General features: G+C 42.3%; 3 protein-coding genes across 9 annotated transcripts in view; 1 reads left to right on the forward strand and 2 right to left on the reverse strand.

Annotated features, from left to right (window-relative positions):
* Positions 1–14,846: 14,846 nt before the first annotated feature.
* On the reverse strand, positions 14,847–50,304 carry dera (deoxyribose-phosphate aldolase (putative)). The gene is made up of 9 exons (XM_041202495.1): positions 50,220–50,304; positions 42,544–42,641; positions 37,922–38,069; positions 36,371–36,466; positions 35,334–35,468; positions 34,161–34,289; positions 21,286–21,398; positions 15,366–15,515; positions 14,847–15,198 (listed from the first exon to the last, which is right to left on the reverse strand). Exons 1-9 carry the CDS (start codon positions 50,248–50,250, stop codon positions 15,142–15,144), a joined length of 957 nt encoding a protein of 318 aa, XP_041058429.1. The 5' UTR covers positions 50,251–50,304; the 3' UTR covers positions 14,847–15,141.
* A 2,331-nt stretch (positions 50,305–52,635) lies between these two features.
* LOC121285742 (serine/threonine kinase receptor associated protein) lies at positions 52,636–80,088 on the reverse strand. 2 transcript variants are annotated; one of them, XM_041202493.1, is made up of 10 exons: positions 80,010–80,088; positions 79,717–79,882; positions 71,418–71,553; positions 70,637–70,718; positions 70,482–70,554; positions 67,793–67,892; positions 67,093–67,230; positions 57,016–57,152; positions 54,827–54,976; positions 52,636–53,773 (listed from the first exon to the last, which is right to left on the reverse strand). In XM_041202493.1, exons 2-10 carry the CDS (start codon positions 79,826–79,828, stop codon positions 53,712–53,714), a joined length of 990 nt encoding a protein of 329 aa, XP_041058427.1. In that variant the 5' UTR covers positions 79,829–79,882; positions 80,010–80,088; the 3' UTR covers positions 52,636–53,711. The 2 variants fall into 2 exon arrangements, with proteins under 2 accessions (XP_041058427.1, XP_041058428.1); XM_041202494.1 differs by lacking the exon at positions 80,010–80,088 and having other exon boundaries at positions 57,028–57,152; positions 79,717–79,997.
* A 47,127-nt stretch (positions 80,089–127,215) lies between these two features.
* The window catches only part of eps8a (epidermal growth factor receptor pathway substrate 8a), a 170,172-nt gene continuing 153,208 nt past the window's right edge, over positions 127,216–144,179 (forward strand). For all 6 annotated transcript variants that reach the window (XM_041201855.1, XM_041201857.1, XM_041201861.1 and 3 more), the window contains exon 1: positions 127,216–127,311. The gene's annotated coding sequence lies outside the window, so the exon portion shown is untranslated. The remainder of the gene's footprint in view (positions 127,312–144,179) is intronic.

A 144,179-nucleotide genomic window follows, 5' to 3' on the forward strand; every position in this document is an offset into this window, starting at 1 on the left:
CACAGACTGCCTGGACTGCTGAGCAGTTCCAGTATTTTCTGTTTATATTTGAGGTTTCCAGCATCTGCAGTACTTTAGTCTCCTATTATATGCTCCGTGGTGGATATTTGTAAGTGTGATTAGTTTCAATTTAAAATGAAAAAGTATTTATCACTCAGTGCAAATCGTTAAGTTTTCTGTTTCAGTGCACAGCCCGCTCGAATGGATAGAAATAGCACATTATTGCAGGTGAATTGGCTGGTGCTAATTTACTGGCATTTTTAATTTTTTTGCCATTTATAAACTTGGAAGTCAACAAGGAGTTGTGCGCTACTAGAATATGTCACTGTTAGTGCAACATATTCTCATTTGCACATAGGATTGTTGTTTGTGGTGCTTGAGGTTCAAGTCTTTTGAATGTTGCTGTCCAGATATTGCATTTGTCCAGGTTCAAAGAAGTGGAGCTGATTGCATAATATGAATGACCAAGTTGTGTGTAATTGTCTGACAAAGCAGTGTTGATGAAGTGTATCATACCTGAGTTTTTGATGGGCTTTATAAATAGAGGCATTGAGTACAAAAACTAAGAAGTTTTGCTAAACCTATATGAAACAGTTCGACCTCACTATGGCTCCCAATTCTAGGCACCCAAAGGATGTGAAAGTTAGGGTTAATGGGAGTGGGATAACATGTCTGGAAATAGAAGCATCACAGCCCATGATTTATTTCCCTGGCTCAGCTCTCCACTACAGCATAGAAAGGCGCTTAGGTCAAGTCATCAGGATGTCTACATTAGTGTAGGCTCATCATATGTTGCAATTAAGCAGATTTTACTAATCCACGAACTAAAATAATGCATCTCAAAGTGGTTCACAGCCAATGATTTAGTATTGAATATGTGCTGTTCTTACAGTATCTAATTGTATACAACACAGAACTACAAACAACAGATAAGATCTAATGATCAGTCATTTGTTTTTGCTCTAGTAGTGCTGGAAGAACTTGCCTTTTTAAAATAAAACCACAAGATCTATTATATCTAATTGACCACCACATAGACTTGTATTTATACAACATCTTCAGTGTACTAAAATATCTCAAGATACCTCTCAGGATTGTTATCAAACAAAATGTGAAATTGAACCAACTACGGCAATATTAGGTCAGTTGGCCAAAGATTGGTCAAAAAATTAGGTTTCAGTGGTGGTTTAAATGATGAGAGAGAGGTTTAGGGAGAGGATTCAATGAGCTGATGAGGTCACCAATGGTGCAAGAGGCCAGAATTAAGAGGAGCACAGGGATCTCAGTAGGTTGTAGGGGTGGAAGAAGCTATGAGATAGGAAGCGATGAGGCCCTGGAGAGTTCTGAACACAAGATGACAATTTTATATTTGAGACATGGCCGGAGCATAGGACAAGGGAACCAGCAAGCACAAGAGGGGTGAATAGGACTTGGTGCACGTTAGGATATGGACAAAAGATATGTGGATGAGCTCAAGTTTATTGCGGTAAACGTCCCTCACTGTTTTGAAGTTTCCCTCACCATGAGCAAAACAAACCCATTATCCACATATTCATGTGAAGCCAATATTGTATTGAATTTGGGAAATGAACAGTACCTGAACAAATTGTCCTTTAACGCAGGATTGTAGAATAAGCTCTTGAAGTGTTTGTGCTTGAGTTTCAGCAATCAGCATTTCCAGTCTCTGCTCTTCTGGTTCACAAAACTCTCCCCTCTCAGTTGATTGTAAAGGACCAGATGCACATCCAGGAAACAAATCAACTGCAGCTTTATTGGCACTTTTCTATCATTACTTCAAAAGTCAAAAATGCAGTTTAACCCCTTTAACATTTAATTCTGTGCAACTAGTGCCTCAGAACAAACCATTTTGTGACAAAAAGCTTTGTGAAAAGGTTCGATGGGGTGTCAGATGAAAAGAATATGTTCCAGACAAAAGAGCTGATTAGCTGTAGCATTCACATCACCCACATCAACCTATGTTCTTCAACAGTACCCATCATAAATATTGTAAACTGCTTGCAGGTTTACAGTTAAAAAAAACATAAGAAGTAAGTAGAAGACCATACGGCCCTTGGAGCTTGCTCCGCTATTCAATACAATCGTGGCTGATCTTCTGTCTCAACTCCACTTTCCTGCCTGCTCTCCATATCCCTTGATTCCCTGGGACTCTAAAAATTTGTCTATCTCAGCCTTTTGATATATTCAATGATGAAGCATTCACAACCCTCTAGGGTAGAGAATTCCAAAGATTCACAACCCTTTGAATGAAGAAATTTCTCCTCATCTGAGCCCTAAATGATTGACCCCTTATCCTGAGACTGTGCCCCAGTGTTTCTAGATTCCCCAGAGAAGGGAAACAAACTCTCCCTGTCTATCCTATAAACTCCCTTAAGGATCTTTTATGTTTCAATGAGATCATCTCTCATTCTTCTAAACTCCAGAGAATATAGACCCAATTTACTCAGCCTGTCATCATAGGTCAAACCTCTCATCTCACAGACCAATTTAGTTAACCTTTGCTGTACCAAATCCTATGTAAGTATATCCTTCCTTAAATATGGAGGCCAAAATTGCATACAGTATTCCATGTACTCTTTATTCTTGTGCTCCAATCCCCTTGCAATAAACACCAACATGTCATTTGCCTTCCTGATTGTTTGCTGTACCTGTGTGCTAACTTTGTGTTCCTTGTACGAGTGCACCCAAGTCTGATCAACATTATAAATTTCATGCCTTCAAAAAATATTCTGCTTTTCTATTCTTATGGCCAAAGTGAATAACTTCCACACATCATACTCTATCTACCATCTTGTTGCTCACTCACTTGACCTTTCTGTATTTCTTTGCAGCCTGTGTCCTCCCCTCAACTTGCATTCCCACCTAGCTTTGTATTAACAAACTTCTATACGTTACACTTGTCTATTTGTCTGAGTCATTCATATAATATTGCAAATAACTGAGGCCATAGCACTGTTCCTTGTGGCACACAGTTAGTCACAGCCTGCCTGCTTGAAAATGCCCCATTTATCCCTACTGTTTGCTTCCTGACTTAACCAATCCTCCATGCTAACACATTAACCCCATTGCCATGAATCCTTATCTTGTGTATTAACTTTATGTATGGTACCTTCTTGAATGCCTTTTGGAAATCCAAGTACTGTATACTACATCAACTGGTTTCCCTTTATCTACCCTATTAGTTCCATCCTAAAAATTTGTCAAAACATAATTTCCCTTTTGTAAAACCATTTTGACTTTGTGTGACAATACTATGATTTAAGTGCATTGTTAAGACTTGCTTAATAATAGTATTATGATCCCAGCTGATGTTACTATCAGACAAGTCAGGTTCCAGAGGGGAACCTGGCTTGATGGATCCAACTTTTTAAGAAAGAGTGGAGGAAAGTTACTGAACAAATTCACAGGAGTCTGCTGACGAACTGTTAACACAAAAAGTAAAATATTTATTAAAGGAAGAAAAAAAATGAACTATACAACACCAGACAAAAAGGTTGGAAAGATCTCAATACAAACACAAGAAAATGATTCAATATTCACTATTCCCTCACCCCAGCTGTATCTATCTTATACTCTAATATTAAGGGTAAGTATGTGGTATGTGAACCAACTGGCGATTTGTAGTCAGACACACAACACTCCAAAGTAAGTGACAGATATGGCCATAGCAAATTCCATGGATTTCTCAACAGCCCACCCAGATGTTTGTTACATTGAGCCAACCAGTCTGACTGCCTTACAAACATAAAAAGACTAACTGCGCATGTGTGAAAGGCCCGAACTACGTTGAAAAAAGAATCCAACCTGCACATGTGCAGTCACATCCTGGCCACATACACATTTCTTGAATAGCAGTGTTACATTTGCTAACTTCTAATCCACTGGGACCATTCTAGAATCTAGGGAATTGTGGAAAATCATAACCAGTGCATCCACTATCTCTACAGCCATCAGGGTCCTGGAGATTTGTCCATGTTTAGTCCCTTAAGTTGTTCCAGAACTGTTCATAAATGGAGTGCATGTCAAGCAAAACAGGGACAGATTTATCCTTACTGCTGATGAATTTTCCCCCAAATGGTGCAGAAAATAAAGTGAGGCAGGAAATTTTGCAACACCTTCGACACTCCTCCCTTGCGGAACCTGCCGGTTTTCCTTCCAGTCATTTGAAAGCAAAGGGAAATTCAGCTGGTTCTATTACAACGTGCAATCTTTCTCCCTTCCAGGCTTTCCTTTCTTCCTGCAAAATTTACAGCAGTGATTTGGAGCATAGTCTGGTTACTTGCTTCCTACTATGCCTGTCTTTCATACCCTTGCATCAACATGTCATTTCTTAAAAAAGAGTTTGCTTCTTCACTTGTCTCTCGACTGCTTCAGACTTTTCATCAGTGTGGCGGGTAAAAATGCTGCAAACTAATAGCAATCTAATCAGATGCTAGAGGCTGGGTTTTCAAAGTGGCATCAGGAACTCTTTGTCCAGATAATCCCTGGCTCCTGACTCCGCCAGGCTATTTTCAAATGTAGAATTACCTGGAAAAACTCAGCAGGTCTGGCAGCATCGGCGGAGAAGAAAAGAGTTGACGTTTCGAGTCCTCATGACCCTTCGACAGAACTTGAGTTCGAGTCCTGTTGAAGGGTCATGAGGACTCGAAACGTCAACTCTTTTCTTCTCCGCCGATGCTGCCAGACCTGCTGAGTTTTTCCAGGTAATTCTGTTTTTGTTTTGGATTTCCAGCATCCGCAGTTTTTTTGTTTTTATTTTTTGTTTTTATTTTCAAATGTAAATGTCCTAATTGGACCTGAGGTGAGCTTGGTGCCCAATTAGTGGGGCCAAGAGTTCTCAGGAGGCGGGAGCTGTCTGCAGAGCACAAGTAGCAGGCAGCCAGGATGGGATTTGCCCCTGCCTTGCTGAAGAAAGAAGGGTCAGCAGCCTATCTGAACACCAAAGGGCCAAACAAGAGATAAGCAAAATCCTTCAGGTCCCAATACTTTTCATTTGCATATAAAAAGCCTTTCACTTCTGTCTGCTTTGAAGCCGATAATTGTGTGCTGCTAATATGCACTGGACTGTTCTCCAAATACATTTCACCACCACCTTCTAAAGGGCAATTAGGGATGGGCGATAAATGCTGGCTGAGCCAGCGACATCCCGTAAACAAATATTTAAAAACATTTCAAAATTCCATTCTCACCCTCCCTAGCCATTAACAAGCTTAAGGAGCTAAATGGGCCATTTATTTAAGGTTCCCTGCTTTCTCTTTGAAAATCAGAGCATGTTCCTTCAATGTCAGGCTCCAGGAATGCCATCTAGGAAAGCGATTTTTAGATCACACCCACACCAACAACTGGAAATCCAGCCCCGAGTAGTCTCACTCTCCTAGATCTAAAACTTAGTGCTCTTGTGCTCTGCAGACAGCTTATCTCTATCCTCTCAACAGTTGGTGAGATTTACAGTCCATTGCCTCTGATTATCTTAGCAATGAGTTTATTTTTTTTTTGAAAACTTGGAGCTGTAAACTACATAAACTCTCCTTTCAATGCCATAAAGCAGAGGGCAAATCTCTAAAGCGGTGCAATGTGAAATAGGAAAGGTTTTTTCTTTCTCTTAAAAAGCGTCGGAAGTACAGGAGGTGGCAATTACAATCAGCAAAGCTCACATATAAATGTGTGATGCATTCAAAGCAGTCCTGGGGGCCTATTTTAACACTGAATTTAAAATAAACATGCCTGTGTAAAACAGTTCCCTCAGGAACATAGTATGAAAACTTAGCCAATTGAAATTTTCATCTGCTGTTATACTGTATCATTTAAAATGGCTCAGGTCAAGATGACACAAAGGTAATACCGACCTGTTTAAGGCATTATTTATTCATTGCATTTTCATATTGATGGAGGTCAGAGATATTAACATTGGAATTAAAACACATTTCCACTTTAGAAATCCAGTCTTATGGTCAAGCACTCTCATACCATAGTTAAATGCAACAAAAAGCTCCCTTTAGTTTGCCCTAAATCAGAATTGCAACAACCTATCGATTTCCATTTCTCACGGTCGCCATATTTAGGAATGAAATACTGAATTGTGTGCAGTTGTTCACGTCTGTAAAGAAGTGAAAGTGCCCTATACTCATTCAGTGCAGCACTGTTACAACCAACTGAAATACCGTCATCCTATTACTTTGGGCTGCACTGAAATCCACCTTGTGAAGACAAACGGATTCATGCCAACACACTGCACAGCCTCCATAACTTTCTGGGGAAGAGAATTCCACATACTGGAATGATTTAAAACAGTACTTATATTCAACACTAAAGTTGTGCTGTGTTTTCACCTTCCATTTCAGGATTAATTCTAGAAAAACAGCTCCAGCTGAAAACTGGCCACAGGCATGTGGGCTGAATGGCCTCCTTCACTGTTGTAATTTCTATGATTCTATGACAGGTTGCTGACAACAAATGCACATTATGTAACACCCTGCACGATTAAACCCATGAGATTCAACCAATTATGAATATTTTGCACCAAATTATTTTGGCACTTCAGGTGGGCATTGCATAGAATTTAAAATTTCATAATTAAAAGACATTGAATGCTGGCACCAAAAACAACTGCCTGGGATAGGAGGGGGCAAGGGGGTTTTCCTGTAGTGACCTTTGAATTCCTGAGCGACAATAATTGGTGAGGCCTCTTTAAATTAGAATTCACCAAAAAAATACCAGTTATGTAGGCTGTTTATTGCTTTTGCAGAAAATATGTTTATCTTTTTCCACTTCCACTTTAACCCTGACGTTTGCCATTTTATACCCAGACTGGAGGAAACATGGCCACCACCCAAACTGTTTCCTCTGCTGCTTCAAAAAGTGACCTGATGACTTCTATGGTTGAGTCATCTCACTTTCACTCCTATTTTCTCACATTATTACATGGAACTCTCCTAAGTTATTGGGTCCACAAGAGTCAGGCTTTAAGTATGGAGAATAAGCATACCTGTTACCAGGACATGTTGTGGAAATTCAAAAACAGATGGCTTCAATTCACACTGGCAATACATCACAGCAAGAACTTGCTTCAGGACTCTTAAATGGATGGCTGGCTCTATGTTGTCTAGTACACCATGCTGTCAGGAGGCCATTTCAGCTAAATTGGTTAATGAAGTGCCTGTTCAACCATCCCCACCCCACCCACCTAGCCCGGAATGAGCAACGGCCTGAAACGTCTTTATAAACCTTTCAATGGTAGACTCAGGAATGATATCCAACCACAGCCGCAATAATTCCAGATGCTTGTTCGACGAGATAGAAAGTACAACTAGGAAACAAATTAGTTCATAATATTTGATCTCTCCAGGAAACCAAACAGTACATCAAAACACTGAAGCAATGAACAATTCAACTTGCACTTTAGCACTTCCACTTACCATTACCTGGCAATCATCTTGTATTCTTTTTGTGGGGATGGAGAGTGGGGAGATTTTACTAGTACATCACCCACTGTTGAGTCTTACCTCATAAGATTACCACTTCTACCTAGAGTTGAATTCACACCTTTGCCTCACAGCAAAGAGCCTCTGTAACAAACTTTGCATATGGAAGGTTGCCATCATTCATGGCTTTGGTCTTACCTACCAGAATCAGTGAACTGAGAGATTTGGATAAATTCAACTTTGACCAAACTAAACCTATTTGGAAAAACTCAGCAGGTCTGGCAGCATCGGCGGAGAAGAAAAGAGTTGACGTTTCGAGTCCTCATGACCCTTCGACAGAACTTGAGTTCGAGTCCAAGAAAGAGTTGAAATATAAGCTGGTTTAAGGTGTGTGTGTGGGGGGCGGGGAGAGAGAGAGAGAGAGAGGTGGAGTGGGGGTGTGGTTGTAGGGACAAACAAGCAGTGATAGAAGCAGATCATCAAAAGATGTCAACAACAATAATACAAAAGAACACATAGGTGTTAAAGTTAAAGTTGGTGATATTATCTAAACAAATGTGCTAATTAAGAATGGATGGTAGGGCACTCAAGGTATAGCTCTAGTGGCAGTGGGGAGAGCATAAAAGATGTAAAAAAATAAATAAGTAAATAATTTTTTTTCTCTCCCTTTATAATGGAAATAGGTGGGAAAAGGAAAATCTATATAATTTATTGGAAAAAAAAGAGAAAAGGAAGGGGGAAACAAAGGGGGTGGGGATGGGGGAGGGAGCTCACGACCTAAAGTTGTTGAATTCAATATTCAGTCCGGATGGCTGTAAAGTGCCTAGTCGGAAGATGAGGTGTTGTTCCTCCAGTTTGCGTTGGGCTTCACTGGAACAATGCAGCAAGCCAAGGACAGACATGTGGGCAAGAGAGCAGGGTGGAGTGTTAAAATGGCAAGTGACAGGGAGGTTTGGGTCATTCTTGCGGACAGACCGCAGGTGTTCTGCAAAGCGGTCGCCCAGTTTACGTTTGGTCTCTCCAATGTAGAGGAGACCACATTGGGAGCAACGAATGCAGTAGACTAAGTTGGGGGAAATGCAAGTGAAATGCTGCTTCACTTGAAAGGAGTGTTTGGGTCCTTGGACGGTGAGGAGAGAGGAAGTGAAGGGGCAGGTATTGCATCTTTTGCGTGGGCATGGGGTGGTGCCATAGGAGGGGGTTGAGGAGTAGGGGGTGATGGAGGAGTGGACCAGGGTGTCCCGGAGGGAGTGATCCTTACGGAATGCCGATAGGGGGGGTGAAGGGAAGATGTGTTTGGTGGTGGCATCATGCTGGAGTTGGCGGAAATGGCGGAGGATGATCCTTTGAATGCGGAGGCTGGTGGGGTGATAAGTGAGGACAAGGGGGACCCTATCATGTTTCTGGGAGGGAGGAGAAGGCGTGAGGGCGGATGCGCGGGAGATGGGCCGGACATGGTTGAGGGCCCTGTCAACGACCGTGGGTGGAAAACCTCGGTTAAGGAAGAAGGAGGACATGTCAGAGGAACTGTTTTTGAAGGTAGCATTATCGGAACAGATGCGACACAGGCGAAGGGACTGAGAGAATGGGATGGAGTCCTTACAGGAAGTGGGGTGTGAGGAGCTGTAGTCGAGGTAGCTGTGGGAGTCGATAGGTTTGTAATGGATATTGGTGGACAGTCTATCACCAGAGATTGAGACAGAGAGGTCAAGGAAGGGAAAGGAAGTGTCAGAGATGGACCACGTGAAAATGATGGAGGGGTGGAGATTGGAAGCAAAATTAATAAATTTTTCCAAGTCCCGACGAGAGCATGAAGCGGCACCGAAGTAATCATCGATGTACCGGAGAAAGAGTTGTGGAAGGAGGCCGGAGTAGGACTGGAACAAGGAATGTTCCACATACCCCATAAAGAGACAGGCATAGCTGGGGCCCATGCGGGTACCCATAGCCACACCTTTTATTTGGAGGAAGTGAGAGGAGTTGAAGGAGAAATTGTTCAGTGTGAGAACAAGTTCAGCCAGACGGAGGAGAGTAGCGGTGGATGGGGATTGTTCGGGCACTACTCTCCTCCGTCTGGCTGAACTTGTTCTCACACTGAACAATTTCTCCTTCAACTCCTCTCACTTCCTCCAAATAAAAGGTGTGGCTATGGGTACCCGCATGGGCCCCAGCTATGCCTGTCTCTTTATGGGGTATGTGGAACATTCCTTGTTCCAGTCCTACTCCGGCCTCCTTCCACAACTCTTTCTCCGGTACATCGATGATTACTTCGGTGCCGCTTCATGCTCTCGTCGGGACTTGGAAAAATTTATTAATTTTGCTTCCAATCTCCACCCCTCCATCATTTTCACGTGGTCCATCTCTGACACTTCCCTTCCCTTCCTTGACCTCTCTGTCTCAATCTCTGGTGACAGACTATCCACCAATATCCATTACAAACCCACCGACTCCCACAGCTACCTCGACTACAGCTCCTCACACCCCAATTCCTGTAAGGACTCCATCCCATTCTCTCAGTTCCTTCGCCTGCGTCGCATCTGTTCCGATGATGCTACATTCAAAAACAGTTCCTCTGACATGTCCTCCTTCTTCCTTAACCGAGGTTTTCCACCCACGGTCGTTGACAGGGCCCTCAACCGTGTCCGGCCCATTTCCCGCGCATCCGCCCTCATGCCTTCTCCTCCCTCCCAGAAAAATGATAGGGTCCCCCTTGTCCTCACTTATCACCCCACCAGCTTCCGCATTCAAAGGATCATCCTCCGCCATTTCCGCCAACTCCAGCATGATGCCACCACCAAACACATCTTCCCTTCACCCCCCCTATCGGCATTCCGTAGGGATCGCTCCCTCCGGGACACCCTGGTCCACTCCTCCATCACCCCCTACTCCTCAACCCCCTCCTATGCCCACGCAAAAGATGCAATACCTGCCCCTTCACTTCCTCTCTCTTCACCGTCCAAGGACCCAAACACTCCTTTCAAGTGAAGCAGCATTTCACTTGCATTTCCCCCAACTTAGTCTACTGCATTCGTTGCTCCCAATGTGGTCTCCTCTACATTGGAGAGACCAAACATAAACTGGGCGACCGCTTTGCAGAACACCTGCGGTCTGTCCGCAAGAATGACCCAAACCTCCCTGTCGCTTGCCATTTTAACACTCCACCCTGCTCTCTTGCCCACATTTCTGTCTTTGGCTTGCTGCATTGTTCCAGTGAAGCCCAACGCAAACTGGAGGAACAACACCTCATCTTCCGACTAGGGACTTTACAGCCATCTGGACTGAATATTGAATTCAACAACTTTAGGTCGTGAGATCCCTCCCCCCTCCCCACCCCCTTTCTGTTTCCCCCTTCCTTTTCTCTTTTTTTTTCCAATAAATTATATAGATTTTCCTTTTCCCACCTATTTCCATTATAAAGGGGAAAAAAATTATTTATTTATTTTTTTAACATCTTTTATGCTCTCCCCACCCCCACTAGAGCTATACCTTGAGTGCCCTACCATCCATTCTTAATTAGCACATTCATTTAGATATCACCAACTTTAACACCTATGTGTTCTTTTGTATTATTGTTGTTGACATCTTTTGATGATCTGCTTCTATCACTGCTTGTTTGTCCCTACAACCACACCCCCACTCCACCTCTCTCTCTCTCTCTCTCTCTCTGCCCCCCACACACACACACCTTAAACCAGCTTATATTTCAACTCTTTCTTGGACTCGAACTCAAGTTCTGTCGAAGGGTCATGAGGACTCGAAACGTCAACTCCTTTCTTCTCCGCCGATGCTGCCAGACCTGCTGAGTTTTTCCAGGTAATTCTGTTTTTGTTTTTGTTTTGGATTTCCAGCATCCGCAGTTTTTTTGTTTTTAAACCTATCTGGATACAGGATCAGCAGTTTCATTCAAAATTTCCAATAAAAGCCATAGGATTCCACCAAATCTGGTTAAAGTCTGTTCTGTGATACATGAGGTAAATAAAGACACATGGTCCTGCATTACATATTTTTTCTGTTAATTGAGGCAACTACCTGAAAGATTTGAAATCAGAAGGATTTCAACACATTAAAATAACTTCCTGCTAAATGGTTGATGTCATCTTGGTAAAGTTACAAATTTCTCGCCTGCTTAGAAGGTAGTAGGTTCAAGTTCAACTTGTGCATAAAATCTAGGACCATTTTCCAGTACAGTACCTAGATAATGCTGCATTGTTGTAGGTGCCATCTTTAGATGTGGTATCAAACTGACTTCAGCACAAGAGAACCCATTGAGAACCACACAATGGATCCACATGAACTGCGAAAGTTGGGCCTGCTCCTTGCGCCCATCTCATGGATGGCCTTGAGATTTTATTGCTCATCACCACAGAGCATAGTCACCAAAAGCCATATTCTAACTCCACTTGCTTTGTCTGCAATCTGCCAGCAAGCCTAATTGGCTTTGTGACAAAAATGGAATTTTCATTCTGTCAATTATATATATCTTGTAAGTCAATCTAAAAGTGGTTAACAATTCTAAAATGACCTACATAAGTTTGATTGGAAACTAAAATTGCCGCTGAGGCACTTTGCAAAGCTTGCAGCTAGGGAACATTGATCAAAAACATCTGTAAGAAATTGGGGTCTTGAATAAAACATATTTTCTGCATAACATACCCCCTAAAAAGCTTTCTAAAAAGGCAACAATTTTTAAACAGTCTGTGGAAACAGGCAAGGTCACTCAGTTCATGTTGTCATTGTAAGTTAAGATGGCGTTTTCTGTACCCCCTTATCAATGCAATTGTTAAAAATGACCAGGATATAACCCTCTAAGATGTAAACTAAAAAGCTGACTTCGAGCAGGGTGACGCACAAGAGGGGGGGAGGTGGGGGTGTGTGTGTGTCCACCCTGACATTTTGAGTACCTGTCTTGTATCCATTGGATAGAATAGTTAGATAAATGGTTGGGAGCTTACCCAGTTTCAAAAAAAGGGTATATAGATTGGTGTCATACTGGTGAGGGGGTGCTGGTGAGGTAGCAGTGCTTGTTGGGCGGCTGCCTTCTTGAGATGGAAGGAGATCAGAGGAGGAGGATCAAGAGATCAAGGGAAGAGTTTCCTAACACTTTGACTAGAGAGTGGAATGCTATTATCACAAGATTTTATGGGTCGGTTTTTTCTCCTCGTCTAGTTAATATATCATATCTAAACTGTTGTTTCTTAATCAACTTAATAAACCATCTTAAAATTACTTGTGACTAGTCGACTGCCTATTTAGGCATGTGGTCCCAAATCCAAAAATCTTACGCATCTGTTCTTTCAGATCACTCCTGCTGTGATAGGCCAGATGAAAAGCACAATTTCAGATCATCGGGAGTTAAAATAAGCAGGGGATTGCAAGAAGTGCAGAAGTAGCAGACCATTATACCACTGTTGACAAAAGGTATCAAAACTGGTTCCATTTTGGTTGCCCAAGTCCAAAGAAATGGCTTAAATTTCAAAGAGAAAATAGCTTGCAGTGTTTGATAGTTTCTGTTCACTTGTCACTATAAATTAAGATGGTACAGTTCCACAAGCAATCGCTTTGTATCAGAGAAATCAATTTCAACAGAAAAGGAAAGTCGGACAGTTTCTATCACAAGTGGCCAATCCAGAACCCCAGTTTACCATCTGGGTACCAAGTTGAAAATTACCACCCCCCAAACACATTGTCTTTAAGAGTTTGTCAAGAGAAACTAAGAACTCTGGACTGTTTTAAAACAAACAGTTTGCATCTAGCGTTAATTGTGTATTGTGCCTCAGTATCTAATTGAGTTGAAGTATAAAGACATTCAGTAATTTAGTCTGTAGTTTTGTGCTCCAATGGTACATCATTTCAAGTGACAGGAAACAGGGCACTTCATATTCTCCTGCAAACCATTTATAATTGGTGGTATTTGTTAAATAATGCTGTCTCAGTACAAATAGTACAAGACAAAAGTTCAGTTCATAAGCAATGCAGTTTGCTTTTGGAACTGTTCAAAAGTGGAAGGCGTTTCTGAAAGTTAAAACCGTGACAACCTCATGTGCCAAATTCTAGACACCTCAGCCTGCTACTGAGAAAGTTCCTTCAACAGCAGATAAAGTCTGGGATAAGCTAGAAATTGCTACCCATTGCATATATTGTGGGTTTATCTTCATGTAACCTCACTGGGCTTCATCTCCTTACCCTGAAGAAATGCCTTTTCACACTTCTAGTGAACTTGATAGCCACAGCTGTGTAGTCTGCAGGAGCAGCTCACAGTGACTGCAAGCTGGGTCAGCAGACTCCACACTTTGGCTGTCACAGACATCTGCTGGCTTATACCTTGCCAAACTCTCCTTGTGACAAAAGTATGCTGCAAGAGTAAACCCTCAAAAAGTCAAAGCAGTAAGTTTTAATGTGAACTGAAACTGTGGATCAACACATGGGGAAAACAGCATTCCTGAGCTACTAAATGAACTTCAGGCAACCTTTGCACTGAACGAGTCATGCCCCGACCAAAGGGGTCTTATGCAATGCTCTTGTTAATTCCCTAATGAAGTAGGTTACCAATGGAGAAGTTCTGACCTTGCACTTCAAACTGGGAGCTGGCAAGTCATGGACTCCTAACCATCTCAAAACAGCACAGAAGAAAGAATTGCCATGGAAACCGAGCACCACTGAGTTGACAGGTTCAAAGAGGTGTTGGGCTGGTTATTCACATTCAGTTATCTCAAGGAGGGTGTAAAACCCTATTAGTACATTGATACTGTGGTTAAAAATAGTGTTTTTCACTAATCTACAAACACCTACAAAAACTTTTTAACATGAAACATCTTCTGTACAAATCCTGGAAAAATTGTCTGGATAGAAGTCACATCTGGGTTTGAAAGGCCTGGTTCAAATAAAAGTTCATGTTTGATACTACTGAAATATCATAGTTTAATATTTATGGGATTAAAAATGAGAAAGGAATGAAAGAAAAAAAGCTGAACATAGATACTTCAGTGTTTCTGTTTTTAAGCTTTGAATATTTTTATACAACAAACATATGTTAACTTGATATTCAAAGTAAAATTCTCAAAACTCAAAATAATTGCAAAGCCTGGGATGCTTCAAAATATTTGTCATATTAATCCAATCGCACTTACTTGGCCAATTTGCATTCATCAAATTGAATCAGAACAAGAACATTAGGGTAAATTCAGTGACCAAGCATTCCTAGCAGACAGCCTTCTTGATGGGAGTGAGAGATCAGAGCTCAAATTCCAATGTTGTAGCCCCACATTGCTGTCCTAATGAGGAAGGTTCTCCACAGGCAGCAAGGGATCACTGAATTTACTGTTTAGTGTAGACCAAATAAAACTATATATCTATTTTATGCAACAGAATATTGCATTTCAAATCAGACACAAGAAACTTAGACCACCATTTGCACATTCCCAAAAGGAACTCAATTTTAATATTTTTAGTATAAAATCAACATAAAATTGAATTTACTCAGAATCAAATTATATTTAAAACATTTGTATTTTAACAACTCAACTTAATATATTCAGAATATGGAAAAATTAGAGCTGATGTGAAAAGTGACAAAGTTGATCCTTTGTGATTAGAAAAGGAACAAAACGTACATTTTCAAAGCTCCAGCAAAAGTAACATACACAGAGGTGGAGAAATGATGCAGGGAATGAAAATTGAGACCATTTCCTGGGCTGGCACTCTTTTAAGCCATTGGCAATTCATGAGCTGCTGCGTACCTTCCTGTCACATGATGATAGATCTGAATAGAATTAAATAGAATTCAATATATTTAGAAACACCAGATCTTCTTGACTACACTCTAAAAAATTCTCAGCAGTTAGAAAACATTACCAAAACCAATTCATGCAAACAGAATTTTTGTTCTTTTTTAAAGAAAGCACAAAGGTTTGCTGTTGGAATCCTAACCTGTCTTTCAATGTCAGAAAGTAAAGTGCTAGCGCCCAATCGGAACAATTCTGGCTTTAGCCAGTCATTGCCCAGCTCTTCTTTGATCAGTGACAGCCAGGTCAATGCATCCTTCGCACTGCGAATACCACCTGCTGGCTTAAACCCAACCTGCAAAACAGAAAACAAATGTTAATGGAGCTACACCAGAAGTTTTAGCTCAGACGTATAAGCACTCGTTCTAAACTCAGCATTTTAAATTTCCAATTTCTACCTGGAACAAAGTAGGAGTATGTCTGTTCTACCACTCAGTGATATCACAGCCGTAACTAAAAGCTTCCTCGCACACAATGCCCACTGAGCAGCTTTCTTGCCAATGAAAGCATCGGCGGAGAAGAAAAGAGTTGACGCTTCGAGTCCTCATGACCCTTCGACAGAACTTGAGTGAATCCAAGAAAGGAGTGAAATATAAGCTGCTTTAAGGTGTGTGGGGGGGTGGTTTGGGTTAGGGGAGAGAAGTGGAGGGGGTTGGTGTGGTTGTAGGGACAAACAAGCAGTGATAGAAGCAGATCATCAAAAGATGTCACAGACAACAGAACAAAAGAACACAGAGGTGTTAAAGTTGGTGATATTATCTAAACGAATGTGCTAATTAAGAATGGATGGTAGGGCGCTCAAGGTATAGCTCTAGTGGGGGTGGGGGGAGCATAAAAGATTTAAAAATATTTAAAAATAATGGAAATAGGTGGGAAAAGAAAAATCTATATAATTTATTGGAAAAAACAAAAGGAAGGGAGAAGAAACAGAAAGGGGGTGGGGATGGAGGAGGGAGCTCAAGACCTAAAGTTGTTGAATTCAATATTCAGTCCGGAAGGCTGTAAAGTGCCTAATTGGAAGATGTGTTGTTCCTCCAGTTTGCGTTGGGCTTCACTGGAACAATGCAGCAAGCCAAGGACAGACATGTGGGCAAGAGAGCAGGGTGGAGTGTTAAAATGGCAAGCGACAGGGAGGTTTGGGTCATTCTTGCAGACAGACCGCAGGTGTTCTGCAAAGCGGTCGCCCAGTTTACGTTTGGTCTCTCCAATGTAGAGGAGACCGCATTGGGAGCAACGAATACAGTAGACTAAGTTGGGGGAAATGCAAGTCAAATGCTGCTTCACTTTAAAGGAGTGTTTGGGCCCTTGGATGGTGAGGAGAGAGGAAGTGAAGGGGCAAGTGTTACATCTTTTGCATGGGCATGGGGTGGTGCCATAGGAGGGGGTTGAGGAGTAGGGGGTGATGGAGGAGTGGACCAGGGTGTCCCGGAGGGAGCGATCCCTACGGAATGCCGATGGGGGGGGTGAAGGGAAGATGTGTTTGGTGGTGGCATCATGCTGGAGTTGGCGGAAATGGCGGAGGATGATCCTTTGAATGCAGAGGCTGAACAATTTCTCCTTCAACTCCTCTCACTTCCTCCAAATAAAAGGTGTGGCTATGGGTACCCGCATGGGCCCCAGCTATGCCTGTCTCTTTATGGGGTATGTGGAACATTTCTTGTTCCAGTCCTACTCTGGCCCTCTTCCACAACTCTTTCTCCGCTACATCGATGATTACTTCGGTGCTGCTTCATGTTCTCGTCGGGACTTGGAAAAATTTATTAATTTTGCTTCCAATCTCCACCCCTCCATCATTTTCACGTGGTCCATCTCTGACACCCCTTCCCTTCCTTGACCTCTCTGTCTCAATCTCTGGTGATAGACTGTCCACCAATATCCATTACAAACCTATCGACTCCCACAGCTACCTCGACTACAGCTCCTCACACCCCGCTTCCTGTAAGGACTCCATCCCATTCTCTCAGTTCCTTCGCCTCCGTCGCATCTGTTCCGATGATGCTACCTTCAAAAACAATTACTCTGACATGTCCTCCTTCTTCCTTAACCGAGGTTTTCCACTTACGGTCGTTGACAGGGCCCTCAACCGTGTCCGGCCCATCTCCCGCGCATCCGCCCTCACGCCTTCTCCTCCCTCCCAGAGACATGATACGGTCCCCCTTGTCCTCACTTATTACCCCACCAGCCTCCGCATTCAAAGGATCATCCTCCGTCATTTCCGCCAACTCCAGCATGATGCCACCACCAAACACATCTTCCCTTCACCCCCCCCCCTATCGGCATTCCATAGGGATCGTTCCCTCCGGGACACCCTGGTCCACTTCTCCATCACACCCTACTCCTCAACCCCCTCCTATGGCACCACCCCATGCCCACGCAAAAGATGTAACACCTGCCCCTTCACTTCCTCTCTCCTCACCGTCCAAGGGCCCAAACACTCCTTTCAAGTGAAGCAGCATTTCACTTGCATTTCCCCCAACTTAGTCTACTGCATTCGTTGCTCCCAATGTGGTCTCCTCTACATTGGAGAGACCAAACGTAAACTGGGCGACCGCTTTGCAGAACACCTGTGGTCTGTCCGCAAGAATGACCCAAACCTCCCTGTCGCTTGCCATTTTAACACTCCACCCTGCTCTCTTGCCCACATGTCTGTCCTTGGCTTGCTGCCTTGTTCCAGTGAAGCCCAACACAAACTGGAGGAACAACTTCCGACTAGGCACTTTACAGCCTTCCGGACTGAATATTGAATTTAGCAACTTTAGGTCTTGAGCTCCCTCCTCCGTCCCCACCCCCTTTCTGTTTCTTCTCCCTTCCTTTTGTTTTTTCCAATAAATTATATAGATTTTTCTTTTCCCACCTATTTCCATTATTTTTAAATATTTTTAAATCTTTTATGCTCCCCCCACCCCCACTAGAGCTATACCTTGAGCGCCCTACCATCCATTCTTAATTAGCACATTTGTTTAGATAATATCACCAACTTTAACACCTGTGTTCTTTTGTTCTGTTGTCTGTGACATCTTTTGATGATCTGCTTCTATCACTGCTTGTTTGTCATTACAACCACACCAACCCCCTCCACTTCTCTCCCCCAACCCAAACCACCCCCCCACACACCTTAAAGCAGCTTATATTTCACCCCTTTCTTGGATTCACTCAAGTTCTGTCGAAGGGTCATGAGGACTCGAAGCGTCAACTCTTTTCTTATCCGCCAATGCTGCCAGACCTGCTGAGTTTTTCCAGGTAATTCTGTTTTTGTTTTGGATTTCCAGCATCCGCAGTTTTTTTGTTTTTATTTCTTACCAATTTTCTTAGAAGATAAACCACCCCAGCCGGTCAGTCTTTATCTACCTTTACCTGGCAAGTTATCAAGCAGCTGTTGACAATACACCAGCTCTTGGGTGCAGTGTATCAACAAAACATGTCACTGAATTGCATCCAAATATCAGAATACAACTGATGTGAAATTTTCAAGAAGATTATTTATCAACGCAAAGTGGAATGCAATTTTTAAAAACTTAATTACAGCTTTAGGCAGGTGAAAGATAAGCTCCATTTGTTTAAAGCTTACACCTTTTTCGATCAAAAAAGTGGATGCTATCCACTTAAGTGGACCATTCAAAATAGAAGGCTGAATCATAATAATCAGCATTTGCAATTAATCTACTAGTCTTTACATATTACTATGTCCCTACTGTGACTGGCTTGCCAGGAATATCTACTTATACAAGATGATTATTGTAATGTAAAAGTACTGTGTTGAACAATACATCTTCCTCTCAGGATCCAGCCATTTCTAGCACACCTGGGAAACATCAACATCTATTGTAAAATAATTTCTACATGACTAGCTGACTTAATAAAATTGAAGAGCTATTCCAGCTGACTCCACCTCCCTCCAGTCCGTCTCCAAGACAGATAGACAACAATGAACGTGCTGACTCACTATCATCCTGGGAAACTGGATCACTGAGCAGGGAGTCAGAATCTACTGTTGCAGTTCCCTCAACCTGAAGAGTCAAAGTGGCAGTGCTGAGGCCATATGCAAAATATTAATAAAGAATCACCATTATCCAAGAATTATCAAAGTTTTAGCAGAGCAAATATGCAATATCAGAATTTAAACTTAAACAATGTGGTTGTAGAAAGTATGCAACATTGGCATGTAGACCATTTGACTAATAGAATAGCATGGGTTGGATTCATTCATGACAATTGATTTGAATCGCGCAAAAATTATTTTCAAATGCTCCAATACAACAATACACTTGACAGCTAAGATTTCAACAGTAATACAAAACTAGGAGTCCCAATTATAAAGTACAAAAGTAAGCACTGAACACCACGCTGGTTGAAGTTATTTGTAATCAAAATAAAATAATGCTGGCCCTTTAGCTATTCTTCTAACATCTATTAAATTAATATTAATAATTATTATACAAACAGGAAGCCGAAGAATACTGCAAAGGGAAATATGTAAATGATTAAACATGCTTGTAGCAATAGCATCTGGAAAAATTTCATTTTTAAAAGAAATGCAAAATTAAAAATTATTACATTAACAGCTGAAGACACATAAGCACATCCAGCAGTATTTCAACTTTAAGCGCAATTGGCAATTTATGTACAAATTGCACTGGTTTTGCAGTGTTTTCTTTCCTAGAGCTTCCACTCAAACTTATTTTCATATCAGCTAACAAATCCTCCCATGAACCAGTGCAATTGGGCAGTATTGTAAGAATGCAGCTTAAAAAATTGCTTTAAAATATTCCTTGATATATTTGAGTGGTAACTAGGTACAGTTTGATTAATACAACTGAAATGGATTTATCACCAAAAAAGCATTTTTAAATCATAGTCAATCCACCACCTCTGAATAACCAGATCTTAAACTGAAAATAACATTAAAAAATATACAGAACCATTTGTTAATTATATTGGGGAACAGTAGACAGTTTCTTGGTAAATTAAAAAATGACATTCAAAAGCTTTTAAAATCTATCCATTTTTGCCCTTGCACCTGTAAGAACTAGCTTATTTTTTTTTTTAAAGAGCCTCCTCATATGGCCCACAAACTAGCACAGTTAGTAGAAATTTCCAATGATGGAAATTCATCCTGGTGGCATGGTCAGTTCCGAGGGTGGGGCCTACTACTTGCTCAATTTTACATTATAACTTAGTACAAAAAAATTGTGGAAACTTGACCAGCACTGAATTATTTTTGTTTAAAATCCTGTAATCGTTTGAGTGAGTTGAACAAAAACACAGAAGAAACTCTAACCCATAATCTTTAGGCATGTAAGCAACACTACACAGTGAAACACTGAAGAGCTTAAACTAACACAATGGAAAGGTGATCACTTATTTGCGTGTATAAAACGAGTTGCTGCATCCTTCAGAATGCAAAAGCCATAACATGGGGCTGCAACTTTGACATTTCCTGGCAAAAGCACTGCTAAGCATAGGGTATGTACAGCCCTAAACTAGGAATCTCTGTTGAGTTAAGCATACAAGCTCCAAGCGAGCAATTACATGACTAATTGTATATAAATTTGACTCCAGTGTTGTTCTGTTACTCTAATACTATAATTGAATTTTTGCTAGAACTGCGCATTCATCCTGTAACTTTACATGTTTTTGTCCAACCTACATAAGCCCATCTAAAAGGGGTCCTTCACCTTTCAATTCAAGAAAACTTGATTTTTGTGGCTTTCACACAGGTCTGAATATCCAGATTTGAAGATTCCAATCCAATCTTTCAATCCAAATATATATATATATATATATATATATATATATTTATTTAATTCATTCATTCATGGGATGTGAGCTTCATTGGCTGGGCCAGCGTTTATTGCCCATCCGTAATTGCCCTTGAGAAGATGGTGGTGAGCTGCCTTCTTGAACCGCTCAAATCATGGGCAACTCTAATTTTTATGAAATTGCAGATCTTCACTGCTTCTGTTCATTATGCTGTGCAAGCAAATCATTCTAAAAAAAATACTTGGAATGCTGAACCATCATGAAGATTAGAAATTCTACTCCAAAATATTTTCCGATTGGTGTACCTTGTAACCGAACTTCCAATAATAGTCTCTGATAGCCCGCACCATCACTAGGGCAACAGGGAACGTTGCATTCACCCCTTCTTTTCCTGTAGAGGTTTTAATAAAATCAGAACCTAAAGAAAAAATTAGCAACATTTAAAAAAGAGCAAATTTAATAGAAAGCCACCATCTTATCCCTTGGAGGTAAACCTTTGAACTAAAGCAGAAATTCTCTGCTTAACTGTTCAGAACTTGTATTCCAACAGCAACTATAAAAGTGTTCCTAAATAATACTTTGATAAAGTTAAATGCTGCAAAGACTTTTTACAAGAATTCTTCAGGAGACTGGTGATGAAAGAGGCCTAAAAAACTAAAAGAAAAACAAAAAGCAATGTAGAGAACACAAGCATGTCAAGTAGAAATGTAGTAAATATAAACTAGGGGTAAAAGCTCACTTGTACATAATCTCAAAAAAACCAAAGACCAGAATGAGGAGGATAAGAGAAAGAATCAAGGGATATCAACATGGCTTAGTTGGTAGCAACTCTTGCAAAAGTCAAAAGGTTGTGTTCAAGATCACAATGATTGGGGCAAACAATCTAAGTATTACTTCAACAATACAGCATTTACTCAGTACTATGCTGGAGGTGCATCATTCAGATGAGATGTTAAATCAAGGCCCTGACTTCCCTGTTTTGTTGATGCAAAAAGCCCCAAAATAACGATGCATATGATGTCAAAATGAGGTTTCAATTATGAAACACAGCAGAAGCAATCAAGATGAAAAGATATTTCTTTGGTTGTTGTGAAGAGGAGCTGGGAGCCCTTTCAGTGCTCAGGCCAACCTCTGTCCCTCAACCAACCCCACCAAAAACGGACTGAACAGCCACTTGCTGTGGGATCTTGCTGTGTTTTTCAAATTTATTCACGGGATATGAGCATCGCTGGCTAGGCCAGGATTTATTGTCCATTCCTAATTGCCCTTGAGGTGATGGTGGGGAGCTGCCTTCTTGAACTGCTGCAGTCCATGTGGTGTAGGTACACGCATAGTGCTGTTGGGAAGTGAGTTCCAGGATCTTGACCCAAAAACAATGAAGGAACGGCAATATATTTCCAAGTCAGGATAGTGAGTGGCTTGGAGGGGAACTTCCAGGTGATGGTGGTAGCCCTTGTCCTTCTAGATGGTAGCAGTTTCCCTGCAGTATATCTTGTAGATGGTTAACACTGCTGCCATTGTGTATCGGTAGTGAAGGGAGTGAATGTTTGTGGATGGGATGCCAATCATGTAGGCTTGATTGGCTTTATCCTGGATGATGTCAAGCTTCTCGAGTGTTGTTGGAATTGCACTCATCCAGGCAAGTGGAGAATATTCCATCACACTCCTGACGTTTACCTTGTAGATCATAAACACACTTTGGAGAGTCAGGGAGTGGGTTACTCACTGTAGGTTTCTGAGCCTCTGACCTGCTCTTCTAGTTACAGTATTTATATGGCTAGCCCAGTTCAGTTTATGGTCAATGGTAACCCCCCAGGATGTTGATACAGGAGGATTCAGTAAGGGTAATGACATTGAATGTCAAGGGACGATGGTTAGATTGTTGGAAAATGGTCGTTGCCTGGCACTTGTGTGGCATGGATGTTACTTGCCATTTGTCAACCCAAATCTGGATATTATCCAGGTCTTGCTGCATTTGGACATGGACTGCTTCTGTACCCGAGGAGTCACGACTGGTGCTGAGCATTATGCAATCATCGGCAAACATCCCCACTTCTGACCTTATGATGGAGGGAAGGTCATTGATGAAGCAGCTGAAGATGGTTGGGCCTAGGACACTAGCCTGAGGAACTCCTGCAGTGATGTCCTGGGATTGAGATGATTAAATTCAGCGTGTAAATTCACTGCCATTTTCATCTACAGTGATGACTGCATTTGCGCTAGCCGATTGGATGTGAAATACAATGGGACACATTGACGTGAATAACACATTCTTTCTTTTATGCAGACAGGACAATACATTTCATGGCAATGGAGTATTGCCATTTGATTTAAAGCTGGGTCACGTATACATATCAGGCTTAAGGTAAACTACTCTTTAGCAGTAATTCAGAATATAATAAAACTATATTATTAATATTAATTATTAAAGTACTAAATTCAGAGTAAAGTACTCTTTGTCAAGTAGGTGACCGAAGGTTTATTTGAAAACAAACGATAGCCTGAAATGGCATATATCCTTAGTTTCATCCATTTCAAATTGGGAGGCTTTCAAGTTATTAGCACTGGAATCTTTTCAACCTGAGCAAAACAAGGTTCCAGGAAATTCCACACACCATTGCTGGAGACAAAATATTTTGAGAAATTATATTTATGCAAGCATTTTGAACAAGGTCCTAAAACAGCCCTTTCCAAGTTCCAAATGCAATATGTTATTGGATCTCCCACTAGAGAGTAAAGCTCATTTACTCAGCATGCAAAAATGAGTGCAAAGTGACAGTTTTTAGTGCAAGGAACCTGAGGTCACAAGAAGCCATCTGTTCAAAAGGGAGCATATGTCAGTCTGCGAAAGGTAAGATTTCAGCTGATGTTAAGGGCTTGTGTTCCCAAGCAGCTTTCATAAGTCGCCATACCAGTGGATACTGTCCACCAGACTGTCCCTCCATAGGAGGGAGGTAGGTCACAATGGCTGCCAACTGAAGCCTTAAAGATTTGGACATGATCTCTAGAGAATAATGTTGTCAGAATAAAATGTCTGGGATATGGCCACAAACTAATTTCAAAGAGATTCTGAAGAAATACTACGAAGAGCTTTTTGTTTAGATCCACTTGTGTGGACAATGGGAGCAAGTGAAGCAAATAGGAAATCAAGAGGGTAGATCACATGAAAAGTACCGCAAGTAAAAATTCTTAAAGAGGCAATATCCTGTGATGATCTCCACTTTGAGAACAGCCTAAATCTTTGTAAAGTGTAGGATGAACAAATGATTTCCAGGACATTGCAATTAAAAAGTGTAATACAAGGACATTTGTTAAATATAAGGCATTCTCAAATACTGCAGTGCACAAAAGATTAGTAACACTTTTTTTTTAAAACGTGCAGGTCACACTAATAGATTAGAGAACTTAATCATAAAAGTCTTGAACCTAAAGAAAAACTAAGTTAGAAACAAATTGGAATATCTCCGGCACAAAAGATGGGAAAGGGTTGCTTGTATGACTCTGCCTTAAGCTGATGCTAGGAGGGCAAGAACACGTTAAGTATGTGCATTGTCCATGTTTTGACTACACCATTAGGTGACACACACTGCAGTGATTAATATACCCGAATACTGGCTTGCCCCAGGCCTATCCATCGCTTCCCAACAAGGCATGGAAAGTAGAGCGACAAAATGCCGAGGAGTCAAGATCAAATCCTCCCACAAATCATTCCACACTATCAGTCTAGACAGGAGACAGACATATGCAGATCAAGGAGGAATCCTTTTCAGATTCACTGAAAAACATACAGCTCTAAAATAGCAATTTTTCATTCCCGATTATAAGCAATAACACAATTACTTCGACATTATTTCCACCTCTATAGAATCTAAACGTATCACTTTGAAACATAAATGAAAATTTCTGTGAAAAAAATAAGATTCTTTTGTAGGACATTTCAATTGAAAAATATAGGATTACTTTTTATATTGCCTCTGTAGCCTTGATTCTTCATTTTTACACAGGCAAATTCATCTTTTATACAGTCCATAATCAGATTTTTCTTCTTTTGACGTTTAATAATCGGCTTTTGATGAAAAAGATAGATAACATTCTTATTTTCGATGCTACACAATGTGTCTTAATTACATCCACTACTAAATTCATTTGCTTCAATTCTCCAAGGGTTTTTGATGCAATTCTGCACCTCATCACTAAACAGGATAAGATTAACATTTTTCAGTTCATTAAAGAAATGTTCTGTGTGTTATTTCCTTTGTACTCATCTTTCTTAATTATCACGTAATGGCTAATGCTTTTTAAATATATTTTTCAGAATTAAAGCACTATTCATTTGCAAACCAAAAGACTGTGAAGAGTATATAAAATTACTGACTCCAAAGATTAATGTATCAAATTATTACTCTAATTTTAAAATTCAAAGTCACGGATTATTTAATGAGAAAAGACCAGACTATAAGGATCTATTATTTGGAAAAAAGTGTTAAATTAATTTTCAAAGTAGATCAGCATGCAATTAGTTATAATCAGCTTTATCTTCAATTATGATAAAAGACAGAAATTATATTTCAGTTCTTTGAGGGTTAGCTCTCTGTTTCATAACTGATGACCAAAACACGTGGTTGTGTTCTCATGTTACTGGAAAGAGCAAGTTTCGGCAAATAAGAAGTATCCTATTTATCAGTACCGGAGCCATGAGTGCGTGTGCATGTGTTGGGGAGGGGTAGAACAATTCGAAAGAGGACAGAACAACTTCGATGTTGTATGGTTTTAAAGGTTTACAGGATATCGCATGAGGCAATTACAAGCCAACTGGCTAACTGATTCAACGATAGTCTAGGATGTTACAAAGTCAAAATGGTGATTATCACACTCTGGTACACAATCACATTACAGCCTGCCTCTGTCATATCAGAATTTGCAAACTTCAATAGGTTTTTGGTCTGCACAACATGCATATAAAGTTATGAACAAGGTTTGAGTCACACTGCACACAGAATGTATTCCCTTATAAACAGCCCCTCTGTCTATAATGTGCCTTGAGAGTACACTCCCTCCACTATCAAATCTATGACACAAGGTGGTTGAGGATCAGTCATTCTTATTTCCCTAATGCCAAGCTTGTGAAATTTCACAGAAGCTTTGGAAGGGAAATCTCAAAAATCCCAAAGGAAGAACCGTTCTGGAAAGTCTAGGATGGAGTCTTAGCCTGTAACAAAGTTGGCAGGAATAGGAATACAAGAAAAAAAAATTAATGGAAATCCAAAATAAACAGAGAAAATTCTAAAAACATCCAGCAGGTCAGTCAACATCTCCAAAGAGAAAATATGGATTAAACTTTTAGGGAGTGTACCCTTTTCCCAAGTTTCTCAACCTCACTGAAATACTTGTTTGCTTTTCAGTTTGGGAGAAATGTCACACCCAAAATCTGAACCTACATTTTCTCTTTGTAGATACTGACTGACCTACTGTCTAAACTCTGAGTCGTGTACCCTGGGTACAGAAGACATGGCACCATGGGGAAACATAAAACTGCCATTCAGTTGAGTACCTTCACCTTCTAACTTGAAGTTTGACATAAGAATGCAACTAGAGTGTTTTAATTGCCTCACCAAAGCAGGAAGAACACAGCAATGTCTGTGCAAGCCGTAAGATGATACTGTGGGTTACCTGGGCTAAAGTAAAGAGTGCTCATGCATTAAGTACTAAATATATCCATCTTTACAATGCAGTAGGGTGTTGTCAAAAAAATCTTTAAATGGGCAAGAACCTGTGACCCCACCAGTCCCCATTCTGATGGCAGCATTAAACATTTGGTATGCAAAGACATGAGCGTAGAAGGATAAATGTTTCACACCAGCTCATCCACAGTTACAGTAAATTAGTTCTATTTGTATTTTAATGAACTACTGTCCTACAAACATAAGTTACACATTGCTAGCGAAACATGTAGTAACACAAAATACCTTTTTCATAGATTTGAGCTGTAATATACTCTAGAACTGTCAATTAAAGGAATTAAGGAAATGCAGTATGACTGACCTTGCTCAAGAAATAATGTGAGTCTTCCTTCACAACAGTTTTACTATCTTCATCTCAATTCATATGCTCTCCACAAAAAAAAATAAAGGCCATTTGCTCATCGGCTCAAGATGTGTTAAACAGTCAGAAATAGCTTCAGACAAACGCGAGTTTGTGTAATAAAGTGAAAATAAATTACTAGACAAGAATTTTACAAAGTATTTTAAACATGTGAATTGTACAGCTTTAACATTGAACAAGTTACTCAGAACTAATGGATGCAATGGGATTGAAAAGCAGCCAAAGCACTTTGTGGATTAGCACGGTTGGCTGGACAGCATCAGAACAGAATGTGGCTCTCAGTTTCTCTCGCGAAAGCCAGTGCTGAACATGGCACTCTTTCAGGAAAAGAATGAGGACCTTGCTTTTATATTGCAACTCTTTATGCGCTCAGGAAGTCCCAAAGCACTTTATAGCCAATGATTTGATGATATGCAGTGACTGTTATGAAGTCAAATGCAACAGCCAACTTGTGCACAGCAAGGTCACAAAATACAAATAAGATAAACAACCAGAGTTTGTTTTTGTGCTGCTGGCTAATGGATAACTGCTAACTGAGAAATTGGGAGAACTCCCCTGATCCTTTTCAAGTGGTGTCACACAATCTTGGGTGTGCACCCAAATAGGTGGTCGATATTTTTCTTGCTAAAGGGGTCAATCTTAAGAGGGAAGGCTATCCCAAGTCACCCTTGGTTTTATGTCGTCAGTATACTCAGAGTGACTGTCTAGCATTCCCCCCCTCCCACCCCCCACAAAATGGCAGTCCTGGCAGCTGGCCTTCACAGGTCTCAACAACTTTATTTCAGATTGTAGCTGGCCCCACAAGATTCATATCTCTGTAAAGTGGCTGCAGTTGGCCAGATTAGAAGATTCAAGCTGTCTCCAATGAGGTCAGAATATCTTCCTGTCTTTTTGGTTTAAAAATATATAATGGATGAATGGGCCAGTGAGAAAAAAAAAGTGTAAATTAACCACAACAAAAACAGTTGGGATGACACAGAATACCTACATATTCTTGACGATTCTGGTATGCAGCACTTTAATAACATCTAGTTCTGACTTACGATATACAGGCACCACAAGTAACAGCACCACCTATAGCAAAATTAAAAATCTGCAAAGCTAATGTGTCATTACTTAAGCGATACATTTAAACACTGGCTAATGCATGATGCCCCCAAACTGAAAAATAATATAAAAATCTTTTTAGTTCACCTCATTTCAAATAGAAACTAATTTCCCAATATATACTGAATAGCTAGTAAAATGTTTCAAGGCACTCCACACTGAGTTATCAAAGAAGCCAGATAAGGAGATATTTTGGCAGATGACCAAAGATCGTGATCATAAAAGATAGGTGTGGATATCTTAAAGGAGGGGGACATAGTAACGGGAAGGTGTTCGAGGAGAAAATTCCAGACCTCAGGTCTTCAGCAACTGAAGGCAAGGCTGCCAACAAGAAAGCAATAAAAATTTTTGATCCAGAGAAGACCAGAACTGAAGGATTGAGATAGCTTTGAGGGTTGTAGGGTTGCAGGAGGTTACAGATATAGGGAGCAGCAAGGCCAAGGAGGGTTTTGAAAACATGGGAGAACATTTTAAAAGCTTAGGCTTTGCTCAATTTGGCAGGTCCAATTTAGGTCAGCGAGTACGGGAGTGATGGGTAAAAAGCACTTGGTGCAAGCTGGGATATTGGCAGGAGAGTTAAATTTACAGATGATGTAAGATAGGAGGCAGACCACGAGGGTATTGGAATAATCAAGTCTAGAGGTAACAAAAGCATCGAAGATGATGAGGGTTTCAGCAAGTGAACAGAAACAAAGGCAGAGTCAGGCCCAGTAGTGGAGGTGGCAGTCTTAGTAATGGCATGGATGTGGTCAGAAGCTCATCTCTGGGTCAAGGGCAATACCAAGGTTGTAAGAAATCTGGTTCAGTTTCCAGGGAGAGAGATGGAGTCGGTGGCTACGGAACACAGCTTGTGCCGGAGCAGCTTTGGCCTTCCAAATATTTAGTTGGGGGACTTTTCTGCTTATCCAGTGCTGGGCGTGTGCAAGAAGTCTGATGATTTGAAGATACTGGAAGCTTCAAGAGGTGGTGGTACCGTCGAGCTGGGCATTGTCAGTGTACACATGGAACCTGACATTGTTTTTCAGGTGATGTTACTATGGAACAGCATATTGATGAAAACTAGGAGGGCCAAGGATAGATCCTTGGAGGACACCAGAAGTTAACTGTGTAGGAGTAGGAAGAGAAGCCATTGATGCCAATTCACTGGCTACAATTAGACAGTTAAGAATGGACCAGGCAAGTGCAGTCCCATGCAGCTGGATGACAGTGGAGAGGTGTCAGATGGTGTAGTCAACTATGTCAAAGGTTTCAGGCAGGTCAAGAAAGGATAAGGAGGGGTAGCTTATCTTTGTCACCATCACATAGGATGTTATTTGTGACTTGGTTAAGAACTACTTTGGTACAGTGACAGCGGTGTAAACCTCAGGCATTCAAATAGAGAGATCTGGGAAAGATGAGCATGGGATTTGGGAGGCAACATGTTCAAGGACTTGAGGGGGAAGGGGCTACCAATAAGATTTCACATCTGCATATGTAAGTGGTTACACATCAAATAATATTGGGAGGTGTTATAGAAATCCACATTTTGTTCATCTGCCATATAAATATATTCAAGATATACATGGTTTTATGTTCACGACAGTGAATTAATTATCTCCTCCCTAATCTTGTCCTCGTCACCCTTATATGAAAATGTAGTCTACAGAAGCAATAAATGCCAGTGGGCAACTGGGAACACATTGTTCATACATCCCCAATGCATGCAACTCTTCCTCTGCACTACAGAAAAAGTTCCAAAAATTCCCTCCCTCTAAAAATATACATTTGTAACTTTCTGCGACCCCCCATTGCTCCTTGCTCAGGAATCCATTCAATTAACTTCCAAGACACACGCACACACACTTCATAAAACCTTGACTCAATAGTAAGTAATTTACAATATTAGTGATATTGAAGAGTCTGGACTGTTTATGCATTTAAAAAATTAGCCATTCAAATGATGTTTTGCGTTTTTCATATAAAAGATATTATGTTGCAACTTCATTGCTGTTAGAACTAAAATCAAATTTGGGGGAGGAAGAGACAAGAAAAGGTCAGTAGATCACAGGAATGTTCATCAAGAAATCACAGAGACACATGCCATTATTTGACTGCCAACTTTTGGGCAGAAAAATCTAGGGATGACTCTCCATGTCTCCTGATGGGCGTACGTGTAGTCCTAAAATCAGCCATGCACTGTTATACTATTACTGAGCCAACAGTGTTCAACAAACATCACAATGGATGCAGAGAAATGGGGTAACCGGGCAAATACAGCATTGTGGTTAAAAAGGTTGCATTCTCTAGTTATTGATTCACCAAACGGTTTTTACTTAGCTTGTCAAAACCCCTCAATTTTGAGCACATTTCCTTCGCCTTAGGAACAACTGGGATGCTTATCCAAAAAAAAGTTTCATTAAAATAACACCTAACTATCCAACCAGCTAAAACCCTGCAGTACTTAGAGAAAATGCATTTATGCTAACAATGGACAATTTAAAAAAAATTAAGTAAAAATGGCATGGAGAGGTACAGGAGAGGCTTTCTAATACCAGAGCTGAAGAGAAACTGGAGTACGAGGGAGTTTTTTCACTAGACTAGGGGATATGAGGGCGGCTCATAGAAGTGTTCAAAATTTTGAGGGTTTTGAACAAGCTAAATAAAAACTATTTCCACTTGTTTGTGAGTCAGTAACTGGAGGGTAAAAATTTGAGAAATGAAGAACAAGGTTTGTGTTTAAGAAAGTTTATTATGCTGAAAGCTGTCAGCACATGGGATTTCAGCATGAGTTTGTATTTATATAGCATCTTTAAAACAAAGGAACATACCAAGGCATTTTGCCGATAGGCATAGGGAAAGCAGATGAGGGAGAAATTAAATAGGAAGATTGATTAGAGGTTTGGTTGAGAATATTGAATTTGAAAAGGTTTTTTTTAAAAAAGGTTGAGGTGGGGGATTTGCAGTGAATAAAACTGAAGCAGCTGAAGGATCTGCTGTCAACGGCAAGGCAAAGAAAGGAGATTCAGCATTCTGCAGGGCATGTGGATTTTAAAATCACACCTGCCCTCCACAATATCACAGACCTTTGTTCTTATCCGCACTCCCCCTGCTCCCTCACCTTTTTTCCACGTTTCTGTACTTGCTTATAAACTGTTAAAATCTCTAAATTCTTCCAGTTCAGACCAGACCATTGACCTGAAATTTTAACTGTTTCTCTCTCCACAGACAGCCACTAGGAGTTTTTGTTTTTATTTCAGTTTCCAGCAATTCACAGTACTTAGCTTTTGTTTAAACGCAAAGTATTGGGGGAAGAAGAGCTAGTGTAGATTAGCAAGGATGGGGCTGAGAGATCAGTCAGTCTGAGTATGGGACAGAATATAAATAGCAGAATTTTGGACAAGTTGACATGTATCCAGACTACCCTCTTAATCTCCTCAGTGTTTGAATGGTCAAGTCTGATGATGCCAAAGACGGGGGTTTCAGCAGTGGATGCAATGAGCTAGGCAATATTGCAGCGATGGATTAACTATTGTCAGTGATGGATGGGACACGAGGTTTGAAGTTCACTTCAGGTTCAAACAGAATGACAAGATTGCTAGCAATTTGGATCAGCAGTTTGCATGTTTGGAGAGGTGCCATTATTTCCCTCCTAAAAGAAATGGTGGAAGCAGAATGCCTAAAAGCTTTTTAAAAGGGAAGTGGATAAATACGATGCAGAAGAGGCATGGATTGAGACCGAGTCAATACTTCTTTCAGAGAGCTGGCACAGTCATGATGGGCAGAATGGCCTCCTCCCATGCTCTACATTTCTATGATTCTACATTGAGCTGCATCTGAAGTGTACAGATTTTTTTTTTTAAAACAACCATTTCTCATCTCTTTCTTTCATGAAGTTTCACCATTCCATGGACCTTCTGAGCAGTACTAGCAGGCTTGATAACTGTTCTCAAAGCCATGCCTGGAGGTCCATAGGTGCAACATTGGGTTACCGTCCCTCAGGTTTATTGCCTTCCTTTTCTGGTATCACCAGCCCCTATTTCGGGCATTTCCCACCACTAAGGTCAAAAAGCTCACAGTATGAGGAGGTTGTATAAACCTGTGTTGCTGAGATTCAGTAGAGGTGTTAAAAATTATCAATGGTTTTGATAGAGTAAATAAGGAGAAACTATTTGTCAGTAGGCACAAGGCAGAGATTTAAGTTAACTCGAAAAAGAAATGAGGGGAATGCATTTCCCGCAGTGCGTTGTTACGATCTGCTATGCACAGCCTGAAATGACACTGGAAGTAGATTCAGCGATAACTTCACAAGGGAATTGGATATACAGTTGAAAAGGAAAAAATTGCAGGGCTATGGGGAAAATTAGATGGCTCTTTCAAAGAGCCAGCACAGGCACAATGGGCTGAATGGCTACGTAACAAAACATATTGAAACTTCACCATGCTGCGTGGTCAGGCAATCATTTTAATGCTAACATTAGACAAAGCAACTCGTAAATTTCTGTGCATTCTCCATCATCCTTTTTTAAAATTTAAATCACACCTTCCTCTGTGCAAAATATCAGAGGCATGAGAAATCCTCCTGAGCCTCTGGCAATGCGAAGTTAGCAAGCTGCTAAGAGATGAGACCAGCCTGATAATTTTCTCTCAATTCTTGTGGAAGAGCTCTTTGTTCCACTGCAAAGTTCAGCTAAGACGAGGAGCTCGTTCTCCTCACATCATCACAATCATACGATTTGCTGAAGCATGGCAGTACACCAACAAAACAATACACTTCATCTTTTTATGAAGACTGTTGTTTGGAGAAATTTTGCTCAATGAAATGAAAACACTTGAAATAAAGTGCTGCATATGCACACAGTCGGAAAATTCTCAATGTGCTACACAAACAGTCATGCCCAGTATAGCCAATTAGCGAATGGCAGGATCACACAAACACAATAATTTGATTCTGGCACTGTTAGTTGAAGACGAGATGTTGGTCGACATAATGAGACGGTGGCCCAGATCTTCCGATCAGGATCTGAAACTCTATTACTGACCCAGGTCAGACAAAAAGAAAGGCACATTTACCTTCCCCTGATTTTTCTGAGTGATCTTCTGATGGAGGATCCTTCAGAACTGACTTGGTGCAGCAAACCTCAGAGGGAGCAGCAGAGAGAATCTGTGAAGCCACGCCTCCTTTTTACGGCACTAGTTGCTGTATTCCAGTAAGTAAAGAGTTTAAACGTCCCAGAGCTTCTTTGAAAAGCTATGGAGGGAAGGCAAGTGCGTGAGGAGGTAGTGTAAGCGGATAGGGTGAGTAAGGTAAGTAGGTAAGGTGGCAGGTAGGTCAGGGTAGTCAGGTCAGGTCGGATAGTGGGGGCTAGTCAGGCCAGGTCAGGGAGGGATTGTTGGGTGGTGAGGGCTAGTCAGCTTGCCTGGGGGTGGGGTGGGGGGGTTGCACGAGAGGGGTCAGTTGTATAGTTATTCAGGTATTAACTAGGTTTTTTTCTGTCTAATGTTTTCTGGATAATTATCTAGATAAGTAAGTTGGAACTGTCCAAAATGTCCAACTCTAACTCAGAGTTGGACACTTTTTCAGAAGGTGCCAGAGAGTAGGGGAATTGCCCATTGGAATTTCAAATGTCCCAGGCAATCCTCAGAGTCCCTGCATTGTGACATCCAAGGGGTCCCAAAGCACATCTTTCAGGGTACATCCTGTCTCCGACCATCCAGAGACTAAAAGATCTGGGTCAGTGTTTTGCTCATTTCTGATTGAACCCACAGAATCTTTCATGCCCTACTTAACCATCAGAAAAGCCAGACTGGACCTAGCTGAACTTTCACCCAATGGTTGACATCTCCCCTAATGTAGCCCTCCGTCTGTACTGTACTGGAGTACCAACCTTGAATAGTGGGCTTGAACTCACCACCTTCACACTCAAAGGCAAGAGTGCTACCAACTGATCTTTATGTAAACTTTCGTAAGACTCCAAACAGAATTTAAAGTTACCTGCCATCATGGCTACAAGACTAGCCTTGTAGACGTTTGTCAAGGATCCCAATTCTCCTGTTCCTAGTATGGTCTTCATGTGGGCTTCTCCACTGGCGTCATGACATTGTTCAATCTCCTTATACAGCTCTAGAAACACCATATATGTTGAGAGCTTTAAACAGCAAATTACAATTTACAAATATGACTATGCTGTTCCCATTTTTTCTCAATGTGCTTTCCCTGGTAAATCAGAGGCACTTTCCCTAATATATCATCCCTGATATCTATTCTCTGTAGGCTGCTTCCACTTTGTCCAATGTGTTATCTCCGATATACTACTCCCATTCTCCCTCTGATGTATTCCTATAGTGAAGGTGCACCCACAATCCTAATTTTTGCAGTGATTTGATACAGCTGAGTGATTTGTTAGAGTACTGCAGATGATAGTCAAGAGTCAAACAAGTTGGTGTGGGACTGAAGTCACATATAGAGTAAGCAAACTAAGGACTGCAGGTTTCCTTCCCCGGAATGAATCAGTTGGATTTTTAATGCACAGTTTCATTGTTACTTTCACTGCTCGCAGCTTTAAAAAATAATTCAAATTCTTAAGCTACCATGGTGGAATTTGAACTCATTAATAATCCAGGAATATAATCACACTACCATAAACAATGATGGGTATTTCCAAATTGGCAGGTAGATATCAGCAGGAAACCCTTAGTAGCAGAAATGACAATTAGCCCAGTAATTGAGACAGTGAAGCATCCAACAGGGCATTTATATTTTCTGTAAACACAACCTAATGCAAAACAATTCATCCTTAATTTTTCCTTTCCTACTTTCGGGCAAGCACCTTCCCTTTGCTCTGATCAACGTCCCCAGTTGGATCAGAAATGAAGAACTTACAGAGAGCATATTTTAACAGGTGTAGCAAACACTTTTTTCTGATGCACCGTCACCAGTAGCGAGGCTCTGTGCCGACAGTGGAGGCTCAAATATCACCCACTATCTGTTTAACAAAACAGCTTGTCTCAATGACAACTACCATTCTATATAACAGAAGCAAAAGAACCAGCTCCTTTGATAGTGCTCAGTTCAGGCAGGTAGTCACAGCAGTACAAATTGCAATTTATTTTTAAACAAAAGATAATCTAAATAATTCTCATTTGCAGACAATTGAACAACTCTTACCTTCCCACTGGCCTTTCAGCACCAAGGTCCTGTTGATTACAATATCAATTTCTCTAGCACCTTCTTCAACTGCCAATTTTATTTCCTGCAAACGTATCGCCAGTGGTGTCTGTCCAGCAGGAAAACCAGTTGCCACTGATATATTAAAAAAATATATATTGAAGCTGAATTGAGACAAAGAAATAAGTTGCATTTCTATAGTCCTCCTCGTGTACAGGAAGACAATTCACAACATTATGCAATAAAAAGCCAAAAGGGATTCCATGAAAATCAGCCATGGGGGAAGGAGAGGGTCATAAAGAAACCAGTATGGAACCAAGGTCACAATCAAAGAAGTGGTTCTGCAACTATTTGGGAACTAGGTACAGAATACTAGAAAGCAGGAACACAGCTGAGTGGTTGTGGAACAGAGGACAGGAAAAGCCCTGTGTTGGAGGAATAGAGGGTGCATTCAGGCATCTATGGCAGCAGGAGATTGCTATGATGTGGATGGAACCAAGCCATTCTTGACTTGAAACAAGATTAACGTGCTTGGTGGATGAAGCTAGAGGAGCAGAAAGAGGATAAGGGAGAATCGATGGGTATATGGAGTTTATTGCAGGGGAAGACATAAGCTCCATATGTTTGGATGAATTAACACTTGAAAAGTTGTTGCAAGGAGGCCAGACAGCAGACCACTGAATAAATCCAGCTGAGTTAATGAAGGGCTGGATTAGGGTTTCAGTGGCAAAGGCGAGAGATATGGGTAGAGGTGAACAGCTGCACAGGAGGATGAAAAGTACTTTGGCAACGTGGATGTGGGAGAGGAAGCTGAGAAGAACACCATGATTCAGTGTTAAGACCAGAAACTACAAACGTACATTTTCAAATTGTCATAATTTAACAGTGACATAGATAAAATAATACCAATCAGAAAATCTAGATCAGAGTTTGCATAAGAATTATTGCCGAAATATTTACTGAATGCATTTTTTTTAAAAAAAAAGTTCAACATATTTACCTATCGTCTCAAAAAATGTTTAAAGAAACTTCAATACCTGAAGCAACAGGGATATTGCACTCTATATTCTTCAATGTTTGTACTGCATCAGACACCCGAGATGGATAAACACATACTGCACCAGTAGTGATACCTACAAAGACAGCAGAGATCAACTATTCACTCTTTAATACTTTGAACAGGATAAAGTAGGTGTAAACTACATATACCATAAAATTAAACCCAACAGTACCCTCATACACCATAACTAAGACCTTAATATTTTCTGTTAAAACAGAAGTGCCCTATGAATTCTACATATTTTTTAAATCAAAAACACTTTGCCACAGATACACATGGAATAGAACAGACTGCTGCCTGCATGCCATGAATCCTGACACGCCAACCCTCAATGTCTGAGCATTTCAGCCCCATTTATTCAAAGTATGACAAGATTTAGAATGATGATAAGCCACTGAGGACCTCAAACCTCTTCCTTCTGCAAAATACAAACTACCCTATCTTAGACTCTGATACACCCTGAGGGAAAACTGTACATAGAACTTGTACTTCTTATTCCTTGGCAAGGACGGTTTCACAGGACTAGAAGTTTGCAAAGGCTGTTTTTAAACTCTGCTGTCTCACTAATTGGATAAATCTTAAGATCAAAACACCATGATCTATTAGTATCGCCCACTCTAGAATAGCAGGAACATGGATTTAAAATTTCTATGCAATCCATAAAGACCAAAAACTTGAGCTACACTGCAATAGGAGCTCCATTTTCACACAGTTCCCACATATTTCCCTAACAGAGCTACAATTTAGGGGGTGGGGTAAAATGCTTAAAAGGTTAAAATACATGATATTCTGGAGATTGGGGCCTAAACATATGGAGATCAGGGAATGATTATGTACAGTTTTCCCTCAGGGTGTATCAGAGTCTAAGATAGGGTAGTTTGTATTTTGCAAAAGGAAGAGGTTTGAGGCCCTCAGTGGCTTATCATCATTCTAAATCTTGTCATACTTTGAATTTGTTAAAAGGAGTTTACAGCAAAGGCCTTTGCGCCTGAAGCAAACACCACAATAATCAATTGTCAGACTGTAGTATTTTTCAGCAAGAACTTCGTCGTTGGCAACATCACGATCCTTAAAATGAAAGGTCAAGTGACTATTTGGCATAAACATGTGACAAATGACTATCACTTCACAATAAGAGGGAAAGGGATACAGTGGATAATAGACTCAGGGAATGGAAAGAGTAGAATAAATGCTCAGCTTATGAGAAGTGGCGATCTCATGTTCTACCTTGCTCAATCATGATTAACGCGGGCTCCTAGGGAAAGGTGATAGAAGTCAGAGGCCAATTTCAGGAAAATTTCTAAGAAATCCTGCCCCCAAAGGCCAGCAAATCTGAGACAGCAATGGCTACTAGTGACATATGACTAGAAACATAAATTAGCCTTCATGGGCCAATTTCCTTAGGAGCCCAGAAGTGTAGGGAGCCAGAAGTAGCCATCACCATCCACTGTTTAGGCCAAAAAGGCTTCTCAATACTTTAATAACCAGTGCCTGCAGAAGGTGTTCAACATTGTTCGAGCCCCATTACCTTTATTTTCCATGTTCAGACTCTTTAGTAGGTCTTCTCTGATTGGGTGCTTGGCTTTGTAGCAAAGTCTCTGAACATTTGAAGGTGTGTCATCGCCAGATAGTGTGGTGAGGTCGATACAGGTGACAGCCTTCAACAGCCATGCAGCCTGTGAAACAACAGAAGGTAAATGGGAGGGGATAGGGATAGAGAAGAGATGATAAAGAATCAGCCTGGCATAATTTGTCAGAAGGGCACTGCGATATTCATTTTCTGCCATAAGACAGAGATTCTACATTCACAATCGTCACCAAAAGCCTTGACAGCAGGAATACAACAGTTCTGACAGCTGCACTCCAGCTCTGAATCCTGGTGCAAAAGGTTTGTGGGAATCCTGGTGCAAAAGGTTTGTGGACAGCATCACTGAAATATCCATATGGTTAGAGTGACATTAAGAGAACATTTTTATGCTTCTTTTGTCTCACTCTGTACTTCATGCCATTAGCTGTGAACAGAGTATTTAAAAACATCGCAGTGGAAGCTACAGTTAGAACAATTTTTTTCCAAACAGACCCAGTGAGCTAACACATTCCAGTCCTTGAAATAGGGTGTGGATAGTGATAAAGCATTCTAGAAATTGTTCACTGGATTGAACTTTGGCCTTTTGACTAGCCTAGTTCTCCGACATCAATTTTGACCCAACTGATTACAGGGCTGAGTAAAGTGACATTGAAAGAAACTTAGTGTGCACCACAGTCACACAAGCTTATTGACATAAATCACAGTAAGCCACACAACCGATTTGCACAGGCCTGTTTACAGACAGACTTATCATTACAATTCCCAGCTGAGGGAGGGGTTTGAGCATAGGAAACTGAATCAGCTGGTTCTTCAAACTAAAAGGATATTTGGCTAAGTAGCAGATTGCCGTACAGACATAGAAACTATAGCACAGGTCGCCATTTCACCAATTATGCCTGCAGGCAGCCATTTCACCCATTATGCCTGCAAGCAGCCATTTCACCCATTATGCCTGTTCCAGTGCTAGCTTTTCAATCGAAGCTACCTGTTCCAACCCCATTTTCCTTGTCATTTCCATATAAAATTTCACAAGTTTTAAATAGTAGAATCTAGATTTTGAAGAGCCCCATATTAATTATTACTCAGCCATACTGATTCTGCACAAGCCCAATGTTAACTTGAGATTCGCCTGAAATTTCTGATGATGCATCAATCTACAAAATAGTCTTCAATTGCAACTTATTTCCGTTATGGTTGGGGTTGTTTCATTTTGTTTAAAATGCTTGGGCTTCCAAGATAATTAGCAATTTGTTGCCAGATATAGTCAAAACTCACCACTAACGAGAAATAAATTGGATAGATCCTTTTCTTTTGAAGAAAACAGAGAAGTGAACACTTCCTCACTGACCAGTATTGTTGATGGTGGATATTTGGTCATAACCTATAAGCAATCCTTAAACCTCAAACTCTCAATGGGATTTGTTACAAATGCACTGCATTAAATACTGTGGTACACAGAATTATTGTGCATCATGTTTATGGGGTGTTGAATCAATGTAAACGTTTCTCAACTGCACAGCTCTTCTTCACAGCAGCACTGATTGAAGTGGCTACCATTCCAATCCTGCCACACCAAATTCCACCATTTCCTTTGACATTATGTTGGGTTATTGGTTTTCTCTTTAGGGATGGGCAATAAATGCTGGCCTAGCCAATGATACCCACATCCTGTAAATGGAATTTAAAAAATCAATTTGCTGATTCAGTCAAAACTTTCTATAGGAAAAGCGCGCATTGTGCGAAAATGATTGTTGTAATTTATAGCGACACCCCACAAGGCAAATAGAGCAGAAAAAGCTCTTCAGTTTACAGCTCAGAATAAATCATGGCCTCTTGCGGTTTAATGGTAAGCCAATTATTTATTACTTGAAGAAAGAACCTGCATTTATATAGCACCTTATCACATTCCCGAGGCATCTCAGAGCCCTTCAATTTATCATATTTTGGGATTTTGCTTTTCTTTTTTTATCTCCAAGCTACAGAATTCTGTGATCGAATTATGTTTAGGGGTTGTTTGCATAAAAAAATAAATAAATTCACAGGTTCGGAAAGAAAGGGTGCATGGCAGGATTGACAGGTGAACCCTTCTCACATCTCCTTCACCATTCATGCTTGTTCTAAGGAAAGCAGGTTATCAAGCAAATACAGCCTGGACAAGAGCTCTCAGCAAGTCCAAAAAACATTCAGCAGCAGCCAGCAAACAAAATGCCGAATTGTAAAGTGAAAACAGGAGAGTGCAGATCGGAGGAAACAGTGCTCAAACCATCCGGTGCTCAGGGCACACGTTTCTGTTATAAAGTGATGATCAATGAAGAAATACAAGGCTCACCCCCAGTTTCAGACAGCTAAATTATAAACTGAGACTGGAAAAACTTGGGCTTTGCAACCTTGAAAGAGGTTATGAAGTTATGGAGGAGCAAATAGTGGATGATATTGAAAAGGGAAGTTTGAATTTACTTTAACCAAATCCATGACAGTAAGGCAAGGGGATGCAAGTTCAAACTAGGTCTTTATGACTTAGGTGATTTCATTAGTTTTGTTAATCCCACCAAAACAAAAAAAGCAGTCCGCCACCCACTATTAAAGAGCTTCTAATTTCAGCTCTTTAGAATGATGCTGAGTCACAGCGACTAGAAAGATCTTAGGTTTAATATGGTATATGAAATTTCATCAGTGTTAAGCTGTGCATGTTTCTCGTGCTGGTACAGAATATCACAATGGAGGTCTGGCTTATGCGCTCTCTGTAGCAATGACCAATAATCAGTTGGTATCGTCTGAGGAATACCATAGTTATAATTGATGAATGGACTCAAAGCAACTGATCCCAACGATATAGCAAGTGCATCCAGTCATGCAGGCCAGGAAGGATTCACATTCAATCCTTTGCCTATTTTGAGTAAATACATCTCATTTTCTGAATTATGGGGGTGAGGGGGGAATGGGAATGGGAAATGTAATAGATTCCTGCTGTTGATCACTGGCTTATGCTGAAAGTATGCATTTGTGGACCCTTTAAGAACCTGAGGGGACTTGACAAGGTGAATGTGGAGAGGATGTTTCCTCTTGTGGAGAATCCAGAACTCGGTGTCACTTTAAAAATAAGGGGTTGCTCATTTAAGACAGAGATGAGGAGAAAGTTTTTTTCTGAGGGTCGTGAGTCTTTTGGAATCCTCTTCCTTGAAAGGAGTGGAAGCCGAGTCTTTGAATGTTTTTAAAGCAGAGGTAGATAGATTCTTGATAAGCAAGGAGGTGAAAGGTTATCGGGGTAGACAGGAATGTGGAGTTGAGGTTACAATCAGATCAGCCATGATCTTATTGAATAGCCGAGCAGCTGAGTGGCCTACTCCTGCTCCTAATTCACATGTAGAATAGGATCCCTTTCATCTGAGACTCTCCTCTTCATTACAATCCACCAGCACTCATTTTCAAGGCTCACACATTAAAGAACAGTAACTTGCATGTGATACCAGAAGCAAAATAGCACCCATGGAAACAGACTCTTCGAAGGAGTCAATGCCTTGGCTGGAGAGAGACTGGGGCGGGGGGGTGGGGAAAGAGGTGGAGGGAAAAAGACCAAAATAGCTGGAGAAAAACCATAAAATTGTACAGCACAGGAGGCAGCCATTTGGCTCACTGTGCCTATGCTGGCTCTTTGAAAGACGATCCAATTTCCAGCTAGTCCCACTCCTTTGTTCTTTCCCATAGTCCTGCAAAATATCTAATTTAATTACATATTCAATTCCCTTCTGAATTACTGGCAAATCTGATTCCAGCACTTTCAGGAAATGCATCCAAGATCATGATAAGCATCACAAAGGAAAAAAAACATTTCCATCTGGGTTTGTCAATTAACTTAAATTTGTGTCCTCTGGTTACCAACCCTCCAACCTGTGAAAGTTGCTTCTCCCCCTTTACTCCATCAAAAACATTCATTATTTTGAGTACCTCTACTAAATCCTTCCTTCACATACTCTATTCCAAGGACAACATCCAGTTTCTCCAGTCTCTCCACACAACTGAAGATTCCCCCATTTGTGATAAATCTCCTCTGCAACCTCTCCAAAGCCTCAACATCTTCCCTAGAGTGTGGTGCCCAGAATTGTTTCTGTTCCTGAACCCCCTTTAAAATTCCATCGTTTAGTTTATATTGTCTCCTCCCATCTTCCATCTAAAAGCATCATTTCACATTTCTGATTAATTTTCATCTGACAAGTGTCTGTTCCTTTCACCAGTCTATGTCCTCCTGATAGTCTGTGGCTATCTTCCTCACTGCTTTTCTACATGTCCAAGTTTTGGTGTCATCTGCAAACTTTGAAATTACAGCCTCTATACCCAAGTCCAGGTTAATAATGTATATCAAAAAGTGCAGTGGTCTGAAAACCAACCAACCCTTGAGGGGAACAACACTACAAACATCCATCCAGTCTTAAATTGTCCACCACTACTCTCTGCTTTCTGTCTCTTAGCCAATTTCATATCCACACACAACTGCCCCTCGAATTCCATGGGCTTCAGTTTTGCAAACAAAATTGGTGAGGAAAAATGTCAAATTAAATACTTACTTGCCACTCCTTGGCCAAATTCCTCCTCGTCTGTATTTGCTCTGCACGTCTCACAACAGCAGGTTGGTTCACTTGAACTCTGGATATCCAGCCCAAATCTGAATGGAGAGTCAGATCATGAAACTATGTTGTCCCTCCTCTCCTCACACAAAACATCACAACTAACACATTAAAAATAATGACAAGTTGTCAAGTTTTGGAAGAAATTACATCCAACCTTTCAATATCAAGATAATTGCCAGTGTTGAAATTAGAAGAGTAAATAATTCACCCAACAAAAGCCTGAAAAACATACCTGAGCATCCCTGACATAAGGTGCAGCAATATGCCAATAAGTCACAATGCATGGGTGCACTGACATGCTGGAAGTATTTTACATGGATTAGCCAAGATTGGTCAAAAGATCTCCCTCATCTGTATCATGTGATTTTGAAGTGAAAGTTTTACTCCCAGTTACCACAGAACTGATCCAAAATCTAAGATCTGCCTTGGGATCTCTAAGATTCTGGAAGGAGGGAAAACAATAGCACCTTGACCCAAGTGGGATAATGTTACAAGTCTGCACTGCTGACGGGAATCCTGGTTCAAGGTATGGCAGGCCAGTACAACTGCCCAAAGTCAATGGCCATCCAAATTACCACCGTGTCATGCTAGTTCATGGACGTCATAAAATCACCGCACCATTTTGGCAATTGTAGAAAAGTGACTGCATTTTTCTAAGATTCTTTGCCTCTCCAAAATTCTAATAGTCCTCCTTCAATACAAAGCCTTCTTAAAGGCCTGTATAGCACTACAGATTCTGAAAGCTCAGCAAAGGAGTGCACTGAAATCCTGGTAACTGCTTTCAATGTTGAATGCCTTTGTACTATCGAAAATTCTACACATGAAACATCACAAGATTCACTCTACGCTGACCAGGCCCTAGAGCAACTACAGTTCTCAAATTAACTCAATTCACATGCATTCCTTCAGCTCAAGAACACTGCATCTTTCAGCTCCCTTGGATTTATGCTCCTGGAATCAAATTTAAAATTAATAATAAAGTCACAGGTTCATTCGACACGGTTGATACAGACTGTAACGCAACAGACTGACCTTGTGCAGCAGGATGTACATTACACAAGATCCTTGTCTCTGACTGACCCTCCTCCATTCAACTTATTAAAAGAACGTCATGGCATAAGTTGCAGACCGTGCCTGCACAATCTGCTTCTTTATTACTCTCCTTTCCACTTAATATCTCTGAAATGCCATTTTGAAGGAGAATCTCCAAGCATGTTGCTGTTACTTCATGCATTTCACACAATGCCACAGCAAAATACATTGAAAAACAAAGTAAAAGTTACCAATGTTAGAAAATAAACTGTGTTGACAGGAAGGCTTAGGTATTCAGAGACCACATGAAATCTATTGCACAGTTAGCTTATGCCTAGTGCATTGTTTTCCTGACATAAGACACACCTACATTGCCAAGGCAATTTCTGATGAATATTGGCCAACATTTCTTCCCCCACTGCCAAATTTTTTTTAAAAAGGCCTTTTTTTCCCCCTTTTTGGGACTCAAGCACAATGAAATGATGTAGTATTATTGATGTACACTAGAGGGAGATTCCATTCTATACTTCGAACCATAACTTGCAGAAACAGGGTACTGCAGCAATTTGGTAAGAGCTCGTAAAAGACTTCTGGAAAGTGAATATTTTATCAGGTTACCATGGAACTCAGAAATACATCCTCCCTTTGCCCTCCATACTCAGTGTGTATTCACCACCTAAATCCAAGCTTGGTTTTAGCTCAGCACTATTCCCCAATTATTACATCTCTTCACTTTCTCTTCTCAGCTTATGGGGGCCATTGACTTTGGTTTCTCAACATGAAGGAAACACACCACATAATTAAGATTACTTTAGTAAATGCAGCAGACACAGACCAGAACAGGTTTCGAAAAAGAAACATCAATAGATGAGATGATTTTGAAATTGAAACAAACAAATTAAGTGCGCTGAATCATATACTTTTTCAGCCTTCCTGATACATAGAATATTTTGATTAGGTATGAGGTTTCTGCTTGGAATTGAAAGATTTTCCCTTGTTTTTAAATTTGTATTATTTTGTCCCTAACATGCTAAAAGCTGAAGACTCACACTGAGCTAATACCTTAACATTGTCAAATTCAGGGAACTGCTCAACTTGACATTTTATCTAAATAGCTGTAAAAACTCAGTAAAGTAGCATATTAACCAAGAGATACAGTTACAAAGGCGAAATGATATAATGCAAAACAGCTTCTTCAAAATTACTTTTGGAGCAATAATTAAGTCCATAAGTCACCTTTTGAAGTGTAGTCATTGTTGTAATATAGAAAATGTGGCAGCCAATTTGCTCCCACAATCAGCAATATCTTTATTGACTTGAATCTACCACCTTCTGACTCACAAGAAATAGGAGTAGGCCATTCAGCCCTTCAAGCCTGCTCTGTCATTCAATAAGATCATGGCTCATCTTCTATTTCAACCTCACCTTCCTGTGTTATTCCCCATGTCCCTTAGTACTCAGAACTCCATTGATCTCTGCCCTGAATACACTCAGCAACCTAGTACAATAGTCTGAAGTAGAGAATTCATAAATATCTGGGCGAAGAAATCCTCACCTCAGTCCTAAATCAAAGACCCTTATTCTGAGACTATGACCCCATGTGCTAGACTCCCAGCACCTACCCTGTCAAGCCCCTTAAGAATTGTATAGGTTTCAATTCAGTCAACTCTCATTTCTTTAAACTCTAGGGAATATAGGCCTTAATCTCTCTTCAAAAGGACATTCCCTAATTCCAGGAACAGTCTAGTGAACCTTCAGTGCACTCCTAAAGCAAGTATAAGCTTCCTTAGATAAGGGGGCAGGAATTAGACATACTATTCGAGGTGAAATCTCACCAAATAAGATTGCCAACCCTCCAGGATTGCTGGAATCTCCAGGGCAGTGTGTGTGCAGCATTGGAGAAAAATCATAGGGACATCAAAATAAAAGTTTTTTAACATTTTCTTTGAACATTTATCTTTACCAGGCACAAAAATATTGAAAATAGGGAAAAGGCGACTGTTTGGCAGTCAAGCAGCATCCAATTGGGTAATGAGTCTTTTGCTTTCCAATTGGCATAGGAAGGCAGTGTGTCACAAGGATGCATGTATTGGTCAACTAATGGCTGGAGCGTGGAGGTAAGTCACATGATGAAACCTCCAGGAATACATTTAATCACAGTTGGCAAGACTTCTTTACTTTTATATTCCCATTTCTTTGTTACAAAGACTAACATACCATTTTTCTTCCCAATTGCTTGCTGTACCTGCATGTTAATGTTCTGTGATTCATGTATGTGGACACCCTGGTCTTCTCAATACCAACATTGCACAAACACCGTAACTCCTGCCACTGACTGGAAAGGCATCAGGAATATTTGCACATGTGCACTCAGCCCACTCTTTAGCCGCCAGTGCATGTGCAACTGCTCCTGACACCTTTCTGGTCAGTGGTAGGAGTTTGGATTTTGTTTAAAAAATTCAGATCGTTGCTACAACAGGCTTAATCTAGTCTGCATATCACTGATTTTAATCTTGCCGTATCTCCCACTGATCAACTTAAGACATTGAAATGGAGGTTAAAGCCCTCCTTAGGCAAGATCCATTGTGTTAAGACTTTGTGCAGGGAGCTTCGATGCAGTCCAGGTAGCTCAGCTGATACATAAAGGGGCTCTTCATCCCAGGGATCATTTTGAGTCTCACACTGAGTAATTATTTTTTCTTGAACATTTTAGTCAAAATTTTCTATTGATTCTTTTTTTTTTAAACCAGAAGTGTCCTTAAACTAAATATTACAATCAATTCTCCATATTGGAAGTTGAGAATATCATTTACTGAAATTTCCTGATTCAGTAAATGATGAAGATATATAATCATCAGAAGCATGTTTTACAGTAACTAAATGAAAGGTGGACTCGATACAAGAATTTGCAATTGGTTAAGGACTGCACTGACCTAAAAATGGATAGCTTGCACTTTGTTAGTCTGTGTCAAGCCAACTTGTTTATTTTAATGCTGCCAGCTGACACAGAACACAACTGAGCATGTGCAGGAAGCACTTCTCCCAGTGTTGCAGCACAAATTCTTCCACCATTTAAAAAGCACATTTTCCCTCATTATACTACATCTGCCATGTTCTTGCCCACTCACTTAACCTGTTTATATTCCTTTACAGCATCTGTTCTCACAGCTTACTTTCCCACCTAATTTGTGTAGTCAGCAAACTTAGATACAATGCACTCAGTCCCATCTAAATAATTGATACAGATTATAAACAACCGAGGCCCCAATATTGATCCTTGCTGTATCCCACTAACTGCAGCCTGCCAACCCGAAAATGACTCGTTTATTCCTTTTCTCTGTCCTCTAACCGATCTTCAATTCATGCTAATACCCCAACTTGGGGCCCTAATTTTGTGCACAAATCTTTTGTGTGGCACCATATCGAATACTTTTTGAAAATACAATTAGATTACAACCACTAGTTACAAACTCAATAATAATTTGTCAAACATAATTTCCCTTTCACAAATCCACGTCGACTCTGCCTAATTATAATGATATTCTAAGTGCCCTGTCATCAAGTTCCTAATGATAGATTCTAGAATTCTCCCAAATACTGATGCCTAGCTAACTAGCCTATAGTTCCCCATTTTCGTTCTCCCTCCTTTCCGAATAACAGGTTACATTTGCCATCTTCCAAATCCAATGGGGACTGTTCTAGAATCTAGGGAATTCTGGAAGGTCAAAACTAGTGCATCCACTATCTCTGCAGCTATCTCTCTAAAAACTTCTATGATGCAAATCATCAGATCCAGGGGATTTGACAACTTTTGGTCCCATTAATTTCTCCAGTATTATTTGACTAATTTAAGTTGCTCATTCGCACTAGATCCCTAGCTCTCCACTGTTCCCAGAAAATGTGTGACTTCTATTGTACACAAAATATTTGTTAATGTCTTTGCCTTTTCCTTATTCTCCATTATAATCTCCAATATCTCTGCCTCTAACGGGCCCAATTTTAATTTGTTAATCACCGTCTTTTCACATAACTATAAAAACCTTTACAATCTGTTTGTGCCTCCCTTATGAGTTCATTATATTTTCTTTATCAATTTCTTTGTCATCCTTTGTTGAATTCTAAAATCCCCAGGCTTCTTTTTTTTTGGCAATGTTATAAGCGTCTTAATCTTAAAACAACTTGTTAGTTGATGTTGGGCCACTTTTCCTGTTGTTTTATTTCTTAAGGGAATGTATACTTTGGCAAATTAGTTCGATAGGAGTAAATCTGAGAGAATTCCGTGAAGTCTCATGCTGCTTAACTTTGGACCTTAACACCCAAAATTTAGGAAACATCAGTTTAGCAGTAATGAAAAATCGAAACAACCAAATTTTGATTTGAAAGTCCAGTCAGAAATATTGTGTTACCATCTCTGTGGAGACCAAACTTCCAGCTAATAGTCGAAAGGGCGAGAAGATTTCATATTTTAGGGCTTACTGTAACAAAAGACCAAAAGCACTATTGACTAAACACTATCTTGATAACAAAACAGAACATTCCCCTTTTTCTTCTAGCAAAACCAAAAACACACCATCGATATACCTTACACTGTCCTAGGTAGACATTCAGTTTTTCCAGAACCAGTTCAAGGTGATTCTTAGCTCCTGAGAGTTTACTTCTGTTCTTTTCCTTTTTCGGACTGGGAACTTTTAATATCAGAACTGTCTTTCACTGGCAGACTAACTCTTTCTGTGAGGTTTCAGAGATATCTTAGATCCTTCCTTTCTCAAAGCCCAGTTCCATGGCAGCGTGAATCACATTGGCCTTGAATACAGTTTGCATCCAAGTAGAAATGTTGATTAGCTGTCCTTGAGACTCCAAATCTCTTTTATCTTGGAAGTAAATGGTCAGTTTAAAATAAAACTGTTTATATTCTGCCATTCGCAACACTTTTCTGAGAATTTGAAGGCTCTCAGTCTATCTACTGTTAACATACAGGGAGCTGCCATTCTCCCCTAGTGCAAACACCTTACACCATCTTCCCAATAAAGCAACCTAGGCTGCTTTAATATCCAACAATTACCAAGGCTTACTGTCAGGCAAACTTCAGGATGGCTCACACGACCTCCTTCATTTTACCTATAAGACACAGTCCTAAAACAATCTTATAAACCTCACAATTGTAACAACTGCATCTTCTCATAGATCATGTATGTTCAGTTAAAATCTTTGGAAGGAAAGCAACTTATATATGTAATTAAATTCTATTTGGATATATGCAGTATTCAAAGGATTTTCACATGATGCTCAAACAACCTCTGCATCAGTTTTTAATGAATTACCTCTCACTGGTAACTATGAAATATCTGTTATTTTACCAATATTTGGCTTCAAAGCTGAGATTCCATCAAGTGTGTAAAATATTTAATTTCTTTGATTACAAGTGGGTTATCCCACTACATGCATCATTATGCTCAATTGTTTAAAAGAAAGATAGAAAAACCTGCATTTGTACAGCACATTTCATGAACTCAGCCAAATAAGTGCTCTTGAAGCGTAGTTGCTGTTATAACATAGGTAACACAGCAGCCAATACACAACCACAAATAAAGTCATAATGAGCAGATAATGTTTTAAATAATGTTGATTGAGAAATAAATATTGATGAAACACAACAATTGCAAATGAAGCAAATTAATTTCTACTCACACCATTTAAGACATAAATGAAGAGAATTTTTTATCTGTCAGAGGGTCGTCAGCCTTTGGAACTCTTCCTCAAAAGGCAGAAACAGAGTCTGCATATTTTGAAGGCAGAGGTAGATAGATTCTTGATAAGCAAGGGGGTGAAAGGTTATCGGGGCAAGCAGCAATATGGAATTGAGGCTACCATCAGATCAGCCATGATCTTATTGAATGGCAGAGCAGGCTCAAAAGGACAAGTCGCCCACTCCTCCTAATTCACATGTTCATATATTTACTACTTGAACCTAAAGAGACAGGGGCCCATGAAAATTCACAAAGCTTCTTTATATTATGTGATAGGCAGGTTTACAACCTGTGCCATTTCACCTTCAACAATACAAAAAGCAAAAAACATGCTGAAAATCAAACAGAAAATGCTGTAAACACTCAACACGTTTGGCAATATCTGTGGAAAGAGAGAAAGTACGTTTTAACATTTGAGAGGTTACGGACACGAAATGTCAACTGCTTCTCTCTCCACAGATGCTGCCAAACCTGGGGAATATTTCCAGCATTTTCTGGTTTTATCCCAGCTTCATTAATATTATTCTTTGGGCCAGGTGACAATTGCCAACTGTCTATTCCCGGCCATACTACATCTAACGTGCGAGGGCTCCTGCCACCAAACCCGGTGGTTCTAACTGGTCGAACGGGGCTTTAATCCAGGCCATTTCTTGCAGAGACCCAGAGCTCAGAGTCTGTCTGCAGCCTCCCAGAGCCATCCTGACCGGTCAATGTTCACTGAAACTCTGGCTCATCCCCACACACCAGCTTCACCTCCCGCTCCAAAGTCTCCCGGAGGCCGATACCACCGCTCAACATATTGCCAGCCCCGGGCCGCACTCGGCCATTCCTTACCCAGCGAACTACCACAATTGCGGGCCGCCATAGCACCAAATACTAAAACCAGGTCACTTCCGCTCTAATTGTCACTTCCGTCACAGAGATCAACCAATCAGCTCTAGGCCAGTATCAACAGAATCCGGCCAATGAGATCCAGGTAATCTGTCCCTTCATTAGCGAGCCCAGCCAATCAGTTTCAGGAAAACTACCCATTTATTTTGAACCCAGCCAATCAGCTCCAGGAAGACTGCCCCCTTAATTAGGGTCCAGCCAATCAGCTACAGGCAGACTACCCCTTTATTTGAGCCCAACCAATCAGCACCAGGCATACGACCCCTGCATTAGAGTTCAGCCAATCAGCTCCAGGAAGAATGCCCTTTTTATTAGAAACAAAAACTGGAAAAACTCAGCAGATCTGATAGCATCTTTGCAGAGGAAGACAGAGTTAACGTTTCCAGTCCATATGACTCTTCATCAGAGCTGCGGAAATGAGGTGAGGTGGGACAGGTGGAGCTGGATAGAGGGCCAGAGATGGAGGCAAAGAGAGATTGCCAAAGATGTCATAAACAAAAGGGTCCCTTTATTAGAATCCAGCCAATCAGCTCCAGGCAAACTACCCCTTTATTAGAGTCCAGCCAAACACCTCCAGGAAGACTGCCCGAGCCCAGCCAATCAACTCCAAGAAGAATGCCTATTCACCAGTCCAGCCAATCAGCATAGTCCATGAATCATAAGTAGATTATCAATTATAGAAGAAAAACAGAAAATGCTGGAAAAACTCAGGTCTAACAGCTTCTGTGGAGAAAAAAGTTAACGTTTCGAGTCCTTATGACTCTTCTTGTGGAGAATTCTTCTGCCCCGTCAATTATAGAGCCTTGCTCATCAACCCCAAGTCACCTGCCCATTCACCAGATAGACCTGCCATCATAGGATTTATTTAATCAGTCTCAGGGTCTGCAATGGATAGTCCATGCATCTTATCAGCGAGAAGTAAATATCCAATAGTTGGTCGGTCTTGAATCCACCCCAGTCACTTAAGGTAGACTATTACAGACCCCCCCATCTCATCATCACTGGTTAGACTGCCCGTTACAGAATCCATTTACTCAGTTCTTTATAGAAGTTCCCACATCAGCAATGACGACAGTAGAACCCATCACATCAATTATGAATAGAGTGCATATTTTCACCTTATCCATGGGCAGATATATATTACACTAACCAGGGGCTGGATACATAGAAAAAAACTAAATGAATCTGTTCATCTTGTTAGCACCAGGGGATATACTTGTGACCTTCTCCGCAGCATTTCCTCATATTTATTCTTAATGACAAATATTGAGTACAGGTTTCAAGGTTCTACCCATAAGCAGTAACAAATTAGGAAGTGATAGTCATCAGACATTTGCTCTTAAATAGTCAATTCCATAAGTTTGCTAATTACTTATGCAAGACCGAAGTTTGTCATGACCTTGGTTTGTTTAAAACCACTTTCTTGAAAAATTCAATTCATTTCAACTTGAGGAATGTTATGTAATCGCTACTCAATTGAGTTTTGGAAACAATATAGCCATGTATTACTTATTGCATTTTACAACCAAAAAAACTCATTAAATCTGTTACTGCATATTGCTTCCCTATCTACAAATGACAAATTTTTAAAGCAATTCAACAATACAATTTGTGCCAAAAGATGAAACTCTTAGAGTTAATGTTGTCAAGTTATCCATAGGAAATTTTAGTTCTATCCCAATACATTAATATTCTTGTGCCAGGTCATTTTGTTATCTTATCTGGAATCAGTCATGTTTTGAACTCATTTTCATCTGCAGTGGCTCATTAAACGACATCTGATCAAGGCTTAGGCGCTAAAAACACAAATGGCTTGAAATTAAATCTTACATAATACAGAAAGTCACCCATACGATCTTCCCACATGCATTCAGTACTGTAAGAAATCTCTCTTTTGGAGATACATTATCTTTATTTTGCTCAGCACAAAGCAACAACCACCCATCCCTCCCCTTAATTTATTCCGTCTGCTCAACGACAGCTGCTTAAAGGCTTGCAACTAAGGCTGTTTTCTTTTTAAAGTATTAAGGGAGGGGGGGTCAATGATTCTAATTTTTCCTTTTCACATGGACAGATACTCAAAACTTCACTTAGCAGGCCCCTGCACTCATGAGGTTTGAGACATGAGCACAGGAAATTGTAATTTGTATTACCACTACTTCAAGAACACAAGAGGACTCCTATTTAGAACGTTGGAGTACTGCAATATTAAAATACTGGCTTCTATTAACAGCACTTGTGAATTAACCACCATTTTGGTTAGTTTGACAGTTTTAAGCAACAATTTGTACTGGTGACACCAAATTGAGAAACTAGCTGCTCATTAGTCCACATTATAATGTAATATCAGAACATGGTCTAGTAAAGCAAAGGCAGGCTTCATATCCTGGCCCACTTTTATTGAATTTTTTTAAATCGGGACACAAGTGTCACAAAACATTTTCATAAGAGCATAATAACTCAACAATGCTGCAAATGGGAAAAATTAGGAAAAAAGTAAATGGGCATATCAGGATCAGGCAGTAACTCAAAAGGTCACCCTCAAGCCCATGATTGGGGTGCAGCATTAAATATAACCAGAACTTACTAAGACACTCATTGATCTTATAATGCTGTAAGTAATCAAAGCTGTTGTCTATAAAAAGTGAACCATTCAACATTGCGAACCTACATTGTAAACACACAAGATAAACCAAATATAGTTCCTGTCGGATAAAGCACTGCAATTACTGCCCACATTTTTTTTTTGCAGTGGACAATAAAGAATTAACAGATTTCAATAAGCACTCATATTCAGATCCAATGTACTTTTGAACATACATTTAGTTGCACAAAACAGAAAAAAGCCCATAAACATGCAAAATTTGAAGAATACAAATACACATGAATTTTGTGTTTGCTTATTTTTGCACATGTGTGGGCCAGTTTAATACTGCTTGAGGCATTGAATGCAAAAATAAGATGCCTGAAATGGTGACAGATTGTACATCATTTAAATGAATAGAATGACAAGACAGCTTGAATGACTTTTTATTATTAAACCAGAGTGTTAGCATTGAATTTATGGAGGGCAAAGAAAAATGGATTCCTTTCTAAGGAAAACAAACTTGAATCCATTATGCTATAGCTGTAACTTGACCACACTTCCTCAATGAGAAACTTCTGCCAAGATACAATATATACAGATGTTACTGGTCAGGCCCAATTAGACCAACACAAGATGGGAGGCAGCTACATTGAATATGCAATGGTCGACTACTTTCCTTCCTTGCAGACACCATGTTCTTGTCTAATATACAGTTAACTACAGTTGTCTTCAGTTGATATGATTCCATTTAGATGTTTGCATTTGCCGTGACCATATAAAACAGAAGGCATGCTCTTTTTTCAGTTCATCAAATATTGCTGCTTGCTCCTTTTTCTCAAGCTGGCAGCTCAAGCTTTTACCTCTGGAGGGGTGCCATAGATAGAATCAGAGTTTTCAGAGCCAAGCTCCTCTGTAATTCAAAGAAGCAAGTGTAAAATACATGCAGTTGGCCACAATGGCAGATTAATTTCAGTTTAATATAGGAAAGTGTGAGGTCATGCACTTTGGTAGGAAGAATCAAACGGCAGACTATTATTTAATTGGAGAGAGTCTCCAAAAAAGTGCAGAGGGATCTGGGTGTTCTTATGCATGAAACACAAAAAGTTAGCTTGCAGTTGCAGCAATTAATTAAGGCAGCAAATGGAATTTTTGCCTGTATTGCTAAGGGGCTGGAGTTTAAAAATAGGGAATTTGTGTTACAACTGCACAGGGTTTTGGTGAGGCCACACCTGGGAGTAGTGTGTAGAGTTTTGGTCCCTGTATTTAAGAAAATATATACTGGCATTGGAGGCAGTTCAAAAGAAATTCACTAGGCTGATTCCTGGGATGAAGAGGTTGACTTATCAAGAACGGCTAAACAGGTTAGGCCTTTATTCATTAGAGATTAGAAGAATGAGGGGTGATCTTATTGAAACGTATAAGCTTCTGAGGGGGCTTGACAGGGTAGACATTGAGAAGATGTTTCCACTAGTGGGGGAATCTCAAACTATGGGACATAGTTACAGAATAAGGGGACAGTCATTTAAAACTGAGATGCGAAGGAATTTTTTCTGAGGATAGTGAATGTCTGGAATTCTCTCCCCCAGATAGATGGAGGCTAGATCACTGAAAGTATTTAAAGAGGAGGTAGATAGATTTTTGAAATATCAGGGAGTTGAGGGCTACGAGGAGCTGGCACGAAAGAGGAGGAGTTGAGGCACGGGGCAGATCAGCCATGATCTTATTGAATGGCGGGACTGGCCTGAGGGGCCGAATGGCCTACTCCTGCTCCTATTTCTTATGTTTGTATAACAAGTATTTCACTCAAGGATGATTGAACTGCACATTCAACACATGCCATCTGAGAATTAAACTGTTCCTTCAGAAAATCAAACGATTCTATATAACAAAGATGCATTGGTTCCGATTTAAGTCATGAAATAAGACTGATATCACAGTTAACTATGTAACAAAACGTACTTACCAGGAAGCACACATTTCCATAACCCGTAGGTTTTACCAACAGTTGTCTGCCAAAGACGAAGAGTTCCATCTTCAGAACCACTCGCATATAGTTCTCCATCAGGGCTAAATCTTACACAATGGACTGGACCAAAGTGCCCTTTGTATGACTCTAACAAAAGGATTTATATTTGTCTTAGAACAGAGTGATCGTAGCAGAAATAGATACAGCTAACCCTTGATTTTTAATAATTGTTATATTTGAATTTTAAAATATTAAATTCTCACTTTGCTGTGCTTTGCTTTGTAAAATTCAATTACAGGAATATCCAGCCATGGTTCAGCTGGTAGCACTCCCAGCTGAGTCAGAAGGTTGTAGGTTCAAGTCCCATTCCAGAGACTACAAACTCAAAAATCCAGCCAGTGCAGTTCTGACAGCGTGCTGCACTTTTCGGAGATGCAGTCTTTCAGATGAGACATAAACAAAGGCCCCATCATCAGGCCATCTGGTCTTCGTCAGATTGCTATTTGTGGGATCTTGCAGTGCACATAACCAGCTGCCATGTTTCTTAAATTGTAATAGTGACTGCATGTATGAAATACTTCACTGGCTGTAAAGCACTTTGGGACATCCTTTGTCATGAAAGACATTATTTAAACTCATCTTTCTTCCTAATTTGATTTGTTCAAAAAGGTCATCAAAAGTGCATCCATAATGGGTAACATGATGGGCCAAATGGCCTCCTTCTGCACCGTAACAATTCTGTGATAATATTAAAATCCTTGAGTTGATGGCACTGTCATAAACAAGCTTAGAGCATTGAAAACAATGTTGTTATGGTAACACCTGTTCTTGCTTGCTGCAGAGTGGGCACTGCAAACTTTGAGAACGGTATTACTGGAACAAATTCTCACTTGCTTCAGATTTCCACTAGCTTTAAGTACCATTTCCATTTTCTCCAACTAACTGTAAACAAGGCCACAGGAGATTCAATATTCATATGTGAACAGACAGGAATCACAACTCATTTATTCTCTTCACTAATATTGACTGATATGCCATTTTTCAACAGCCTTTGTTTGCTGCTGACTCGATTTGTCAACATTCAAAGGTATCCATTACGAGGTTACAATTCTTGACAACTGCACATATTTCATCCAGGAGATTTAATTCAAAAGAATTATGGGGCAGAGGCTCTCAAAAACAAAAAAAAATCAGTTCCAGACTCTGCACAAACGGGAGAGAAATAGTTTTCACCTCTCCTGGTGCAAAAGCTACAATGCTACCATGTTTTGCTCTTGGTTGTGTAATCAGATTAAAGTTGGTCATGAAATCTGTCTCATTTCAGACAGGAAACTTGAGATTTAATTTGTAGAATTATAACTGATTAAACTACTGTCGCTAGAAGTCCAGCCAAAAACCAGTGTTTCTTGTACAGTATTGCTGCTAGCCTCAATAGAATTGGCATCCATAGTTTTAATTAACAAGGGATAGTCAACCTGCAGCAACCAAGAGTTATGGGCAGTATGGGCTCACCTCCTGTAATTACAAAGTTCATATTGCAGGCACTGCCAGTGCTAAAATTAATTCACTGAAACTGATAGGGTGGAGTTTATGTAATGGTCTTGAAGAACCCAATTTCCAATAAAACAATAGCGAGACTGGGTATAGGAGGGCAAAAGGTTTATGTTGTCCTGAATTCTAATGGACTTCTTCGCATTGAGCTCCTGCTGCTGCTCTTTCCTCAGCAGTCAATATCCTCATTTTGAAAGCAATAGAGCAACGACTTTAATGGAGTAACTGAAGTCAAATTTACAGCTACCCCACCCAACAAAACAATCATGGAATGCCCTGTCAAGCTTTTCATTTATCGCTGCAAGCTTTACACTGATCCAGAAAGAAATGCAAAGCACACCAGCTGACAACAGAAAATATGCCTCAGATCCACTTGAATAAAAAATGCAAAGCAAATGCACAACTGTATCAGGGTTAATTAAACATTTGTTACAGACAAAAATTGAGATGAACTTTAATCTGTACAATTTGTAAGGTACCTTAAGGGCACAGTGAAATTTCAATTCTTTATGGACATTCTATATACTGGAATTAAATACCAAGCAGTAGCCATCCTATGTGCAGTGGCAAAAAACTGATTTGAAACACAATTCACACGAAGCAACTAATCCACTTGAAAAGATATGAAGACCCACCCAAATCCTCGCCTGTATTGTAGTCAAATTTGTACAGTTTGAAGTCATCACCTCCTGCAACAAAGACATCTTTCTCAGGGTGAAGAGAAGCAGAGTTGATTGATGCTGGTGCGTCAAAAGATTTGATCAGCTCAAGACTGTAAAAAAAAAAACCAGTACAAAACCTCATGGAATGCACCTAAATCTGTTTTCATCTACAAAAATTGTATTCTACAAGCATGAAAATACTAGTACCCTGGAGCAAAAAACAGAAACAGGATTCCAAAGCATGACCAGTTTGAGCCCCAAGGCACCATCACGCACTCAACTGGAGAATCCACAGACTTAATGTAGGGAGGAGGCAGGGTTAAAACTACAAAAACAATCTCTTTTTATCTCTACCTCTAACAGTTGTTTGGCAGTACAGAACTTGAGTATCGCTGAAAACAAAGAGAGGCATTTTTGTCAAAGCTTTTCGTCTTGCACTTATCAGGGCAGTTCGCAAGAATACCAAATGTTTTGGGAATAATTTATACTGTATGAGAAGAGTGTGCTCCACCTCCCTTTACATTTGGTATTCTTGCAAATTATTCTGATGAATGCAAGGCGAAAAGCTCCAACAAAAATGTCTCTTTTTCAGCAATATCTCTACCTTGTTAATATTTTTAGCCTGAATATAGAAGATTACCTCAAACTAAATTCAGGGTGACATTTTCCATTTCTGACAGCCATTTTGTGGTCTAATTCGTGCTGAACAATACTAAATTGAGGCTATTTTCAGGCAGGCGTAGCTTTCCAAAAGTATCTTCTTCAAATATTTAATGAAATAACTTTTAAATGATGTAGTTTCTCCCTTGATAGCAGCTTTTAGTTAAGCAACCCATGCCTAATAACTCTAACTCTAAAAACAGTGCAGATTACTTAAATTCATGTTCTCTATAACTGTTCGGGCAGATACAGCCAATAGTACTACAATTTTCAAGCTAGCCAAAAATACAAAGAAACTGTGGTCCTTCAAATTTAGGCTAAGTTTTCTAGTTGCTCAATATTTCTAGGAAAAATTGTCACAGGAAGCTATCCTGAACCTCCAGAAATTGACTACATTTCTGACATCAATTTATCCCAATCTTTATGAACCTAACCCTGCATCCTGCCCCCATCCCCATGAAAACCACCCTGCCTTTGATTGCTTGTCTAACCTCTGCATTCATATACTATACCAATTCACAGCTGTAACAGATGGGACCTAGACACTATTCCCATTATCTAAAATCCTTTTATATTTAATTATCTAGAATTTTCCACTGTCTAATTCACTCTCTTTACATCCTCACTTAGCAATGATTTCAACCTTAATTACAAAGGCCACTCCTCCCCTTCTAACATTTTTGCTATCTTTTCTGTAAACCAGTGGTTCCCAAAGTGGGCTACGCATACCTTGGGGCTATTGCATATGTCTTTAATTACTCTTAATTGTGTCATGGCAGATTTTAAGGGATGGTAATTGTTCCCCATTGTTCAGGGGCTTCCAAACAATTGTCTCTGGTACTCAAATGCTACCACTCACCTCCCACTGCTCCCCCCAATTACAGATTGCTGCAATCATATGCTTGCTGCTAATCGGCACAACTGCACTAGTAAAAGTTCCACTAGTACTATACTGAAAATTTTAGGAAAATACTGGAATGAAAAGTGTGCCTAGTAGCAACTAGTGCAGGAGAAAAACACCCACTGATTGGAGCAGCACATAAGCCCAAGCTCTGGCATGGCAGTGGTGCGAGAATAAGAGCTGCTGGCCAAAACACTAACCAAGTTGGAGAGGCAGCTGCTTGACCCAAGGACTGGCAGATAAGGCCTCCCATGTCAGGGCATCACCCTGTTGGAACCAACTCACAAAGATACAAAGGGATGAGCAGGGCTAGGAAGTGGGGCTGCTGAATGAGCAATTCTTTGTGGGCTAGGGGGTTCATTGATATATCCTTTAACTAACAAATGTGTTCACAACACGATCAAAATGTTGTAATTAGCTTCTTCATTGTATTTTTTAAAAATGTAACTAGAATATTTCAATTATTTTTGAACGTATCAATTAGTACAGCAAACGCAGAAAAAAATTGTGTGCAGTTTCCATTCAATGGTCACACAACATGGCATCAAACAGAAACTGCCTGCAGAGATAGGCAAAAAGTTGGAAAATTTGAATAAGAACACAAGAAATAGGAACAGGAGCAGACCATTCAGCCCCTCAAGCCTGCTCCACCATTCAAGAAGATCATGGCTGATCTACTTGTGTTTCAATTTCCACATTCCCATCTAACCCTGATAACCTTCGATTCCCTTGCTGAACAAGAATCTATCTACCTCTGCCTTAAAAATATTCAATGATCCCGCCTCCACCACCTTGAGGCAGAGAATTCCAAAGTCTCACAACCCTCAAAAAAATTTCTCCTCATCTCTGTCCTAAAAAGGACGAACCCTAATTTTAAAACAGTGCCCCCTAGTTCTGGACTTATCCACAAGAGGAAACACCCTTTAGACATCCACCTAGTCAAAGTCATTCAGGATCTTGTATATTTCAATCAAATCACCCCTCACTCTTCTAAACTCCAGTGGAAACAAGCCATCTGTCCAACCTTTCCTCATAAGACAACCCACTCATTGCAGATATCAATCTAGTAAACCACCTTTGAAACGCCTCCAATGAATTTACATCCTTCCTTAAATAAGGAGACCAAAGTTGCACAGTATTCAACATATAGTCTCACCAATGCCCTGTAAAACTTAAGCATAACATCCTTATTTTTATAAAAACAAAAAAACTGCAGATGCTGGAAATCCAAAACAAAAACAAAATTACCTGGAAAAAAATTCCAGGTAATTCTGTTTTTGTTATCCTTACTTTTATGTTCAATCCCTCTGGTAATAAAGGATAGCATTCCATTAGCCGCCTTAATTACTTGCTGTACCTACATACTAACTTGTGACTCATGTACTAGAACACCTAGATCCCTCTGCACCTCAGAATTATGCAGCTGTTCTCCATTTAAGTCGTACTATGCTTTTTTGTTCTTCCTGCCAAAGTGAACAACTTCACATTTTCCCACATTAAACTCCATTTGCGTGATCTTTTCCCACTCAATCAATCTATATCTATCTGCAACCTCATGTCCTCTTCACAACATACTTTCCTACCTATCTTTTTGTCATCTGCAAATTTAGCTACCATGTCTTCACTCCCCTCATCTAAATCATTGATGTAAATTGTAAAAAGTTGAGGCCCCTGTACAAACCCCTGTGGGATCCTGCCTATCAGAAAAAGACCCATTTATGCATATTCTCTGGTTTCTCCCAGCCAGCCAATTTTCTATCCATGCTAATTTGTTACCCACTACACCATGCGCTTTTATTTTCCATTATAATCTTGGATTATGGCACCTTAGCAAATTACTTCTGGAAATCCAACTATTGTACATCTACGGGCTCCCCTTTATCCACTCCTTCAAAAAACTCCAATAAATTGGTTAAACATGATTTTCCTTTCACAAAACCATGCTGACTCTACCCAATTGCCTTGAGCTCTTCTAAGTGCCCAGCTATAACCTCCTTAATGATCGATTTCAATAACTTCCCCACGATGGATGTCAAGCTAACTGGCTTATGTTTTCTGCCACCCTCCCTTCTTGAATATAGGAGTTATATTTGCTACTTCCCAATCTGATGGAACCTTTTCAGAATCTAGTGAATTTTGGAAAATTAACACCAGTGCATCAACTACCTCATTAGCCACCTCTTTTAAGACCCTAGGAAGTAGCCCATCGGGACCCAGAGACTTGCCCGCATGCAGCTCCATCAATTTGCTCAGTACTGTTTCCTTAGTGATTTCAATTTCATAAAGTTCCTTTCTCCTGTTCACCTACCCTGATTTGCAGCTATTACTGGAATATTTTTTGTATTCTCTATAGTGAACACAGAAGAAAAATATTTGTTCATTTCTTTCACCATTTACTTACTATCTATTAACTCCCCGCTGTCACCACTCACTTTATTTACTCTTTTCCTTCTTAAGTACCTGTAGAAACACTTGCTATCCGTTCTTACATTTCTAGCTAGCTTCCTTTCGTACTCTAATTTCTTTCTGATGATTAACCTTTTAGTCATTCTCTGCTGTTCTTTATATTTTGTCCAATAATCTGTTCTGCCACTCATCTTTGCGGAGTTGTATGCTTTTTCCTCAAGTTTGATGCTTTCCTTAACATCTCTGGTTAACCACAGATGGTGGGTCCTCCCCTTAGAATTTTTCTTTACAATCGGAATGTGCTTATTTTGAAGACTCAAATATCCCCTTAAATGTCTGCCACTGCTTCTCTATTGATCTATCCTCTAGCCTTGTTTCCCAGCTCACTTCAGCTAGCACAGGTGTCATTCCCACAGTTGCCCTTATTTAAGTTTAAAATACTAGTCTTAGACCCACTCTTCTCCCTTTCAAACTGGATGTAAAATTCAATCATATTGTGGTCGCTGCTACCTAGGGGTGCCTTTACTCTGACATCATCAATTAATCCTGTCACATTACACAATACCAAATCTAATATAACCTGCTCTCTGGTTGGTTCCAGAATATGCTGCTCTAAGAAACTCTCTCATAAGCATTCTAAGAACTCCTCATCCAGGCTACTACTGCCAATCAGATTTTTCCAGTTTGTGTGTAGATTGAAATCACCCTGATTATTGCCGTCCCTTTATCATAAGCACACAATATTTTCTCCTGAATACTTTGTCCTACACTGTGGCTACTGTTAGGAGGCCTGTAGACCACTCCCACTAATGACATTTCCCCACTACTATTCCTCATCTCCACCCAAAGCAATTCTACATCCCGATCTCCCAAACCAAGGTCATCTCTAACAATTGCGCCAATGCCTTCTTTGATTAACAGTGCTACCCCTCCACCTTTACCTAGCTTCCTATTCTTCTTGAATGTTATGTACCCCTCAATATTAAGGGCCCAATAATCATTGTCATCCTGCAGCCACATCTCCCTAATTGCTGTCAGCTTCATCAATTCATTTACTTTGTTATGAACACTACGTGCATTCAGATAGAGAGCCTTCAGTTTTGTCTTTTTGTGTCATTCTGCAGCCACATCTCCGTAATTGCTGTCAGATCCATCAATTCATTTACTTTATGAACACTACGTGCATTCAGATAGAGAGCCTTCAGTTTTGTCTTTTTGTTACCTTTGTAACATGTAATCTTGACTGATGTATTTTTTTTTTCTCTCTGTCCCTTCCTGCCACTCTGACTTTCATTTCTATTACTATTTTACTCTCCTGTCTTGACTCCACACTGTGAATTGCTACCTCTACCCAAGCTTGATCCCTCACCCCTTTTTAGTTTAAAGCCCTCTTCACTTCCCTAGTTATGTAATTAGCAGGGACACTTGTCCCAGCATGGTTCAGGTGTAAACCGTCCCAACGGTACAACCCCCACTTTCCCCTGTACCGATGCCAGTGCACAACAAACTGGAACCCACTTCTCCCACACCAGTCTGAGCCATGCATTCGTCTCTCTAATCTTATTTGCCCTATGCCTATTTGCACATGGCTCAGGTAATAATTCAGTGATAATTACCTTTGAGGTTCTGCTTCTTAATTTGGTAGCTAGCTCCTCATACTGATTTTGCAGAAGCTCTTTCCTAGTTCTACCTATGTCATTGGTACCTACATGGACCATGACAACTAGATCCTCCCCCTCCCACTGCAAGTTCCTCTCCAGCCTCAACCGATGTCACGAACCCTGGCACCAGGCAGGCAACATAGTCATCTGGACTCTCGCTCTTCATTGCTGAAAACAGTGTCAATACCCCTCACTATATTATCGCGTGCTACTACTACTACTACATTCCTTTTTGCTCCACCCGCTTGAACAGCTTCCTGTACCACAGTGCCATAGCCAGCCAGCTCATTCACCATGCAGACTTTGCTTTCATCCACACAGGTTGAGAGCACCTCACACCTGTTTGACAATTTCAAAGCCTGATGCTCGTCCACTACTGTCTACTCGGTCCCATTACCTGCCTCACTGGCAGTCACATTCTTCTGTCCCTCATTGCTGACCAAAACAGATGACCCTCTTCCAAGAGATGTGACTGTCTTCTGGAACAAAGTATCCAGGTATTTCTCCCTCTCCCTTATGTGGCGCAGTGTCTGCATTTCGGCTTCCAGATCTATAATCCTAATCCAGAATTCCTCAAGGTGCTTGCACTTCCTGCAGATGTGTTTGTCATGGATTGCCTTGACATCCAAAAGCTCCCACATCTCACAGCTGCAACATAACACCACCCCGCTATTCTAATTTATTTAGTTAAATTTACTTTAATTACTTTCTTCCTATGCTTCAATTTCCTGTGTTTATTGCATGCTAGTCCCACTGACAATTATAGGTTACATGCTTCTTAGCTACAAGATATGTGTTTTAGATGCTTGTTTTATTTTTATTGCTTTTTTAATCTTTATAGTACGATTTTAATTTTATAGTTTTTAAACTTTGCTTATTTTACTTTAATGTTTTAGTTCTTTTTATTCATTGATCCACTCAACTCGCCTGTCTTAAGCTGGTTTTTCACACACTGTTGCTTATACTGAGCACTTACTGGCCAATCAACTTACTACCTTACTGTGACATCATGGTTGCTTTTTTTCTCTTTTTCCCCGACTGCATTCTTTTCAAATTGAAGTCTCTCCCGCTCTCCGCGCCCTTTTCAAACTGAAGTCCCCGCCGCTCTCTGCATCTTTTTCAAACTAAGTCTCTCTCACTCTGTGCGTCTTTTTCAAACTCGGGGTACATGACTGAAAAAGTTTGGAAGTCACTGCTCTAGACCATACAACCTGTTTATTCAGTTCCCAGTCCTGACTGTTTTGCATCTATGTTTCATGACACTAAATAAAGTGATGCACAACACAATTCAAAGTTCCACTAATATGTGGGAGTTCCTGGATCCAGGGCAAACACGTTTGCAGTTAGTGTCTGCAGCTTGTGGAGATTCGGCTCAGAATCACTGAGCTGGAGGCTAAGCTGCAGACACTGCGATGCACCAGGGAGGGGGAAAGTTACCTGGACACTTTGTACCAGGAGGCAGTCACAGCCGTGAGGACAGGGTCATCTGATTTGGTCAGTGATCAGGGACAGGGGATGTGCCTGCAAGTGATACAGTTATGGAGACCCAGAAGGTAGAAGTGGAGGAGCCTCAGCCTTTGCAATTGTCCACCAGGTACAAGGTTCTTGGCCTGTATGGCTGAAAGCGGTGGCTGCAGGGCGGTTGAGCAAACTGACTATGGCACATTAGTACAGGAAGCCATTCAAGTAGGAGATAATAGGAATGTAGTGGTAGATGGGGCCAGTATAGTCGGGGGAAAGACAGTTCTCTGCAGCCGAGAGCAGGAATCCAGGCAGCTGTGCTGCCTGCCCAGTGCCAGGGTTCGGGACATGTGCTCTGGGCTGGAGACGATCCAGTGGTCATGGTCCACGTAGGTAGCAACGACATAGGTAGAAGAAGGAAAAGATTTCTGCTGAGGGACCATGAGCAGCTAGGAACTATAATAAAAAGCAGAACCTCAAAGGTAATAATCTCTGCATTACGACCTGAGCCATGAGAAAATTGGCAAAGGGTAAATCAGATGAGAAAGTTAAATGCATGGCTCAAAGGCTAGTATGAGAGAAATGGCTTTTGATTCATGGGGCACTGGCACCAGTACTGAGGAAAGTGGGAGCTGTGCCACTGGGATGGTCTTCACCTGAACTATGCTGGGACGAGTGTTCTGGCTGGTTGTATAACTAGAGCATAGAGAGGCCTTTAAATAGTGGTGGCAAGGGATCAGGTTTTGGAAGGTATACTGAATTAAATAGAGAAGACAAGGCAAAAGAGCAAGGTAGGAACAAGGGAAATGATGATCAGATTGTAGCAGGAAGGGCAGCATGTACAAACCTAAGAGTGCACCAAGCAGATAAGACGAGAGGTTACAAAAATATAAAGAGAGAACTAAAGGCTCTCTATCTGAACGCACGCAGCATTCTCAACAAAACAAATAAATTGACAGCAAAAATAGAAATAAATATGTATGATTTGGCAGCATTACAGAGACATGGCTGCAGGATGACAAAGACTGGGACATGAATATTCAAGGCGCATGACGTTTAGGAAGGAGGAAGCTAGGAAAAAGTGGAGGGGTAGCTCTGTTAATTGAGGATGACATTGGTACAATAGAAAGAGCTGATACAATGGAAAGAGCTGACCTTAGTTCTAGAGATCAAGATGTAGAATCAGTTTGGGTGGAGATGAGAAATAGTAAAGCTCAGAACTCACTTATGGGAGTGGATTATAGGCCCCTTAACAGTAACGACAATGTAGGGCAGGGTATACAGGAAGAAATAATGGTGAGAAAGGTGCAGCTACAATCGTGGGTGATTTTAATCTACATATAGATTGGTAAATCAGATTGGTAAAGGTCGCCTGGATGATGAGTTCTTAGTGGTTTCAGGACAGTTTCATTGAGCAGCACGTTTTAGCACCAACCAGAGAGCAGGCTACATTCGATCTGCTAATGTGCAATGAGACAAGATTAATTAATGACGGCATGGTGAAGGCGCCCCTAAATAGCAGTCATCATAATATGATTGAATTTCACATTCAGTTTGGGGAGAGATCCAACAGTAGTGGTTTAAACTTAAATAAAGGCAATTGAGGGCATGAAGACAGAACTAAGTGAACTGGGAAATTAGGTTAAGGGATAGGTCAGTAGGGTTGCATCTTTAGATGGTATCCCAGTGAGAAAGACAGACTTCAAGGGGAGAAGTCTCTGCAGCATCCAACAAGCTCCAGGTATTTAAAACTGAAGCCTACAGTCACACCACCTTTGGTTCCCAATCTACCTACCTCTTACTTTTTTTTAAACCTAGATGTTGTGTGCCAGGTGCTTCCTAATTAATTACACAACTGCATCAATTCTATAGCTGCAACATCATTAGCCATGGGCTTTTTTCCCCCACTGTTAGGGTCACCTCCAGAGTTCTCAAGGATCCATCTTTGGCCTTTTACATGCTGACCCGTTGACAACTACAGATATGGAATGGGCTCCCACTCTACACAAATCCCTCTCCACTTTCTCTGCCACTAGACAGCCTATTTGGCATCCAGCTTCGATGAGTTATACTTTCCTCTAAGTATTGCAAAAACTGAAATAATTATCTTGCTCCCCCTGCCCCACCACCACAGCCACAAACTCCATACAGCCATCAACTCTTTATCCCCAACCCTTCCAGTCTCCAGTTGAACCAGACTGTTGCAACTTCAGCATTTTGTTTCACTCCAAGCTGCATTTCCTAACTTCAATCTGCCCTTCATTACCACCTAATTCCACTCCATAACATGCCCACCTCCAACCCTTCCCAGAATCCATCTGCTACTGAAAATCATATTTCCGCTTTTGTTGCCTGCAGACTGGATCATTCCTAATAAACTTGATTCCCCGCCTTGTAAGCATCAGTTCAACCAAATATTTAAAATTCATACCTTTCTGTTGAAATCTTTCATGGCTTTTTTTTCGCCATCTCCAATTTCCTCCAGTCCTACACCACGACTGCTTCTTGCCCCCACACCAATCCTTCATCCTTGTGCACCCTATCTTTACCTATCAATGACAGACATGACTTCAGCCACCCAGGCTCTGGAATTACCTTCCTAAAATCCTCCACCTCCTCTTCTGACCTGAAGGCCCTCCTTCTACAAGTCTTTGGCCTCCTAACTTTGTCCCTTTTGGTAGGGCTCAATTTGCCTTACACTTGCAAAGGTTTGTGGGACATGGGTACAATATAAATGCAAAGTAAACGTTTTCTCTAATGACTTGTGGGATTTCTTATAATTAAACATTTTCATTGAACTTGTTTTGCAGGTACAGCAGTACATTTCTAAAACTCAAATTGATTTCATAAATTCAGAGGGTTCACTAAATTCCAGAATCATATACGATTTTAAGTTCTAAGAAAGACAGCATTTTGTTGAACAAAGTCAAAAGAAAATAAATGTTAAAGTATTCAACTTGCCTTAGTGCATTGTAAAAAGCAATCGTTTTTCCATAGGTTAAAACCAAAATCTCTCCATCAGGTATGTACTCTACACTGCTTACAGATGATCCAACATGAATGGTTTGCACTTCAATCATGCTAGACCTGTCCCAGAGCCTGTCCAAATAAAAACATAAGAAGATAAAACACTCTTTCAGTAAAGAAGTTTCATGTACAGTTTCCATAGGTTGAGGGATACTCTCCTCCCTTCATTCATGCCATCTTCATGTTAAGTTTAAGCTGTTGAACACTAACAGAATCTTTTTCCAATTCTAGTCTGGAGTCACATGTGTTGTCCTGGGATTTTGGCCAGGTCTCCTGACATAACCGCATCAAGCAGCCTCAAAGGCAGCAGAGTGTAGGGAGAGGATAATGTTGGAGAAGTGGGAAGGTAGCAGAGGGGGAGACCATCAGAAAATAGCTAACATAAAAGCAAAATACTGTGGATGCAAGAAATCTGAAATAGAAACAGAAAATTCTGGAAACACTCAACAGGTCAGGCAGTTTAATCACTGTCACCTGAATTCAGCCATTTCCTCTCCCCCCACCTCTCCAAGCAGAGAAGCTAAAAACCCAACCATTTTCCTTAAAAAGGTCAGATTTTACTTATCGTAAAATCTTTAAGTATATATTTGTTTATTCATTTTAAACTTGATAACTTCATACCAAAAACGCTTACCTTACAGTCTTGTCATCAGCTGCTGAAATTATCTGCCTGTCCCCATTACACCACAGGGCTTTCTTAATACCAGAACTATGACCACTGATCTCCAGAGGCTCTGACAGAGAAAGAACATCAGGTTTTACATGCAACCACCATATTCAACAGTGACAAGTGAACTTTTCTCATTCCAAGAATGACCAACCTGTTAACAAATTTGACACCCGAAGACATAACATATAACTCAGTGACCTATACAAATGCTTGGATTTTCAATTTCACTCTCTCCCAGTTCATCTTTAAATATGTTTTTGCCGTGACGCTTGTTCCCCTCAATGGCCTCAGTTTCAAATACCGTTGAAGTACTATGCACACATTTATCTAGTCAGCAGATTCTTAATGTTTAATAAGCCTCTTAAGTACAACAGAATCCTGCATTATGTTCCGTCCCTTCTCCAAAATCATAAAAAGGATCAATTTGGGATTTTCAAAAAATGTTTGTTACAATAGCTGATCTACTTCAAATTGGCAGTGCTGTATGCCAGGTGTATTCTTTTAAGATGAGGTGTTAAACCAAGGCTCTGTCTGCTCTCCCATGTGATAGCTCAAATAGGAATAAACATGTATGATCTAATTGCCATTACAGAGACATGGCTGCAGGATGACAAAGAGAGAGCTGAATCTTCAAGGGTACATGACATTTAGGAAGGACAAGAAGCCTGGAAAAGGTGGAGGGGTAACTCTTAATTAAGGACGACATTAGTACAATAGAGAGAGATGACCTTAGTTCTACAGATCTACCCAGAAATTTTAAAAAAAGGTGTAGGAATAGCTTAAAGGCCCCCTAACAGTAGCCACACTTTAGAAAGAAATAATGGGGCTTGTGAGAAAGGTACGGCAATAATCATGGGTGATTTCAACCTACATATAGATCGGTGAATCAGATTGGCAAAAGGTAGCCTGGAAGATGAGTTCATAAGTGTTTTCAAGACAATTTCTTTGATTAGCATGTGCCAGAGCCAACCAGAGAGCAGGCTGTTACACATCTGGTAATGTGCAATGAGACAGGATTAATGACCTCATAGGTATCAGTGATCACAACATGTTTCAATTTCACATTCAGTTCATGGGAGAGAAAATTGTGAGGCAGTGACAGAGCTGGCTAAAGGGAACAGGGAAATTAGGTTAAGGGACAAGTCAGTAGAGATGCAGTGGCAGATATCTAAGGAGATAAAAACAAAAAAACTGCGGATGCTGGAAATCCAAAACAAAAACAGAATTACCTGGAAAAACTCAGCAGGTCTGGCAGCATCGGCGAAGAAAAAAAGAGTTGACGTTTCGAGTCCTCATGACCCTTCGACAGAACTTGAGTTCGAGTCCAAGAAAGAGTTGAAATATAATAATTATATTTCAACTCTTTCTTGGACTCGAACTCAAGTTCTGTCGAAGGGTCATGAGGACTCGAAACGTCAACTCTTTTCTTCTCTGCCGATGCTGCCAGACCTGCTGAGTTTTTCCAGGTAATTCTGTTTTTATCTAACGAGATGTTTCATAATCAATAAAAATGCATTCTAATAAAGATTCTAGGGGAAAAACCTACCCATCTGTGGCTAACTAAGGAAGTTAAAGATGGTACCAGATTGAAAGGAAAAGATTACAATTCCAAAAAGGCTAATGACAGGTTAGAAGAAAATTCCCTAGTTTCTGGAAAGGTCCCACCAGATTGGAAAATAGCAAATGTAATTCTTCTATTCAAGGGGTTGGGGGGGGAAATGGAAAGCAGAAACCACAGGCAAGTTGGCTTAACATTCGTCTAGTATTTATTAAAGAGGCTGTAGCAGGGCATTTGAAAATCTCAACTCACTAGGCAGAGTCAACATGGTTTTGTGAAAGGAAAATTGTGTTTAACTAAGTTACTGGAGTTATTCAAGGAAGTAACAAGCAACATGTATAAAGAGGAACCTGTAGATGTGGTGTACTTAGATTTCCAGAAAACAAGATGCAATATCAAAGGTTACTGTACAAAATAAGAACTCATGAGGTAGGGGGTAACATATTAACATGGAAAGATGACTGCAGCGATTCAAGGCAGCAGCACATCACCACCTTCTCAAGGGCAATTAGGGATGGGCATAAATCCTAGCCTAGTCAGTGACACCCACATCCAATAAACAAATAAAAAGCTGGTCATTATCACATTGCTGTTGGTGGGATCTTGCCATGTTTTAACTGGCAAGTAGGTGACCACATTTTCTATGCTACACTTCAAGATCACTTAATTGGCTATAGAGGGTGATGCATGCGCCATGGTTATCTAGATGCAAGTCTTTTTCTTTTTATACTTAATCCAGGTGAAAGCGCTTACAAACTCGTCTCAAGCAACTCCCCAGATAAGAACAAGTTCTAACCAGCAACATTCAATGTAAAACCATTTATCATTAAACATTCTCCCATAATCAACAATATTAATGTGTACTTTTCCCTCAAAAACGACATAAATGAAAAATTTCTTGGCAGCCAAGTATTTATATCACTGCAAAAAGGTTAGCTGAATCACATTTATAATCCATGTGCAATACTGCTCACATTTAACATGTATAACATTTATGCAATCTCTCCGGCAACATCGCAATATGGCTGTTGAAATAAAAGCCCTAGTTTTACATTCTAGCTAGAGAAAGCCTTTTCAATAGCAATCACGCCTCACCTGATTCAGGTTTGTTCAAATCATAAATACGCAAAACTTTATCTTGCCCGCCAGTCAGTAAGTTGTTGCTATCCTGAAAAAAAAAATCTAATTAAAATGGTTCCAAAAATTATGGATAGGAATATGTACTGAATTAGATTAGAAATAGATTTTACCTGAGTAAAGTCTACAGTTTTGACAATATGTTTGTGGGCTAAAGCGATCAATTCATCACCTGTCACAGCATCCCACACCTTGCTGAGGAAAAAGAAAAATAAATTCAGGTGAAGTAACTCTCTGCCATGTGAAAATAAATATACGACTGATGAAACAGTTTTCCTGAATACCAACTACCAGACCCAACTTTAATCCCAAACTTGGCTGGCACTTACAAAGGCTTCATCCAGCCTACAAAGCCACTGAAAGCAGCTAAATTATCATGCATATTGAGTGGCAGTGTGAATACTTCCTTGGGCCACATGAAACATCAAGGCTTCGAAGTGACATTCCAAGTCTGCATATATGTGAGATTAATTTGTGTACCTCTCCAGATCTTAGTGTTTTGATTTAGGATTGCCCACTAGAGTTAATAGCTTGACAAATATCTCTTCCACAGGTTCAAGGTACAAACACAACAAAACGCAACAACAAGTAGTTGCCAGGGGTTGGTTGGACAAATGCCTGCCGTGTGCAGCCACATGGCTCTCAGAATGTCATTTGTAGACCATTAGCCAATACTGAATTGCATTCTTTTTTAAAAAACTTTAGACAAATAAAGTAATTTTTCCATTTGGGTTAACTTTCTCTCTTCAGTGCAGTAGAGTTTTTTTTAAATAAGCTAAATCCACAACCTCCTTGATCTCATTACAATATATTCTTTGACGAATAAGATTATTAATTGTCTTTAGTGATGAGCCATTCATGCCACCGCTACATACAAAAGTGAGAAGTACTCACGCTGAAAAATCTGCTGCTGCGGTTGCTGCCCTATTGGCTTCTTTATTTAAAGTGGCTCCCCAGACAGCACCTTTGTGACCCAGAAACGTCCCAATCCAGTCTCCTGTGTCACCCTGGCGCATCATAGGCTTGCCATCTGAATGGATATCAAACATTAAAATGAATTGTAATTACAGAATTTATACAACAATTTGCATTTTGATAAAAACAAAAAAACTGCGGATGCTGGAAATCCAAAACAAAAACAGAATTACCTGGAAAAACTCAGCAGGTCTGGCAGCATTGGCGGAGAAGAAAAGAGTTGACGTTTCGAGTCCTCATGACCCTTCGACAGAACTTGAGTTCGAGTCCAAGAAAGAGTTGAAATATAAGCTGGTTTAAGGTGTGTGTGTGGGGGGCGGAGAGATAGAGAGAGAGAGAGGTGGGGGGCGGGGGGCAGGGGTTGTGGTTGTAGGGACAAACAAGCAGTGATAGAAGCAGATCATCAAAAGATGTCAACGACAATAGTACAATAGAACACATAGGTGTTAAAGTTAAATTGGTGATATTATCTAAATGAATGTGCTAATTAAGAATGGATGGTAGGGCACTCAAGGTATAGCTTTAGTGGGGGTTTTTTTTTTATACAATGGAAATAGGTGGGAAAAGGAAAATCTTTATAATTTATTGGAAAAAAAGGAAGGGGGAAACAGAAAGGGGGTGGGGATGGGGGAGGGAGCTCACGACCTTCAGTTGTTGAATTCAATATTCAGTCCGGAAGGCTGTAAAGTCCCTAGTCGGAAGATGAGGTGTTGTTCCTCCAGTTTACGTTGGGCTTCACTGGAACAATGCAGCAAGCCAAGGACAGACATGTGGGCAAGACAGCAGGGTGGAGTGTTAAAATGGCAAGCGACAAGGAGGTTTGGGTCATTCTTGCGGACAGACCGCAGGTGTTCTGCAAAGCGGTCGCCCAGTTTACGTTTGGTCTCTCCAATGTAGAGGAGACCACATTGGGAGCAACAAATGCAATAGACTAAGTTGGGGGAAATGCAAGTGAAATGCTGCTTCACTTGAAAGGAGTGTTTGGGTCCTTGGACGGTGAGGAGAGAGGAAGTGAAGGGGCAGGTGTTGCATCTTTTGCGTGGGCATGGGGTGGTGCCATAGGAGGGGGTTGAGGAGTAGGGGGTGATGGAGGAGTGGACCAGGGTGTCCCGGAGGGAGCGATCCCTACGGAATGCCGATAAGGGGGTGAAGGGAAAATGTGTTTGGTGGTGGCATCATGCTGGAGTTGGCGGAGGATGATCCTTTGAATGCGGAGGCTGGTGGGGTGATAAGTGAGGACAAGGGGGACCCTATCATGTTTCTGGGAGGGAGGAGAAGGCGTGAGGGCGGATGCGCGGGAGATGGGCCGGATACGGTTGAGGGCCCTGTCAACAACCGTGGGTGGAAAACCTCGGTTAAGGAAGAAGGAGGACATGTCAGAGGAACTGTTTTTGAATGTAGCATCATCGGAACAGATGCGACGGAGGCGAAGGAACTGAGAGAATGGGATGGAGTCCTTACAGGAAGCGGGGTGTGAGGAGCTGTAGTCGAGATAGCTGTGGGAGTCGGTGGGTTTGTAATGGATATTGGTGGATAGTCTGTCACCAGAGATTGAGACAGAGAGGTCAAGGAAGGGAAGGGAAATGTCAGAGATGGACCACGTGAAAATGATGGAGGGGTGGAGATTGGAAGCAAAATTAATAATCCCAGCTATGCCTGTCTCTTTATGGGGTATGTGGAACATTCCTTGTTGCAGTCCTACTCCGGCCCCCTTCCACAATTCTTTCTCTGGTACATCGATGATTACTTCGGTGCCGCTTCATGCTCTCGTCGGGACTTGGAAAAATGTATTAATTTTGCTTCCAATCACCACCCCTCCATCAGCCTTCCGGACTGAATATCGAATTCAACAACTTTAGGTCATGAGCTCCCTCCCCCATCCCCACCCCTTTTCTGTTTCCCCCTTCCTTTTTTTTCCAATAAATTATAAAGATTTTCCTTTTCCCACCTATTTCCATTATATAAAAAAAAACCCCCACTAGAGCTATACCTTGAGTGCCCTACCATCCATTCTTAATTAGCACATTCGTTTAGATAATATCACCAACTTTAACACCTATGTGTTCTATTGTACTATTGTCGTTGACATCTTTTGATGATCTGCTTCTATCACTGCTTGTTTGTCCCTACAACCACAACCCCCCCACCCCCACCTCTCTCTCTCTCTATCTCTCCGCCCCCCACACACACACCTTAAACCAGCTTATATTTCAACTCTTTCTTGGACTCGAACTCAAGTTCTGTCGAAGGGTCATGAGGACTCGAAACGTCAACTCTTTTCTTCTCCGCCGATGCTGCCAGACCTGCTGAGTTTTTCCAGGTAATTCTGTTTTTGTTTTTAATATTGCCTTTATTATTGCAAAATGTCTCAAGGCACTTCACAGGAGCATTAATCAAAAGTTGGAACTGAACCACATCAAGGAGATACCAGGACAGGTGACCAAAAGCTTGGTTAAAGAGGTAGGTTTCAAGAAGCATCGTAAAGGAGGAAAGATAGTGAAGTGGAGAGGTTTAAGAAAGGAATTTCAGAGCTCAGGGCCTAGGCAGGTGGAGGTACAGCAATTAACGATGGAGCAATTAAAAAGGGAGAATTGCAAGAGGCCAGAATTACAGGAGTGCAGAGATCGAGGAGGGCTGTAGGGCTGAAGGAAGTTAGAGAGAAGAGCAAGGTCATGGGGGGATTTGAAAACAAGGACAATTTTAAAATTGAACTTTGCCAATCTGGGATCCAATGTAGGTCAGAGAACACAGGGTGATGGATGGATGGGACTTGGTGCAAGTTAGGATACAGGCAGTTTATTGGTGGATGAACTCAAGTTTATGTATCATAGATGATGGTGGTCAGCCAGGAAAGCATAAGAATAGTCAGGTGCAGAGGACAAGGGTTTCAGCAGCAGTTAGGTGATCTTACAGAGATGGAAGTAACTCTTTTGGAAATGGACTTGATGCAGCAGTTATGTGATCAGAAGCTCATCTTAGGGTTAAATGAACAGTGGGATTCAAACAAGGTGCTGCAGGAAAGATGGGCATGGATTTGGGAGGTAACAACTGTGAGGAACCGGTCTTTGGAAAATTTGAAGGACATTGAATTTTAGACATTCTCCCTCCTGAGTTATTTTTAAAAGTTGCAATATTAATTCGGGGCTGTGAAAGTGCCATTCTTCAAGAAACCATGGGTCAAGATAGATGTCCGGCGGCGAATACCTGGAGAGTGAAGAGATACTTTGTATATCTAAATTAAGAAAGAACTGCTGTTGCCAGGCTAAAGACAATTGCTGATAGAGTTTTAAAGACTAAAATATTCAAAAAATACTTCTCTCATCAGGTGTTTTTAATCAGAGTGAGTGTGGGTGTGCCTTAGAAGCAGGCTGCAAGAAACTCTCTTTCCCTTGCTCTGCCCCACCTGTGTGTGAAACTTTGCTCAGAAATGTCTCATCAGGATAAATCATCTGCTTTATTTTGAGAGTTCGCAAAGTTGGGATACGTGAAAGTCATCAAGGACAGTTTCACCAAAAAAAAATCCATCTGAAGGAACTTCCAGATCTATTGTGACCCAGAATTCTGTTTGATCAACATCAAGATCTTATCGAATTTTATCCTTTTAAAATAAACATTCCCATACTCCAGCTTCTGCAGGGGGCTGTATTTGTTTTGTCCTATTTTGTGTTTGAGAGTGTATGGGGGTTCAAAAGTCTTTTTTTAAAAAAGGAGAAAATAGTTATCATTTGAAACTACAACTCCTTTGTTAACCAGTTTATTAACTTATTTTTTAAAAAGCTGTTTGTTTTCTAATAAAGCAATTTTTGTGTGTATACTGAAAGAAGCCTGATTTGAGTCTTTATGCTGGGAATAACAGTAACAAAGGGCGGTAAGAGTATGTAGAGGTTTTGAAGGGGACTGTGACATCAAAAGTGGAATGAAGGTGGAGTTGAGCAGATCATAGTTGCAGAAATCTCTTGGTCAATGGAGGGCCAAAGGGTAAAGAGTTTTGAATTTAGAAATGCAATTTTAAGTAATTAGGCAAAGTATTTTCCCCAGAGATGGGCACAGCTGGGGTGTGGGGGTCATAGCGGAGAATACAAGGAAGAGATCAGAAATGGTCTCGTGACTGGCACAGGAGAGAGAGGTCATGTAAGATGACAAGATCAAGGGGGTACCAGTGAATATGGATAGAAAGATTTATGTTGCACGAGAGATTTAAGGGAAGATAGGAATCTTGAATTCAGAAGGGAGAGCATGATGAGTTAAGGTACAGGGTGGAATGACCAAAAGAGAAGTCACTTGGTAAATAGACTCAGGGAGGAAAGCAGTGAAGACGAAAAAGATCAATTCTACAAATAGCCGCGATAATGCCTCTGAAAAAGTAACATTCATTCTCAAAATACTTAGGGGGCAATAAACCAAGACAATTCATTAAACTTTAAAACATAATTCTCAGCCAAGAGAGCTAAAATCACTCTCTGATACCTTGCACCCAAATCCGCTGATATGGGATTTTAACATTTTTAATGCCATACTATGTTGTAATGTTCATTAAAATGGAACACTGTCTTCTGCAGCATGTATCTTTTTCCAACGTTTAATTGTGTTCAATACTCATGGATAAGTCTACTTCTAATAATTCAGCCATTATCTACATTAAAAATTAAAACTCTCCCAATTATATGAATTAAGCAAGATTAAATCAAGAATATGCTAGCTACAATGTTCAGGGCAGATTTAGCCCAAAACTTTTCAACAAGGGTTAATTGTTATTTTTCAATATACATTGCTTTTACAGAGATCAAGTGGAAAAATGGGATTTTGCAGTCCTTTTGAGGCATGGGCCTCTTGAAATGTCCAAAGAAATAGCAGGATTCAAAACTTTAAGTAAAAGTGAGAGATACTAGAAAATTATAGACTTCAGGGTCTAACAACTATTGTGGGGAAGGTATTGGAATCTACAATTCAGGGCAGAGTGACTGTACACTTGAGAAACTGGAGCTGAGAGATCCAACATGAATTTGTCAAGTGTAGGTCTTGTGTAAAAGAAACTGAATTGTTTTGAGAAAGTAACTAAAGTAATAGACAGGTTAGTATTTATAAACAGTTTATATGGACTCCCAGAAGGCATTTGTCAAAATTCCACCAAAGAGACTGTCAGCTAAAATTGAAGCTGATGGAATTGAAGACACATTATTCATTTAGTTAGCACATTTGTTAAGTAGTCAAACACAGCAGGCATAATGGGTATGCACTTAAATTGGAAGGAAGGGACTATTCGTGTCCCACAAGGGTATGTGCTAGGGCTTCAACTATTCACACACTATAGGGTATTATTTATATCATGGAAACTAGGAACAGCGGAGGTCTAAAGGGATTTAGGGGGTCACACACAGCTTACTAAGAGAAAATCAAAAAAGCTAATGGAATGCTAGCTTTCAAAATCAAGGGCTAGGACAGAAATGGGAACAAGTTTTACTGTAGTTGTAAAGAGCTGGGCATCACTACTTAGAAAGCATGTATTGCCTAGCAGTGCAGATTCACTAAAATGTTAATCTAAACTTGGAGCCCTTTTGAGGAGCAATTACATGAATTAAACTTTTATTTCCTGGATTATTGAAAGTTATGGGATGATTAAATTATATTTTTAACGTTTTGAAAGCAATTGAAAGGAGAGAGAAAGAAAGAGAGAGAGATTTTCTGTTGGTGTGGGAGTCAAGGAGAAAGGGTTACAGGCTTAAAATCAGAGTCAGGCATTCAGAACCAAAGCAAGGAAACAATGAGCAGCAAGAGTGTGGAACTCGCTTCATAAAAGGCAGTAGATGCTCGCTCATGTATTTTACATCAGAGATAAAAAATATTTTCACAAGCCAACAGTATGAGAGAGATCTGGAGCCTTGTCTGGAGAGAGGGTAGAGATCAGCCATGATGTTTGAATGACAGAACAGACTCAAGGAGCTGAATGGCCTACTCTTGCTCATATGTTCTTCTGCTATAGGCACATCAATTTCTCATATTTAGTCTGTCAACTCCAAGATTTTAAGCAGGACCTAGTTCTCTAATCCAAGCTGAAATTCCAAACTAGGACAACATTTCAAATTTAATTCAGCCTCTGAACCTTGTTCTTACTCTACAGGGTTGACTCATGCTGTCACTTGAAGAGGCATTACCCGATGTATCATTTTTAACTGGTGTTTCACCCAAGTTGTCAATCCATGCTTTACAACTTTACAAAGCAGACAACTAAAATATGAAAGTTATCAGACAATTCAACATATTCAACCGGAAAAGGTCAGCATAATAAACTCCTCTTTTACATGATTATGCTTAAAGCACAGGTACAAGATTTTTTTTCACTTGTTCATGGGAAGCGGGCATCATTGACATTTATTGCCCATCCCTAATTGCCCTTGAGAAGATGGTGATGAGCCACCTTCTTGAATCGCTGCTACCCACATAGTGTATGTACACCCACATTGCTGTTAGGGAGTTCTTGGACCTGGGCACAGCGACAGCGAAGGAAGTGATATATTTCCAGGCCAGGATTTGGGGAGCGGGGCAGGTGTAATTGATCAGATTAGCTTTGTCCTACTTAGTGTGATCAGGACATACCTAGGCAATTTTCGACATTGTCATGTAGATGCCAATGTTATAGCTGTACTGGAACAGCTTGGCTAGGGGTACTGCTAGTTCTGGAGCATAACTTTTCAGTACTATTGCCAGTATGTTGCCAGGGCCCATAGCCTTTGGTATATCCTGTGTGTTCAGCTATTTCTTGATATCCATGAAGTGAATCGAATTGGCTTAAGATTGGCATCTGTAACATTAGAGACCTAAGGAGGCGGCCGAGATAGACCATCCATCCAGCACCTCTGGCTGAAGATAATTGCAAACATTTCAGTCTAGTCTTTTGCAGACCTCCAGCATTATTGTCAATGGTGATGTTCATAGAACCTCTTTAAATTCATTGTTTAATTGAGCTCTACCATTCACAACTGGATGTGGTCAGACTGCAGAGCTTTGATCTGATCTGTTGGATGGAATACAGCTGAGCAATCCCATACATTGTTCAGCATGCATGTAGTCTGGTGTTGTTCCTTCAACAGGTTAGCACTTCATTTTTATATACCTGGTGCTGCTTCTGGCATACTCTCCTATACTCTGTTGAACCAGGCTTAGTCCCCTAGCTTGATTCACTTTTGAGCTCCAGATCTGATCTGAATATATCCCATTTAACAGTCAGAATTACAGAAAAAGTGAAGTGTCCCGGTGTGACCAGAGGGCTTTCGCTGCACCAGGATGTGGAAAGAATGTTTCCCCATGTGGAAGAATCTAGAACCAGGGGTCCCTGTTTAAAAATAAGCGGTTGCCTATTTAAGACAGAGGTGAGGAGAAATTTTCTCTGAGAGTCATGAGTCTTCGGAACTCACTTCCTCAAAAGGCAGTGGAAGTAGAGTCTTTGAGTAGTTTTAAGGCAGAGGTAGAAAGATTCTTGATAAGGGGGTGAAATATCATTGGGGATAGGTGGAACTGTGGAGTTGAGGCTACAATCAGATCAGCCATGATCTTATTAAATGGCAGAGCAGGGTCAAGTGGTCTACTCCTAATGTGCACACTCATATTTCAGGACTGTCACACGGTCAGTCCAATCAATACCACCATAACCAAATTCACCTCAGGCTTAAGGATGCTGAGGGCAAACTAAAGTAGGTCTTTCCCTCATTGGTTCTCATCACCTGCTACAGGCCACAAGCCTTCAGGACTTAGGCAGCTCAGTTAGTAATGGTACTGAATCATTCTTGATGATGGATATTGAAGTCCTCCAACCAGAGTACTCAAACTCATTTTGTGACATCTCTATTTTTAACCCACCTCATTCCAAAATCGGGGATATCTGGTAACAGCATAAACAAGTTCTAAATATCAATACATGTAGCACAATCTCAACCACTTCCTTTCAAAAATACAGACTGTGGAGAATTTTTTAAAAATCAACAATCTGTTGAAAATACACCTTCTATAAAAAAAAGTCTAAATGTGCTTTGGTTCTATCCCAGTAATGTCATTAACAAACCCTAACTAGACAGTAACAACACAAAATGGCATTTGAAAGATGGAACAAGTGGGAAGCTGCCAAGTCAACACATGGAATCTGTTGATCCCAATCACAGGCCTAGTGGAGAGGCTTTAAACCATGATTCCCAGCCTCCTCCCCCCACCCCGGGCCTGGCCTCACCTTTACAGGCGCTGATTAAGAAGTAACCGTAAGGCGTGATCCCGCTGAAAGCCAAATCGACCACGGGCCTGGTGTGGCCGCTGCAGGTCAATGGAGTTTGTCTCATCGCCATCCCGAGGCCTCGGCCGAGCGGCCACCAGGCAGCGCGGCTCCTCTCGTTGGCAACCTGGAGAGAGAGAGAGAGAGAGGCGGTCAGAGCCCGGAACCGACACGGCTGCGAGACCCCCTCCGGGTCTCGGTCGGTCTCCTTCGCCCACTCTAACCGCCCACCCAACAGTGACAGTCCCTCTCACCCTCGATCCGCCGCCAGTGCCTCCAAATCCCCCGTGAGCCGCAGCGGAAATAGCGTCAGGCAGTCTGGGGGAGCAGCAACCACACATGCGCATTTCCATTGACAGTGCTCCATTCATAAAATCCATCCAACCTCGATGCAAAATCTCAACATGGAACTTGCCTGCCAAATAGAATCAGATAAATCCATCACATACCTTAAACACTACAATGTTTTCTTTTTAATCTGCAGGACAGAAAATAAGCCTTTTTGTAGCAGAATTCATTGAATTGCCAATAACAGTGGCTTCCACTCCAGGACTTGAGCACCACATCTGGGCTGGCACTCCAGTACATTACTGAAGTAGTGCAGCACTGTTGGAGGTGCTGCCTTTCAGATGACAGGTTACACCATTCTGCCCTCTCAGGTGGACATAAAACAATCTCCTGCCGCAATTCAAAGAAGGGCAGAGGAGCTCTCCCTGTTTTCATAAATTTGCTGCTATTTATTCCTACATTCCACCAGTGCCTCAGGTTCAGAAGTATTTCATTGGCCATGAAATTCTTTTGCACATCCTGAGGACATGATGGGCACTGTGTAACTGGATGTCAGCATGGCTCTTGCCTCTGAGTCAGAATGTTGTGGGTTCAAGCTCCACTCCAAAGACGAGGACAAAATCTACACTACTACACCAGGGAAAATACTGAGGGAGATACTGACGTAGAGAGATTGACAAAGATGTCATGGACACAAGACAAAGGGGGTGTTAATAGTGGTGTTAAAGACTAAAGAAGGGGCTGAGAGTGGCTTAAAGGTAAGATAGCAGAATGTGTTAATAACAGAACAAGGGTCAGCGCTCTGTGAAAGCACAGCATAAAAAGTAATGACAGATGCATTGGGGGGACTAAACACAGAATAGCTGACCACAAGCATGACCCAGATCTTCCTGTTTCTTGCCATTTCAACACACCATCTTACTCTCATGCACACAGGTCCGTCCTTGGCCTGATGCAATGTTCCAGTGAGGCCCAATACAAACCGGAGGAACAGCACCTCACCTTCCAATTAAGCACTTTACAGCTTTCCGGACTTAACATTGAATTCAACAACTTCAGACCATGAACCCTCTCCTCCATATTCACTCCTTTTTAATCCTTTTTTTAAAAAATGTATTTATTTATATATTTTTTATTTTTATTTATTCATTTTTTCTATTCATTTATTGATTGATTAATTAATCAATTTATGTATTAGCCTTTTCCCCCAATGCCCCCCACGCCACTGTCCACAGAGCCATCTGTCATTATTCTCTAGGTTATGCTTTCAGAGTGCTGAGCCTTGTTCTGCTATTAACTCCTTCTGCTATCTTACCTTTATGCCACTCTCAGCACCTTCTCTAGTCTTTAACGCTACCATTAACACTCCCTTTGTCTTGTGTCCATGACATCTTTGTCAATCTATTCTGAGCTCCCACCTATGACTGGCCTTCTATTTTGCTCCACCCCTCTTAAACAGTATAAAATCCACCAGATTTCTACTTCTCTTTAGCTCTGAAGAAGAGTCATATGGACTTGAAATGTTAACTCTGTTTCTCTCTCTCTCTCTCTCTACAGATGCTGCCAGCTACCAGGATTGTCTGAAGTTTATAATTAATCTCCAAGATGCTTCTATAAGTAATGTTCTTTGAACAACTTATTCTTTCATTTTTTTCAGGGATGTGAGCTTCACTGGGAAGGCTAGCATCTGCAGCTCATCCCTAATTGCTCTTGAGAAGGTGGTGGTGAACTGCCTTCTTGAACTGATGCAGTCCATGTGGTGTAGGTACAGCTGTAGTGTTGTTAAGGAGGGAATTGCAGCTCCAGCAACACTCAAGAGGCTCAACATCACCTAGGACAAAGCAGTCTGCTTGACTGACACCCCATTCACCACCTTAAACTTTCACTTCCTCTACCACCAGTGAAGAGTGACAGCAATGTCACATGATGCATGGCCCAGGAGAGGTGAATCCAGGTGGTGCCAAATATTGAGGGCAAGGCTTAGAGAGGGCTTGGGCCCTGTGTTTTAAATGAAGTTTCTCATCATCCAGACTAAGCAGCCAGAGCCACAGAGTGGCTTTAAAAAAGTCGGAACTGGAGGGTTCTGATCTTTTAAAGCCAGTCTGTCAGTGTCAGTTTCACTGAGTTGCTGAGCTGCTGCTTCTGACCTTTGAGCAGATTTGTGGTTCTGATTTTTTTTGTGAAAATCCTGCCAGAAAACCGAAGCTGCCCGAAGGTCAACGGCAGCACAACAGCTGTCAGGAAAGTGTTCTTGCTTGAAAAACGGTAAGCAAAATCCCTGCAATTTTAGAACCAATTGGATGCACTGTGCATGGGGGGGAGGGGGGACTGATTTCACTGTCCACCTGCCTTCCTAAATATATAAATGGAGCGCGGTGACGTCGGGGGTCCACCCTGACATCATCCCGCGTCAGCAAGGGGACCCCGCCCCCCAACTCTCCAACAGAAAAATTCTGGCCTATCTCTCTCCCCAGCAACCCTCCAAGACTAAACCAGACTGTTCACAATCTTGATGTCATATTTGATCCCAAGATGAAGTTCCTACTACACATCACTAAGAATGCCTATTTCTACCTCCACAATGTTGCCAGACTTTGCATCTGTCTCAGTGTATCTCTGTTGACACCCTCATTCATACCTTTGTTATCTCTAGGCTTGACTAATCCAATGCACAACTGGATGGCTTCCCACATTCAATCCTCCATGGTCTTGAGGTCATTCAAAACTCACCTGCCATGTCTTTACTCACTCCAATTTCTGTTCACCTATCACTTCTTTGCACACTAGCCCGCATCACTCCTGGTCAATAAATATCTTGTTTTTAAAATTCTCACCCTTGTTTCCAAATACCTCAATGGCCTCACCCCTCCCTTTCTCTTCCAGCCCAGAACTCTCTGAGACAATGTATTCATTTAATTCTGACCTCTTGAGCATCCCTGATTTTACTATTTCACTATTGGTGGCTGTGCCTTCATCTGCCAAGGTCCTTAGCTCTAGGATTCCTTCCTTGCCTCTCTGCCCCTCTAGCTCTCTTTCTTCCATGAGATACACCTTAAGACCTAGCTCTTTGACCAAGCCTTGAGCTACCTGCTCTCATGTCTCCTTATGTGACTTGGTGTTTAATTTTGCTCTCTAATGCTCCTGTGAAACACCTTGGAATGTTTCAATAAGTTGTTTATACCTTTTGTAAGTTGTTGGTTAATTTTGGCATTTTCCTGATGTGGTTTTATTTTAAGTTTACTTCAATTGAGCTGCATGCTAAACTATTAAATTAGTGGTGCCCTTCAAAAAGGGCCCATGTGCTGCTAACTTCTGTCAGGTGATACTGGGGCAACTCAATGCCACCCCTATTAGTTCAATTAAAATAGCCCTCTGGTGGTTTTAAGACTCCTCAATGAATGCTTAATCCAGTTTCCACAGGGTCCAAAGCAACCACTGTCCTTCACTTTCACGCAGAAGACCTCAGAATGGCTCATATCGGACATGCACCTTTATAAGATATGTCCGAGACATCTTGTGGGCATCAGGTGAAGTAAGGAGAGTTTTACTCTGCATTTAGCCATGCTATATATGAATTATGAGTGCTTGACCCACACACTAGGTAAGCAAAATGGAAATTTGCATCTCAAACACAAACATCCCTCGCCCTAAAAAAGCAGAAGATTAACAAAAAGTATAAGTAAAAAAGGTGGAAACTGTAAAACTCTTGAGGCTCTGAATGTTGGATGGTTTTATTTTGACTGACAAGGGTGCAGAAATGACCCAGGTTGGATATCGTACAACTAACTATAGGATGGAAGATTGAGGGCAGAATCACCCCAGATTTGGACTATGTGCGATAGAGGGCATCCCACCAGCTGCAATGGCGGGTTTTCGAGTCACTTGGTCTCTTTCCCAGCGCATCCCGGGAAACACACAGGATTGCTGGCAGACGGGCTGATATTTGCTACCTACACTGTGACCTCGGTACTTCCTCAATCCACGCACCATATTTAAAGTGCACCAGAGCACAACCTACTTCATGTCTGCAGACAGGACTGCTCCTGGCCACAGATGGCCCCTGCAAACAAAGGTGACAGCAGCCATCTCTCTGGGGCACCTGCTGACGCAGTGGAATGCCACTGAGAGCTCCTCAACCCCCACTTAGGCCACGAGAGATCCACCAGAGTCGCCATTCTGACTTGGGGGACAGTGGCAGCAGTGGTCAGCACCACTGGAACACAGAGGAGGTCAGCCATCCAGTGCAGGAAGAGGATGAATGCTCACATCCATTCTGCCAGAGTAAGTCAACCACACCATCACTCTCAATACACAAACTCTCAAACCCATCACACATCCACAGGGATCTCACACCTCAAGGGACAACACCACTAACTCTCACACACACTCTCATATCTCCATCAGGCTCATATCCTCTGGAGCTCGCATCCTCATCCTGTCCATGGCTCCGCCACCACACAAACATTCCATGTAGTGGCCTATGTCCTGTTCACACTCTCTCCATCTGTTTACATGCAGGAGAAGCCCAGACCGGGGATAAAGTGGCCAACATTAGGCCCCTCATTCACTTTGAAGGGCGTGCCATTGTACTGGCAGGTAAGGGTGTGGACCGTGCCTGCGGCAACAGTGAGGTTGGTGGTGAACACCCACATGAGGATCCAGCACTAGATCACCCCTCTCTCAATGCAAATGTGAGTGCTCTCTCTCTTGTTTTTGACTCTGCTGACACGCACTAATTATCTCTACTTTGGTTCACAGGGAGCTTTGCCAAGTGACCTCAGCCAGCCAGTCCCTCAGCTCCATCAGGTCCTCACCTCTAGCCAAGAGGACTCCTCCTCCATTGAAGAGCTGGAAATAAGCAACCTGGAAGACCCGTCACAGCGCTTACCCACACCCTCCACCAACACAGAGACACACACCTCAGTGGGACCTAGATCTAGAGCAGACTCGGATTCACAATCTGGTGGTTGTCGCATTGACATGTGTCCACAGCAGGCGGAAGCAGGTTTAGCCGAACTCTCCGGCACTCAGAGGACTGCTGGGGAAGAGGCATCTGTGAAGTCTGAGTCAGAGGACGAACCTCTGGAGTTGACTTCCCAACTCATCGTGGAGGGTCAGAAGAAGGTGGCAGAACATAATGCAGAGCTGTTGGAAGACCTGAACAGAGTGGCACACGAGTCGTAGAAGTGCGTCTGCCTGCTCTCTGACGAAGTGTTGCCCACATGTATGCTCATGGGAGGTCTCCGTGGGAAGGTGCAGAGATTCGCATGGATCTGTATTTCCATCGTGGTAGCCATGGGCGAGTTCCCACAGTGGCAACGCGAGGGGGAAACAGGGCACCTTGACATCACTCCAAGTGCTGCTTCCTCTCCAGGAGTCAGGCCAGGGCCATCGGGCACCTGAAGGGAGGAGGAGCGGTCATTCACTCAGGAATCTCAGAGGCTGTCTGCTCCCTCTGAGTCCCCTTTGCCTGTGATCCTCTCAACCTCGTCCTCTATCACTGCAGAGGGAATGGCTGGCCCACAGAAGGACAGCCAAAGCAAGCCAAGGACCTCAAGGCCTCGACTGTCCAGAGGATGCATGCTGAAGACATCAGAGGCAACAGGGCCAACTGTTGCACAGGCTGTCACCACCCCTGCTACGGACGTCAAGGCAGCACCTAGTAGAAGTCGTAGGCCTAGAAGAGTTAAGAAATCCTGATCACAAGTGGTTGTGAACACATTTTGTTACTTTATAAACTGAAAATATATTCACTTGCACTGAATAATGTGAAATATTGTTTTTCAGTTTCAATTACAGGCTTTGCGAGTCCACCCACTGCATCCGTGCCCCCATACCCCCACAAGCAATTCAGTTCCAGGCAGCCAGACCATTACTGATTCTGGAGGGAGAAGTGTGTGTGTGGTAGGGCCTTTCTGAGCCTCATGCAAGCACTCTCCCATGCATGCGGAGCCTTCATCCATCACAGTCATCCCAATGTCCCGAGAATTTTCAATGCTGCCTGCTGGGGTTTTCTTTTAGTTGTCCATCTGAGCTGACCTGCATCTCCACCCACCCACTGATCACACTCCCATGCAGCACCTGTGCCCAACACAAGGCTCCGCTCACTTATGATTTCTGCAAAATGGTAGTTGTCAAGTTTGAGATAAGGTGCCCCACCCTTTCCCCTCCCCCAGTCACCCATGTCCATTCCCCCATCACAGTCGAGGCCCTGGCATCTCCTTCCACCTCTCCACCATTACCCTACAGCCTTAAACCTTGTCATTCCAGGATGTCCAGGTGAACGAGCATGTTCCCTACCTTCCTGAAAATCCCACCCCCATTCACATTGACCTCCCTGACCTCCTCCTTCCCACCCCTAGGGTCCATGTTTGCCTCTGTGTTCCCACCAAACACCCTTCTCCCCCTTCTACTGGTACTTACACACCCTCACCCTCCCATCGTACCAGCTCCTTCTGCCCCCCTCTCACACTCACCATTCTATCCTACCAGGCCTTCCCTGAGTTCGTTCGCCAGGAGGCAGTCATTGACTCCACAGACCCCTCCCTTACACATTCACCTGGACATTCCACCCTTACTCTTTCCTCCACCCTTACTGCTTCCTCCACCCTTACTCCTTCCTCCGAGCTGATGCATTCTGTCCTCCAAACTGCCTCCTTGCACCATCCTCACCCTCCCCCCTCCGGATACCATCACCTGCCAAACTCCCTCCTTCCCCCCTTCAAACTCCCTCCCTTACACTTACCTCCCCACTTGCAGAATTCTCCCCTGTTAGACCCTCCCATCCCCATACTCACTTCTCTCCCTGTGTTTCCTCTTCACCCCCGGATACCCTCCTTTCTCCTCCCAAACTACCCCCCCACCTCAATTACCCCCAACGCCTTTGCCACCCGCCTCAACCTCACCTGCACTCCTCCCTCTCCAGTAAACCTTTCTCCCAGAGGCATTTCTGAAGAAAAAAGTTCAGTTCTTTTTGTCATTTTGTCCTGATCTTTCTCCTTCTTCAGGATCTTCATGTTGGTGACCCTGTGTTTGAAATTCCCTTTTATCCATTCATCAACCTAGACCTTCCTCTCCACCAACCCCTCTTGCCAATCATCCATACAAGCCCATGGCAAAGTCCGTGAAGTTCTGAAATAGGTCCAAAGCGTCAATGGAGACCATGGAAGATGGATGCAAATTGGATTCATGTTGGCCTCCAGCTGGATTTGTGATCTGCTATGGCAGACGCCATCAGATGGTCCCACTGTGATTTCACACCAGCGTGAAACCGATTTCTGCCCCTCCCCGAATCATCCCCTTCCCAACTCCCACCCCCCCCCCCCCCCCCCCCCCCCCCCCCCCCCACCCCCTGCTGCCATGGCCCTGCTGCCAACAAGAGCGGAAAATTCCAGCCTGAGCTTTTTCTATGGTTCCCTTGGAACCTCAGCTTCTAAAGCATGAGTCAACTGGTATGGCATTGAAGACAATTCCCAGAGACTCTATGACTCACTCCTAGGCCTGAGATGGTGCCTGAATTGATGAATGGATAAAAGGGAATTTCAAACACAAGGTCGCCAGCTTGAAGTTCTTGAAGAAGGAGAAAGATCAGGACAAAATGACAAAAAGAACTGAACTTTTTTCTTCAGGAATACCTCTGAGGAAAGAGGAAAAAGATAACAGGCACAATTCTAACGATTACTTGACTTGGCTTTTTGCCAGGACTACTTATTCTGTGTGTCTTGAAAGTTTTCCTGTGGGCTGGATAGAGCAATAGGACTATTACAGAATACAGTAATTATGACAGCCCGACAGTAAACCCCATCTTCAGCTTTCACACATGCTAAATGTCATCCCCTGGGCAATGAAGAGAAGGCCCCCTTGTGGTCTTATTAAATTCAAAATCAAACACAAAGATGTCTTATCCTCAACTATCTGTTACCTCCCTCTGGACAACATGCTAGTGCTGAACAAGTATAAGTTGTTGTAATGGTTCACCTCTGAAATTTAAGTAAAACCTGTGCAGGAAGCAAACTAATTTATTTAATTTGCGCTGAGGGTAATACCATCATGCTCATGCAAAATCACTAAAACAATCTGGATGCTAAGTTTAGGGCTGGGAGAATAAATTATTTTGCAACCTGAATAAATTTTATTTGAAATTCCAGATGTGAATCATCAGTCAGACAAAATTGTTGGAAAGAGCCTTGTGGAGCATTGAATTAACTAGTGAAAGGCAACTGGTAATATTTGATTAAGGAGAATGATGCTGAGGCAGCTCAGTGGAGAACTGCAATTTTGTAGATGAAGAAATCCATGAGTTCCTCACAGCTGTGACAAAAGATAAGCATGAAGGGATAGGGAAAGGAAGGTAAAGATTTATATTCAATAAGAGAAGATTGGAATTGCCCCTACCCTCAAAGTTCATCAACTAGATTGATTGAGAGGCTGAGGAAACTGGGTGTAAACCTGAGAGTTTGGTGAATGGGGGAATTTGGTGATGTGGGGGAAGAAGGTGTTTGCTTTATCTAGCTTTCTCACCCTGTAGGAATTGGTTCTTCCTCTACTTCAGGGAAAGGGGCTAGGTGTTTGGTGAGTATCTTGCAAGTGGTTAAGGTCTATTCTAATCCTAAGTTTCAAAATAGTATACAAATTGGTGGTAAAGTTAATACAATATATCAAAAAGCAACATAAATAAGTGAATAATATTAGTAATTAATTAAAACACATTAAGGATGGCAGGACAGCTGATGTGTCAAGGCTGCAGCACGTGGGAGCTCCTGGATATCAGTAAGATCCAGGGCAAACACGTCTGCAGTAAGAGTTTGTAGTTTGAGGGACTTCAGCTCAGGGTAATTGAGCTGGAGGCTGAGCTGCAGACTGAGAAACATCAGGGAGGGGGAAAGTTACCCGGATGCTTTGTGCCAGGAGGCAGTCACACCATTTAAAGTAGACCTTTTGATTTGGGCAGTGATTAGGGACAGGATCATATGACTGAGTGAGACAGGTAAGGTGACCCGGAGGGCATGAGTGCAGGAGTGTCAGCCTCTGCAACCGTCCAATAGGTTTGAGGTTTTCTCAGCTTGTTTAGATGTGGGGGGCGGTGCTGCAGGGTAGATGAGCAAACTGACCATGGCACCATGGTACAGGAAACAATCCAAGTGGGGAGAGCAGAAATTGGTGGTAAAGGACAGTATAGTGAGGGGGATTGACACTCTTTTCTGTAGCAAAGAACGAGAGCCCAGTTGGCGGTGTTGCTTGCCCAGTTCCAGGGTTTGGGATATCTGCTCAGGACTGGAGAGGAACTTGCTGTGGGACAGGGAGGATCTAGTTGTGTGGTCCATGTAGATACCAGCAGCGTAGGTAGAATTAGGAAAGAGGTTCTGCATAGGGAATATGAGGAGCTAGGCCTTAACTTGAAAAGCAGAATCTCAAAGGTTATAATCTCTGGATTGTTACCTGATAAGTGTGTGAATTGAAAAAGAGTACATAAACATAGAGAAATAAATACATGACTCAAAGACTGGTGTGGAAAAGTGGGTTCTAGTTTGTGGGGCACTGCCACCAGCACTGGGGAAAGTGGGAGCTCTACCACTGGGGCAGTTTATACCTGAACCTGAACGCTGGGACCAGTGTTCTTGTGAACTGTATAACTAGGGAAGCAGAGAGTCTTTTAAAACTAAATAGTGGGGACAAGGGATCAAATGTGGTAAGATGTGGTGTATTAAAGAGTAGAGTCAAGGGCAGAGAGGAAAAGAGTAATGTGGGAAATGAGGGTCAGGGAATAACTGGAAGGGACAGAGAGAAAAAAAAACCTAAGAATGCACCAACAATCAAAGCTAGATGTTACAAAGATAACAAAAAGACAAAACTAAAGGCTCTGTATCTGAATGTGTGTAGCATTCATAACAAAGTAAACAAAATGATAGCACACATTGAAGTAAATAAATACGAACTGATTACTATTATGGAGTCATGGCTGCAGAATGACAGGGATTGGGTCCTGAATATTGAGGGGCATATGACCTTCAAGAAGAATAGGAAGCTAGGTAAAGGTGGAGGGATAGCACTATTAATCAAATATGGCAAAGTTAGAGATGACCTTGGTTCAGGAGATCAGGATGTAGAATTGGTTTAGGTGGAGATGAGGAATAGTAGGGGAAAGAAGTCACCAGTGGAAGTGGTCTACAGACCCCCTAAAAGTAATCACAATGTAGGACAAAGTATACAAGAAGAAATATTGGGTGTTTGTGACAAAGAGACGGCAATAATCATGGGTGATTTTAATCTACGTAGAAACTGGAAAAATCAGATTGGCAGTAGTAGCCTGGATGAGGCTTTCATAGAATGCTTTTGAGATAGTTTCTTAGAGCAGCACATTCTGGGACCAATGAGGGAGCAGGTCATATGTGACTTGGCATTGTGTAATGTGACAGAATTAATTAATGACCTCAGAGTAAAGGCACCCCTAGGTAGCAGCTACGACAATATGATTGAATTTTACATCCAGTTTGAAAGGGAGGAGAGTGGGTCTAAGACTAGTACTTTAAACTAAAATAAGGGCAACTATGTGGGCATGAAAGCTGAAATGAACTGGGATTCTAGGCTGGTGTATAGGTCAATAGAGAAGCAGTGGCAGACATTTAAGGGGATGTTTCAGAATACTCAGAATAAGTATATTCCTACTATAAAGAAAAATTCTAAAGGGAGGACCCAACATTTGTGGTTAACTAAAGAAGTTAGGGAAAGCATCAAACTTACAGAAAAAGCATATAACTGCACAAAGATGCCCCGCTGCTTGGTCCCCATGGAGCAAGTCCCACAGAGTGGAGGTGCCAGGGAGTGGGGTCTGGTAAGGCCAGAGAGGGCTTGAGGCAGCCAGAGCAGAGCCCACTGGTACCTGAGTAAGTGAGTGACTGGAGGCTGTTGGTGGAATTGTCCCAGATTTGCACTAAGTGCAGTAGCAACCGAGTAAAATGACGTCACAATGGTGGCTTTTCATGCTGTATCGTCCCAAACCTGCCGTGTTAGTTATGCATTCCCGCGAAACACGCCATTTCCATGGCAGGCAGACTCTCATTCACCCACCATGACATCATCTTGCCACTTCATTATGCCGGGCACCATATTAAAGTCCAGCCACATGCACACCTCTCAGTATTTGCAGCCCACAACTGCTGCAAAGAAGACATGGCCCTGAAAGACAAGAAGCCTGCAGCACCCAGGTTCCATTACACATCCCTTGAGTGCCTTTTGGACGCAGTGGAGGCTCGCTGTGATGTCCTCAATCCCCACTCTGGCTGCAGGATGGACAGCAACCTCACCAATCCAGCTTGGGAGGCAGTGGCAGCAATGATCAGTGCCAATGCCCTGCAAAAGAGGACAGACACCCAGTGCCACAAGAGATAAATGATCTCCTCTGTTCTGCCAGGGTAAGTCACTCTTCTCATCGCTCTCATCTCACACACTCACAAACCTATCACACGTCCACAGGGCCCTCACTCACTGCCAGTTCAAGGAACATCACCATTCACTCTCTCACACACACCTTCATTATCCTCATCCTGTCCTTGGGACCACTCACCACCCATACAGGCCAGGCATACTTATCATCTGGCCTGGCAGGCATCCTGCTTACACTCTCTCCATCTCTATTCATGCAGGACAACTGGCATACAACAAAAGGGAGAGGTCGCTTACTGGTAGAGAAATGTCTGAAATCAAGGTCCTCACAGACTTTGAAAACAGAGCCATCCAGCTGGCTCGCAAAGTTCTGAACTGGTGGGGTTGTCAGTGATGTACCAAGTGAGGATCCAGCAGTGCAACACCTATCAGACATCCATGCCTTGAGTGATGTGTCCTGTCTCACAGGTCACTGCCATGTACTATTTATCTCCCCTTGCCTTTGCAGGCACATCTGCCAAACAGCTGACAGATTCCATGACCAGGGCCTCCAATCAAGCCCCGAAGAAACCTCAGAAGAGGAATCCTAAGGCACCCTCCTTGAAGTCCCGTCACAGCGCTCACCTACACCCTCCACCAGTGCAGAGACACATACCTCGGTGGGACCTAGCTTTAGAGTAGCCTAGGGATCACAATCTGGTGAGCACATCCCACTATCTGATCCACAGCATGCGGCGGCCGGGACTTTCCAGGTGTCCGGCACTCAAAAGACTGCTGGAGGCCAGAGGTTTGCTGAGTCCAAGTCAGGTGATGTGCCTCTGGAGTCAGTCATGTTACAATAGCTGGAGCTGCAAATTCAAGTTCAGGAACATCAGGCAGAGATGTCCGCTGCAATCTGAGGAGTGCAAGGCAAATGGAGGAGTCTGTCCACCTTCAGGCTGAGGTGATAGCACTGGCATGCCAACGCACCAAGGTCAACACTGGTAGGATGTCGGCTGACATGAGGACCTTGGTCCAGGACATCAGTCCTACACTGCTGCACAGGCTAAAATCTATCACTGATGCCATAGTTGGCTTCCAACAGTGTGTATGCGAGAGGGGTGCAGGGCAGCTTTATCTCACTGTAGCTGACTCAAGGAGTCAGCCAGGGGTCCTCAGGCACCCATAGGGAGGAGGATCAGCAGGTGCACACTCCAGAGCCATCCACCCAGGTGACTCCAGGAATGTCCAGCCCATCAAAATCCCCTCTTCTTGTGACCCCAGCAGCTCCAGTTCCACAGGCCGAGGAGGGTGCCACTGCCACACAGCAGGACCCCAAAAGCAGGCCGGGGCCCTCCAGGCCTCAGCCCTCCAGAGGATGCACACCACAGTAATCACAGACAGGGTGTAGCAGTCAGCAGGCTGCCTCTACCTCTGCCAAGGCTATCGGGGGCGCACCAAGACATAGCGGCAGGGTTAAGAAGGTAAAGAAGATGTAGTTGCACAGCCTGGACGTGGGTGTTAATCATTTGTACATAATGTTCATTATTGTCAATAAACTCCCAAGAATGGCTCCCTGCCTATGGCTCCTTGTTCTGATGAGGGCAGTGTTCATGTCACTCAGATGTGAGACTTTTCCGCACTAGATAAATGCAGGTGTCTCAGTCCATGGCCTCTTCCCTGTGCTTTGTGCAGCCTTCAGACCAAAGTGATGATCTGACACTCCCTGGACACGTCAGTGATGCCTGCACCTCGACGGTGCTTGTCATTGCTGCCAGAATGTCGTGGGCAGGCGTCACCGAGTTCCATCATTCTCTCTGTATGCTCTCAGCACCTTTGAGGTGGGGCTGGCCCCCATCTCTTCAGCATCTGTGAATAGTGACACTGTGCTCCTGAAGGCCTCAGGTGCTGAAGGCCGACAAAGGATCAGATGTTTTTAAAGTTTCATGGCTACGTCTCTATGGTATGACCCTGATCAGGGAGTGCAAATGAGCTGTCCTCGGTAAGACAGGAGTCAGACATTCTCAGAGGCTATGTGAAGACCTGTGGAGTGTCCTCACTGCATGTTGTCATCATCCTCCTGCAATCGAGCAACTATTAGGGCCTCCACTGCATCTCCATGACAGGAGTCTTATCAAAGAGGGTATGTGTGCTACCATAAGCCAGACTGGAGTCAAACGTTCCTAAGTGCAATGTGAGGGTCTTAAGGTGTCTCCTCACTGCATGTTGTCATCATCCTTCAAAAATCTAGCAGTATGAGGGCCTCCTGAGTGCACCTGCCTCGTCTGTCCAATTTGAGGGCCTCGTGGCTGTCATCATCGCCTTCGAGGACCTCCTCACCCTCAACCCCGTCAACATTATCTGCATCAGAGGAGACCTCCAGCTCCTCCATGTCCTCTTCAGTCAGCTCCTCTCCCTGTTGCAGCACCAGGTTGTGAAGGGCGTAGCGGGCAACGAAAATGCGTGACACCCTCTGTGGACTATATTGCAGGGCTCCACCAGACCAGTCCTGGCACCGGAACCTCATTTTTAGCATCCCAATGCTTTGCTCCACCAAATTGCAAGTTGCAGCATGGACCTCATTATACCTTCACTCTGCTGCAGTCTGAGGCCGCCACACAGGCATCATCAACCAGTACCTCTACAGGTAGCCCTTGTCCCCTAGGAGCCATCCTTGCAGCCTCTGTGGACCCTGGAAGACGTCAGGGATCTGTGACTGACTGAGAATGTAGGAGTTGTTGTGTGCCCTTGCGAAGATGACATCCGTGACCTCATGAATGCATTTGTGGGTGGAGGCTTGTGATATCCCACAGAGGTCACCTGTGGAGCCCTGAAAGGAGCCATTGGTGTAGAAATTGAGTGCCGCGGTCACTTTCATGGCCACTGGCAGTGAATGCCCTCCATGTCCATGTGGCACCAAATCCTGCAGCAGGTGGCATATGTGACCGACCTGTTCCCTAGATATGCGCAGTCTTCAGTGACACTGGTTCTCAGTCATCTGCAGAAATGAAAGATGGCGTCTATAGACCCTAGGTTTAGCTAGGCACCTGCCAACAACAGCTCGCTGTGGCTATTCGGCAGTGTGTGCGGGAGCCCCAGCTGCCCTTTCTTCTAAAAGGTGCTGCTCCTCCCTCTGTGCAGCCAGGCACCTCAATCGCTCACTTCTCCATTGTCTTATCTCTCTGTACACCACAAGGCATACAGCTAGTTCACCAGGCTCCATGATCCTGACGTACTCCTCTTGCAGGATGAGAGAGAGATGCGTGGGTTAGCATGGGTGTATGAAGAACCTGCTCAGGTTAAGTCTGAAGGCCCCTTAATGAATCCGAGAGAGTGCTGGCTACCACTTGGATGCCCAGAGATGAGTGTGCTGCATGGCTGTCCAAAACACCAGTCACCTCCACCCCATTCCACCTGACCGATTGGCAGCAACTTTGCCCATTGGACTGCATGCTGTGCTCTCAACTCAGGCACAGGCATTCTCCTAACCTGCGCTGCAAGGCTGCACTGTTAGCTTGAACCATGGGAAGACCGGTCCAAACCAGAATGCTGACATTGCAAGGGGCTGTGAGCGCCTCCACCATGGACTGCTCCATGGCAGCTTTAGCAAGGAGATTGTACAACGTGCGCAGTCATCCAATTGTTCTGCAATCCACTAAAATGCTCGTTAGCTTGCAGTCTGTGCCTGAGGGGTGAAAAGCTCTGGAGCACTTGGAGGCACTTTGATGCCTCTTCATTGCTTGAGTGGGCAGAGAAGCTAGGTGCCCAACTCCAATCATATCAATTTGCCTGTTTCAGCTGCAGAGGAATGGTCACTTCATACAAGATGACCCTAAAGCGTGGCCGCTTCCCTCACCCATCCACCTCCACTCCACACCTGCTTGTGCACTACCTTCAACTGCAGGGTAGCCTTTGTGCACCCCCCCTCCCACCAAAGTCACCTCAATGGCAAGGTAGCCTTTGCCCCACCCCCTCCAAGACACCTCAACCTTGAAATCCAACAGACTTCCCCTCATGGGCACTCCGCAATGTTACTGTGCACGCACCTCCAAGTTCCACTCAAAATGCAGCCCGCCAAGTGCATGCTTTATATATGCTGATGTGAAGGCAGGTGACCCAGCTGAGGGGCAATGAGTCCAGCGGGCTAGCCTTATAATGATATGCTGAGGTGTTACAATGAGGTTCCCGAAACACGGCCCACCATCAACGGGCTGAGCGGACGATTGCAAACCGGTTTCAAGACGTCCTGAAACCTATTTTTGGCCTTCTTGCCATATCGTCCACTCACACCACTGAACACACTTGACACCAGTGTCCATGGATGATTCCAACCTGTGTGTGAGAGGGAAGAGAGAGTGTGAGGGGGGAGAGAGAGAATGTGAGGGGGAGGGGGAGAGTGTGAGGAAAGAGAGAATGTGAAGGGAGAGAGAGAGAGTGTGAGGGAGGGAGAGAATGTGAGGGATGTGTGTGTGTGTGTGTGTGTGTGTGTGTGTGTGTGTGTGTGTGTGCATGTGCCGGGGCAGAGTGCGCCCATAAGTCTGGCTCACTCCCTGTATCATGGTTCTCATTCACCCTCAATCCTGCGCACTCTCACCTACTGTCACAGTGGGTGACTGAGTGAGCACCCTGAGACTGGGAGTGAGCTGACACACACTCAAATGCGCTCTAATACTCATTTGCATTTATTACTCATTGTTTTTCTGCTCAGCAAGCTCTTTCTTTTCATACCTCAGAATTTGTTTGAAATCCATGTTTATTGTTGTGCCAAACATTAACTTTCCAAAATTTGCTCATCAGTAAGAAAGATTTTGTGATGTGGCCCTGCCCACCGCCCCCCCCGACCCCCACTCCCACCCCAACAAACGGTGGACAAGCCTGGTGTAAGTAAAGTGACTGTTGGTCCTCTAGAGGGTGAGAATGGGGAGTTAATAGTAGATAATAAGAAAATGGCAGATGAAATGAACAAATATTTTGCTTCTGTGTTCACTGCAGAGGATACAAAAACATTTCAGTAATGGCTATAACTTGGAATGTGGAGGGGAGAGAGGAACCTGGTGAAATTACAATCACTAGGGAGGCGGTACTGAACAAACTGATGGCGCTGCGGGCTGACAAGTTTCCGGGTCCAGATGGACTTCATCCTAGGGTCTTAAAAGAAGTGGCTAATAAGGTAGTAGATGTGCTGGTGTTAATTTCCAAAATTCCCTAGATTGTGGAAAGGTTCCATAAGACTGGAAAGTAGCAAATATAACCCCTCTATTCAAGCAGGGAGGGAGGCAGAAAACAGGAAACTACAAGCTAGTTAGCTTGATGTCTGTCATGGGGAAGGGGTTAGAATTGATCATTAAAGAGGTTATGGCTGGACACTTAGAAAAACTCAGTGTAATCGGGAAGAGTCAGCATGGTTTTGTGAAAGGGAAATCATGTTTAACCAATTTATTGTAGTTCTTTGATGGACTAACGTAATGAAGAAAGCTAATCGAATGCCATCCTTTATTACACGAGGAATTGAACATAAAAGTAAGGATGTTATGCTTCAGTGAGTGAAACCACATGCATTGGTGAGATCAACTTGTCTATTTTGTGCAGTTTTGGCCTCCTTATTTATGGAAGGATGTAAATGCGTTGGAGGCAGTTCAGAGGAGGTTTACTAGATTGATACCTGGAATGAGCGGGTTGTCTTATGAGGAAAGGTGAGACAGACTGGGCTTGTTTCCAGTGGGGTTTAGAAGATTGAGGGGTGATTTGATTGAAGTATACAAGATCCTGAACGGTCTTGACGAAGTGGAAAGGATATTTCCTCTTGTGTGTGAGTCCAGAACTAGGGGCACTGTTTTAAAATTAGGGGTCACCCTTATAGGACAGAGATGTGGAGAGAGTTTTCTCTCAGAGGGTTGTACAACTTTGGATCTCGCTGCCTCAGAAGGCAGTGAAAGTGGGATCATTGAATATTTTTAAGATGGAGTTAGATAGATCCTTTTTAGGCAAGGGAATCAAAGGTTATCAGGGGTAGATGGGAATTTGGAACTCGAAACACAAACAGATCAGCCATGATCTTATTGAATGGCGGAGTGGGCTCAAAGGGATGAATGGCCTCCTTTTGCTCCTATGCTTCCCAGCAGCGCTGGAGCAAAATATCCTCCCTTAAAGTAATATTTTTTTTTTGTTCAATAGCTTTTTTTGTATCAAAGAATCATCAATTCTTTCTGGAGTCTGATTATTCTTGATCAGTTCACAGAATCACAGAATTTTAACAGCACAGAAGGAGGCTTTTCGATCAATCATGTCTGCACGGCTCTCCAAATGAGCATTATGATCTAGTGCCATTGCCCTGCCTTTTCTTCATACCCCTGCACATTGTTTCTATTCAAATAATCATCTAATGCTCTCGTGGATGCCTCAATTGAACCTGCCTCCACCACACTTCCAGGCAGCGCATTCCAGACCCAAACCACTTGCTGCGTATACCAGTAAATCCAATGAGTCGGTCTGTCTTTGCCCTTCCATGATATTGTTATGACCACACACAAGAGGGTGCTTCATTTGAACAATTACAGGCAGCTTCATTTGAACAAGGTGATGCCAATATGACTAGTTAACTTAAGAAGGAAGTAGCAGATCCTATCTGATTTTCTATTCTTCCTTCCAAAAGAGGAGAAAGGCTAATCATAATCTCTACTAAACGGCAGACTACAAGGTAGATACTCCTCTATTTGCAATGGGATTTGCATAATTGCATGATTTGCATTCTCATAGCATTTTTAAAAGGACAGGTCACAATAAAGCGTGGAACCTTTACTGCATCCTGCAGAATTCTGTCAACTTGTAAAAGGAATAATAACACTCCAGCATCATGTATAGATGACTTGCTCAGACCTGCATATGGACATCTGTTGTGAATAAAAATGGCTGGAAAATCAACTCCCATTCAATAAATACACTGTAGTGAGCGTGTAATTAGTGCATTTAACATTAAATTGATCATTTTTTGATTTTGCACTCTCAGCAGGGAGTCTTGTCTGCTAGGAGAACATACCAGTAATTTGGAGATGGGTTACATTAAAGTTTTCCAACCATTTATGTTGGAAATTGCCCCTTAAAGTCTGAAGTTCATACAGGCATGTAATCTTTTGAATTACTTGTCATGTTAGTAGAAGAGGGTATGTTATTAGCCCAGATCTAAAACATTGTTTGTTCACCTAACCTTTGAAGGAAACTAATGCTACAGAATTGGGGAAAATGGCTCCTAGAAAATGTTGTTAAAATTGTATCAACATTTTTTTTACAAAACGCAGATGCACAGAACATAGATAAATTCCAAACAAGGAACGTAATTAGTACTGGTTATAAGACCAGTCACATTGAATAAGACATCAAAGTCAGAAATGATACTCCCAGCAAAAAGAACTAGCACAATAGCTAACATAACAGAACTCAAACACCACAGCACATCACCATGTCATTCATTATATTTGGATCTCACACCATCCAATATCTAGGGAACTCATTGATATACACTGGGAACTAAATTAAGAAAGTTCATGTCATTTATAATTGGAACACTGCAACCTAGGGCATGTAATTTGTGCAGTATAGAAAATATTTGTCACAGTTTACAATATTGAAAGTGATATATAAATGCAATTTCCTGTTGTTTTCTATAGACAGGGTGTACAACAATTGTAGCATTGCATAGATTCCACTGCACATTTTAAAAACTGAATCAGCATCTCATCACAACTCCAAATAATGGCTTGCTGCTTTGGGAAACCCATGTGTTAACTCCCTATTAAATTCTGTAACCAAAATGTTGAACTTCCTGAATAAGCTGTTTATCACAGGGTACACTAGCCTCTGAGTCAGTCGGAGCAGCAGCGGGAGTGGAGTGGAGTGAACCTGGGAGTGAACGGTGCCAGTGGAGAGTCTCAGTAAAAGCTGAGGGTTGAGGCCCAGATCGAGCAAGTTGGAACAGCAGCTAACCCCAACCAGAACCCCGCCTGACCAAAGTAACAGTCAGCGCAAAGCAGAGAGCTGATTAGTAGGTAGTGGGTAGGTTGTTTTTCTCCAATTTAAAGCCACATTAAGGAAAGGTAAGACTTCTACTTTTTTGTTCAAAAAAGAAAGAAACTTAAATAATTTTCTACCTGGCTTAAATTTAGGGCAAGAGTATTTTAACTGGAGGTATGGCAGGGGAGCTCAGTCCCATGTGTTGCATGGTCTGCAGTATGTGGGAAGTCTTAGACACTACTGGCAGTCTGGATGACCACATCTGCAGGAAGTGCCACCGGTTTGACCAGCTTGAGCACCAGGTTTCCAAGCTTGAGCATTGGCTGGAGGCACAGCAGAGCATCTGCGAGGCTGAGAGCTACATGGATAAACATTTTTAGATGTGGTCACCCCGCAGCTTAAGGAAGTGCAGTCAGAGAAGGAGTAGGTGACCACCAGTCAGAAGAGGGGAGGCAGGCAGGTAGTCATGAAACCCCTCGAGTGCATCTCACTCAAGAACAGTTTTTCTGTGTTGGAAAACAGTGAGAGTGACGGTTCCTCTGGGGAGTACAGCCAGACCCCAACAGCACAAGGGGGGAGGAGAAAGAGAGGAAGAGCAATTATTGGTAGGAGACTCAATTGTGAGGGGTACAGACAGGCATTTTTGCAGCCGCAGACCTGACTCCAGGAAGGCGTGTTGCCTCCCTGGGGCCAGGGTCAAGGATGTCACTGAACAGCTGCAGGGTATTCTGAAGGGCGGAGGGGGGGGTGGGGGTGGCGAACAGTCAGAGATCACATTGGTACCAATATAGGCAGAAAGGGGGATGACGTCCTGCAACAATGACCTCAAAGGTTATAATCTCTGGATTACTCCTGTAGCCATTCACTGGTGAGTTTAGGGATAGTCAGATAGAGCAGGTGAATGCATGGCTGAAGAGTGAGGGCTTTAGATTCCTCGATCACTGGGTCCATTTCTGGGGAAGGTGGGATCTGTACAATTCCAACGGGTTGCACCTGAACTGGAATGGGACCAACATCCTTGCGGGGGTGTTTGCTGGTGCTGTTGGTGGGGGTTTTAACTAATTTAGCAGACTGATGGGTAACAGTGGAGGTATAGTAGGGGGTGATGCACAGACAAGTATAGAAAAAAAACCAAGTCTCTGGAAGGCAGAGCGTATATAGTCAAGTTAACGCACAAGGGAGCATGGCAAGACTAGATGGCATTTATTTTAATGCAAGGAGTCTTGCAAGTAAGGTAGATGAGTTGAGGGTGTTGATTAACACATGGGAATATGATAGCATTGCTATTACAGAGACATGGTTGAGGGAGGAGCAGCTGAATATAGGCATATAATCTTCAGGCGAGATGGCGGGGGGAGCAGTGTGTAAAAGAGGAGGTAGTGTCGCAATATTGATCAAGGAGTCAATTGCTGCAATAAGGAGGGATGATATGTTAGAAGGTTCCTCAAATTAGGTCATATGGGTAGAACTTAAAAACAAAAAGGAGGCAATCACATTACTTGGAGTGTACTATAGATCCCCAAACAGTCAGGGAGAGATAGAAGGGCAGATATATAGGCAAATCTCAGGGAAGTGTAAAAATAATAGGGTAATAATAGTAGGAGATTTCAACTTCCCCAATATTAACTGGGATAGAAAAAGTGTGAAAGGCTTAGAGGGGGTGGAATTCTTAAAATGTATACAGGAGAGCTTTTCAAGCTAGCACATAGAAAGTCCTATAAGAGAGGGGGTGGTGCTGAACCTAATTTTAGGGAATTAAGCCAGGCAAGTGGTAGAAGTGTCAGTGAGGGAGCATTTTGGTGATAGTGACCATAACTCAGTAAGATTTAAGGTAGTTATGCAAAAGGACAAAGATGGACCAGAAATAAAGATTCTGAACTGGGAGAAGGCCAATTTTAATATGATAAGACAGGATCTGGCCAAAGTGGACTGGGAGCAACTACATATAGAAAAATCTACATCAGATCAGCAGGAGCCATTCAAAAAGGAAATAGTGAGACTGCAGGGCCAACATGTTCCTGTAAAGGTGAAGGATGAGACCAACAAGTCCAGAGAACCCTAGATGTTGAGGAATGTACATGATTGGATAAGGTAAGAAGGGAAGCTTATGGTAAATACCAAGGGTTCAAAACAACTAAAGCACTGGAGGAGTATAGAAAGTGCAGGGGGTTACTTAAAAAAGAAATGAAGAGAGTGAGGAAGGGGCAGAAAAAACACTGGTGGGTAAAATAAAGGAAAATCCAAATGCATTTTATAAATATATTAGGTGCAAGAGAATAGCCAGGAAAAGATTAGGGCCCATTAGGGACCATAGTGTCAATCTGTGTGAGGAGCCAAAAGATGTAGGTTTTAAGTGAGTTCTTTGCATCTGTATTCACTATAGAGATGGACAATGTAAGTATAGAAATTAAGGAAGGGGTCTGTGATATATTTGACAAATTAGCATTTAGAGGGAGGAGGTATTAGAGGTTTTAGTGGGCTTAAAAGTGGATAAATCCCTAGGCCCAGATGAGATGTATCCCAAGCTGCTGTGGGAGTCAAGGGAGGAGATTGCAGGGGCCCTGGCATTAATTTTCAAATCCTCTCTGACCACAGGAGAGATGCCACATGACTGGAGGATAGCTAATGTGGTACCATTATTCAAGAAGGATGGTAGGGATAAACCAGGGAACTATAGGCCAGGAAATCTAACGTCAGTGGTAGGGAAACTTTTGGAAAAAATTCTGGGGGACAGAATTAATCTCCACTTGGAGAGGCAAGGATTAATCAAGGATAGTCAGCATAGCTTTGTCAGGGGGAGATCATGTCTAACAAATTTGATTGAATTTTTCGAGGAGGTGACTAAGTGTGTAGACGAGGGTAGTTCAGTTGATGTAGTCTACTTGGACTTCAGAAAAGGCTTTTGACGAGGTGTTGTATTGGAGACTAGTCAAGAAGGTAAGAGCCCATAGGATCCAGGGCAAATTGGACCCAAAATTGGCTTAGTAGCAGGAGGCAGAGGGTAATCGTTGAAGGCTGTTCTTGTAACTGGAAGCCTGTGTCCAGTGGTGTACTGCAGAGTTCGGTCCTGGGTCCCTTGCTGTTTGTAGTGTACATTAATGATCTCGACATGAATGTAGGAGATATGATCAGCAAGTTTGCAGATGATACAAAAATTGGTGGTGTGGTAAATAGTGAGGAGGAAAGTCTTAGACTAGAGGGCGATATATATGGGCTGGTCAGATGGCCAGTATAATGGCAAATGGAACTTTATCCTGAAATGTATGAGGTGATGTATTTTGGGAGGACTAACAAGGCAAGGGTGTACACAATGAATGGTAGGACCCTGGGAAGTACAAAGGATCAGAGGGAACTTGGTGTGCATGTCCATAGATCCTTGAAAGCAACTGGACAGTTAGATAAGGTGGTTAAGAAGGCATATGGGATACTTGCCTTTATTAGTCAAGGTATTGAATGCAAGAGCAGGGAGGTTATGATGGAGCTGTATAAAATGTTAAGTAGGTCACATCTGGAGTACTGTGTGCAGTTCTGGTCTCCACACTATAGGAAGGATGTGTTTTCACTAGAGAGGGTACATGTGGTAATCTGAGATGCAATACGAGAATGTGAGCAGATTGACCACATAACTGTATTATCCAATTGCTGTGTAGCGCAGGCTGCAATGTTAATCAGCGGTTTAGAAAAGGGTCTGGTTGGAGAAGCCCACATTTGTTAGTGCTCTATTACTTGTGTTAATAAACAGCGTGTGCTTCATCTTACATTGGTCTCTGCGTGTGCAGTATCTTGTTTACCAACTCACTCACCAGTAGATTGGTGTGCTAAGCGACCCGACAGAAGGAACATAACAACTGGCAACATGACAAAACACGACCAGTCAACGACACCAAAGAAAGCTGCGGAAATTAAACAGAAGTAAATCGCCATACCTTGCAAGGCGATTGTGAGTAGAGCCTTCATCATAGTCATCGACGTTATCTCCCTGCCACAGTTTGGGCGTATTGAACCATTTGATCACACTGGTCACAGTAAATTGAATGCCTTGTGTTATTCTTTTTGGACAATGACATGTCAGGGGAGGAGAAGAGGTGAGCAATCCTCTCATCGATATGTGGCAGTAAAACATACGGCCTAATTTGTAGTCTAATGGCACCCAACGTCCCAGATTCCAAGAGCTTTGATGGGTTGATAAATTTTGTGAAAAGCCACTTTCAGCCGAAACCTTTGGTAACAACGCAGCGTTTTAAATTTAATTCGAGGTGTTGTGCCCTTGGAGAGACAGTCACTTGCTATGTAGCAGCCTTAAAACAACTGACAGAGCACTGTGAGTTCGGGATATCAATTAACACATGTTAAGAGACTGATTAGTATGTGGGATTAATGAAGACACCATTCAAAAAAGGTTGTTGTCAGAAATGAATTTAAACTTCTTAGATTCTTAGGGGGCTTGGCAGGGTAGATGCTGAGAGGTTGTTTTCCCTTGTGCGAGAGTCTAGGACCAGAAGGCACAATCTCAGAGTAAGGGGTCGCCCGTTTAAGACAGAGATGAGGAGGAATTTCTTCTCTCAGAGGGTAGTTAATCTGTGGAATTATTTACCACAGAAGGCTGTGGAGATGCGATGGGCCAAATGGCCTACTTCTGCTCCTATGTCGTATAGTCTTATGGACTTCAGCAAGGCACTGGAGTTGGCACTCGCAATGGAGAGCGCAGTCAAGGATTCAGAAGCAATCAAAGGAGTACAAAATGGCACCATCCTTCCCGTGGGGAGGGAAACACCAGTTAGAAATGGCACGGAAGCATTGGGCTCCATGGAAAGGAGGGTAACAGCCACTATTACCATACCAGCAAAAAGCAATGGTTTAACAGAGAAAACCCACAACAATCACGTCAGAAATGGAACCAGACAGCTTGCAAGCGAACGGCAATTTAAAAGAATCCAGTGTTTCTGCTGCCATTGTAGTGGGCATATTGTGCGATATTGTAAAGACAGATTAAGACAAAACTATAAGCAAGAAGTTAGAAATTGCGAAATCCGCATAATAGGGGAACAAGAAGAAACAGTGTCAGACATTGACTCACTAAACATCTTAAAAATGGTAAACTAGAGCCAATCTACGTGACAGTGAAAGTCAACGGGAAACCCACCCCCATGGAGGTGGATACAGGGGCATCCATGACAGTTATAGGGCAACATACATTCAAATATCTGAATGGAAGAGGCCACTCACTAAATCTGGAAATTTCAGATACTAAACTAAAGATGTCTACTGGTGAGCCCACACCAGTAAGAGGTATATGCAAAGTTTCAGTACAGTATGGAAGCCAGTCTGTTAATTTTCCCCTGATAGTGGTAGCAGGGGAGGGTCCAGGTCTACTTGGTCGGATCTGGCTCAAGGAAATAAAGTTGGAGGGGACGAAATTTTTCAATTCAAAATGAAAGAGCTGCAAGAATTATTACAGAAATATGCCTCTGTCTTCAGGGAAAAGCTTGGGAAGATTCAAGGGCTGCAACTAAAATCCAGGTGGATCCTGAGGCTACCCCCAGATTCTTGAAGGCGAGGCCAGTCCCCTATGCATTAAGTGAAAAAGTTGATGTCAAATTGGTCAGGCTGGAAAGGTTTGAAGTCTTACACCTTGTACAATTTTCCGAGTGGACAGCACTCATTGTTCCAGCACTAAAGCCTGACCAGAGTGTGTGAAAATGTGGGGATTACAAGTTGACCATTAACAAAGTGGCCAAACTAGACAGGCATCCTATACCGAAAATTGTTGAATTGTATTCCAAGCTGGCAGGGGGAACCACATATATGAAACTTAACTTGAGCCAGGCTTACCAGCAAGTCGATCTAGAAAAAGCTTCTTGAGATTTTGCGACTATAAACACACATAGGGGGTTATATCAGTATACCAGGTTATCCTTTGGAGTCTCTTTGGCTTGTGCCATTTTCCAACGGACTATGGAAAATTTACTTCAAGGTTTGCCCCATGTGATGGTTTATCTTGATGATGTCCTAGTAACAGGACTAACTGAAGAAGAACACCTGGCTAACCTGGAAGAGGTATTGAAGCATTTCTCACAAGTTGGAGTACGTTTGAGAAGAGAAGAATGTATCTTCCAAGCAAAAGTAGTTTACCTGGGTCATAGGGTCGAATGGCAGGGCCTTCACCCAGTAGAAGGAAAGGTGAGAGCTATTCATGAGGCACCAGCGCCGAGAAACGCCACAAAACTCAAGTCTTTCTTGGGAATGATTAACTGTTATGGCCGTTTTCTCTCAAATTTGTCAACAGTACTGGCTCCATTATAGGGTTTACTCAAGAAGAACCACAGGTGGACTTGGCAAACTCCACAACAACAGGCTTTTACGACAGTAAAGCAGTTGCTACATTCATCGGCCCTGTTGGTACATTTGGACCCTAAGAAAGAATTAATTTTGCCCTGCGATGCATCCCCTTACGGAGTAGGGGCAGTTCTTTCCTACTGGATGGCAGATGGCTCCAAACAGCCCATTGGTTATGTCTCAAGAACACTCAGCGGGGCATAATGAAGATTCTCGCAAATAGAGAAAGAAGGTTTATCCATTGTATTTGGCGTTAAGAAGTTCCACCAATGCATCCATGGTCGCCACTTCACCATTGTATCCGATCACAAGCCATTACGAGGCTTGTTCGGGGAAGATGAGGCAATACCCCCAATTGCCTCTGCATGCTTCCAAAAGTGGGTACTGCTTCTAGCTGCTTACAAATATACTTTTATCCACCGGCCGGGAAGCCAGATTGCAAACGCCAACCCACTGAGCCAATTACCTCTAAAAGACAGCAATGTGAATGTCCCCATCCCTCGAGAACTTGTCTTGTTATTAAACTTTCTGGATTCGTCACCAGTAAGTGCCAAACAAATAAGGGAGTGGACAGACCACGACCCAGTTTTTTCTCACGTCAGGGAACAAGTCTCACTGGGATGGCCTAATGAGCTAAAGTCTGACGAATTGAAGACCTATTTTAATAGGAGATATGAGCTCACCTGCCAGGGTGACATCTTGCTGTGGGGAGCAAGAGTCATTGTGCCTTCAAGAAGAAGGAAGCCATTATTGACCGAATTGCACAGTGCTCACCCCGGCATCTCTAGAATGAAAATGTCGGTGCGCAGCTACTTGTGGTGGCTGGGGATGGACACAGAAATTGAAAATTTTGTTAAGAGCTGCATGCCATGCCAACAGGTACAGAAACTTCCCCCTTCGACTCCATTGCATCCCTGGGAATGGCCAGGAAGGCCATGGGTCCACATCCACGTTGACGATGGGGGCCTTTTTTGGGCACAATGTTCCTCTTGATTATAGATGCTCACTCAAAGTGGATGGATGTATACGAGGTGAGATGACCCACATCTGCTGCCACCATAGGCAGATTGTATCAGAGTTTTGTGATACACAGGCTACCGGAGATAATAGTGTTTGAAAATGGAACGGCATTCACCAGCGGGGATTTTGAAAGATTTACAGGTCTAAATGGCTTAACACATATTAGGACCTTGCCATACCACCCTGCATCCAATAGTTTGGCCGTGAGGGCAGTCCAGACCTTCAAGTCCGGAATAAAAATACTGGATGGAGACTCTATTGCAACTAGCTTATCACATTTCCTACTCAGCCATAGGACTACACCACACATGACCACCTAATTGCCCCCACAGATTTATTGCTGAAGAGACATCTCAGGACATGTTTGAGTCTCATAAAGCCGAATTTAGGGGGAGGGCAAAGAGAAGTCAAGAGGCCCAGAAAAATAGACACAATTACCACAGTTGTGAAAGAAACTTCACTGTTGGAGCACAGTTTTTGCAAAGAACTTTGAAGATGGGCCCAAATGGCCATCAGGTGAAATTAATGCAGTGACAGGACCCTTTTCCTATCACATATCAGTTGAAGTTTGGATAATTAGAAGACATGTAGATCACTTCAGGAGAAGGGAAACAGATCTACAAGAAAGGATGCGCCAACCATTCCCGTTGGGACTCTACACTATGGAAGGAACTCCCCTTGGTTTGGAAATACCTGTAGGATCCGTTGAGCCTGAGAGGGTCAAAGAAACAAACTTGCAGGTTCCTACTGGAGAGCCTAGTGTACAGATGAATCCTGAGCGGGAGGCCTCCGATAAAACATCCAAAGTCGTAGAACTATGATGTTTGACATGTTTGAAGAAGCCTCCAAAGAGACTGAATTTGTAAATAGTTTATTTATGTAAATAGTTGACGTAATGTAAAGATTGTAAATTGTACTTTCCAGTAAAGGGGGAGGGATGTGGTAATCTGAGGTGCAATACACCTTTAAGAGAATGTGAGCAGATTGACCACATAACTGTATTATCCAATTGTTGTGTGGCATGGGCTACAATGTTAATCAGTAGTTTAGAATAGGGTCTGGTTGGAGAAGCACACATGTGCTAGTGCTCTGTTACTTGTATTAATAAACAGCATATGCTTCATGTTATATTGGTCTCTGCGTCTGCAGTATCTTGTTTACCAACTCACTGACCAGTAGATAGGTGCGCAACTGTGTTTGCTGAGTAAAGCGACCTGACAGAAGGAGCATAACAGTGCAGAGGAGATTCACCAGGATGTTGCTTGGGCTGGAGCATTTCAGCTGTGAAGAGAGACTAGATTTGTGGGGTTGTTTTCCTTAGAGCAGGGAAGGCTGAGCGGGGACCTGATCAAGGTGTACAAAATTATGAGGGACATAGATAGGGTAGATAAGAGAAACCATTCCCCTTAGTGGAGGGGTCAATAACCAGGGGGCATAGATTTAAGGTAAGGGGCAGAAGGTTTAGAGGGGATTTGGGGAAAAATCTTTTCACCCAGAGGGTGGAGTGTATCTGGAACTCACTGCCTGAAAGGGTGGTAGAGACAGGAACCCTCACAACATTTAAGAAGTATTTCGATGAACACTTGAAATGCCATAGCATACAAGGCTATGGGCCAAGTGCTGGAAAATGGGATTAGAGTAGATAGGGGTTTGATGGCCGATGTGGACACAATGGGCTGAAGGGCCTCTTTCCATGCTATAAAACTCTATGACTCTATGAGTTAGGTCATAGGTTCATTCCCACTCTAGTGACTTGAGCACACAATCTAGGCAGACATTCTGGTGTAATACCACGGGAACATCACACTGTTGGAAGTGCTGTTTTTCAGATGGATGAGGATGTTCTTTTTAAATAGTGCCATGAGGTCTTTTACATTTACTCGAGAGGATAGCCAGAGTGTTAATTTATCACCTTAGCCAGAAGATGGCACTTCTGCAAGTGCAGCACTCCCTCTGTATTTCACTGAAGTGCCAGCCTAGATTGTGTGCTTAAGTCTCTGAAGTGGAACTTGAACCCATGACATTCTGACTCGGAGGTGAGAGTGCTACCACTGTGTCAAGTACTCCAAGTTAAAACTTACAAGTCTCATGACCTTCCTGGGAGAATATATGTCACCAGTGCCAGCTCAGGACCCCAGTGCTCCAGGCAAAGATCTTTCCAGCAATACGAGGATTGGGGGCTGGGATATGTGAGCTGCAATCCCTTTGAGAAATTTGTAAGGTGCATACCGCTGCACACTTAATGCAAAGTAAAACTGCCTGAACTGGTGCTTTAACCTCAGCTTCAGAAGAACACCTTGTTCTACACAGTGCAAAGCTTTACTTTCCTGCATGTGCAATTTGCTGTAAAATGGTGCCTGATTTAGCCCAAAAGTATGGATAGTTTGTCACTGTGGATTCCTGGCCACCAGAAACTGCTTTAATACTGTAGCTCATTTTGATTAGGAGCATTGCAATTGCAGTCAGAGGAGATTTTCATTTTATCTTGGGATTGATTCAAATCCAGTCTGAGACACTGTCGTAACTCAATGCATCATTCAGTTATGTGTAAATCCATCCCACCATTTTGAAAATTTCACAAAATTATTTTTAGGAAGTTTTCTGCTCAGAACTTGTTCTATTTCCATATTTCCCGAAACCCCAACAACGGGAGGAATTTTCCCTGCCCGCTAGTGGTGGGCGTGATAGGTGGCGTGAACGGATAATATGGTGTGATCGGATTCACAATGGCGGGAAGGCAGGTCGCGGTTGTCCACTCAGCCCGCCGGTGGCGGGTCACATTTGCCACCACCAGTCATCGGGAACCTCATTGTAATACATCAGCATGTCATTATCAGGCTATCCCGCCAGGCTCTTCCACCCCTGTTGGATGATTTGTCCACATCAGCGGGAAAGCATGCAGCCGTATTTCACAACAGCACAGTGCACTTGGTGGCCTGCATTCTGGATGAACTGGAGGTGAGTGAACAGCAATGTTCTGCAGAGCTCGTTAGGCTCGCCTGTTGCTTTGCAGGCTTCAGGGGCACCGAGGGGTCGGGGTTAAGTGCTTGCCTGCCTGATTGGTGGTGATGGGGGCAAGTGCAGCCCTGCCTTTGAAGCGACTTTTGAGGGTGTAGGTGAGCGCTGTGATGAGACTTTAGGGAGGGTGCTTCCAGATTCCTCTTCAGAGGTTTCTTTGGGGTTTGATTGGAGCCCCTGGGTCATGGACTCTGTTGGCTGTTTGGCAGATATGCCTGCGAAAGCAAGGGGAGATAATTAGTGCATGGCAGTGGCCTGTGAAAAAGGACACATCACTCACGGCATGGTTGTCTGATGGATGTTGCACTGCTGGATTCTCATTTACTAGAGCAGCACCAACCTCACCATCAGCACAGGAATGGTCCTGATCCTCGCCGGCCAGCTGGATGGCTCTGTTTTCAAAGTCCGTGAGGACCTTGACTTCAGGCATCCTGCGACTTCTCTCTCTTGCTGTGTGCCAGCTTGTCCTGCATGAATAGAGATGGAGAGAGTGTAAACAAGGCGCCTGCCAGGCCAGATGACGAGTATGCCTGGCCTGCATGGGTGTTGAGTGGTCCCATTGATGGGATGAGGACAATGATGGTGAGTGTGACAGAGGCTTGAAGTGCCTCTTTTCTAGAAGGCATACTGAAGCACAAGCCAATCAAACAACAGCGAGGCTAGCAGCAGGTTTTCCCCTGGAATCAAGATTCTGGGGGAGGAAGCCTTGCCTACTGAAAGCTACCAGCTAATCAGATGCCAGTAGCTCCTGTGCTCAGCAATGCCACTGGGGAGGGTGTGGCTGCTGCTGGCAGGGCAGGCACCACAGTCCCAAGATTGCAGAGCGATCTAGGCTACAGGTAAATGATGTGGGATTGGGGTGGCTCATGGGATGGGGGTGTCACGTGGAGAGGGGTGCAGGGAGGTCAGCAGCAAGGGCAGCAGGGGGCTCTCAGTGGTTCCGCCTCTTCCCAATGTCCAGTCCTTCAAACAGGCACTGAATGTCTTTGATTGTGGGAGCCCATGCCACCCACAACTGCCGGAGGTGATAAGCTGACCGCACAGTTTTACCTGTTGTGCACACCACATGTCAACAAGCCTGCCTGACACTCTGTTAATACCAGCAGTGGTGGGAACAGGCCCTTAAGCAGTCATTAATTGGCCACTTAAGGACCTCAATTGGCAGCAGGGCGGGAAGGTCAACCATGGGTCCTCCTGCCCAGAACTTAATTCAGGTACATCATCATCCAACCTAATTACATGGCCTTCCTGCCTCTAAGCTCGACACCAACAAGAGCCGAAGAACCTGTCTTTCATTCACTTCCAATCATTCATGCAATATCTAATCAGCTCAGGCAGGATGAGTCTAAAACAGCCACAGCTCTCCCTCTGATTACTTTCACGATCCCAGTACTGATGTTCATGGTCTCTGCTCGTCATTCTTTACAACTGAAATCAGGGGTTCAGAAACATGGACAAATTTAATTCGCTATTCTGGATTTTTTTTACAGCTCTCTTCTTTTCCATTAGTTGGAGGAGTTGCAAATCTCTGACTGGTTTGCAAAATATCACTTCAAAGAAAATTTCCCCTCTGTGAATAGTTTGATTGCAAAGCAAATAAAAATCCTTTTGAGTACACATCCTATTAAAAAAAAATTCAAAGAAAACTTGCAGGTTCATCCAACTACCTTTTGCTGTGACTCAAGTGTCTATTGGCATTAGCTTTAGTATGGTTGCTAAGCAGAGTAAAATCTTTGTTTATGTGCAGCCATTTTGACCTTGTTTTCAATTTAAACATTTTCTTTATTTGCCTCCCCCACCACTCCAGTGCTGATACAGAGAGTGACATTCTTCCAACCTGTGAATTGGCCAGCCTCAAGAATGGCAATCATTAGTAACACTTGTCTCACCATTCATTTCATCAGCGTCAGGCAATCCTCCCTGAAGCAACATTAATACATTAGTTAGGCATGATATGAGAAATTAAAGTCAACATTTTAAACTTGTCACAATGTCCACAATCAATCAATTTTTATAAAAGAATATGGATATGAAAATGAATAAGTCATTTAAGAAATTAAACTAGGCTCATCTAAGCATCCTGCTCCATTATTAGTTGTTTACTTCCTTCTGGTTATCTTTTAGTCTATGGCTGGAATTTTCCAGCCCCATTGCCATCCGTCATGGCAGGCGGGGGAGGGGACAATTTGCTAAGATGCCCAAAAGCCGGTATCAAGCCATCATAAAACCAATTTGTGATCGCCCGCTCCACCCGTCAATGGCAGGTGGCATTTCCCACCGCTGCATGTCAAGAACCTAATTTTAATGCTTTAGCACCTCATTATAAGCCCTGCTTGCTGGAATCATCCCCCACGTTGGATCATCCAGGCAATCACGCTGACATATTTCACAACTGTACATAAGTACACTTGGGACTTCAAGGTCTGTTTGCCTCCTTTGCTTCAGGCACCACTCACGCACATCAGTGCCAGGCTTCACAGGCAGCACCACATCACTTTTAGGGGGGCTTATGACAGGTCTCTACCTACTTGACCAGCTGAAAGGTGGGGTGGCTTTTAAATGGCTGCAGGACTGGTGATAATTTGGGGAAGGGGGAGAAGTCGCCTCAGGCAAGGGAAGAGGCTGCAGGATGAGGGCTGTACTGAGGAAGGGGGTATCCCAGGGTGTATGAGGCGGGGGCACAAGTTGATCTGTACAAGTGGTCTCAATATGGTGAAGGCTGAGGAGGCAGTCTCCAGAGGAGATGAGGCCAGATGGAAATGTGTGGGTGTGTCTGAGAGAGCGAGTGATGATATCCCTTGAGCTGGCAGTGAGTGAGATGCCAGTGAATGTGTGATGGCCTTGGGTGTGTGAGTTTAGAGTGATAAGATGGTTGCCATACTCTGGTGGCATGGATGAGATCCATTTTCTGCACTGGATGGCCAACCTCTTATGTGCAGCTTTGGCTGCCACCTCTGCCACTGCCTCCCAAGCCAGAGTGGTGAGACTGATAGACCTCCTCTGGCCAGAGGACATCATGGCAGGCCTCCATGGCGTCCAGAAGGTGTTCCAGGAATGTGTCACTAAATCAGAGAGCTGCACTCCTCTTGGCTTTTGGGGCCATGCTTTCACCAGAGCAGTCCTGGGCGTCAAGCATTGAGAAGTGTTCACGTGGCTGCAGTTTAAATATAGTGCTCTGCATGAGGAAGCGGTTAGGTAATGGCATCGCGGGCAATTCAGAGGCCGCTTGCCAGCTAGGCGGCATGTTTCCTGTGGCTGCATAATTAATGAGACGGGAATGGGACAATACGTCACGAAAACCCATCATTGCAGCTGGCTGGGTAAACCAACTTTTTTCTCGCCTGCTACTGCACTTGTACAAATCTGGGACGATTCCACCCCATGTGCTGCTTTCAATTTCACCTCTGGGAGGTCACGTTTTAAAAGAGGAGACTGCAGGGTTTAATAAAACATATGAGTCGTGTTCTGTGGCATTTTGAAGTCTCCTTTTACAATTTTATCCCACAAGAGTTCTATCCTACTGATCGACCCATGCTGCCTTCCTTCTTTGCATAACCTGTTTGACTTTCAATAAAATCCCTGTTGTTGTTGCTTTTATTATTGTTATGTTAATTTTTTCCTCATCACTATTTTCCATCTTAACTGCCCTCTGAAATGGCCTTGCAAGTCGCTCAAATTAGGGGTAATTAGGGATGAGAAACAAATGCTGGCCTTGACAGTGATGCCCACATCCCATGAAAGAATAAATTAGCTAACTGAATTGTGGAATAGACCCAAAGAACTGAATGTTGCCGTCTTAGTCTGAAATTGTTTTCCTCCAAATATTCTTACTGGATGTTGTAAGGATTCACAATCTGTGGTAATTGACAATTAATTGGGAAGCTTAAAACATGGTGAAAGTTGCAATTTTAGCACATCCCATCCTTGAAAGGATGACACTTCAATTAATTCAGTTCTACAAACAGTGAAATATGTTCGTTGGAACAAAGATAAAAAAAGTGTTCATGTAATTCAAAGCAGCGCAATGTCACCAATATTTTATGTTGTAAATGAAATGTAATTCCTATGTTGGCATAAGGTACATAACAATTTAATTTTCTCAGCTGTTGTTTGTAATTTTTTCGCACCCTCTTTTACCACAGATTATTTTGAGCAGAATTTAGCAGTTAGCCATAAATATAACTGTGATAATCGAACCTGAAATGCAATACTGGGAAAATAATGGACCTATTCACCCATGCCATTTTGGGTCACATTCCAGCCATATCTCAGATTAAGGAAGATAGGAACAAGCAAATTGTTTTAGGCGGAAGTGAATGAGCTTTGGAGTGATGTCAGAGGGTATTGAATTATTTAAACATATTTCATCAAGTAATGTGGCCTTTTGTAATGGGAACTGTTTAGCTTTGTCATTATTAGCTGAAGTATAATTCTGCTAAGTTAATTTGAATAGCCTTCTCCTTTCGCTATGCACACTATCCTACACCTTGTGGTCAAACATGTAGATTTTCTTCAAGCTACAAAGTCCAGTTCTTGTACATTTTGGAGATATGTTGCTGCTGACCAAAAGCACATACTGTAACAATTAGGCATCGTAGTATTGTGATTATGGGACTAGTAACTCAGAATTCATGAGCTTAAATCCTGTCATGACAAATTTAAAAATTGAATTCAATAAATATAAGAAATTGTGGACTTGGGTGTGAATCTAATCCACACTTACAGCATTAATTCTTAATACCCTGTGAAGTGATGAAACAAGCCATTCAGTTACACCAGGACCTGTTATAGTTCAACAAGTGATGGGCAAAAGAAATGCAGCATTGCCCACTTCCCATAAAAGAAAGATAAAATTATTTTGGTGTAGTCAACTAATGACAACAGGGGTAGATGTTGACGTAGCGGTAATGTCACTGGACTAGTAATCCAGAGACCCAGGCTAATTACCCATGGGACACGGGTTCAAATCCCAAAAAGGTAGCAGGTGGAATTTACATTCAATTAATAAAATCTGGAATTGTTCACTAGTTTCAGTAATGGTGACCATGAAACTATCATTGATTGTCATTTAAAAGCCACCTGGTTCACTAATGCCCTTACCTGGTCTGGCTTACATGTGACTCCAGACCCACAGCAATGTGGTTGACTCTTAACTGCCCAGTGAAATGACCCAGCAAGCCATTCAGTCCAAGGGCAATTAGGAATGGGCAACAGTGTTGGTTGTGCCAGGGATGCCTACATTCCATGAAAGAATAAAGAATTCAATGACAACACAACTGTGCTGTTATGAAAAACACAAATATAATCCTGTTTTCACCTCTACCTTTGAGAATACAGTTCATCTTCATTAATAAAATGGGAAAAAGGGAATACTACAGTTCTTTAAACAATAGCTCTGAAAAAAATGGACATATATTTTTAGATGTTAAGGGATAAATATTGACCAGGAGACTGGAGTGAACCTCCATTCTCTTCTTCAAAATAATGCCGTGGACTCTGCTACATCCACCTGAGAGGGCAGATGAAACATTTCACCCAGAGGATCACACCTCTGATAATGCAGCCCTGGAGTGTCAGCCTAGATTTTGCTTAAATCTCTGGAGTGGAACTGAACCCACAGTCCATTGACGCAGGTGAGAGCCTTCTCATTGGGCAAAAATGATCCCATGACACTATCTGATGAAGAGTAGGGAAGTTCTGGCCTTTATGCATCTCACAACCAACATTACTAAAACAAATGGTCTTGTTATTATCTCATTGTTTGTGAATTTGGTTGTGAGCAAATTGGCTGCTGCCTTTCCTACATTTGAACAATGTCTATATGCTTCAAATGTACTTCATTAGTTGTAAAGTGCTGTGGGATATTCAGTGTTTATGAAAGGCAATATATAAGTGCACATTGTTACTTTCTTTCTATTTATTAAGTGTATTTCTTAGAATCTTCTCGTAGATTTTTTCTATGCCTCGAAATGTCAGTCCTATGTTAACAGAATCCTTTTCTTTCTCTGTTTTCCACAAGTCTTTTGTTTCGAGTTTTTTAACTTGAAGTCTTTCCACTATAATTATTTAGCATGATGTGCAACATTATTTCGAGATTTATTCCAACTGGTTGGGCTGATAAGGGGCAAGTAATATTTTTGCCACACAAGTGCCAGGCAATTAGCATCTCCAATAAGAAAGGGCAGAAACATTTCCCTATAAAATGCAGTGATGTTACCATTAATGAGTTCCTACCAATAATTTCCATTGAGTCACCATTGACCAGAAACTGAACTGGACCAGCCGTGCAAATCAGCAATACCCAGATCCCAAAAATGAATAATGAAAATAATGTCAGTATTTTTCTTGACATGTGAAGAGGATGGAACTGATTTTCAAAATTTCTTCTGCTGTTGATTTCTCCTGCTTCTCACTGTTTCTGGTTACTGGAGTCTTTCCTCAATTATATAATTATAAAGGCATTAATGTGTATTATAGTATATATCTGCAGCTGTGAATTTGATCCATTCAAAGTTCGATTCTTGACTGACTGACTTCCTTCGTTTGAAATTTTGGTGAATCAAGCAGCCTGAAGCTGTCCTGCCTGATGGTTAGTTCCATCTTTCATTTTCTGAATCCAGAACATTCTTCTCAGACAGGTTAAGTTTCAAAAAAGAACATTATATGTGTACAAAGTTCTTACAAATTCTCACCTACTTGACTCAAAATCTATACTTCTCATGCTGTTCTCATGTTCTTGGTTAACACTAATTTGTCTTTACAGATCACTTGTGTAGATTGATCTTAACAAAGAAGGTTTACCTTCTCAATCTATTCCATGTTGTTGTGCAACATTTTTGCAGTGAAAACTGCAGTTGAAGGGCTCTTATTTATATCTTAATACACAAACATTTCAATGAAAGAGTGCATTGTGATGAAGTTAAGAAGAGAGATCTTCATAGACTACCTCAGTCAGCCACATTGATCTAAATTTACTTTATTTCTTTTTAAACATACTGTCAGAAAATGCTTTGGACTCAATTACAAAGGCCATGTTCTACTGCAGACAAGAAAGAAAGAACTTTTGAAGTTGTAGTGTACGGAACATGATAAATCTCAGCAGGTAACATTACAATAGAAAAAGATAATTTCAGTTTGAAAGGTAAACAACCTAACCAATCTGAAACTAATGTAACAGGCTCAAGGGACTGATTGTGATACTCCTGTTCCCATATTCCTTTTACCCATTCTTCATGAACATCTCTCCAACACAATCCACTTCTGTGGCAGTGCTTTAGCATATTCAACTTCTACCTTGAAGTCATTACGTTGCTACTAATTAATTATAAGAACACAAGAATAGTAGAACATATGGCTTGTTGAGCCACTTTTTTATTTTTTACACAGGATGTGGGTGGCGCTGACTAGGCCAGCCTTTATTGCTCATCACTAATTGCCCTAGTGGAGGTGATGGTGAGCAACTTTCTTGAAGCAGTGCAGTCCATGTTTTGTAGGAACACCCACAATGTTGTGAGGAAGGGAGTTCCATGATTTTGACCCAGTGACACTGAAGGAATGGCAACAGAGTTCCAAGTCAGGATTGGGTATGGTTTGGAGGGGAACTTGCAGGTGGTGATGCATCTGCTGCCTTGTCCTTCTAGGTGGGAGAGGCTGCGAGCTTGGAAGGCGCTGTCAAAGGAACCTTAGTGAGTTGCTACAATACATCGTGTAAATGGTACACACTGGTACCACTGTGCATCAGTGGTGAAGGGGGTGAATGTTTAAGGTCTGGATAGGATGCCAATCAAGCTGGCTGCTTTGCCCTGGACAGTACCAAACTTCTTGAGTGTTGTTGGAGCTGCATTGTTTAGGCAAGTGGAGAGTGTCCCAGCACATTCCTGACTTGTACCTTGTAGATGATGGACAGGCTTTGAGGAGTCAGGAAGTGCTCACTGCGAAATTCCCAGCATCTGACCTGCTCTTATGGCCATTGTATTTATATGGCTGGTTCAATTAAGTTTCTGGGCAATGGCAATCCCCATAGGTGTTGATAGTGGGGGATTCAGCAATGGTAAAGCCTTGAATTTCAAAGGGATATGGTCAGATTCTCTCTTGTTGGAGATGGTCATTGCCTGGCACTTGTATTACTTGCCACTTATCAGCCCAATCCTGAATGTTGTCCAGGTCTTGCTGCATATGGATACAGGCTGCTTCAGTTTCTGAGGAGTTGTGACTAGCACTAAACATTGAGCCATCAGCAGCAAACATCCCCACTTTCGATCTTATGATACAAACGTCAATACAATCATGGCTGATCTTCAACTTGAATTCCACTTCCTACATCCCTTGATTCCCTGAGGGACCAAAAATCTGTCTATCTCATCTTTAAATATATTCAGTTCAGCCTTAAATATATCCAATGATGGGGCGTCCACAACCAATTTGAGTAGAGAATTAAAAAGTTTCACAACCCTTTGAGTGAAGAAATTTCTCAGCTCAGTCCTAAATGGTTAGCCCCTTCTCCTGAAACTATACGCCCCCATGTTCTAGATTCCCCAGACAGGGGATACAACTTGTCAGTATCTACCCTATCAAGCCGCATCAGAATATTGTATGTTTCAATGAGGTCATCTCGTATTCTTCTAAACTTCAGATAATATAAACCCAATTTTTAAAAAATTCATTCATGGGCACTGCTGTCAGGGCTACGATGTATTGCCAATCCCAGTTGCCCCTGAGAAGGTGGTAATGAGCTGCCTTCTTGAACCACTGCAGTACATGTGGTGTAGGTACACCCACAGTGCTGTTAGAAAGGGAGTTCCAGGATTTTGACCCAGCAACAGTGAAGGAATGGTAATATATTTCCAAGTCAGGATGGTGAGTGACTTGGAGGGGAACATCCAGGTGGTGGTGTTCCTATGTATCTGCTGCCCTTGTCCTTCTAGATGGTAGTGGTCATGGGTTTGGAAGGTGCTGTCCAAGGAGCCTTGGTGAGTTCTTGCAGTGCATCTTGTAGATAGTACACACTGCTGCCACTGTGCATCAACTTTTCATCATAGGACAACACTTTTATCCCAGGGACCAATCTCATGAACCTTCATGTAGCACTGCAAATGCAAGTATATCTTTCCTTAAATATGGAGACCAAAACTCCAGGTGTGGTTGCACCAAAGCCCTGTACAATTGTAGCAAGTTCTCTTTATTCTTGTACTTCAATCCCCTTGCAATAAAGGCCAACATCCCATTTGCCTTTCTAAATGGTTGCTGTACCTGCATGCTAACTTTCTCTGTTCCTTTTAGGGGTACACCCAAGTCCCTCTGAACATAGACTTTTACAAGTTTCACACCTTTTAAAAAAAATTCTGCTTTTCTATTCTTACGACCAAAGTGAATAACATTTCCCCACATTGTACTCTACTGACCACCTTGTTGCTTGGTCACTTAACTTGCCTACATCTCTTTGCAGCCTCTTTGAATCCTCCTGACAGCTTACATTCCCACCTAGCTTTTTTATCATCAGCAAACTTAGATACATTACTCTCTGTCTCTTTGTCTAGGTCATTAATCTAGATTGTAAATAGCTGAGGCCCAACACTGATCCTTGCGGCAATCCACACACCCTGCCAACTTGAAAGTTCCCCGGTTTTCCCTACTTTTTGCTTCCTGTCCATTAATCAATCCTCTATCCATGTTAAAATATTACCCCCAATTCCATGAACCCTTTCCTTGCACTTTAACCTTTTATGCAATACCTTATCGAATGCCTTTTGGAAATCCGAGTACACTACATTGAATGATTCCAATCTATCTGCCCTACTAGTTACAGCCTCAAAAACTCATACTTTCTCATAACAGATGTCAGACTAATTGGCCTGTAATTCCCTGTTTATTCTCTTCCTCTTTTCTTAAATAGCAATGTTATGTTTGCTGACTTCCAATCTGCTGGGAATTTTCAAAAATTATAACCAGCGCATCCACAATTTCTGCAACTATCTCCTTGAGAATGTAGGCCATCAGACCCTGAGAATTTGTTGGATGTTAGTTACTTAAGTTTCTCCAGTATTTTTCCCTGCTGATATTAATTATCATTATTTTCTCACCCTTATTAGCCCCCCAGTTACCTACCCTTATTGTATGTAACTTATATTTTCTATTGTGAAGATAGGCACAAAATATTTGTTCCACAAGTCTGCCATTTCCTCATTCCCCAAAGTAATTTCTCCTGTCACTGCCTCCTCAGGACCAACATTTACTTTAGCTACTCTCCTCCTTTTTGTACCCTTACAAAAGCTCTTACAAACTGTTTCTATATTCCTTTCTGGTTTACTCTCATGTTCTACTTTTTTCCCTTTTTATCAACTTTTTGGTGGCCAGATATTGGTTTCTAAAACACACCTAATCCTCAGATTTATTACTATTCTTTACAACATTATAACCTGCTTCTTTTATTCTAATACTTTCCTTAAATTCCTTAGTAATCCATGGATAGACCTTTCTCACTGAGTTTTTCAGCGGAATCTACTTTTACTGAAAATTTTGAATTGTTTCTTTAAATGTTTTCTGCTGCTTACTTACTGCCATATCTTTTAGACTATTTACCCAATTAACCACAGTCAGCTCTCCACTCATACCTATCTAATTGGATTTGTTTAACTTTAAGATTCTTGTTGCGATAGGAGAATGCTGCTTTCAAATTTAATATGGATTTCAATTACAGTACATTGTGATCATTATGATTTCCCAGCAGATCTTTTACTATGAGATAATAATTAATCCTGCCTCATTGCACAATACTCGATCTGAAATAGCTTTATCCCTAGTTGGTTCCACAATGTTGAGGAAATGTTCCAGGAAAATACCATGAAAGCATTCGAAAAACTCAGCTTCAAAATCACCTTTGCCAGTTTGATTCATCCCATCTATATGAAGATTAAGGTCTCCTACAATTATTATATTGCCTTTGTAACAACCTCCAACAATTTCTTGTTGCCCAATGATGTATATTAGGAGGCCCATAAATCACTCCCACCAGCATTTTCTCACCCATGGTAATTCTAGGGCAGAATTGTACATTCCCGCTGGCGTCGGTCATGGTGGTGTAAGTGGACAGTATGGCAGGAAGGCCAAATCAGTTTCACAATGTCATGGAACCAGTTTACAATCGTTTGCTCAGCCTGTCGATGGTGGGCTGCTTTCCCTGCCATCAGACATCGGGAACCTCACTGCTATACATCAGCATATCATTATAAGGCCAGCCCACCGGACTCATCCTCCAACCCGGCCCCACAGGATCATCCGCCCACGTCAACAGGAAAACACGTTGGAGCAGAACACGTCTTGACAACTGTGACATGTAGAACTTACTGCCAGGCCTTGCTCACGTTGTGAACATCTGAGGAGCAGAAGATGCTGGAGCCCGACAGCAACAGGATCCTGGAGGAACATCCATGGCATGTTGGGTGGATCCTCATTGACACGGCTCTGCTGTGAAGCTGTTCACGGAAGTTGGAAAGTAACCATTGATGCTCACAATGGATGATGGTTGAGGGGGTGGGAGAGGAAGGTCTAGGATCTTCTGGGAGTGGAAGAGGTATCAGGGGGTGAGGTTGGGAGGGAGGAATGAATGTGTCAGGGTTGAGGTTGGGAAGTGGGAGGGAGCGCAAGGGGAGGAAGGCTTAACAGGGGAGATGATGGCAACTGGGGAGGTAGGTGTAAGGGTGGTGAAAGGTGTAAGGGAAGGCATTTGGAGTGGGGAAGGTGTGTGGAGAGGGGCAGGAAGAAGGGCAGCAAGGGGAGAGAGTCCAAGGGAGGAAGGACTAAGGGTGAAGGAAGAAGTAAAGGTGTCTGAGGGCACCAGGAAGGGGGAGGGACTAAGCGGGGGGTGGCAGGCGGGAGTCTGGGGTGGGGGGTTGTTAGGATGGGGTGGGACGACTGCTGTTGGGGGGGGAGGGTGCGGATGTAATTCCGGGGGTGAAGGATCCAGAGAGGGGGATGTAAAGATGAATGTGCGAGGGAGGGCTCTGATGGGCCCATGACTGCTTCTGGGGGAATGAACTAAGTGGGGCATGGTATGAGGGAATGCTGAGAATGCCCGAGGGCAGAGTGAGCATGAGTGTTCAACGGTAACGGTAGAAGGGACAATGAAAGCGGTTTGTGGGGACTTGGAAGCAGACACGGACCATGGGGGTGGGAAGGAGGAGGTCGGGGAGGTGAATGTGGATGGAGGTGGGATTTTCAGCAAGGAAGGGAATATATACGTTCACTTGGTCATCCCCGAAGGAAAAGGGTTGTGGCTGGTAGGTCAAAGAGGGGTGGTGGAAGGCGATGCCAGGAGGGTCAACTGTGATAGGGGAAAGGAAAAGACAGGGGAGCTGATGAAAAAGTGAATCCGGACCATGCTGTCCAAATTGGAAGGAAAATGACAGTCTTGGTGGGCAAGATCAGCTGTTGCATGGGAGTGTGATCATTGGGTGGACGGAGATGCACATTGGCAACTGAAAGTGAACCCCAGTAGGCAAAATGCTCAGGACATTGAGGTGAGTATGATATGTGAAGACACATGTGCGTGGGAGAGTGCTTACACGAGGCTCCAAAAGGCCCTGACACACACACACACACTTCTTCCTCTAGAATTACTCATTCGCCTTCTGCTCCCTCTGTGGTGACAGAGGACAAGGTTTGGGGGTAACAGGCAAAGGAGACTCAGAGGGAGTGGACAGCCTCTGAGATTCCTGAGTGGATGACCCTGGGATGTCCAGCTGCCGCTCCACTTTCCTTCGGGTGCCCGGGGGCCCTGGCCTGACTCCTCAAAGGGAAGGAGCACCTGGGGGGACATAGAGGTGCCTCGTTTCCCTCTTGTGTTGCCATTGCAGGAACTCACTCATGGCTCCCACTGTGGAGTGCAGGTCTGCATACATCACCACTTTCTGCTGGGCCAGGTTCTCCATGGTGTCCACCATCCTCCCCATAAAGTCCTCTGTACATGCACAAGTGGGCACCACTTCATCAGAGAGCAGGCAGACGCACTTTTCCGACTTGCATGCCACTCTGCTGAGGGCTTCCCTCAACAGCTCTGCATGATGTTCCCACCCCTTCTGCTGACTCCAGAATGAGTTGGAAGACCAAACCTAGAGGCTTGTCATCAGACTTGGGTCTCACAGATGCCCGATCCCCAGCAGTAAAAGTGCCGGGGAGGTTGCAACAACCTTGAACCTGCCTCCTGTTGCTGTGGACATGTGTTTCTGTGGTGACCACCAGATTGTGAACCTGAGCCTGCTCTAGATCTAGGTCCCACTGAGGTGTGTGTCTCTGCGCTGGTGCAGGGTGTGGGTAAACACTCTGACGAGCCTTCCAGGCTGCTTATTTCCAGTTTTTCAATGGAGGAGGTGTCCTCTTGGCTGGAGATGAGGATGTGGATAGAGCTGAGGGACTGGCTGACTGCGGTCATGGGTTGCTTGGCGGAACTCCCTGTGAACCAAAGCGGAGGTAAGTAATGCATAGCAGCAGAGTCTAAAGCAGGAGACAGAGCACTCATATTTGCACTGAAAGAGGGATGATGTGTTGAGGATCCTCACAAAAGTGTTCATTGCCGAACTCACCGTCACCGCAGTCATTGTCTATGTCCTCACCAGTCAGCGAAATGGCATACATCTCAAAGTGAGTGAGGGACCCAATGTGGACCACTCCAACCCCGGTCTGGGACCTTTCCCTGCTGTAGTGATCAGGCATCTCCTGTATGGAAACAGATGGAGAGAGTGTGAGCAGGACATATGGCACTGCATGGGATGTTTGTGTGGTGAGCGGAGCCATGGTCAGGATGAGGACACAAGCTTGAGAGGGTATGACCCTGATGGAGATGTGCAGGTGTGTGAGAGAGTTAATGGTGTTGTCTCTTGAGGTGTGAGATCCCTGTGGATGTGTGATGGGTTTGTGCGTGTGTGAGTTGAGAATGATGAGAAGAGTGAATTACCTTGGCAAAACAGGTGAGACCATTCATCCTGTTGTGGCACTGGGTGACTGTCCTGTTTTGCAGGCTATTGGCACTGACCACAACTGCCGCCATCTCCCATGCTGGATTGGTGATGCAGCTGCCCATCCTGTGGCCAGAGCGGTGGTAGAGGACATCATGGCGGGCTTCCACAGTGTCCAAAAGGCACTCGTGGGACACATCACTAAAGCTGGGGGCTGCAGTCTTTTTGCCTATTGGGGCTATCCTGTCTTCCATGCAGCAGTTGTGGGCTGGAAGCACTGAGAGGTGTGTACATGACTAGACTTTAAATATGGCGCTCGGCGTGACGAAGCAGCAAGGTGATGGCGTGGCTGGAGAATGAGAGCCCGCCTGCCATGGAAACGGTGTGTTTCCCGGGAATGCATGATTAATGCAGTGACTTTAGGATGATATGGCATGAAAAGCTGTCATTGCGGCTGGCAGGTAAAACGTTTGTTTATCTGACGGCTTCCGCACTTAGTGCAAATCTGGAATGTTTCCACCTCTATTCTTCACCCGTACTGATTCTACTTCCTGATTTTCTTAGCAAAGATCCTTTCTCACAAATGTCTTTATGTTATCCTGTCATTTGTCATCATTCTGTTTGTCTTTCTGAAATATGGGATTCTCTGAAATATTTATTTCCTAACCTTGGTCACCTTGTAACCATGTCTCTGTAATGGCAATTAGATGTGAACCATTTATTCTTATTTGTGGCATTAGTTCATCTATCTTATTGCAAATGTTTTGCGCATTCTGATAAAGAGCCTTTAATTTTTTTTTACTACTTTCCTTTGCCTGGACCTTGTTTGCTGATGAACTATTACTATTAAACTCTCTGTCCCTTTGTGTCTCAATTAGCTTGTCTTTATCCATTTCATTACACTGTTCTGCTGTCTCAACTTCTCTCTTTGGATTTCTAAAGCACCCTTCACCCTCATCTACTTTGTTAGTTTAAAGTCCTATCCACAGCCCAAGTTATATAATTCGTCAGGACACTAATCCCAGCCAGGTTTAAGTGGAGCCCTTCCCAACAGAATAACTCTCTTTTTCCTGAGTACTGGTGCCAGTGCACCATGATCAAAACCTCTTCTTCTACCATTCTTTGAGCCATGGTTTAATTCTTTAATCTGGTTGGCTTTTTGCTAGTTGGAGTATGACTTACGTAACAATCTGGAGCTAACTTGGAGGTTCTGCATTATAATTTGGACCTGAACTCCTCAAACTCTCTCAACAGAGTATTATTGCTATTGCTTCCTATGTTGATCAGTTCCTACATGGACAATGACAATTGGATTTTCCCCCTTTCACGTCAAATTCATCCCCTGCTGTGAGGAGATGTCCTTAACCTTGATGGTGGGCAGGCAACACAACTTTCAGAGCTCCCAGTCACAGCTGCAGAGAACAATGTCTATCCCTCTGACTGTACACCCGCTATCACTATCACATTCCTTCTCATTCTCCGCAATTGAATGGCATCCTGCACCATGGTGCTATGGTCAGTTTGCTTAACCACCTTGCAGCCCTTCTTCTCCTCCACATAGGTAGCATTTACCTGAACCTGTTGATAAAAGTCAAGGCCATCACTACATGCTGGATCCCTATACCTGCCTGACTCTTCGTCACATCTTCCTGTGCCTGACCATTGATCAACCATAAAGTTCTACCTGGCCTAAGGGGTGTGATTGCCTCCTTGAATAAGGTGTCCAGGTCTCTACCTCTTGCTGATGCCCCAAGACATCTGCAATTCCAGACTACAGTTCAGGAACTCTGAGCCATAGTTGCTCAAACTGCAGGTATTACTGCAGATATGGTCGTTTGGGATTGCCATGCATTCCACAGATTCCCACATGTGGTAGTCATGGAGCACCACTAGCCCCACCATGTCTGTCTAACCATGTACACTTGATTAGTTATTTAGTTACTAAGTTAGTTAGCTAAAGTAATAGCAAGTTCCAGTTTCCTATCTTGGAAACACAAGAAGAACACTCACCTCTTGGAGGTAAAACAAAAAGATTAAAAAGCAGACCTCCCTCCCTCACTGCATCTAATTCCCACTTCCATCAAATTCCCAACTTAATACTCAGTTCACAAAACACTCTGTTTTCAGATCACTGTGCTTCCCCACTCCTTCCATGACCTTTTGATCACCTCTGGAGCACCTCAGGGGATGCATTCCTGATCCTTTCCATTTTGGCAACTATTGGACTACAATGGCATTGTCACCAGAAAGGTGGGTTCAACAAAACAAAAGTTTATATTTATCTAGCATCTTTAATGGAATAAAGCGGCACAAGACACTTCAAAGGAGCATTATAAGAGTCACATTAGGAGATATTAGATCAGAGGGCTGTGGGACCTCAATCGTTGAGTGTGTTCAAGACAGAAATTGAAAGATTTCTGGAGACATCAAGGGATAAGGAGAAGTGTGGGAAGGTGGTGTTGAGGTACATGATCAGCCATGATCAAATTGAATGCTGGGTGACGTTACTGAGGTGGAAATAGGTGATCTTAATGATGGCATAAATATGAGATTGGAAGCTCATCTCAGGATTATATGTGACACCAATGTTGCAAGCAGACTGGTTCAGTCTCAGGTAACTGGCAAAAAAGATTTGGAGTGGGGACTAATAACAAGGGCTTCAATCTTCACAATATTCAATTTGAGGAAAATTCTCCTCATTCAGTACTGGGTGTCAGTTAAGCAATCTGATAATTTGACTATAGTGAAGGAGTCAAGAGAGATGATGGTGAGTGAGAGTTTGGTGTTGTCAGCAGACATGTGAAAACTAGTGTGTTTTTGGATGATGTCGCTGAGGGGCTGTGTGTACATGAGAAATAGGAGGGGCCAAGGATAGGTCTGTAAAGAACAACAAAAGTAATGGTGCAGGAGCAGGAAAAGAAGCTATTGCAAGTGATATAAAAACAGAAAATGCCAGAAAAACTCAGCAGGTCTGGCAGCACCTGTGGAGAGAGAAAAAGAGTTGACATTTTGAGTCTATATGACTTATTTGCAAGTGATACTCTGGGATGCAACTCACTTCCTCCCAAGTCTGTGAGCTCTACCACCCAGAGGTCAAGGGGAGCAGGTGTTTCAAACACCAATACCCTCAAGTCACCTCCCGTTCTGATTGGGAAATATATCACCATTCCTTCCTTGCCACTGGGTCAAATTCCTGGAACACCCTCCCTACCATAGACTGGAACGATGGTGGTGGTGGTGGTTCAGCATCATCTTCTCAATGGCAATTAGGGATGGGCAACAAACGCTCATGAATAGCCCAGACAGAGCCAGCAAAATGAGGAGCTGCTGCCGGCACTACCTCCTGACGGCAGGTGGCGCTTTGGAGGCGCGCGCTCGAGGCGGAGTCACGGGCGCGCGCGGTAAGTGGAGGCGCGGCTCCGAGCGGGAGAAGGTGAGAGCGGGAGCGCGAGCGTTTTCAGTTTTCGTCTTCGCACCGGGAGTTGGGAGCGGCAACGCGGTCATCTCACCCCGCCTGCCCACCGACGGCAAGTGTCCGGGTTCCGGAAGCCGAGACACTGACCGACCGATCGCTGAGGTGAGAGAGTTAGGGGAAGGGGGGCGCTTAGCAGCTCCGTGTGTATGATTGGGGCGGGGGAGAAGCGGGTTTGGCTTCGAATCCCGATCCGGTTCCCGCGGCCGCTCGGAGGGAAGGGGAACGTGCTGAAGTTGGGCAGCCGCACCCGGGAGGAGGCTCCCCGGCCCACACCCCCTGTCCTGAGTGGGGAGATGGAGACCCTCCTGTCCCGGGGTTGGGAGCCCATGTTATAACAATGCTTTTCCAGCCTGTGTGCGACTAATTCATTAAAATCATAGGACAGCACAGGCGTTTGGCCATTCGGCCCACTGAAGAGCTTTCCTGATATTCCCGCTCTATTACTTTTTCCCCATATCCGTGCAGTTATTTTTTTCCCCTTTTAAGTCTTTATTCATCCGTCCCCCCTTTGAAAGGCGCTATTGAATCTATTTCCACCACAATATCAGGGAGTGCATGGAAATGGGGGAGGAAAGGGAGCTGCTTTTCTGGTGGAGCGGTTTGATTAGTCCCTGTCTTGGGACTAGTGAAGGGGATTTGGGACCCTGCCAACCTGGGTGTGTTGGAGGTGGATGGTCCCCTTCCTCTGGTGGTGGGTTGGTTAGAAACCGGAGACCAGGCAGGGATCTGGTTCCAGGTAAAACTTTATCCCAGTTTAGCTTTGACAATATGGAGTGAATGCTAAGCATTCTTGTGTGTTGCCCATGGTTGGTGAGAGGTGAGGAGATACCTGCCCAGGGCAGGGGTGGCAGTTGCTGTCGTTATTAGGGCTGTCTGTACCCTGGCCAGTAAACTGGCAGTCTGCTTTTCTGGATCTTTTCGTTTGCAGCAAGCTGTGTCGGATAGGTGTAATTAACTTTTTATGTGAACGGCATGTCTTTAATGAAGAAATTCTGCAGCTCATTTTGTTCTTGCTGTTTTGTTGCTCTGCAAAGTAGAGCAAGTCTAGTTGTTTGTAATACCTGTACTCTGTAACTGTTACTGTGCACTAAGGATGTAAGAGTACACTTGTATGTTGCCATTGACACAGAAATGCTTTAAACAGAAATAGCAGAAACAATGAGGTGTCCAAAAACAATTTCTGGTTTAAGACATGCTCCCCATTCAAGTACAACTTTACAAAATAAATATGATGTTTCCATTACTAAACTGTATTTAAATATATAAATGTTGAGCAGAAGTAGATTTTACAGTTTAACTTTTGTTAAATTGTTCTGGAGTTCCAGATTTTTCAGTGTGATAATGTAAGCAGCTGATACAAAGTATTTTGTGGACTTTCAGAAAGTTAATAATTGAAAACTTTAAAGGTTTAATGACTGAAAACACTACGAAAGTTTAAACAAAAACAGAGTAATCTCAAACTGAACCTCAGTACCTGCTGGGCTTGCTCAAATTAATTGTAGCTGGCTGAAGGTAGATGCTATCCAGAGAGGTCATTCTCAGTTGTAAGACCTAGTGTGGGTCTTGTTATGGCTTTTATTTTTATTACATAAGCATTGATGAAAGGGAGGATACAAAAAACCTTCCAAATCCTATTTGTAAGAGATCATTTGAAATATGGGAAAAATTGCTATTTTGGAAAGACATGCCGAGTGAAACTAATTTAATTTTGGTAAATTTAAGGGAGGTATTTGTAAGACATCCGAAGTTTCCTGATATTTTCTGATATTTCTCATTGTGGGAATGGAAATTAGGTGTAGATGTGAACTAGGAACCACAGTTAATCAAAGCAAACCATTTTTGAATGGCTTTAGGGATCTAAACTGCTCATGTAGTCATTTTATAGACTTATTCCCTTTCTTGGTTCAAGATGGTTTTATGATGGGCACTATTGAAAGCACTTGGATTCATATCACTGTGGGTCACATTGTGAGTATGATCTAATAAAGTGAATAGTGTTTCTAAATTTTTTTTGGTCAGAAGTCATTTTACTGCACTTCAAGAGGATGTGCTGAAATGATAATTGCAGCTATCATGAATTGAACCATTGGGTTAGAAGTTAATTATTTAAATTAAGACCTATCTAAATTGGTTGTGTGAGATTTCAATGGAAATCAAGTAGGGATTGTGTTTTGGGTGGATGATGGTTAAAAGCAGTAACTTCTTTCAAAAGATTTAGAGATCCATGTCAGCACTGGTCGGCCTCATTAAAAGATCATCCCTTTGTAGTTTTTATTCACTTGGTTTTGTTCCGACTGCACCAGATGATGTGCCATTTGGGAGGTGAGGCTGTAATATGAATGTAGAAACTTCCTTTGTATACTGGACATAAAACTTTGAGTGGCGATAATGAAGGGATAAAAAACTTAATTGGTACTTATTGTTGGAATGATCTGATTGTGCGTGTATCTGCCATCAAAAAGACATGCCCATTTGACTCATGTCATCCTTTCTGACGATTTCTGCTTCTTTGTTTAAGTCCAAGTTTAGTTAATTTCTTGAGAAAAGGGAATAAACAACCAGGAAGCTGATGGATCAGACTTCTCAAAATGTAGTCAATAAAAACTCAAGGACGTAAGCCTACATGCACTTTAGGTTAACCTCCACAGACGTAAGTTGTCATTGTCCCAACAAGACGGATAACATCCCATAAAAAGCATCTGACATCTTGAGCTTTTAAACCCATTATTCATCAGATATTCTTGCGCTGGCTTCTAAAGAGATTAATTGAGACCAAATTAGATACTTTCAGGTGAGTTCACATATCTCTTAGTGATGGTGACAGAATCCTTATTTTGAATGTCACTTGAGGGTGGGCAAGTTTCTCCTTGTGCCCAGTAGTTCTTCTGACAATTTTTAACACTTAGTTAAAAGACCGAGAATAGACATAATCCAATTATGCTTACTTCTGTGAGCATCTTTGTCAGCTCACGAGAATAATTCTTTTTATCCTTTGGTTGAAAAATCCAACAAAATCAGTGTCTTCCTGGAATAGAAACGCAAAATGCTAGAAAAACTCAGGTCTGGCAGCATCTGTAGAGAGAGAAACAGAGTTACCGTTTCGAGTCCGTATGACTCTTCAGACTCTTGTGAAGAAGAGTCATACAGATCCAACGCTAACTCTGTTTCTCTTTCCACAGATGCTGTCAGACCTGAGATTTGCCAGCATTTTGTTTTCATTTCATTTCAGATTTCCATCATCTGAAGTATTTTGCTTTTATCTGACTGTGCTAGAGTCAGTTATACAGGCACAGAACCAGGCCCTTCAGTCCATCTGCTCGTGCTGGCCATCAAGCACCTATCTATTCTAATCCCATTTTCCAGCATTTGGCCCATAGCCCTGTATGCTATGCCATTTCAAGTGCTCATCTAAATACTTCTTAAATGTTGTAATGGTTCCTGCCTCTACCACCCCCTCAGATAGTGTGTTCCAGATTCCAACCACCCTCTGGGTGAAAAATCTTTTCTTCAAATTCCTTCTAAACCTCCTGCCCCTTACCTTAAATCTATGACCCCTGGTTATTGACACCTCCGCTAAGGGGAAAAGTTTCTTCCTATCTATGCCCAACATAATTTTGTATAAAACAAAAACAGAATTACCTGGAAAAACTCAGCAGGTCTGGCAGCATCGGTGGAGAAGAAAAGAGTTGACGTTTCGACTCCTCATGACCCTTCGACAGAACGAGGACTCGAAACATCAACTCTTTTCTTCTCCGCCGATGCTGCCAGACCTGCTGAGTTTTTCCAGATAATTCCGTTTTTGTTTTGGATTTCCAGCATCCGCAGTTTTTTTGTTTTTATCTCTGTGTATAATTTTGTATACCTGTCAGGTCCCCCCTCAACCTTCTCTGTTCTAAGGAAAACAACCCTAGCCTATCCAGTCTCTCTTCATAGCTGAAACGCTCCAGCCCAAGCAACATCCTGGTGAATGTCCTCTGCACCCTCTCCAGTGCAATCACATTCTTCCTTTAGTGTGGCAACCAGAACTGCACACATTATTCCAGCTGTGGCCTAACTAGCATTTTATACAGCTCCAACATAAACTCCCTGCTCTTATATTCTATACCTCAGCTAATAAAGGCAGGAATCCCATATGCCTCCTTAACCACCCTATCTATCTGTGCTGCTGCCTTCAGGGATCTATGGAAATGTATGCCAAGGCCCCTCTGATCCTCTGTACTTCCTAGGGTCCGACCATTCATTGTGTATCCCCTTGCTGTGTTAGTCCTCCCAAAGTGCATCACCTTACACTTCTCCGGATTAAATTCCATTTACCACTGCTCTGCCCATCTTACCAGCACATCTATATCGTCTTGTAATATAAGGCTTTCCTCCTCCCTATTTCCGACTCCACGAATCTTCATGTCATAAGACCCTAAGACAATAAGACGTAGAAGCAGAAGTAGGCCATTCGGCCCCAGCATGGACCCCTGTGGCACTCCACTGGTTACAAGTTACTATCCCAAAAATGCCCCCCTTATTCCAACTCTTCTATGAGTTAGCCAACCCTCTATCCATTTGGCCCATTGAGTCTGCTCCATCATTCAATAAGATCATGGCTGATCTAATAATCCTCAGCTCCACTTTCCTGCCTTGTCCCCATAACCCTTGATTCCTTTACTGATTAAACATCTGTCTATCTCAGCCTTGAATGTACTTAACGACCTAGCCTCTACAGGTTGCCTCTCATTCTTCTAAACTCCAATAAATACAGGCCTAATCTCCTCAACCTCTCCTTATAAAATCTCTCCATACCCAGGATCAACCTAGTGATCCTTCTCTGGACTGCCTCCAATGCCAGTATATCTTTCCCTAGATAAGGGGACCAAAACTGTTCGCTGTATTCTAGGTGTGGTCTAACTAGTGCCCCCAATTCACCTGCCTTACTTGTAAGACCCCTTGCATTAAAGTAGACGTGATCCAGCCTTGCATTATTCACTTGTGCCTTAAAACCTCTATTATTGCTCTGCCTTCCAGACTGACTAAGTTTCTCATCTATATTTGGCTGTGCATCACCACTTACTGTGCCTCTACTCTGTTTCCCATCCCACTGCCAAATTAATTTAAACCATCTGCCGCGCCGCCAAAAACACCAGTAGCAAACACCCCCCTGTTCTGGTTTGGGTGCAACCCGCCTGACTTGTACAGGCCCCACCTTCGCCAGAAACAGACGCGGTGATCCGGGAATCTAATGCCCTCCCTCCTGCACCAACTCTTCAGCCACACATTGGTCCTCTCTATCCTCCTATTCCTATACTCACTAGCACGTGTCACAGGGAGTAATCCAGAGATTACAACTTTTGAGGTCCTGCTTTTTAATTTGTTACCTAGCTCCCTAAATTCTTGTTGCAGGACCTCATCCCTCTTTCTGCCAATGTGAACCATGACCTCTGACTTTGCCCTGCAGCTGTTCTGTGACATCCTTGACCCTGGCACCAGGGAGGCAAAACACAATCCTGGAGTCACGTCTATGGCTGCAGAAGTGCCTCACTATTGAGTCTCCTACCACTATTGCTTTTGCACTCTTACTCCTCCCCCCACCCTTCTGCAGCTGTGAACTTGGCTGTCGCTACACTTTCCAGAGGAACCTTCACTCTCGCCGTTTTCCAACAGAAAAATGGTTCTTGAGCGAGATGCACTCTGGAGCTTTCCTGGCTACCTGCCTACCTCCCCTCTTCTGGCTAGTGGTCACCCATTCCAACTCTGACTGCACTTCCTTAAGCTGCGGAATGACCACATCTAAAAACGTGCTATCCATGAACCCTCAGCCTCATGGATGCACCGCTGTGTCTCCAACTGATGCTCCATCTCCGAAACCTGTTGCTCAAGCTGGTCAAGCCAGTGGCACTTCCTGCACATGTGGTCATCCAGACTGCAAAGAGCATCTTAAGAATTCCGAGATGCTGCAGGCAATACAACACACTGGACAGAGCTCCCTTGCCAAACTTTGTTTTTAATTAAAAGACTCTCTCCTTAAATTTAAGCCAAGTAGAAAGCTATTTAGTTTTTCTTTAAAAAAAAGTGCCGAGACTCTTATCTTCTGTAATGTCGCTTTAAAGTGGGGTAAAAAACACTTACCCGTTACCTACCGATCAGCTCTCTCCTTTGGCCTCGCATCATTCCTTTCGAATGCCAGCATTGCCAAGTGTCTGGGTGAGAACCGGCTCCCTCACGAGTAAAATCAGCTCCAGCGCTTTATGCAACTGCACCGCTCTGCTCTCTCACAGGTAAACTCCCGCTCTTTAGGTCCTCCCCATGCACCCTCCTCTAGGTGCTGCTGACTGCCTTTCTCAGGGTTGTGCTCTTGCACACTCCATCTGAAGCCCAGAGCTGCATGCAATATTCTAATTGCATATCTCATTGGTACGGTTACAATGTTTAAATTAGCTATTGTAGTTTCTCAAATGTCCTTGAGAAATTGAGTGATTTTTTTTTTCCAGTCACTTCCTGTGAATCATAAAATCTTAGAGCACAGGAGGAGGCATGGCCATTTGGTCCATTGTGACTGTGCCACCTCTTTGCAAGAACTGTCCAATTAGTGCCACTGTCTTCTCTGCTCTTTTTCCCCTTCAAGTATTTATCTAATTCCCTTTTGAAAGTTATTGTTGGATCTGCTTCCAATATCCTTGAGGTAATGCATTCCAGATCACAATTTCTGTATTATCAATTGTATTTGTATCTTTTAAAAATTTTTGGACCTTTGTATAATAAATGTGTAAATTCATGCAATAATCTTCAAGCTTTCATCCTTATCTGAAAATAAATCCATGTGTCCACCTCACTTTTCAGCACGTGGCTCGGTAAGGTCAGTGTTTTTGCAATGTCACTAAAGTACCTGTTTAATTATTCCTGACTTGAAAGTGTGTCGATGTTCCTTTACTCTCACTGGGCCAAAATTCTGCAACTCCTTCCAGACCTCACCAGAACTGCTGGTGGCTCACCCCTCCAAGGGCAGTTAGGGATGGGCAATAATTGCTGGCCTTGCTAGTGATGTCCACATCCCAAGAAAGAATAATAAAACAGAGAAGCTAGCCCAACTTTATGGGAATATGGTCATTTATTGTCCAAGACAGTCTTTTTAATTTTTTAATGGTACTTACTTTATCTGCTGTAAAGCTGGCTTTCCAATTTAGATTGCTAATGTGCTGTTAACTATGTATGCTCAACGTTGGGAGAACTTTGCATAACAGGTGAACTTCTTCAGATTTCTTATGAAAATCCAGTTCATTTTTATGTACTCTATAACCTTCAGCCCACTGATCTAGTTACCACATTAGAATTCTGGTAGATTTGTGAGGCCTAAGACTATACTGACTACCCCTTTTGATCTGTTTTTTATGTGGTGTCTTGTAATTTTTTTTTCTTACTGCCTGTGTTGTTTAACAATGGTTAGTAATAAATACAGTAGTTGATGTATTCCTTGTTTCATTATTAGTTTTCTTGTTACTGGATACTGGCTCTCATTGTGTGCCCTATTTCCTCACTTTTTAAATCAGTAGACGGCTGACTTGATTTGGGGTTGGGGGCTTTGTTGATGTAGCGTGGGTGGAGGTGAGGGGACATTGACTTGGTGGGAAGGAAACTGAAGAATGCTGACTTAACAAGTCTGAAGGCTGAGCCAGGAACCCCACAGACCCATATCTGGTGTCTGGACAGGTGACATTCTTTTCATGGGAGCAAAGTGGAGGCAATCTTCCAAAGCATCATTGGCCAATCTCAAAATGATGGAGGGGAGTGTCTTGTCCCATTCCCACCCTCCCCCTCTCTTTCCGCCCATGACACCCCACTGACTCCATCTCTGTCCTTAATGATCCCTCTTGTCTGACCTATATGCTTTCTAGAATTTAATGTCCAGGCTTCATTTGATCACTGTAACTGGTTGTCCCATTTCTTACCTTCTCTGTTGCATTGTTGCTGGGCTACCCCTTTATATATTGAGCCATAATTTGTTGTAGCAGGGCATCTAACATGACGTTCCATTTGCCAGCAGGTTGGCAGTAAGTAACACTTATCACATTAAAAACATATTTAGAATTGAAATGACTTGACTGAACTATGTTCCAAGTTTAGTTTGTATATATTGTGCAAAATGCAGCAGCTGTGTACTGCTCAATAACTTCAATGGCGAGATGACATTTTGAGTGGCACAACTTGAACCACTTTTAGATCTGTTTAGCCACACATTTGCCCCTTGTCTGAAGTTGCTATGCCATTCGTTCATAAAGAAAGGTGGGCACCACTAGCCTCGCTGTTATTTTGACAGCAAAATCTAGGCCAATGTGGCCAAGCCTTTGTTTCTGTGGGCCACAGCAATTTTGTACCATGAGCATCAAGGAAGTTGTAATTCATGCATATACTGCAAGTTGCTGATACTAACACATCTTGATGTTCTGATTTACAATATATTCACCAGCCATGATGAAACTGGCCCTTTGCCAACCTACACAAATGTGAAATTCAACAAGCAAGTAAGACAGAGTTCCCTGGCTTCAAGGACTGGATTGTTGAGGCTTGGGGCTGAATTTTGGATTTCCCTGTTTTAAGAGGCCTGTCTGATTCTTGGCATTTGTGTTTGTTAGAATTAGTGGCTTTGCTTATTGTTTACTATTTTGAAGCATGCAATACTCTAGTTGAAAATTGGAGGGAAACATGATCCAAAGCTTTTTTTGTGAACTTTTTGCTAACGTGTTTCTTCAACATCACCTTTTGGATAAATATGTATTTGGACAGAACTCTGGTTGCTGATGATGCAAATGAAAAATTCTGTCCCCACCCCTGCAGTTATCAACTTGTATTGCCATCAGTCACTCCCAGGTAAGGATGACGTAAGCTAAGTACAGAGCAGAGTTTGCTGTACTGTGATCCAAAAGTGCACCTTGAGCCATATGTCCAGACCTATTATAACCAGCACAGAGCGAGGAGAATTAAATGTCGTCAGTTTGAACTGGATTCAGATCCATCTTCTGCAGATCAAATGACTGATACACAGAGATTGGTGGCTGAAAAATCACGTAAAATTACCTTTTCTTTTGTAGGTTTACTTTGCAATGTCTGGCACAGCCTGTTTCATTGACATTGCAGTGAATCTGACTTCAGCCCAACCTGCAATCTGACACACAGCTGTTGAAGACTTTGCAGGCTTTATAATCCACATTGTTTCTATGTCCAGCAGGATTGGCATAAACTGTAGGGCACATTAAGATAATGTTATAAACTGCCTTTAATTTTTTAATGTTAAAAGCATTTCGAGCATGTTGTGATCTCCTGTGCCATGTGTTTTGTAAGTAGACAGCTATTTAATCTTGTGTTTGTGTAGAATTACTACATAGTTTGTAAGATCACATTTTCTTTGCACTTTTTTAATACATTCACCATATTAGGCATAGGAGTATATATTTTTTTCTTATGTAGTTATTTTGAGTTCTTGCTGAGCTCAAAATCCTTTGGGTCTCATTATTCTGCAAAACGAAATCTGATATTTGTGCATTTTTCAAGTCCTGAGTGATTAAATCTTATTGCAATTGAACCATACTATTGTAATAGCTTGCTCAGTGGCCGCTTGGCACTTTGAGGCTGTGAATGCAGAAAGAAACACATTGTTGCTTTAGAAGTGGCACAGTATTTGTAGTGTGGTGTGAAATTCCAAACCGTAGCTATAGTTTATTCATGTTGGAGTTTTCTGCGCAAACAAAATCATAGAATGTTGTACTTTTGTCCTTGTTGAAGTCTTGGAAGAGCGTTATCTAATCTCACACAACTGGTCTTTTTGTGCCATGTTTGGTCAGTAGAAGAGGCTATGTTCAGTGCATGAATTCTTGCATTTGAAGAGATTGCACACACTGATATTAGGAGTAAAACGTGTGCTTCAAACATTTGAGTCACAAGCCTGTTTTGCTGGTTGTGGATAAGTGGTTCATGAAGCAGATTGAGAGAAATTATAAACTACATACAAAGGAAATGTCTGTGGAGAGCTGATTTGAACATTATTATTAAAATTTTCATAAAGTATATAGTTAACCAGGGTATTAGCTTAATGGGACGTACCATGTGAATGCCCAGGTTGAAGCAGGTTATCTTAATACTGTATAACTTGTTCGATGATTTGAAATAAATGTGTGCATCTGAGGATGTGTTCAGTACCCTTTTAAACTCCTTAAATACCAAAGCAGCCCATGCCTGCAAGCAGCAAGACCTGGACAGTGTTTAGGCTTGGGTTGCTAAGTGGCAAGTAACGTTTATGCCACACATACCAAGCAATGAACAGCACCCCTTGACTTTCAATGGAATTACCATTGTTGAATCCCCCACCATTAGCATCCTGTGTATTACCATTGACAAAAAACTTAAATGCACCAACTATACAAACCCTCAAGCTACAAGAGCAATGAGTAACTCGCCATCTGCTTGATCAGCAACCCATACACCATCTTAAACCGCCACCACTGGTGCATAGTGGCACCATGTAGCACTTTCTAAACCTGTGACCTCCACCCCCTACAAGGCCAAGACAGCAGATACATGGGAACACCACCACATGCAAGTTCCTCTCCAAGCTATACACCATCCTGACATTAGAACTATGTCGCTGTTCTTTCACTGTCACTTTATCAAAATTCTGCAATTCGCTGTACTGTGTACAGCTACACCACATGAACATGGACCACAGTTCAAGAAGGCAATTCACCACCTCCTCAAGGGCTTTTAGTTATGGGCAGCATATGCTGGCCTTGCCAGTGAATCTCTCATCACATGAACAAATAAACAAGAAGAATGGGGCGGATATCTCATTGAGAAGGTCACCTTTGAGGGGTGGTAAACAATGAAAATATTGAGTGAAAGGTAGAAAGGATGTAGATCTTGACAAAGAAAATGGTAGCGAATTATGCATAGAAACCAATATGTGATTTAGCTATTTGGGGTGAAATGTCTACACATTTGAGAGATTGGAAGGAGTTGCTGCCCATGAACCATGTTTCAGTCAGAACCAGGATGTCTGTGAGTTCATTCTTCATAAGGTTGTGGAAAACCAAAGAGACTTATTTGAGAGGGCACAATCTTTCTGGAAGGCAACATGGAGTGGGAGTATTGACAGGGCCAGAAGGTTGGAAGTGGTCCAGCTGTATGCTGAATGTATTATAATGCAGCTGATTCTTTTGCTTTTTGTTAGAGATGGTAGTTGTGAAGATTTATTTCTGTAAGTTTCTGCATTTCTTCTCTGTTACTTGGAAGATTAGGTTTTGCTCCCAGTCTCTGTCAGAGCTTTTGTTTTGGCATTAATCCAGAGTTAAGCATGGTACTCTTTTTACTTGTGTCCAGGTTTTCTCCCCTTGTATACATCTCCCTGTTGGGTTGATTTCTTTGAGATGATTTTAGTGGTATGACAAAATAGTAAATGTTATGAACAATAATATAAACTGAGGTAAAACAAATAGAACAAAAGAATAAACAATGTGAAACGGAATTGAATGAGTCCTGAATTTTTGGAAAGAAGATGAGATGATTTTTGATCTTGCCACTTTGTTTTCAATAATAAAAGCAGTTTACAGGCTTGGTTTAACCTATGAACTTCATGGGCAAGCCCAGTTGGTAAGGACTTGGTGCCTTTAATTAGAAAATTCTTGATTGTAAAATGTTCTCGAGACGAGTCACAATGGAACTTTTGTCTTGATGCATGAAAACTGTTATTGGTGTGTATTTGATTTCCTGTTTGGTGTTTATTGCACATGGCGCAGGATAACAAAAGTAAACTGATATTGCTACCCAAGGACATGCATTAGTTGCTACGAGGCACTTTCTGATGTAAGTGTTGAGTAGTTGGAAGAATTTATAGTTATATTTGTTGTTCCACAGCTTTTTGTTAAAGCACCATATCAAGTGTTTGGGGAGATAGAGTTAAATGAGTCCTTGGAAAAACTCAGCAGGTCTGGCAGCATCGGCGGAGAAGAAAAGAGTTGACGTTTCGAGTCCTCATGACCCTTCTGTTGATGCTGCCAGACCTGCTGAGTTTTTCCAGGTAATTCTGTTTTTGTTTTGGATTTCCAGCATCCGCAGTTTTTTGTTTTTATCTCTATTATTATTAAATGAGTCCTTGTTGCTTTCTTATGCTTCAATATTATGCAAATGTCAAATATGCTGTCAATGTAGAATTTAGGATCCAAAGAAAAAGGGGCACAACTTAATTTGTACCAGATGGTTCTTTGCAGTTTTATTGAAAATATTACTGGGCTTGAAGCAAACTAATTAACTAATTTACCAACTTGCAAGCGAGAGCATTGTTTATCCCTCATGTTTATTTACTGTATTGTGAACTGCTGCTAATTGTCTTTGTTATGCTACATTAGTCCTGGACAATATCATATGATAAAACTCTTGCATGTGTTTTGATTCTATATAAATTAATTGCTAATATGGAACTCTTCCTGCCCCTCATTGAAATTAAATCAATAAGTGCATTTAAGTAATTTTCCTAAAATTGCCGGGAGTAAATAAATGTAAGGGTTTTCCCCAATGCAGTCTGTGCAGCCTTGCCCCCACACAAACTCTATGGGCAGGATAGGCTGACATTCTACCAACACATTATATCCTTCCTTTTTGTGGCCTCCTCTCGCAACACCGCCCCTCTCCCCCACCTCACACTACCGAAATGGCTGGACTCAAAGCAAGAAATGACATTCCGTGTGTCTGTGACAGTGTTTAAGCTATTACTCCTCATCCTCCTTGAAATGTCTGCAGCTGTCGACGTGGTTGACCACACCATCTTCATCCAATGCTCCTCCTTTGGGTGGGGTAAGCTTGCCTGGTTCTGTTCTTAACTATAGAGCCATAGACAGCAAATCATCTGCAACGGCTTCTCTTTCTTCTGTTATCACTGGAGTCAGCTAAGAATCTAAACTTCATTCCCTTCAGTTTCTCATGTGCATACCACCCCTTGGTGGCATCACCTGAAAACCAGTGTCAGATTCCACATGCGCTCTGACACTCAGCTCTATTTCACCATAATCTTCCCATGGCCTTTCCACTGTCTCAGCTTTATCTCATTGCTTGTACATCATTCAGGAGTGAAATAAGCAGAAATTTCCTCCAGTTAAATATTGGGAACACAGAAGCCATTGTCCTTGACCCCTGCTATAAACTCCTTGCCTTGACTACCATTTTCATCACTCACCCTGAAAACTGAGAAGCTGAGCCAGATTTTTCATAGCTTTAGTGTTGTATTTGACCCTACGATAAGATTTTGCCCACATATCTGCCAAGGCTGCCTGTTTGTGCTTCTGTAACATCACCAGACTCCAACTGTCTGTTAGCACATCCTCTGAATACCTTGTCCATGCCTTTGTTTCCTTTAGACTTGACTGTTCCTTCAATTTCATGGACAGAGTCCTATCTTCCACCCTATATAAACTTGTGTTCGTCTGAAACTCTGCTGCCAATTTGTACCATGTCCCATTCACCGATCACTCCTGTGCTTGCTGATCTACACTGGCTCCTTACTCCAGCAATGCCTCAATTTTAAATTTCCTTTGTTTTCAAATCCCTCCATGATTGCACCCCTCCCTATGTCTGTAAGCACCTCCACCCTGATGAGCATTTAAGATTTGTGCTATTCCAATTCTGGTAGCTTGCACACCCCCAATTTTAATTGCTCTGCCATTGATAGCCATGCTTCCAGCTGCACTGGGCCTAGCTCTGGAATTCTTTCCCTAAAGAGCTTTGCCCTCCTACCTCCCTCTTCTCCTTTTAGATGTTCCTTTACTATCTGTCTCTTCACCCAAGCTTGTGGTGATCTGTCCTGTTATCTCCTCCTGTGGCTCACTGTCTCTTGTGAAATACCTTGGGGTGTTTACTGTGTTAAGTGTGCTATAATAAATGCTGCTGCTTTGCTTATTTATTAGGAATGGTGTTGAGAAGTAAGCAGAGTTTCTTTGGGGCCAACATGGCTCCAAGATCACTTACTTGTTATGAAGTTTAAACCCAAGTCAGCACTATGTGGTGGACTCAGCCATCTGATAGCTGAAGATTGCAGTACTCTGCGGCACTGTTAAAAATTAATCAGCTGGCCTGGCCTCTTAAAGCTGCTGGTGGGAAGATGGTGAAGATACACACATCTCTCATACGAACACTTTGATCTTGAACAATAAGAAAACACATTCTGCCTGTGAACACTTAATCTGCTTCCTAAAAAAATCTATGTGGACTTGGAACTTGTTTATTTAACAAGTTTAATAGAACAGGGAACTCCAGCTATTGACTTTGTTAGAGTACCAATGCTCTGGTTACTGGGGCAATGATAATTTTCAAATTCTGTTTTAATTATCTGCTTTTGCACCAAATGGTTCTGTTTAGTTTGTGCTACTGTCTTTTAAAACTGAAATTGCATTTTCATGCTTGCATCTTTTGTTAACTTTTCTTACTCGGGCAAAAGTATTGAAGTAAGCATGGACCCTGGGAAATTATATCCTATATGATATAAGACCGTTTAACAGTTATTAGATGTGAACATCTTTTTGACTGATCATATTGAAAAGAAATCTGTAAAATATATGCACATAGCATTGTGGGAACACTGACCTGTTTGATTTATTTGTTAATCTAACAGAATGGGCAGGCACATGGCAGATAGAATTGAATGCAGAAAAGCATGAGGTGATGCATTTTGGCAGAAAGGATAGTAAGGGGCAATGTATGTAAAGTATAAGTCAGGAATCTGGAATACTCTCCACTTAGCTGGATTATTGCAGCTCTAACAATACTCGAGCTCAGCACCATCTGCTTGATTGGCACCCCGTTCACCATCCTAAATATTCATTCCCTCCACCACCATCTCACAGTAGCAGCTGTGTGCACCATATTCAAGAGGCACTGCAGCAACTAACCAGGGCACCTTTTAACAGCACTTTCCAAACCTGTGATCTCTACTGCCTAGAAGGATAAAGGTAGTAGGTATATAGGACCACCTGCAAGTTTCTTCCAATTACACACTATCCTGACTTGGAACTATATCGCTGTTCCTTCACTGTCACTGGATTGAAGTCCTGGAACTCCCTCCCTAACAAAACTGTAGGTGTACCCACACTAGATGGAATGCAGCAGTTCAAGACGGTGGCTTACCGCCTCCTTGAGGATAATTAGGGTTGAGTGACAAATGCTGCTATTGCCAACGACATTCTCATCTCTTGAAAGAATAAAAAAAATGGATGCTTCAGTCCCTGTTAAGGACCTGATCTGACTCCTGATTGAAATGGAGTGAGTCTCTTCTGTTTGACACTTCTGTTTCTGCTTTGGATGCAGTCAGAGATCCAGATCCAAATTGCACCCAAAATTGTGCAGGTTTTGAGAAGTGTATATTTTCTTAAGTTTCCATTTAAGGTAGCTTGCATATTGTCAAACCTAAACTCTGCCATGAACCAGCGTAATCAGGCAACATTTTAAAACGCCATTTTAAAAAGAAACCATGCTTTAAAAAAAAATCCTTGACACATTCAAGTGGTAACTTGATGCAGATTTTTTTAATGCAACTTAAAGTGGGCTTATTACATCCAGAGTTTGTAATTCACGTCTAATCCGCCAGCTGAGTACAGTAACCTAATTTTAAATAACTGAAAATTAATTTTAATAGTGTACAGAGCATTTTCTAGTTACATGGGAGTACAGTAGTCAGGTTCTTAATTTTAAAAATCCAGAGGGTTTAAAACTTGCCAAATGGTGTCCTCATGCCTATAAAGAAAAACTTAATTTTAAGAGGCTCCTTCAAGGCTTACAAGTGAGTATAATTAGTAGAAGTTGCTGCTGTTTTGAGCTGGGGGCTTTGCCAGTCTTACAGATGTGGCTGGCACCTAGGACAGTTTTTTTAAACTAACACAAAAATGTAAAAAAAAATTAAATTGCACCAACAAACCTGTGGTCTTTTGCCTGGTTTGTCTGATTTCGGGTGATTTGTGCTGAAAAAATGGTGCAACTTGGTGAAAACTGCTCCTGCTCCACATGCTTTTCTAGTGGGCTGCCAAATCTGGGTTATAATGTACTTGGATTCATTGGAGACTCTGGACATTTTGTAAACCTGCACAGCCTGCTTTAAATGTTCAGAGGGCCAGGATTCTCCTCTCTCTGCTTTAAAAGTACTTAAGTTGTTAACTATTGGGGGAGGAAGTGCATTGTTTGCACCTATTTTCAGGCATTTGCACATCCCAATATGAGGTGAGATACAATCAGGCAAAATTATTGAGGTTCTCACTTGCTATAAATCAAACTCCAGTTACCGGTCTTGAATCAGTAGTTTGTGTCGCTGCATCTTTTGGTAGGTATCCTGACAGTGACAATTCTAGAATCCAAAGTGAAAAAAATAGAGCTGGACGTCCAATCCCTCTACATCCCACACCAGGATGGTCTGAGGGCTCTCAGCTTCTCCCTCGAACAGAGGCCCGAACAATCCCCATCCATCACTACTCTCCTCCGTCTGGCTGAACTTGTTCTCGCACTGAACAATTTCTCCTTCAACTCCTCTCACTTCCTCCAAATAAAAGGTACCTGCATGGGCCCCAGTTATGCCTGTCTCTTTATGGGGTATGTGGAACATTCCTTGTTCCAGTCCTACTTCAGCCTCCTCCCACAACTCTTTCTCCGATACATTGTTGATTACTTTGGGGCTGCTTCATGCTCTCGTCGGGACCTGGAAAAATTTATTAATTTTGCTTTCAATCTCCACCCCTCCATCATTTTCACATGATCTATCTCTGACACTTCCCTTCCCTTCCTTGACCTCTCTGTCTCAATCCCTGGTGATAGACTGTCCACCAATATCCATTACAAGCCTACCGACTCCCACAGCTACCTCGACTACAACTCCTCACAGCCCGCTTCCTGTAAGGACTCCATCCCATTCTCTCTGTTCCTTCGCCTCCGTCGCATCTGTTCTGATAATGCTACCTTCAAAA

This window comes from Carcharodon carcharias, chromosome 13 (assembly GCF_017639515.1).
Source record: "Carcharodon carcharias isolate sCarCar2 chromosome 13, sCarCar2.pri, whole genome shotgun sequence".
NCBI lineage: Eukaryota > Metazoa > Chordata > Chondrichthyes > Lamniformes > Lamnidae > Carcharodon > Carcharodon carcharias.

Bases quoted from the DNA above. Each gene is read 5' to 3' on its own strand.
- dera (XM_041202495.1), bottom strand. From the start codon at position 50,250: ATGGCGGCCCGCAATTGTGGTAGTTCGCTGG. The intron at 35,469-36,370 runs GTATTGAAGTTT...TTAATATATCAG, and splicing joins CAATATCCCTGTTGCTTCAG to TGGCAACTGGTTTTCCTGCT. The intron at 15,516-21,285 runs GTACACCAATCG...TCTGTTTTGCAG, and splicing joins ATTGGAAGTTCGGTTACAAG to GTTGGGTTTAAGCCAGCAGG.
- LOC121285742 (XM_041202493.1), bottom strand. From the start codon at position 79,828: ATGGCGATGAGACAAACTCCATTGACCTGCAGCGGCCACACCAGGCCC. The intron at 67,893-70,481 runs GTGAGGCGTGAT...TTTCTCTGTCAG, and splicing joins TTTGAACAAACCTGAATCAG to AGCCTCTGGAGATCAGTGGT. The intron at 57,153-67,092 runs GCAAGTTGAATA...TTTTTTTTACAG, and splicing joins GCTTTTTACAATGCACTAAG to TCTTGAGCTGATCAAATCTT.